The sequence below is a fragment of the Nansenia antarctica genome, assembly GCF_963989245.1.
Source record: "Nansenia antarctica genome assembly, chromosome: 11".
NCBI lineage: Eukaryota > Metazoa > Chordata > Actinopteri > Argentiniformes > Microstomatidae > Nansenia > Nansenia antarctica.
Window position 1 is genome coordinate 10318229 of NC_137681.1, and position 144179 is coordinate 10462407.

The following is a 144179-nucleotide window of genomic DNA, read 5'->3' on the forward strand; positions in this document are numbered from 1 at the left end:
TGGCCGGCGATTGAACACACTGCCGGGAGGAGTAGCTCCCCGTCTGTTGATGCTCCGCACCCTTCTTAATGGATCACTATAATTGGCCAAGTCGTTGCCGGTCGGTCCGGCTAGCGATGCTCGATGCTCCACGGCGTGTGGCTGCTGGAGCCTCTGATTGATGGAGTGGCTGGCAGCTGTGGGGCTGAGGAGGAGGAGGAGGAGAAGGAGGAGAGCGGCTGCTCACACACACGCACATGCACGCACGCACGCACACACACACACACACACACACACACACACTCACTCACACACACACACACACACACACACACACACACACAGACGCGCACACACCCACCCACACAAACTCTGCTCTCAACACCGCTCAAACTCTGCTCTGCTCTCAACACCGCTCCCCAGGGACACGCCACTGGGACAAATGGCCGCCTGGGAGCCTGGCTTCCTGGCACGTAATGAACAACACTCGATGCACTCACTCCTCTTCTCGGTCAACCTCTACCACGGACGGACGGTCCATCCATCTCACATCTCATCTGGCACCGGAGCAGAGTTGTGTGGAAACGTGGGAAAATCGCTATAATAGCAGTATATAGTCCCACATCACCCTACATGCATGCAAACTCATGCATTCTTGTTTATCCCCTGTGACATGAGGCTGTTAGAGGCATGGTGTCTGTGTTCACCTGTCAGACTTTACGAGGTGAAAATGTCCTTGGCGTTTGGAACGCGCAGCTCAGTCTACAAATATGTATTAGTGAGATGGAGTTTGCGGAGCCAAACGTAGAGGAGAGTGCATTGCTTTTAATGAGGCCCCTCGATCTAACTTCACTCTCCTCCTGTCGACTTGGATCCATTCATGTTTGATCCTTTATGCAACTTGCTCCCTGCTGGCCTGCGATGGGGGAGAGACCAGGCGCCCTAGACATCGTTACTCTGATGCGAAGATGAGATTTAAATGATTGTCTCCTTGCAATGCTTTTGTGGATGGTTGAGTCTCCTCCTAGGATGATGGCCTGGCAGAACTACTTACTCTCCCGAGTCTCAACTCGCATCTAGTCATGTGAATCTCTCTCTCTCTCTCTCTCTCTCTCTCTCTCTCTCTCTCTCTCTCTCTCTCTCTCTCTCACTCTCTCTCACTCTCTCTATCTCCCCCTCTCTCTCTCTCTCTGTCTCCCTCGCTCTACATTCTGATCAGATGCCGGTGGAGAGAGAGAGAGAGAGAGAGAGAGACTGATGCAGAATGTGCTACTGTAGCTGAATGGAGTTGGTTTAGCAATGGGGGAGCATTAAACTGTCCCTCAATCCCTAAAGGTAGCTGTGGATTTGTTTTGATAGTTTACATAGCTGAAATGTTTTTCACTGTTTTTTCACTGCTAATGTCACACTTTCGACTGGGTGTTTGAAAAGATGATGATGATGATGATGATGATGATGAGGGGGTTGGGGGGGGGGGGGGGGTACAGCAAGCCACCCTCATTAGCGCTCATTTTATCTCCACACTGCGTGGCCGGGGGCCTTCCTGCAGGTGAATCAGTTCCCTGACTCATGCGTGGTTCCTCCGTGAGCCCTGCTGTTCGCTGTGGGGTTCCGGGCTCGGAGACCACTCAAATTAGCCCTGGCCATTTGGTGGGGGCTAAACGCTTGCAGCCTCTCCAAGGGTCCAGGCATAAATCACTCCCCTGGAGCAGGCAATGGCAGCCCCTGCAAAACATCCAACAACCCAGCAAGATTTACACTGCATGTCTAACCATGGCCCGCAATCTGGAGCCTGTCTACCAAGTCATCCTCAAATTGCTTATTGATCTTCCAATCAGAAAATGAATCACACGTCGCCGACACTGTTTAGATACATCGGCTGTGTTATGGCTCGTATTAGAGCTGATATGCAGCTGGAGGTTTTTGTTGTTTTTCAGGCGTCTGTAACAAAAGAAATGCTTAGGTGGCATTAAGAATGGGGGAGGCATTATGATGTGAAATAGATAACACACATACACACACACACACACACACACACACAATAAATAAATACTCAGCCGTGTGTTTTCCTGGCTCAGCCTCATTAGGGCATGCATCAGACATTAAAATACAGGATTGAAGAGATCAAATTAACTACGGTAAAAAAAACAGTAAATAATGCCAACCGTATTAACTATCTCTAAAAAATATATTCATATATTTTTATTGGATTATGGTTAGTTCATAAGCACTTGTTTACGTCTTAGACTAGAGGGAAAGTTGTTGATGATTAATATGGATACTATGAGAAGTATGACAGTATGAGACCTCTTAAAAACATGCAGCCCAATGAAACTATTCAATTATTTTGCAGAATTGAAATGTCTGGGTATAGGAAAGTGAGACTGGCCGTCAGTACAAGACAAGTACTTTATTCAATGACTTTTAAAATGTAACTGGGTACTATCGTGTCCCAGTTCTTGGCATATGCCGTATAAAGAGCTATTAGTTAATGGGGCTTCACTTCTTGGCCAATTAGGCTGTGAGACTTTGTGTAAAGTGTAGCCAGATAGCTCCTTCTCTAACAACAGCTCCTTCATAAATGCCAGAGGGGTTATTATCAGAATCCTTTGTGAGGCAAACAGACAGACATAGTCTGCCTTAATTGAAAGATGTTAAGAATGGCAGACAGTGGGAGGCGGTACTTTCTTTGAATTTCTTTTTAAATGTCAGCAGACTGAACACCTGAAGCACAAGCCTATGAGACTAGTCGCTTTTTTAGGATCCATTTTGGAGGGAAATGCCATGCATGATTTCATTTCCATGACTGCTTATTCCTGAATCACATAAAGATATTAATTGAGTGGAAAGCATATTTGGATGGATGACAGGTTTATTAATTTTGGTACAGCATGAAACGTGTTACTTGCCTTTTGAATGGACTCCTCATTATTCTCCGCCCCCTGTGAGCAAATGCTAAATTATAGAAGGTAATTAAAACTACAAGGTGATTAGCTATTACAACATCAGAACTGAGGCTGCATAGGAGAAGGAGTATTGGGGTTGCTCGTCAGCGTCACACACTTTGTATGGGGCTTCTGTGCTGGCTGAGATCGTCTCCAGGGCAATGTCCCGTACACTATGGGCCTACAGAGTATCTCTTTCTGTTGCTCAGAGATAGATCTAAAAATACCCATTGTCCTTTTCTAAAGTAGCTCTAAAGTAGAGCTGAGCCTTGTGCAGCAGAGAGATGCAGGACTTGCCTTCTCTTTGTGTTTCTTTGTGTTTCTTAACTGATCTCTCTCTCTGAGTCTGTCTCTCACAGTACCAGAGAAGACCAGCACTGCCTCCCCCCTTCTCTCACATCCGGTCAATAGCAGCCTGCACAGTAGGTAAGATTCGGTCTCTCACTCCTGTCTGCTGCGTGGCAGACACTGATCAGCACTAATGTTCCCTCATCGTCCATCTCCAGGTGGGCTTCCTCCATCGATCTCCTCCACTCCTGGACCTTCCCCATTCTGCTCATCAAGGCTTACACCACGCGTATCGGAGTCGGCCCCAGCTCCATTCACGGTCGCGGGCCACCTTACATGGCCTGCTTTGATCTTATGTCAATTGACAGTACTGTTGTTCGCAGTTAACTTCAGGGACAGAAGGATTTATGACTGATCTATGCTGATGTTATAGGTGCTTCGCATAATTTTCCTATGTAATAGGATGATAGTGAAATACACGCATTTGAAGTAGATTTGAGATTTTGCACTGCAGTTATGCAGTTGTACTGCATAAATATACAGTATACAATAACATTGGCTACAATAACATCACCAAGCTCAATACTGTTGTATACCTACCTTCTGTATAGTGCTAAAGTGAGATTCTTCTTCACAGTTTGAACAAGAAATCTAATTGGACCAGGTTCCTGAAGCCTGACTAAATGCTGTGTCGTTATCTGGGCACTTGGTCGACCTGGTTCAGTGATTTAACCAATGGAGAATTGCATTCTGGTCTCTCCCCAAAGACCCCATCAGATGCCAGAGAAACGAGGCCATCTGTTGTGAGAGGGTTAGAGATGTGACCATACAGCCCACAGACTGCCGCATGCAAATCAGGCCAATTGTTCCCCAATTACTGTTGTACTTGACATAGACATTCATCAGTAAGTCTTGTTACATTTTATTACCATTTATCCGATTAGTTATGGTTTCCATGGTCTCTCTTAACCCTAACTCATACTACAGAGCCCAACTGAGCTGAGTTGCACTGGGATGGCCGGTAGCTGAAAGAGTGCTGGAAAGTTACACCTGAAAGGAAAAGCTCCGAGCCAGCACAGTACGGCCCTGTTGTATGTAATGCTCTTAGTTGTATGGCTTATTTAAGTTCTACTACACAGTGAGCACCGTCCTTTGGAGCCCACTTGGCTTGTGGCGCAGCTCAAGACCGGGTCTTTTGGGGTCACAAGAAAATGCCAAGAGTGATATTTTGGAATCTTATTTTATTTCTGGACATAAATATATATTTATAGCAGTATTCTCCATAGCACATGATTACAATATTTTCACACACTACAACTTCAATGTATGGATACCATATAGAGCTACAAAAATAAATAAACTTTTTTTGTATTGCACAAATCATTTCATAAGCACAGATTCATTTGTTCGTTATTTTATAACTACAACTATTCAACATTCATTGACTATGAAATTATCTTGATACATACGGAACAAACTATGAATGGTCTTTATTGTCATTGATAACTACTACTGTTTTGTCATTGAAAACTACTCTGTTTTGCAACGAGATGAAAACAACACTGACTAATTAAGCTGTGAGGAGAGAGAAGAAGAGCCTTCATATATCAATACAGACACATTCCTTTTCATTTGCATATGTCACCACAAACAGCTTACAGACAACCGCGTCAGCAGCATGACCACATCAACTTGACAATTTACCTTCAGAGATGAAACAGCATTAGACAATATTGGATCCTGAATAAAATCTCTATACCTACAAAAATACTGCTACTACATCAATCTCAAGTTTAAGGCAAATAACTTATTTATGCACTCCTTTACAATATGTAGCTTTTCAATTGACCAATCCCTGCTTTTTAATGAGAGAGAGAGAGATAGAGAGAGAGAGAAAGGGAGAGAGAGAGATAGTGAATGTGGTTGGTTATTTTTCTATGTTGTCAAGGACTTCACCATCATCTACAGTAGTTGACATTAAAATACACAGTAAAATACATTATAAACACAAACCAAGCACTCGTTACTATGGACAGACACCATGACCATATTACCATGGACAGACTTACAATTCCAAAACAATACCAGATTCAGAAAGGTTCCTCTATCACAAACAGCATGCAGACCTTTGATTTATTTTTTTTTACATTAGAACTTGCTCTACAACTCACAGAGTACAATACATTCTATGACAAAAATATTGCTGACTTGCAATATTTGAATTGCATGTTTAACCCTGGCTGTATATGTTTTTTGTTATTGCACTAAGTACCCTTAAACGACTTTTTTCATTCAACATGTCAACGTTCCTAAACACAGGTAGTAGCCTATAGCCTACTAAATGATTCACACAAATGACTCACTTCACATTATCACTATTGTGAGTGCAGCTCACTTTTTTTCATGACTCAATCTATTGCTTCACATACAGTATGCACACTCTTACATACAATAACAGATGTTTCAGACCCCAAAGTTACTAAAGGACAACAACTGTGCCGCTAGGGCTACGCATGAAGGACCGTTTACCACATGATCTTTACAATATTTTCTCTTTTTTAAAAGATCTATTCTCTGTTCCTGTATATCCATCAAATTATACTATGTTCTTTATTCTGCATTTATATTTGTAGTTTTTTTATACATTTAATTGTTAAAAATATATGATTGACATTAAAGTGCCTCTCATTCTTCAGACTTCACATCATAGATATTCCTCTTTGGCAACCTAATCGTGTTTTATACTATGTGATAATCTATTGTGAAACAATTGTCATGAGCACAGGTTGGCAACATGAGATGTTAACACAACCTGGATGTAAATGGTGTTACAATGCTCTTACACAATGATGGTTACACAATGATGTATGTTTGCATGATAAATGTGAATATATTTTAGGTATATGGTGTATATATATATATATATTTGGAGTTCTTTGACTAAGCTAATGTATTATGCTGGGCATACATACACTGAGATCATCTAGGAGTTCATTCATCCTCAGGGTGAGGAGCTGTCCTTCACGTCAGTGCTGAAAAGCGGGCATGGCTTCAGTTTCCTAAGTTAGCAGACCAGTTAGCTCAGTCTACACTACAAAGTGTCAATGCTGGGTAGACTGGAGAGAGTATCCTACTGTCTACACCTGCATTGGAACACCCTGAAAATACGTGTACAGATTTTCCTCACAGTGTCCTGTGATTCTTCATAGGTCCATTAATAGCTAAACGACACTACTTTATCGTCTTTGTTTTATATACATAGGTACAGGAGATTTTTAAGGCTTTGTACTTTTGATTGAATCAAGAGAATGTCATAAAATAAAACATGATTGCACAAATAGCGAATACACACAGAGTACACCGCTGCTATCATCACTAGCTGCACGTAGTGTGTCCTAACTTTAACTTAGTGTTGAGGAGAGCCATTGACACCTGCATACTCCCTCTTATGGCTTTACCTTCCCTGCTTTCTGTGGCTTGCTGCCGGCTCCTTGGCTGAGATCTACAGGCTTGGAGGCAGGGTTGTTTCTATTGCACAGATCCCTCATATCCACTAGGACCTCCTCCAGAGCCTTGACGAACACGGCCGAGCACGTCTCTGTACTCTCCCGGAAACTGGACACGCAGAAGATGATGTGGTCCGACTGCGGGTTGTAGCAGGCCCCGTAACCGTTGGGAACCACAGGGCCATAGCAACAGAACATCTCCACTGTGGTAGGGACCTGAGGATGGATGGTAAACATGCCAAAGCCAGGTTAGAATAGCTCATCTACTCAGAGTCAATGAGACTAAATTGCAATGGACACTAAAGTGTAGAGAGAGAATAGGATAGATTGTAATGGCAGTGAATAGAATAGAATAGAATAGATCATACCTGACTGGTGGAGAGAATGAACTGGTTGCTGGTTAGGTAGGTTTCATCAGTGAACATGTCAGGCCTCTCCATCTTGAGCTCCTGCGCAATCGCTTTAAGTCCCAGAAGATGATTGTCTATTGCCATTCCTGTAATAGCCTGAATGAAATAAACACGATTTAGAGGTTTTCGTTCATTTAACGAATACATAAAATGCAGTGTTATGCAGTGTTCAGTTATGATATTTGAATATGCTGTACAAGTGCACTGTACTTTTACAGCGGCAACGTTTGCAGGAAAAGTGCTATACAAATAAAGGTTATTATTTTTACTTACTGCAATTGTGTATTTTGTCTGGACATTGATTGCATCCCACAATCTTTTCATTTTTTCTGAATCCTTAAAGAGTGAATAGATACTACACCAGTTAGCTGACAATAACAGACCGAATACAATTCCCCAGCATTTCACATTTTATAAAAAAGATACCTGATGACTCATACTACCCCACAATGAGTGTGCAGTTTGGAAACTCTTACATCTTCAGAAAGATCATCTGCTTTTTCGGGGGAGGGGTAGGGGGAGGGATAAAGGGACTCTGGCAGGAGGCCGAGTCACCAGTTTCATTTAAGTGGACATGATGAACAGCGTTATGGGAGATACCCAGTAATTGTGGCCTAAGTAAGAAAAATGACTCACGGAGAGAGAGGCCTTCTCATCTGTCATGGACTTCACAAAGGCCAGGGCCTCGAGGGTAGCGGAGCGGATGTTGTCCACCCTCCCCTCTTGGAAGCGGCGAATAGAGGCACTCTCGTAAGTGGAGACGAGCCTTCCATTGCATCTGAGCATTTCAAAGTTAAAGTGATCATTACTGCACAGTCCCGGCTTGTGTGAACAATGGCACAGTTGTATGAGGATGTTGTCACACACACACACACACACACATACACACATACACACACACACACACACACACACACACACACACACACACACTGTGGTTATTTCTAGGGGAATGGAGGGCCTGTTCAGAATGTTACCCTACCTGTAAAAGGCAAGTTGTAGGGCAACTTGTATGTATGCATCTGGGCTCATCTTCTGTTTCTTGATGAATTCTTTCCCATAAATGGTGAACTTGTGTGCATCCATGTCAAGATCTCTAACCAGCCTGAGAGAAAAAAAGAACCTTAATATAAATACACCGTAAGAATGTTCTGTTTGATTTGTGGTTGTTGTAGTGGAAAGAGAGACTGTGCTTTCATGCCGTTAAAAATGACTTATAGTGCTCGGTAACACTGTGTGGAGTGTGTGTGTGTGTGTGTGTGTGTGTGTGTGTGTGTGTGTGTGTCTGTGTCTGTGTCTGTGTGTGTGTGATAGTATTTATGTCTTTTAGATATTGTATATTCATGTGGACATAAATAAAGCATTTAAAATGTGTCTGTGTCTGTGTGTATGCACATGTTGGCCTTGCCTCTGGAGTCTATCAGCGGATGCGGCCAAGAGTCCTTGGATGTAGGGAGTACATTTCCAGAGCAGTTTCCGAGGAGGAGGAAGCTCTGTGACGCTGGATGCCCTCGCCAGCTTGGAGGGGCTTCCTGTCCTGTAGAAAGCACAGCGGCACATTTAGAGAATCCTCAACCACCCTCTCTACTACTGAGATGATGGACTAGGTGTAGAACTGGCTAGAATAATCAAAGAGATGTTTAATACGAGATAAGCCAGTTCGCTTACATGTACTTCATCAGGTATTCGGTGCACTGCACCAGAACTATCCCCTCAAAGGGGGAATGCTCGCAGACCACTCCACAGATCCCATCCATCCCTATGACAAACTGATAAACTGTGGGTTAGGCTACACATTGCCATTGTCTCCCTTCCAAGCTATGGGCGATCAGGATTGTACTGTAGTGCCATTGGACATGGCCCTACCTGCATGGGCTTGTCATACCAGCGGTTAGCCCCATTCTTCTCATGGCCTCCTCCGTGGAGCATCAACAGGGCCCGGTTGGTGTCACTGGGCTCCATCCCGCTCGGGTGGTCCAGACATACCACGCACAGGCAACTCTCAATCACTCCCAACGAGTCTCTGTTTGTTGTTTCTAGTCAAGACAGAAACCGTGTGGGTTTTAGTATCGATTTGTTGGTGATTCTTTTCATTTCCATATCTTGTTGTCTCGCCATGATGTATGATATACTGTGCGTATTTTATTATTAAATTGTATTTTATGATCATAGTTTCATGAGATTTTATGACTATTTTATAGTGTACTGTAGCGGCTAACTGGTTTGTTGTACGTAATGACAATACAATAAACAAAATGGAGTAGACGCATGAATCTGTGTATGAAATGTGTTCTATAAATAAAGTTTTAGATTTGATGTTTGAAGTGAGACCTTTTATGAGCACATCCCTGGCCTGGGCCCACTCCGTTCTCCCATCAGAGGTTAGGAGACCGAAAGGAGGAAGTCTCTCTTCTGCATTCTCCGCCATTTTCATGATTTTCTCCAACTGAGATAAGATATCCGTTTCATTCAGCCGCTTGCTGTTTACCACTACATCCAGCACGAAAAACTAGTGGGGGAAAAAAAAAATGTTAATGACATGCTGTATTTATGTATACACATGACTAATTACCCATTGCACTACTGCATTGCACATACCTCCTTTGATATAGCCACTATTTATACATCTGTACATACCATACTGTACATAGCTGCCTTAACTGTACATAGCTTATAACTGTATTATACCTCTAACTACCGTACTTGCCATACTGTACCTATCACTATCACTGTCGTGTTTTTATATCATGTTTTTATATCACTATTTGCACTTCTGGTTACATGCTAAACTGCATTTTGTTGTCTTCTACTTGTACTCTGCAATGACAATAACGTTGAATCTAATCTCATTTACATCAGCAAGGAAATTATCATCTGTGTTCTGTCCAATGCATTTTTGTTAAACGCCAAGGTGGTTGGCTAATGAGTGCAAAGTAAGACAGGCAAGGGTTAAACAGAGTTTAACAGCGGGACATCCGCTGCAGCTAACTAAAACATGTCTCCTCTGTGGCGATCAATTGTCCTTGTGACTCAAGGAGGCTCTCAGACAAAGTGGCAGATTCAATCAGCAGTAATTTAGTTAGCCGTCTGTGTCTCCACAGGGATGGGCCCCTTATGTGTGCGGCAGATTGATAGTTCCTGGAATCCTATCCAGGTAAGGCCTCCTCCTCCCTTTTAGCCTTTCCATGATATTAAGTAATAGATCTTTGGTGGGAAGTGGCCTACAGTAGTACGTATATGAGCATCAGGAAAAGGATGTGATGCAATGACCTGGAGAATTACCTTAATCAACTTATATGGAGACGCTCAATGAATGAATACCTCCTGCGCTGAGCTGACATTCTAAAAACCTCACTATCTTCGTCATGTAGTATGGATGTTGTTTAGATTCAGCCAGAAATGCGATCATCCAAAAATAGCCCCTTCAGTGGCCAAGTGTCTGACCTGGTTTTTGCATGCCACAATGATGTGTTCTGGCTCGGACGGCGAGGCTGGGTGCTTCTCGATCACAAGGGTGTCTCTCTTGAGGCCGGGCAGGCGGTAGGAGGTGAAGAGGCGGTAGTACTGCTCCATGCACAGAGGGGTGCCAGCCAGCTGGCCACGGGCATAGTCTACAGGCAATGCCCGCCTGCCAACCATACAGAGGCTTAAGCTTCAGATCACCTCTAACATCTTCATTTTCTGCAGTCAGTTTCTATGTATAATTATTACATCGGGTGTTGAATGAATACCTGGATGAATGAGTGAAATGGCCATGGTGGACGATTGCAAGACATATTCCACAGACAACGCCAGCCTGACAAGGCAGAGACTCAGAGTCTGTTTTCATGCACTGTGATGAATCGAATGGTGTAAATTATTTAATAAATTAACAAATTAATGTGGGTTAGGCTGAATGAATTGGCAGTGGTGGACAGTTGTCAAGGGAACTCACGCGTCAATGAGTGCCTTGTACTCCAAAACTCCTGTAATGAGATGTGCAGCGAATCTGAGAAGGGGGAGAAAGACTCACACTTAGCAAACTCTGCACAGAGCGTCCACAGAAAGGGAGGACACCTATAAACCTATTCAATGATATCATAATCTCCTACAGTCATTAGGTAGTGACTCCAGTTATATCACTGCTTTAGGCCAGACATGCACAACAATTACTTCACTACAGCCTGAGACACTCTCCTTTGAAGTTGGAATAATATAGTTATCAGTTTTAGTTTGGATATTTTTAATATATACAGTATATATATTAATATACATATATTTCTGGCACACTTTCCATCACTACTCTGTGCATTGATTGGTACAACATTATTCATCAACATTCCTAATATATAATATAATATAATATAATATAATATAATATAATATAATATACACATACATGTGTACGTGTTGTACACATATTGTATATGGATACATGAATGTTGGTCCATGTGTATCTGCTCACAATGATACACCAAACGGGGACAACAAAAACAACAGCCCCCTCCCCTTCTCTCTCAATGGCGAGGCAGTAATCACATTTGTGGTAGATTACAGGAATACATTGGCCAAGTGTGTGTGTGTGTGTGTGAGAGTGTGTGTGTGTGTATGTGCATGCATATGCATGTGTGTGTGTGTGTGTGTGTGTGTGTGTGTGTGTGCGTGCGCGTGCATGCCTGTGTGTTTGTGTGTTTATGTGTGTGTGCGTTGATAGGGAAAAAACACAGATCCACGTCAGACCTGGTGTGTCATGTCATTTGTCTTGGTGTCATTCTGTTAGAAAACCCAGATGATCAATACAAGCAGGGGGCTGCACCACACCGCCACCACACCCCTGGCCGGCTCTTAGAGGACCCACCGGCCCGGGCCACCAGTCTCACAGGAGAGCTTGGTCCTGTCACTCCCGATCTAATAACATACTCTGTCAGTCTATTACGGGCTACTCTTGGTGCTCTGGAAGTATTCACTTAGTACGCCGCGAGCTGACAAAAGCTAATGGTGAGTTACAGCAGAGCTGGATGGGCTCCTGTGTTGTCTGGCAAGAACCACAGCTCATTTAATAAGAGGGAGAGATTTAGAGAAGAGATGACGCTGCCGGGCTATTGATACTCCCCGTGCCTGTAAATCTGATCCGAATCTGTTTTCATGCCTGCTGAAATGAATGTAAATCTCTCACCACCAAGTATGGCTTAGAGGGGACAGAAAGCAGTAGTGTACTTCAACATTGTTTTGGGGGAAGTGTTGTGTTATATTTAAGTGAATTTATAATGGTTAGAAAATGCAGGGTTACAAAAGAGCCTCAGGACTATCTCTCAATATTGTCTGTTTAGTTATATACTTGCGTAGCAGAGGAGGGTTTCATACGCGAAAGTGTATCGAAACATAATTGAAAAGTCACAATTAGTGTATGTACTATACAGTATGTACAGTACAGTCCTAGTGTATGTCCAGTTTAGTTTCATTTGTTGCCAGTCAGCAGTAATCTGATTGAGGAAATGGCTGCATCCCCTCATTAAATGAAGCAAGCCGTTTTCCTGTGATGGCTACAGTGCTACACATAAGAAGGATAACTCGTGGAGCCATGTGCATAAGGTTACATAACGCTTAGACATTGATACACCTGAATCAATCACTTCAGCATTGTTTGCCCATTATTGTACTGACAACTATACATACACATGCAGTTATTTTAGCATGCAAATGATTAAATACATTTCACTATGAGCCCTCATAGTGTGGACATTGCACATACCTGAGGGAGTCTTTACGATCTCTGAATGATTGTTTTGGGAAAACCATGACAGGACTGGAGTTGACAGGAAGGGACAGCCTGTTACTCAGATACATATCTTCAAGCCAATAGTCATACACCTGAAAAAAAACATGAGAAAACCATGAGAAAACCATGAGAAAACCATGTCTGCCAGGCACAACTCCTTCTGCACACTTTGTACAGTGGTTTTGGACTGAAATGGTGCATGGGGGCATTGGGGTGAGAAGCCATCAATACTGTGAATGCAATGTGTATCATAGCAAGATGAAAAGAAGAGGAGGTGAGATTTGACGCAAGAGTGGGAGTTTGATAGATATCAGAGAGCTGCATTCATCTGGACTGACTGGTCATCTAAGTGGTTAGTGATCGATTGAACCTGCAGACATCAAGTGGCACGTCTGATAGATCGATGAGCACAGCTTGAGTTCTTTCCACCTTTTGTTGCCTTGTTTACAAATGGTCCACATGCATTGTGCCATTTAGGAAATAGATAGCCTTCTATCACAGGTGGAGATTCTTGTTCTTGCACAATACGTGCTCAAACATGGTCTATATGGAATGCAATATAATATATTCTGTATTATGAGAGAGAGAAAAAAGCTGACAATCGCCATTTCCATAACATGTAACACAATCTGCAAGTATGGAATTTCCTTTTTGTGAATATTTGTGTTGTTGTTGTTGTTGTGTTGTTGTTGGTGTTGTTTGTCTGAGGTAGTTTACCCAGTTGTCTGTCTTGTCTCTCCTCTCCAGTAACTTTTGCTGCAGCAACTCCCCAGTGCCCCCAGGTGCCCCAAACTTCTCCACAATGGCTTTAGTCTTACGAAACTGTTCCTCCTTCACCAGGTGTCGAACACTATTGAGGTACATGTCCAGGGTTTGCTTCAAAGGTGGAATGGGCACCTTGGGCAGGACCTGCCGTTGTGGAGATAACAGTTACATTGAGGTAAACATTTACTCACTTATTGAGGCAGAAAAGGGACAAACTATATGTTCATCATTCGAAGTTGTTTTCCTGTCTATGCATTTATTCATTAGACATATCTAGTTTGCCTCCTAAATTCTTCTCAATGCTTGTATTCTTAGAGCCAGATTGAATAATTCATCAAAACAGCTTGAAGACATATTTCGAGAATGAGTTCTAAAGCCCTGTGGGATAAGTACATGCTTCTCTTCTTTTGATTTGGATCGAAACAGGGCTATCTTATTTAAGAAAATGCAAATGTATTGCGTGTCTGTCTGTAGATGATTTGCATATTTAACATGGGCAGTCTTTACTACCAGTATGACTGAATCAGTCAACAATTTTACATGTTCTTATTGTAAGTTAAGTAGCCCACGTACAGAGAGCCCAATACCTTCAAGGTGATTGATTAATTCATCACAATCGTCCAATAATGATTCATTCATGTTCCTCTTATCCTCTGTGGCTCGGTTGAACCATGGCGCTAACAACGCTTAGATTGTACTTATTGCAATATAAATCGCTTTGGACGAAAGCGTCAGCTAAATAGCATATTATCCAACCACCACCGGTGTTTCTCTCTAAAAAAATCAGTACAGTGTAACTTGTCAAATAGACGTACGCGTGATTCAGACTACTAGGCACCGAAAATGTGCATTGATGGGTTACTTTTGCCCTCCTGTTCTTGCCAAGCATTAAATCTCCACTTTTAGATTTTGCCCCTAGAGGTCAGTAGTTCCTTTTTCAGCACCATGGACAGGGTCAATATTTGTCTGTATCGCTTGAGCGGCTTCAGGACCGTTTATTTTAATTATGCAGTTTGTAAAACCAGTTACTTTACATTATGGTACATGTACTGTACATTGTGTACATTACACAACACCCCATACACAATACTCTTGCAATTGGCCATGGCACCCTCTGGCACGGCGTATACCCCGCTGTGGAAAGACAGCTATTGCTCTGAGAAATAGGCCTAGCTAAGCATGAACAAGTTCTAAAATGCAATGCAACTCTTAAAGACTTCTTAGGCAAATTAAAATATTCATTAGACTTAATGTCGATGTGATGGTAGTCTGGGTCTCCTCATCAAAACTTGTTCGGACCAGTTGTTCGGACTGACATGAAACAACTTATTTAATCTATAAACGACATACCTTGCAAATTATGTAGTCTAGGTCCACAATATTTTAATAACAAGTTGTTTATACAGTATATAATATGACCTGTTGAGTCAGTCTACAGATCTGTTTCAAGCCTCCTAGCAGGATATATTTCAGCAACACTGTAGCCTATAGATGCTAGATGCTGCGAGACCCTGATTCTACGATTGTCATAACATCGTCCTTCACACAGCGTGAGCATACACAATTAGTATTATTGTCAACCGCAGTTTTCTCTGCTGCAACAGTAAATAATCATCAGAATATGAGAAAACTGTCAAGCAACACATTTAAGTGAAAGCTGGCATGCAACTGCCCAGTGATATATTTTTGCAATATATTCTATTCATCAATATTAATTCAAACGAAAGACATGAGAGTTGCATACATAACTGTCCCTGCGGCCTTTTGGTGGCTCTCGCTCCAGGATAGGCATTCTTGATTTCGTCCAGCCAAGTCCAGTCAAGGGGAAGTAATACGGCAACCCTCTACAGATGGTGGGTGTTCAACCTTCCCTGCGGTAAATCGGTAAATCGAATCATTTAAAAGAGAGAAAAAACAAGAGTTGGCATAAATGTTCGATTACCACTGTGATCGCATTTTTAAATAACTCGCATTGGGGAAGTTGATAAAATATAATAACATTATCTTCAGTCCCTATATGTTAAATGGAAAACCACGTGTGGACTTTGTACTTCAGAAATACTTCTAACACTCTTCCCCTCTAAGTATTCATCGAGAAACATGTTATTTTCTAAGTCATCCAAATACCGAGCACTTCATGCACCGGTTTACAAATTAGGCTATAACTTTCAAAGATACGTGCATGTGGATAATGAGAGAAAAAAGGGTTTCCACTTACCTGAGCAGTGGATGCCTTCACTACTCATGAGGTCAAAGAGATGTGCAAGTCAAGATGACATTGTCTCCCTCAGCCGTGCTTTGAGGTCCGATGATATAACGGTTCCATGATATAATAAATAACTCCTTTGACGCGAAGGAATGTTCTCACTCACTCTCCACCACATCCACGCCTCACGCCCATTGCAAGCTTTGACTTTTAAAGCGCGCTAAGTAAAGATGTTAGGTGTTTGTGTCTACCTACCCCCGGAGGCAGGAAACTCCTCCCATCGAAATCTATTCGTGGAACATATTATTTGACAGCTTGCTTTCCTCCTGCCAACATCTGATAAAGTGGACTATACGAACATTATCTTTGGATATAGCCTACCGAAGCCGGAGTTGGTCATTGTGACTTTGAGTTCAGTCTGTCTGAAAACATAAGCGCGCTTTTGACAGCACAAAGAACAGCTCAACTTTAGTGGAGAACACGATAGGGTGAACACTAATTATTGTCAGAAACCTTCTCCTCGGGGGTCTCTTTGCGAGTAGTAGATTTGATCAGTGTGTCAACTTTCATTGCTATTGCAGAATATATATGCACCAAGCAACGACTTCATAGGATAAATGAGAATGTCTCGTATGCTTTCTCTTCCTCTCGCACCCATGAACATGCACAAAATATACACATCTGGGATGGGGCTAGCGTTTATTACGTTTATTTAAAACAACAATTTGAAACCATGTTTTCTAAAAGATCAGATTTCACTTAATAAGTAGGTAACATTGCCAAAATTGCCCTACAAAGTCACTTACGCCTTTTTTGCGCACCAAGAAAATCAAGTCATTTTACTGTGAGTTAATTATGCCCTTCTGCCATTGTCTTGTAATGGGTTTTTTGTCTTTACAATCTATTTCAGTCCATTTTAGGATTTCAGTTACATCGTTTTCCAATTAGATATATACCTCATCTATAGTTTTTTATTGATAAAACTAATTTTGGCCCAAAATGGTCCCTCCCTCCCTCTCTCTCCCTCTCCCTCTCCCTCTCCTCTCTCTCTCTCTCTCTCTCTCTCTCTCTCTCTCTCTCTCTCTCTCTCTCTCTCTCTCTCTCTCTCTCTCTCTCTCTCTCTCTCACACACACACTCACACACACACACACACACACACACACACACACACACACACACACGCACGCACGCACACAAACTATAGTTTTGACTATAGCATTATATATAAAATATGTATGAGACAAAGACATTACAAGTGTAATTAGCCTGACCCTTCGAATGGCTTTGAAGTTGCGTTAGTTAAGTTAACTCTATGCCAATTATCGCACACATGCGCGCTTGTTGTAAGATTTCGATGTAATTTAATGTCCATTCTAACCATCCCAATTCAGTATTTCACTAAAGTATGGCTTGTACCTTAAGACCTAAGTAAGTGTAATGTTTAAGAACTTGATTTGAGCATTTCTCACCTTTCACAAAACGTGCTCCTTTATAGCTTAGAATGTATAGCTAACTGAAGTGTATTCCAATCCATAAGTGTAACCTACACATGACACACAACCCTTAGAAACAAAACACGATATATTTAAATAACATTTTATTAAAACGACAATCGATAAACGAACATATATTTGCTCAAATAGGAAGCTGTCATTGAGCGTTCACGGATACTTCATTTGACAATAAACAATTTCAACAAACACACACACACGCACGCACACGCACACGCACGCACACGCACACACACACACACACACACACACACACACACACACACACACACACACACACACACACACACACACACACACACACACACACACACACACACACACACACACACACACACACACATATGCATATAGGCTTGGCCCACATACTTTGTAAATAATATACTATGTAAATATCCACATATGTACAGTGTGCATTTCATATGATACATTTTTTTACTTCAGAAAAATAAAATAACACTTGAAAATTACGTCTCGAAATATTCAGAATTATAAAAATAAGAATAACAAATAAACAGTCTAGACATCATTGAACCTAAGAAATACGGTCAACAGTTGTCAATATTTCACAATTGGGTTTTAAAAAATAAACGATGATGCGTTGACAGAGTTGGTCCTGTATTAATATTCTCAATATAATCGTGTACATACATTTATATTGACCTTTTTACAATACTGCAGTTTATGCACACATATTCACTATGCACACATTTACAACTGTAGTTGATGGACCTCTCACAATACTCCAATTATACGTCCATTAGAAACGTTACATACATAGACTTGTTCGAATACGATGAAATTACAGTCAAATTAAATAAACTTTGGAAACGGATCACACAATCATGATTAGGAGATTGGGTATTTATATTGCACATTAGTACATTACAAAGTGATTACCCTCCTGTTTGGACAGGCTCTCGTGCTTAAACTCTAGAAAGGAATGTATTCGGGAGTGGTGCTGTTGGATACTTTATCTAACTGTACTCTGGGCCGGACGATTCCTCTGAATGTGACCTTGTTTGTGCTGTGAAGGGGTCAAAGCCGTTTTCATCAACAGGCAGGCAGTTACCCGCAGAACTATAGCCCTTCTTCTTGGCTCTCCGTTCCTCCATCTTAATGGTATCATATAGCCCATCAGGTGCGTCTTCCAGCAGATTATCTCTCTCCGAGTGGGACGGTTTCATTTGGCACACATTGCGGAGTAGCAACAGGGCAGGTGCATACAGAACATTAACGAGGCCCATACCCAAATTAAGTTGTACAAAGCCCGCGGTGTGTACTATCTGACCGGCAACTATAGGACCCATGGCATATGCAACAGAATAGGATATATCAGCTATAGCATAGACACTGCCATAGACAGACACATGGCGCACGTCAACTAGAAAGGCAAGCGTTGGCAAAAGAGCAGTGTCCACGAGAGCGATGCCGAAACATATGCCGCATAACGGGGCAATTAACTGGCCAAATGTTTTGCATGCTGGAACAGTGCAGGAGCTGGCCCCGATTATGACCATACCCAGGGCTCCATAAAACCACTGCAAATTCGGATACTTAGATGCCAATTTAACGGTCATGAATACACCCAGGACATGTGGAAAGAACGCCGGCAGCCACGTTAATCCCATTTCCCACTTAGTGGAGTGCATGGTGCTCTCCATCCAGTTGGCTATGGTCGGCTCCAGAAAGGCCAAGGGGATGTTACAGACTGTCAAAGCACCTGCCACAACGGCTATGTACGGATCAATCATGAGCTTGTATATGGGGGTGCCGACCGGCATGTTCTCTCTAGTCCTGTTAGAGAAGGGCTTGATCACAATTAAGACAAGGATGCCATCTGCAAGGCAAACGATGGCGAGTACTATAAACGGCACCCTTTTACCCGCAAACTCGTACAAAATACCCCCGAAGGGAGGCGCAACCAGGCTTCCAAAAGAGATGAACGCCAGGGCAATGCCCAGGGCTCTGCTTCGCTCCGACTCCTCGGTGTATTTGTCCGCTATCATGGCAATTCCAGAGGTGTCTGCAAAAGCTGAGCCTAGACCTTGTAAACTGCGGGCCACGAACAGAGTCGCGTAGTTCTCGGCGAAAGCGAATATGCAGGTGGAGAAGAACATAACCGTTAGTCCAATTAAAAGTGGAATGTCATATCCAACACGGTCTATGAACGTGCCTGTGAAGGGGTTCACTAGCAGCTGCAGGATGGCCTTGGATGCAAAAAGTACTCCTATTTGGACGTCTAAATTGTTCTTGTTGCTTTTAGCTGGGTTTGTGCTGTTTATGGAAGAATTCGGATGTATGACCACATGGACGTGCTCTGCTTGCTCCATCTCGAGGTCAGCCAGGTAATCTGGAATAATTGGCACTATCACCATGTAGAGCATGTTGTCTAGAAGGAGAGCCACGCAGACGATCACTAAGATGATCCGTCTCTGCTGGTGGGGGTCTTTCATCGCGGTGCCAAACTGTTTCGTTCTCTGTCCCATCTCACACAGCTTCAGAGCTGCGGACTTCGCCAACCCGGAGGAGGATCCCCCGTCTGAATCCATGATTTTGCTCTTGTTGTTTTAAAAGCAAAACTGGAATTACTTTCTCCTCTCTCCTGGCTACACTGATATTTCAGCACCACATGATACAATACTTTAGTCTGTACATTTATGTAGCCGTTTCTTAGTTCACTTACGGAGAGCGAAAGCGCATCAGTCGAACTTTTCTCCTAATGATTTCCTCCCATCGGCGGTGGATTTTCTCAGGTTTCGCTTGGTCTCATTTCATCCCTCTCACATTCGATGCTGCTTCCATGGTCTTGAAAAAAGTGACGTGGTAAAAATAGTGGACTCTCTCTGCTGCACATCGACTTCAACCGCTAATCCTGCATGTCCAGTTTCTCAGGAGCGCATTTAGTAACTTGTTTATACAACTTCGGACATCCGAGATCTCTGATTCCAGTGTTCATACCTCCTATCACCTGTAGCACGTTTGGGTTCCGTTCTGAGATTACAAATGGTTTCGTTGCCATTGGTACGCATTAACTCGCAGGTTTGTCGATATTTTAGTTGTTTTTTTTCTCTCTTTCACCAAGGGGGTGTGACGCATCACTAGCTTTGCCCCCAAGTGGATCCTTTGCCAGTTGCGTCCCTTTATGCTAATTTGAAACATGGCAATCTCTTAACCAATAAGAGTGAGCATCATCACACAAGCGGGGAACCCTCCCATCAATGCTCAGTGATTGACCCTTGACTTTCTCAAGTGTATAAACTTATATTCGCTCTGGGATAACATCCATGTTATGCAAGATGTCAGATCTGATGTATTTTTATACCATTTTTCTCATCACTAGACAGCCTGATATCTAGATCCACACTAAAGAAGTATTTTGGATGGATGAAATAATATGGGTAAAGGATTCTAATTCTATTGGTGAAAGGACTGCTTCCTAATGCAATCCAGCCTCATTAAAATTCCAATACTATTTCCAATATGCATATAAACCATCTGATTATTGACGTAGTAGGCTATTTGAAATAGTCAATATTGTAGCGAACGGGAATCTTCTAGTGTAACTCGCCCCATGCGGGAGTCGAACCCCGACATAACCGACGGCCGCGCTAACCATTAGACCAAGAGAGTTAACTCCCTTGGAGGAGCTTCAGTCACCAGAGTAATGTCTGTTGGTGTTGAGTGTAGCGAACAGGAATCCTCGCCCCATGCGGGAGTCGAACCCCGACCTCCCACATAAACGACGGCCGCGCTAACCATTAGACCAAGAGAGTTAACTCCCTTGGAGGAGCTGTTAACGGGGCCTCATACAGTTCGCTACAATATTAACGAAATGCTGACACCTTGATAGCAATGCCCAATCACACTGACCAGGAGTAGCCTAACGCTCTCCGCTTTAAGGAATTTATTTATAGCCTACTGCCATCTTTTTGGCATGATACTCACTTTTGTCTAATGTATGTTGTCCATTGTATGCCCTATACTGCACAGCCATCTGAACTGCTCTGAAAGGGCGCCCCACTTGGGAACATAATATAGGCTCATCCACAAATAAATGCTCGTGTCAAGTTCTTTCCAGTGTGATAATTTTAAAAGAAAGTTTACATACTCTAAAATATCAGCATTCCGATTATGAACAAAGACGTTCAGTTTGTATAGGGTTTGCTCTAAAAGCAGCATATTACCTAAATTTCGTTGTTTGGTACCTGTACTGTAACAATGACAAATAAAGTCTATCTATCTATCTATCTATCTATATTATGCCGTGAAATCATGTGATAAGCGCCTTTACTGTAGGCTCACTACAGAGACATTGTCGTCTAACTTGTATTTTTAGGGATAGAATAACTACGAAGAGTGTTATCATATTGTTTGCACTCTTATTTCTCCTTTGGTATCTTTAGCTTGATTGCTGCGCCCATAACGTGAGCTTAGAATGATAAGGTTCTATCTCCGTTTAGGGCAGTTCAGAGATATTGAGCGTCAAAGTTTTTACATTCCATTATGTTTTGTGAGATGGAACCTTTGTATTTTATGAATTACTAACTCAAAAATGTCAACATTATTATTAAAAAATAACACCACACAGGCATTAATAAACACCTAATGGATCAGATTATGTAAAAAGCTCAATTTTGACAAAAATGGAGATAGAACCTTATAATTCTAACGTCACGATAAGCATGTCGCTTTTGAAATGGACGAGATTCAGCACCACGACACAGTGGACAGCTCCCGCTCGTACTGCCAGTGATTCAGCCGAGTGATACAGAAACAGTTGCCCGGGGTTTCACTGTTTTCATAGCAACCTAAACATTTCTTGACCCCTAGTTTAATGTCGTTATTCAGGTTATGTCATAAAGATTGTCTATAAATGCAACAAAACAAAACAAAAACACAATAGGAGGTTAAAAACAAAAATATACTTTAGTGGTTTCTTCCGATGCGTTTAATTTCGGGAGTGCCTCCTTTTTCAGTTAGTTCATCTTTACTTGGGTAATCACCTAAAGCAATAATAACCAAATTAGACTATATACTAATCGGACCAAATGAAAATCCAGTTCTCATCATCCAAATATGTATATCAGATGGATAGGCATACTTCTCATAATTGTTCACCCTCGCACCAGAAATCCCAGAGTGTTATGTCATGTGTTCGTGCACGTCAAGAGAAAATCGATGCCCTGTCAAAACACACTAAACACGTGACATAAGCCTACCCTAGAAGGGCTGTCAGCCATATGAAATACAAGACAATGGCGCCATCTTGTGTTTTCATAATGCCATTGCATCCTAATTGCGCTGCTTCTCACAATAGCGAACCAATAATGGCTGGGAATTATGGCTGATTCTTGGTTTAGTTGAGGTCCAGCAATAGCATGAGTCATGAACAATTCTTGCCGGTCCTTATTCTTATTTTTTGACTTCTTCACTCATTTTGTTTTGGCTGAACTTAAATGACCTTTTATCAACGTAGCCTACATGCTTCACTCGTAAAGGTATCAGGGACATGCTTTTAAAAATCTCTATATATATACTCACTCATTTTCTAAGGTATGCTAAAACTTCCACAGAACACGATATAGTACCATGCATTTGTTTATGATGAAGTTTTCACTATTCTACTTGAGGTGTACCTTCGTTTCCCACTAGATGACGCTAAACACGTGGGAATTGTCGTGCTCAGGCCCTGCTGTCAGGATAAAGATCAAAGACATAATCATGTTATCTTTTCTTTCTACATCAAATAGCATTTATTTATGTGCAATCATTGGCAGATAAACGTGGTTCCATAGTCAGAGGCTAAACTAGGTGAATCTACTGAACTTGGCCTACCTGTTGCCTAAATCACTAAGCCTGTGGAATCATTAGTCCTTTGTCAACTGCATAGACACTGCTTTGTGCTTCCAATAGTTTAGTTTAGTTTATTAGTTTATGATGTCGTGGACAGTCCCCATTAATTAACTGTAACAACAGTAAATGGAGCAGCTTTAGCCTACATGGCTAATTTCCAGCTGTAGTCCCCGGGCCAGTTGACAATAGTGAGAATGGTGTTGGCCGTGAGAACATTTAGTTGATGAAAATATAGAAAACATAAAATCCATATAAAATTGTAGGACACCTTATACAGAATAACAGAGTAAATATGTGTTAGATAGATTTAATGTATCCTGGTTCTCATAATCCTGGTTAATAATTTAACTGTAAATAAAGGGGATTATCATATCATTAAGAGCACCATTTAATTAACGAGAGTGGATAAGGGGAAGAGGCCACTTTCTAAATTAAACAAGACGCATTTCATATTTTTATTCTTGCAAACTCAACCATCATCTTCTGCAATCCGACTGTAGACTGGGACACTGCATTTACATGGACTGGAGAGGTGTGGCGGGGTGTCTCGTCTTGGCTTTGTAAACAGTAAAGATACACTCTCAGTGTACAGTTACAGTAGTGTTTCTAATGGGGAGAATACTGTGAGGACACTGAGTCTGAATAATCCACATGGTGAAATGTGTCATCTGGACTGAGGTACGGCAGTGACCAGCACTATGGTGAAGATATGAGGGAGTGGTTTAATCATTTAGAACAGGAGGCTCTCCAAAGGGTGGTGACGCGAATATAATCTAATCCAGATTATACTTCATCCCTAATCCTTTAAAAATGATTTCTTGAAAAACTATTGTGGTGGTGGTGCATCTACACCATAGTGGTATATCTTTGTGTGCATGAGAATGTCAAATTACTGTAGATATGATATACTGTACTCTAGCAAAAACATTAATTTGATGGATTTTAACCAACAAATAGGATAATCTTTCGACATGGTGTGTTTTTCATTGCACACCTGGATCCCCTCTCTCCCGACTTGAACTCAACATTGCAATGTGTAAAGGGAGAATAAGGAGGACCTTTGTCCTCTTCTGATAAGTAGAACCTTTGGTCTGGGTGTCACACAGATCCTATATACACGCACAAGTTAAATATCTACAGGACCAGTCAAAATATATATATATAATGTGCTTTTATGTGTGTGCGTGTGTGCGTGTGTGCATGTGAATGTGCGTGTGCATGTGTGTGTGTGTGTGTGTCGAGCCTTTGCTGTTTTAAAGTGTTTTTCTTTTTTTTCTTTTTTTACAAATTCAGATGACAGATGGTCATCTTTGACTTCTGTGTCTGGCAGTCATGGCAGATTTGCAAACGCATTTCTGTAATTCATACAGTGTATGCACATGCACAAGGACACCTTTAGTCATTAGTCATATTCCCTCTTGCTTTGATTTAACTAATTACATCCATTTTGGCAATAGTGCCAAGGAATAAATAACATCAAGTAGTCAGTCAAGCCAAGTTTATTTGTCATTACACTGAATGCAATTATACAATGCAATGTAATGAAGCTCTACAACATCAATCATCATCAATAATAAAATGTAATTTAAAGTAAAAAAAAAAAAAAAAAATGTAACAAGTATAGCAGGTAAAATATAACCAGTAACATTAATGAAACATAAAAAATAATAGAATAAAATATACAAATTATTATAGTGTAGAGTGCAATGGGGGGGGGGGGGGTATTCTGGAGGTCTGATTCCGAAACCTGTTGGTCCGGGACTGGATGCTTACTGCCTGCCAGATGGAAGCAGACATAACCGAGTGTAACTGGGACGGCTGTTGTCCTTGATGACCTTCCTGGCCTTCCTCTTACATCTCTTAGAGTAGATGGCGTGGATGGCTGTGGAGCTCACAGCCCGTGATGGACTGGGCCGTTTTCACCACTCTCCGCAGGGCTTTACGATCGTGTGCAGTGCAGCTGCCATATACCAGACGGTGATGCAGACGGACAGGATGCTCTCAATGGTGCACCTGTAAAAGTTGGTGAGGATCTGGGGAAAAACACACGCTGGCGTGCCAACTTGATGATTGTGTGACCATGTTAGATCCTTAGTGATGTAGACACCAAGACACCAACTCTCTCCACTTCAGCCCTACCAATGTGGATCGGGGCATGCCCCCCCCCCCCTTTTTTTTTTCTTCCTGAGGTCCACGATCAGCTCCTTGGTTTTGCTGACATTAAGAGTGAGAATATTATCCTGGCACCAATCACCTGGCACATAATACCTATAGGCTGTCTCGTCATTGGTCAGACCAACCACGCTGGTGTCATCAGCAAACTTGACAGGGAATGAACATGGGACTGAGCACACCGCCCGGTGGGGCCCCCTGTATTGAAAGTCAGAGTGGTGGAGATGGTGCACCCAACCCTCACCATCTGGGGTCTTCCTGTCAGGAAGTCCAGGATCCAGTTACACAGGGAAGTGCTGAGACCCAGGTCCTTAAGCTTGGTGAGGATCTTGGTGTTGAATGCTGAGCTGGAGTAGATAACAGTAGATACGTAGTAGGCTAGAGTACATTGGAGTACATGGGCCACAGGTGTGACCTTTTATTTTTAGTATGACCGATTAGTCAGCACCTGATCTGGGTGGGCAGTCTTTATTATTGACTATGTCTATAAGGTTCCACCACATTGGCTCAACAGTTCTTATAAGCGTCGTGCGACTCATCCTACAGATCAGTTGATTGATTTAGACCAGACAATCCACACAGACAAAGGCTTTCTTTAGTCAGTGTATTGCTTTCCTTACTTCCAATCTTTCTACTAAACGCAAGTTAATCCATTTGTACACGACAATAAAATAAAAAGCAAAAATATTTTGATCTAATGTCAGTTGTACTTTGCTCTCAATTTCATCTGTTAATCTGTGTAGATTGTTGTGTTCTTACACGCTCTTACATGCATAATACAACTGCACAATCAACAGAGGTGTAAAGGTTGTCAGAGCATGTGGCTGTATAACATCATTTGAGATTAATCAAATCTGTTCTCAGTTTATCCGGATTATTGCTAATCTATCTGGCATTCTGTTGTCTTCTCCGGTTTTCCTCCCACAACTAAATATGTGATGAAATGAAATTATTTGAAACTGTATTTTGTATACAATGAAACTACAATCAGTTCTTCTCTTAGTGGTTGCTATCTGCATGCATTAAAAGCTATTTTGATGTTGTTTTACAACGTTTCGGAATTGTAATATTTCAGCAACCCCTCCGTAAAATGATTATAAAGTGATGATATTACAGTATGTCAGCACATGTCGATTCCTCTTGCTTGCAGGACCACATGGAAAGTCATTTGCACATGCGTGTCTGTAATGTGAGCAAGAAGGCTGACTCCTCCCCTTGGGGATGTCTGCTATTTGCAGTGAGAGTATCTCTTCTGTTGACCTGTCTCTGGAGATCTGCCACCCAGGGTTTCTGTGGAAGGGACTTAGAGCAGCAGTCAGCCCCTGTCTCCTCTCCAGGATTATTTCAGGAGTTCACATCTTTAGCCTCAGCTCAGACGTCACAGCACACACCATAATAGCATTGTCACCGTCTGCCCTGTACAGCCCTACAGTAGTTGACATGACAACATGAGTCATTTAGAGAGAGAGAGCAGCCCTGACTGGAAAAGGCAACAATCCAATGGGATACGATACATGTATGTTATATGTATGTTATGTTGTGAAAAATATGAGTGGGACTGCCCCACTCAGAAAAAAAAGAAGAGGTGACAGAAGTAAAACAGACGCAAAGAGATCATGCAGCTAATTGTATGGTGGCCCTAACAAAAACATGGTCGCAGGGTTAGATTTGTATTCCAATTGAAGTTGACACATTGATAATCTGGCAAGTGTTACTCTAGGTAATTGAATTGCCTTGCAGTATCATTAGTGCTAATTCCATTGTTCTGTCTTTGCATTGAAATCATGGACACATTTTTCTCATGGTTGAAAGAGTAAGGATGTATATACTGCACAATAGTTTCATCACAAGTTGATAAAAACTAGACAAACACAATAACAACGTTAATCATTAATTTAGTTCAAGCTCCTTGCCTGAAGTGAGCCAGTTACCCTGAGGCATGCAATGTAACTTGCATAACAAACGTGAGGCCAAGTACTGAGAATACTTACCACTATAGATAGCCATGGAGAGTTACATGGAGATCACTTCAATCTCCCCTGGAACGAAAAGCAACCAATTAGTCTACTTAGTAACAACTTGAGACAACCATGGCATGAAATGGCTTTTCTATAGATGCTCTGTGTGAAGTTGGGAAATAGAATTTGTTCCCTCACTTAGAGCTGCGGCGTCTCTGTGGCGCCTTTAGGATCACACTATTGTCATTAAGATGCTGTCAAGTCAGATCAATGGACACATGCTTCTCTGTATTTATTGCAAGTGGTCAACACTCAAAGGCATACAGCGAATTTAGATATAGAAGGAAAGATGTTGAAAAACGTATTCTATCTTCCAGCTGCAGTTTATAACATGAATGTCACTAAAATGCAACTTCATCCACTTTAAGTTGACCATACACTGATAAATATGCTTTTCATTATGGTAAATTCACTGGAGATGACACCAAGATACTGTAGCTCTGTAGTAATGCAAATATTGGAAGAAAAAAAAAAAATACTCCAATTTGAAGAATATCTTTTGTTTAGTCAATTATTTCATCATTAAGCTTTCAAAATACACCATTTAACTTCAATGCTTTGTCAAAAAAATCTACTGTAATGGAGAGTCATTACCACATATGTGTATGTACAATAATGAGCTACAATGGATATCGTATCCAAAGCCATTCATCCACATTTACGTCACACAACCTCTTATTAGTAGTATTCTTCCCACTTGGAACCTACAGTATTGCAATAAGAGTGCACAATGGTTTTCGATTATGAAACGAGTTTCTTTTTATTTGATCTTCTTAGCAACGGGCTCTGCCATCTTCTGTCCAGTGAGGAACTGCCAGACCCCTCCTCTGTAGAACTCATTTCCAAAGGAGTAGAGAAGGGCATTGAAAATAGGGTTTGTCTTTGCCAGAACGGGAAGCACCTAGTAAATTACAAAATGGTTCAGAGATTGTCTTACAATGCATTATGAACGTATTATAATGTATTATAACTGTAGGCTCTATGTAAAGTTTTTAGCAATGTTTCTTGTTAAGGCATATTATAGCACCACACCATTTGCAGTTTCATTCAACTTTCAACATTCACAAGCACTGTTTGGATACTAGAATGAGAGAAATCAGCTCTCACCATCCTCAGTCTTGGGGAGAAAATCTTAGCGTCGTCAAAGCAGGCATAAAGGCACAAGAGGACGTAGGGGCCCCAGCACATCAGTAGTACCCTCAGAGGCACACTGGTGTTGAACTGAAACACATAAAGCAAACAAGTCAAATACCCTTTTATACAAGTCCATCCTTGTGTCCTTCCATAATGCAGGACATAACACAAAACATAACATGAGCATTACATGAGACTGTTTTGGGGCCAGCTTTGTTGCTTAAGTACAACTTAATTTCTCCCAACAACCCAAGAAAACAATTGTAATAATGGAAGGTGAAGTGCATACATGTCATATGTTTACGGTTAGGGTTAGTATGGTTAAATACTTAAACGATCAAGGAAGCCTTTATCTACAGATAACCTTATAATAGGGTTTGTGTGAATGAAGGCCTTGTAATCTGAAGTGTATGCAACAATGTACAGTATGCAGCACATGTACTGTACAAGGATTAAAGGCTAACATTTTCTTTTTTAAGCCAGATTTAAGCCTTAAATATGACTTGCAAGATAAGTCGGATGTGTTTTTAGAAGTGTGGTCCCCTTTCTTATCTTTTATGGAAGAGAATTAATGACAAGATTACTAATTAAGTTATTTGACAACCACATATCTTTGATTTACATGATCTCTTACCCAGTTGTTGATGGTGGTAATGCCCCCCCCCCCCTCTGCATACACACACCTGTGGCATATGTATTTCTAATTTAGCTTTTTTGTTTTTGCTTATTGTCTTTTTCGTTTGCTGTTGTTGCCGTTTTGTCTTATCTTCATTAGTTTATGTACCGGTAGTTATTTGTTTAGTGTCTGTCTTTGTTATGAGCTTAGATGTTTGTTGTTGAAAAACTCCCAACATAAATAATAATAATAATAAATAATATGATAAAAATTTGAATGCTCTTAGGTTACCTTGTGATTGTGGATCTTCTTGAAGTATAAGTAGATGGCATTATAGGAAGACATAAGGGTGATGATAGGGAACAGCAGGTAGACGACCGTCAGAGTTGCTGTGTAGGTGATGTAATTCCTGTTAAAGTATACAGTGGAGATCATGATCATGGCTACAGCACCCAAATATGTTTTATACCTTTCTGAATAACTGTTGAACACAGCAAGTATGTGACTTGAGTAAAATGTGGAGGGCATCCTTCGGGAAACATTGCTAGAGGACTGTGCTGGCATTGTTGAGTAATCCAATTGGTCACAGATTTTCTTCAATGAAATGCTGGATGTGTTTCAACTGTGCAAAGGGGCCCACTTAAGCCATAAGCAATCTTTAATTATGTCTTTTCATTCGATTTAATTAATTCAGCCATACAGTGCTGTCAAAAGGTTTGAACCTTGGTTAAAATAATATATGAGTTACAGGGAAAAGTACCTGTCTCCTTTAGTATAGTCCAGAGTACAGCAGGTCTTCATGGGCTCAAAGTCATAATCTCCCCAGCCAGTGAGAGGTAGAGCAGCCCAGAAGATTGAAAGACCCCAAATGATGGCACTCATGGTGATAGCTGTACTCCAGAAAAATTTCTGCCCTGGAGAACAAAGTTGGAATCCTTATTGCTATTTGCAGGACCACTTGCTTTGTAGACATCAAGCAAATAAACATGTAAACATTCATTATCCTCTGGATATACAGATATATATCCCATTCAATTGAATGGGAAAGTGTGTCCAAACTTTTGACTGGTACTGTATATATACGAATGCATACTACCCACTGGTGCAATATTGGTGATATCTATCCCAGGCTATGGCAGCCATGAAACTGATGGAGGCCAGGACTGATATCATTCCCTGGAAGGCATGGTTGGTGCATCCTTCTTGGCCGAAGGGCCAGTATCTACAGTGAGAAGAAATAATAATGTATACATAAAATGTTTTCCATTGATGGTGTTCAAATACTGAATTAGGCCTAAGTATAGACAGCACTGCAATCGATAAGCTTTAAATCATAATTGTAATGCAAAGACGTGTTTCAGCATGTACCTTCTTCATCGTGCATGAAGTACCAAATATTACACACATATTTTACAAATATTTCCAGGCTTTAATTGAAGAGAAAATATACCTTTGATAGCTGGCATATGCAGCAATCAGGCCATTTATATTCAGACTCATGTCAGCCAGAGCAAGGTTGAAGACAAAGAAGTTACTTGGAGTTCTCATTATATTTACTCTAAGAAAAGCCAATATTGTAATGGCGTTGAGGAAGAATCCAAGAACACCTAAAACAAACAATGAAAGAAATTATGACAGCCAATAATGAAATTATGGCTTACATTAAAGTTCATTTGTGAATATAACTCAAAGAGGAATGATCTTTTAAAGGTTTTGGAATTCTTTTTTAAAAATCCCCATGTGATATCAACGTGTGAAAACAAAATTATTCCAGCGTGTAGACGTTCAAGTTTGACTTAGGATTCGACCCAGAAACAAATTGTCTTTTGTTACTCTTTCATTAACATTTTCGTAGGAATCCACTGGGTCTGTGGATTTTCAAGCGTCCCTTTGCATCCTTTTAAAGTGGGCTCGTAGCCTACACAGCTCCATCAATCATCACAGTGACATGTCGTTTAGTTTGCATATAACCTGAAGACCCCCAATTACTTACCCCCAACAAGAAGAGCTGTACCAAACGCAAACATGTCCAAATCGGTGAATCCCTCCGGTAACGTATAGGCTGCCATTTTTTATATAATACTTTGTGGGACACTAAACAGAAACGATTATTCTTGCTCCGGAAAGTGCCACAAGTTTCACATATTGAGTTCTTTATAAAGGCTCTTTCACGTGGAAAAAAAACGAAAAAGCATGTAACGACCACTAAACCCTCAGCAATCCCTACAAGAATGTTCTAATAGCCCAACACAGGAGTGGGGGTCTACACACACTGAGTAACTGAGGGTCCCCTCCCCCATACAGTTACACAATTCTAAGGAATGTATGGAAATATATACACTGCACTTATGATGTATCGTGACGTTAGAATTATAAGGTTCTATTATCTCCATTTTTGGTCAAAATTTAGTTTTTTTACATAATCTGATCCATTAGGTGTTTATTAATGCCTGTGTGGTGTTATTTTTAAAATGTTGACATATCATCTCACAAAATATAATGGAATGTAAAAACTTTGACGCTCAATATCTCTGAACTACCCTAAACGGAGATAGAACCTTATCATTCTAAGCTCACGGTATGTCAATGAACGAAACATAATACCTGTAGGTATTCCAACATATTCCATTAATATGTGGATAGCATTACATTCAATCGTTTAACTTTTTAAAAGATTGTAGATTGATGTGTTTGCAATAGACATTGAGATCATGAATGTAAAAGCGCGTGTTGGAATCTAACAATGCATATTGTAATGTACTGAAAGACCCTTGGCCAATGCACATGTTCTTAATGCATAGATTTCACAATGCAACAGTTCAGAACCGCAATCCTTTAATCTGGGCTGGAATTAAAACAGAGTCTGAACCCTTGGCTCTTGAAACATTGTCATTGCATGATAATAACACTAATAATAACACTACTACTACTACTACTACTACTACTACTACTACTACTACTACTACTACTACTACTACTACTACTACTACTACTACTACTACTACTACTACTACTACTACTAATCATAATCATAATCATAATCATAATCATAATCATAATAATAATAAATGATAGTACCTTTATTTGTATAGCGCTTTTCATGTGTATAGCAGAGTTAAATATATCAATTCCAAGATGCCAAAAACATCAATATGGAAATCATGGAGAGTGGTCAATTAGGTATAGCATGATTTAACATTTTTACATCAAATTGGATTAACCATTGTATTAATGGAGTTATGATGACAATGTTGCTTTTAGTATTGCAACATTATTTGGCCTAATTATCTAATTGAGATGGTCCCTATATATATGGTTACCCTTAATCAACAAGTCCTTGGTGCCTTGGATAGAGAGATTAGATTAGTACTTAGTAAAACAACTTGGTGTTGTCACTGAGAGAAACCAAGTCTGAGGGAACCCTTTTATGGTATAAAACACAGCATGCAGGGAATATGTGTAGTGGACACGTGTTGGGAGTGTTGACACCTGACCCAACACCGTCATAATCTGTTGATTTCGCAACATAACAAAGCCTGCACTGTGGTTGCCGAAATTCTGTTTTGGTTCTCAGACTTCACAAACACTGACTTATATATGAAATAGTTATGAGATAGTTAAGAATTAAACACAACCTAACAATCTTGAAACTCAACCCATTTGTCCATTTGTCATAGCAGGCTGTCTAGTCCTCTTTACCATGCATGTAAACGGGCCACAGATGTACTAATTGGGGACATACTGTAGAGATGTTTGGATTATAGGATTTAAAGCAATTTTGTGACCAGGTGTCAGATCCCATCACACCTGCCCCTGTGTGTCACCCCATCACAAGATTATCCTAGAAAGTGTTTCATGAGGGCATGCACTTTGTTTCCGAAAATTTGGAGGGACGAATTATAGGACTGGCTTATTCACACAATTTGATTATCTCTGTGATCCATCTGCTCAATAATCCCATGGTGAAAAAAAAAAAACTAGCATCAGATCAGATCAGATAATCAGAATCTCTTTTATTACATCCCAATGTACAAGTACACTATAGAGTAACATTCGTTGGCTTTGGTTCCTCAACATTGGCATTGCAGCATCAAGATACAACATCACAATAATAAAGTAAAGTAAAATAAGTAAAATAAGTAATAATAAAGTAATAAAGTAATAAAGTAATAAACTGATGGTAGTAACCAGTCGTACTACATTGGATTCAATAGTGCAAAATGCTGTGCAAAGTACAATAAGATGAAATGCTATATAATACAGTACAAGTAGTCAAGTAGTCACTAGTCAGGTAGTGAACACGTAATCAAGTAGTGTGCAAGTAGTCATATAATATATATTACTTTTGTAGTGTGCGTGTGGTTGGTTTGGTCTTTTGCTTTCTTCCAGTGCATTTCTCCCGGAGCCTGATTGCTTGGGGGAAATAGCTGTTTGACATCCTCTGGGTTTTAGGCCTAAGGCTAAGGCCTAAGGCTTCAGTACCGTTTCCCCGACGGCAGTTTCTGTTTGGGGTGGCTGGGGTCCCTAATCATCAACAGCTTCTGATTATGCTACAATTTTGGTTGTTCACAGGTAAAGTACATTGCATATTAAACTATGTGAAAGCCTATTGTGCATGCAAAAATAAGTGTGCCTGCCCTGCATGGACAAAGAAGGAAACTTCTTTGTCCATGCAGTCAAGCTTAATAGTCAAGCTTATAGTCAAGCTTCTGCAGCAAATGGAAATATAAACAATGGGGCAAGACTATGGGGCAAATCTTAGAACTTGACCCTGTTATGTATTAAGCGTGTGCTTATACACTCTAAAATCTATAGACTTATCCTTACAGAAAGGATATTAAACTATCAAATTTACCATGAAAGGAGATGTATTTGTTCTCACTCTTGGACGCCATCTAGTGGTTACTTAGCCTACGTGTCTTCTGGAGTCACATGTGTCACTGTCGGGCCTACATTTGAATTTGAACGTCATTACTGTGGGTCAGTAGTAATAACCTGCTTATTGGCGTTATATGAAATATTGGTTTAGGAATTTCTGTACCAATAATATGCACTGTCTGGGGTGGGGTCTCACATCGAATACTAGTAAAAGGATAACATAGTGGATGGTTTTTGCATGATCATAAATTAAAGCAAACTTGTTCATCGACAATAGCCATTGCTAAATAAATACATACACGAACGCTATGAATGAACCCCAAACGTTCGTCCATCCCTCACTATAATTAACCCTCCAAACAACTATTTCAGAAGTGTTTTCTCTGTATACAAACAAAGGCAACAACCTATACAGCCTATCAGCTTCCAGGAAGCAGTGATCGTGTAAATATAAATAACCCAAGTCCTTTTGCACTAATCCCTGTCTATCCCGTCTCATCTCGGGCTTTGGAACAGTCAGATTAGCATGGGGCACTGTGCGAGCAAGACACGATGTATCTGATGTTCGGATGAGCGAAATAGCAGTTCGCTCCTTTTAATGTGTAGTTTAGATTGATCGCATTCGGAGTGAAAATGTTCCGAGCTTTTGGTCTGGCTCTCTGCTGGTCATTCCTCTGCCTTCCGCTGGTGAGCAGTTCCTGCCCATCACAATGTAACTGCTTTTTTCACAAATTAAGCGATGGATCGAAAGCAAGGTAAGAGACCAGAGCAATCATTGAAAATTAAAATTGTGCTTGTATTCTAAATTGCATTTGCTGTATTGTATGTGCTGTGCTCAGTTCAGATTCAGGTCAGCTTTTCCTTTTCTTTATATAGTAAAGGATTAACTTGCGAATGCTCTTTAATCTCATTTGCTTGGGTAGCCTATACTGGTTTTTACTCACATTTAAACAAAAAAGAAACGTGGGTTCTAAAATACCACACACATGATGAAAACAGAACCAATTGATTCATGTTGGCAAAACATATGTATTGCATACATGTGTGTGTTTCATACATTGTGGCCATACATGAATTCACAATCTGGGTTCATTGTGTCTCCCTGATATCAAATTGAATTATAAACAAATATGCATGTTAGATTTTCTCTTTTCGACAGCGACATTTAATTTAATGTTTGTTTTTTTGCCCTTTTAGGACTGTTCTTTGCAATGATCCAGAGACCACTGTGGTACCTCACAATTTTCCTGCTGACACCTCTAAATTGAGAATTGAGAAGACAGCAATAACAAGGATCTCAAGCCAAAACTTTCAGTACCTCCACAATCTGGAATTTCTCTGGATGTCTTTCAATTCTTTGTCCTCTTTGAATGTTGACAGTTTCCGTGGTCTGACCAGTCTGGATGAACTGAGATTGGAAGGCAATGCCCTTACCTCTTTTCCATGGGAATCTCTAACTGACATGCCTAGTCTTAGGCTTCTCGATTTACACAATAATAAAATCTCAACTATCCCATCTACGGCGACCATCTACATCAAGAACATAACCTACCTGGACCTATCAAGCAACAGTCTGACAACAGTTCCTTTAGAGATTCTAACCACATGGTTAAGTGTAAAACCATCTCAGGATGTGGATACTTCCAAACTGATTCTAGGTAAGAAGCAAACTATGGCATTTAAGGACACTAGAAAGTGTAATGTTGGTGCATTATGTAACGTAGATGTAAGTTAGGACAAGACACACAGTATCAGCATGAGGGTGGTAAAAGAATTATAGTAATGGTATAGCCTGAATATATAGTTGTACAGTAGCACTATGTACTTTCACTTTCATCACAACTAATATGATTACATCTACAACTATTACTACTACACGTTTTGCCTTTATGATGAATATAAAAGTATAGTAAGTTAAGTACATATTATAATGTATGTGGACACTTAAAGCAAGATTATTCATCACAGCACATACTGTACCTGCTTATGCATGTATTGCCATGCTCAATACAGTGTTATTTATGTTTTCTTTTTTTCTGTAAGGTCTCCATGACAATCCATGGCTTTGCGACTGCCGGCTCTATGATCTACTCCAGTTTCAGAAGTCGACCTCCTCGTCTGTGGCCCTCATTGACACCCGCCTAAGGTGCGCTGACCCAGAGAGTCTATCGGGGGTGCTGTTCAATGAGGCTGAGCTGCGGAAGTGTCAGTTGCCACGGGTTCACACTGCCGTGGCTCGCGTGCGCAGCTCCTTGGGCAACAATGTCCTGCTGCGCTGTGGGACCGTCGGGGTCCCCATCCCTGAGTTGTCCTGGACCCGCGCTGATGGCAAAGAAATGAATGGCACTAGTGAGTTTGGCTAAAAGCTCTCCCGGGGGATATATGTGACGGCAGCTGGTGAAACCAGGAACAAGTCGGCAACCAATCAAGTTGTTCTGACTTTTATTCTGAAAAATGTAATTAAATGTTAACGTTGTTGAAAATCAATGACACAATCGCTAGTCAAGCCAAAATATTGCAATGCAATGGATTCTGTGAGTAATCCCCACTACTACCTAGTTAACTATAACACTACTTTACATTGTTAGCAGGTTCACAAAACAAGCTGTGTCAGTTGACTAACGAGTGCGTCATTGATTTTCAACAATGTTGAAATTTATTTAAATTTTTCTGAATAAAAGTCAGAACATTTGATCGACTTGTTGCCGGTTTCACCAGCTGCTGTCACATACTGTATAGCCCGCCTAGGATAAGAATAGTATTTTTATTTATTTATATATATATATATTTGCCACTGTTGAAGTCAAGCGTGGAACTGAGATTAAGGTTGGAACAGTTTCACAGTTTTATACTTTGTTTGTTCACTCCTTTGTTTTTGTCTTTTTCTTCTTACAGTCCAGGTAGAAGTTTCAAAAGAGGGAATTATTTGGTCCATCCTAAGTGTGCCTGCTGTCTCCTACCACGACTCAGGGAAATACGTCTGCAAAGCAACCAATTTTGTGGGGACTGCAGATGCTATAATTTCCCTGGTCATTACAAATTCAATCAGATCTGAGGAAGCAGGTGCCACTTCCAAGAAGAACAAAGAGAAGAAAACCGGTGGGTTTGGAAAGGCCGCCTACCAGGAGAAACTCATCGCAAGATATGTACCTCCACCCACCACTACGGCAGCAATGCCTATCATTGAGCCTCTGAATGGTTTCACTGGAAAGTACGAGATTGAAAGCTACAGTATATCTGACAAACGTGGAGATGGACCAACACCGAGTCTTCCCAGCCCAGATGGAAAAGAAGTGGCGAAGGAGGTTTTGAGCAACCTGGCAGCCAACGCCTCCCTGCAGCAGGCACCACCAGAGAAACGGGTGGTGCGGTCAGTCAAGGTGATTGGGGACACCGACCACACGGTCTCCCTGAACTGGCGGGCTCCTACAGCCACCAACACCACCGAGTTCAGTGTCCTGTACGCCGTGTTCGGTGAGAGGGACATGCGCAGGATCAATGTAGGAGCAGGCAAGAGCAGGATTACTATTGACGGCCTTGTGCCAAAGACAAAGTACATCGCCTGCGTCTGCGTCAAAGGCCTGATCCCCAAAAAGGAGCAGTGTGTAATCTTCTCAACAGACGAGGCGGCTAGCGCCAGCGGCACCCAGAAGCTCATTAATGTGGTGGTGATAACCGTGGCCTGTGTGATCGCTGTCCCCCTGACACTGATCGTCTGCTGTGGGGCGCTGAAGAAGCGCTGCCAAAAACTGATGGGGAAGAAATCCAAAGATATGCAAGACTCCTATGTCACATTTGAGACCCTGTCCCCAGCGACCAAACCTAAAGGGGTGGGGGAGGGGGAGTACCTTGCCAGGATGAACCTAGATGAATCCAATAGGCTGCTCTCTGCTAGGTCGAGTGTGGACTCAGTGGCTACAGCTAGGACTGAGGGCCCCCCAAACGAGTACTTCTGCTGATACCAAATGATGGCCTCAACTTTTAGAGGGTACACTATGGTTGGTCTCTTCGGGCCGGTGATGTCGAAACACTATATACTGTAACGACACCAGTGAGGCGCCTCAGAGACTTGGGAATTGAGAGAGTACCATTGGACACATAAGCCTTTGCAAAAGGCATGCATGGCTACCTGATGTCTACATGAAAAATAAATGTTAATTTAACCGTTATTATGCAGCCTTGGGAATACAGGCCACCTTTGACCTGGTGAACTGTAAAAAGGGAAAATGATGTGATGATTCTAATATTATACGCATACCAATTTTGTGATGTGTAAAGATGCATTTTATATTTGTCACCCGGATATTTATACAGCCGATTGTCTTTGAAATGACATGTGGCTCTATAATACATGAAACCCATCTTTGAGGGCAGACAGACAACAGAGGTCTTTCTGAGATGTATAATAACCTCAGCGTTCTGGCACAGTTTTTATTTGACAAGGTTATGTCTTGTGAAGCAGGAATTATTAATTAGTATATTTTGTCAGTGTATTTAGAGTAATGTGCCAGGTCTACTGTCTGATTCACACTTAAAATACTGTATATTTTGTATATGTATGTATGATCGGAGATATACTGTATGTCTGTCTGATTGTATGACACAAATAAATCTTTTTATATTAATATTTGTGTGGTTAAATGTTAACAAATGTATAACAAAAGGCCTTCAGATCAGAGAAGAGGTTCTGGTTATAGACAGCATCATAATGTAGTGTTACAGTCTAGTGAACTGTAAACAAGAACTTTAATTACAAACCTACACAAAATATACTTAATACTGTATATACAGTGGGGAAATAAGTATTCAACACATTAACAATTTTTAAATAATTCAACATATATTTCCATTGCAGCTAGCCACATGGAATTTAGACCAGACATTGGTATTAACTCAATAAACCTACACAGCTAAAGAAATTGTAACATTCCAATCCATATAAAAGCTATTTGCAATAAATTGTAATGACACAGGAAAAGTTAAAAAGTATTGAACACAATAAGAAAAAGCCAAAATCACAACAAATGCATGTAACCAAGTATTTAATATGAGGCAATTTGAGGAGATTTTGTTGTGCAGTTTAAAACGTGGTTAAATGCTACTAGCACATTTTCGTTGTTAGTGGGGGCTAAAATTAGCTGATCTTAGCAGTAGTTTGTTTAAATAATTTCAAACCAAGGACAATGCTGCATTCATGACAAGTGGGAAACTCTGACCATAAAGAGTTCAAATGAAGGGAGGTTATTTGCGTAGAGCTTGTGGGAAAGTGGGAAACCCATCTTTTTCCAAGTTTCTAAGTTGGAAATAGCAAAGATTGCTAGTTCTGACATGAATGTAATGAATGCAGCATACGTTTCTCCTGGCCAAGAGGCTACATCCCAAAATAAGGATCCATCTGATTTGGCTTTAATATCACAAACTTATCCTTTAAAAGGAAGGCAAACATTTTTACGCAAAGTTCCAACTCTCAACCAGTATTGGTCCCCCACATTTAGACCAAAGATGGTCCAGTAACTACAAGAACATAAGTGCCAGATATCACATCCCAGAGCTGGCCTATGAGCATAATGGCAACATTCACCCAGTTCTGGTCAACCACATTTAGATCAAAGATGGCCTAGTAACTACAAGAACATGAGGGGCAGATATCACATCCCAGAGCTGACCAATGAGCAAAATGACAAATCTCACCCAGGGCTGGCCCCCCACATTCGGACTGGGTTTGGCCCATATACTACTTGCTGTTTCATGCACTCAGCCATACAGTGGGAGAAATAAGTATTCAACACATCAATATATGTTTTAATTCAACCTGCACTCACCGAACACTTTATTAGGGACACCTGTACACCTTCTTCCGTTCTACCACATCCCAAAGGAGTGGGGAATGTTTTCTTGGCACACTTTGGGCCTGTTAATACCAAACAATCATTGCTTGAATGCCACAGCCTATTTGAGTATTGTTGCTGACCATGTGCATCCCTTCATGACCCCCATGTACCCATCTTTTAATGGGCTACTTCCAGCTTGATAATGCACCATGTCACAAAGCAACAGTTGGTTCAAACTGGTTTCATGAACATAACAAGGAGTTCAGTGTTCTTCTTCAGTGGCCTTCCCAGTCACCGGATCTGAATCCAATAGAACACCTTTGGGATGTGGTAGAACAGGAGATTCACAGCTTGAAAATGCAGCTGAAAAATCAGCTGTTGATCATGTCATCATGGACCAGAATCTCAAAGGAATATGTCAATGCCACAAAGAATGTAGTCTGTTTAGAGAGCAAATACCCTACCCAGTATTAGTGTTCCTAATAAAGTGTTTGGTGTGTGTATATGTGACCACTGTTCCTCATGATACTTCTGCTAATTGTGTATTTATGATCAATAGCAAGTGTCCAGAGACTGATGCAATGTTATTTAATTTCAGATAACATGTCCCTTTCACTTCAAGGTAACATACAGAAAGTTGTTCATGAGAAGACAATGTGGTTCATTGCTAAAAATACGATGTTTCCGGCGTGTCATTTGGTGTCTTAAGAATTACGTCAAGGAAGATTAAGGTAATAGGCTTTCCTACACTGAACCCTGTTTACATGCCCTGCTCGAATACTTCACATGCATCTCTTTAAAAGGAATATGGACACCTTTTATATCGTATTACCCATAGCTGTAGTTTTTTATTTAGTAACTCCTGGCTCCCCATTTTGTTTGTCCGGTTGCTCTTGTACAAATGATCACATGGGAAGGTAAGTTGATTGTTTTCAATTCATTTCAATTACCAGAACAGAGTTGTCAAGCCCTTGCTGTGTCAGTAATAGTGTTGACTGGTCAAGTGATATCTTGACAGTTGACTTGATTAGTCTACTTGTGGCTATCAGAGATGTTATATATTACTATATTACACAGGGAGTGAATACTACTGCTACTATATACTATACATTATATACATAGGTTGTTAGGTGTTTTGAAAAATGTAAACGTGTTTGTCATTTCTTTGTAGGACGTTACTCTGTATGGAAACCACCATGGGGCAAATCCCAGGGGACATTCCAAATAATTTCAGTAAAATTCGAATAGAGAATTCGCATCTGACAGAATTACCCCAGGGTTTGTTCTCTAAAGTTAGTGCCTTGGAGTTTCTCTGGTTGAATTTTAACGACATCACCCTGATGAACATCAGGAGCTTGGAGGGACTGGGGAATTTGACCGAGTTGAGGTTACAAGGTAACAAACTGCGTTCACTGCCATGGACTGCATTCCAGGATACACCACAACTCAAGATTTTGGATCTCAAACACAATCGACTAGATGTGCTGCCTGAATATGCCCTGAGACATTTACCAGGTTTGACCTACTTAGACTTATCCTTCAATCAGCTTACTGTCATATCCAGGGATGTTTTCATGAACTGGCCCCTCTACCAGGCGGAACAGAACAAATGGGGGAAAGAGGGTATAACGTCCAATGTAGTTTTGGCATTGCACGACAACCCGTGGCTATGTGACTGTCGTCTCAAAGGTTTCGTGGAGTTTATCAGAGCTGTCAGCCCTCCTCTGATTCTGATGAACTCATACCTGACGTGCGCGGGCCCGACCTCCAGGGCCGGGAAGTTCTTCCTCGATGTCGTGGTGAAAACGTGCATGAAACCAGTGGCCTCTGCCCCAGAAATGAATATTACTTTGCCACTGGGGGCGAGCACAACACTCATGTGCTTAGTCAAGGCCAGGCCTGACCCCACGATCCATTGGACATACAGTCTAAAGATTATAAGAGGATTTGCTGGTAAGGTTTATTTTCTACAACTTTTACCATCCATTAAAATGATGTTACTTTGCTATGGTTGTGTGTTGTCTATGTGTGTGTGTGTGTGTGTGTGTGTGTGTGTGTGTGTGTGTGTGTGTGTGTGTGTGTGTGTGTGTGTGTGTGTGGTGGGGGGTGTGTGTGTGTGTGTGTGGTGGGGCTGCTCCATCACTTAAGTGAAAGGATTTATAGAAACCCACTTTACTTACAGGACAAATATGTGTTGCTGTATATTTTCATTAATATAGGCCTATATGATTAGATATGATACTGTACACGTGTAGCCTAATGCTTTCTATGCATTTCTCATTCGATCAACAGTGATTTTAATGCATCACATTTCAATACAGTGCTATTTGTTGCTAATTCTCCAAACACCAACAACCTAATTTAATATCCTCCTCCAAGTATGCAGTACTACAGTATTGTAGTATTTTTTTTCTTTCCTAGCACCAGGGGAGCCACCCCTCCCAAATTTCGTTGTTTGGTACCTGTACTATAGCAATGACAATAAAGACCATTCATTCATCTTGCTGATATACGTAGCTTTGACCACCTTCTTCTGCCTCTGTCTTTTCAGTCTCTCAGACACTTGTGGATGAGGAAACCATAAGGTCTCAGCTGGTGATCCCATCCCTGCACCTGGCTGACAGAGGGACGTACACCTGCATGGCCAACAACTTCATCGGGAACTCTTCCGTCAATGTTGTAGTCAACATCAAGTCCTTTAACGCCTCAGCCTCAATTTCCCCCTTTCCCTTAGCATCTGCCGACGAGAACGTCTACATCGACATCCGCATCGCCAAGCAGACGGTCTATGGCATCACCCTGGAGTGGTATGCTGTAACAGAGAACCCAGCGGAGACCTGGTTCACTATCCACTTTGGTAAATACGACTCACCTAAAAAAGAGATGATCTACATGGGCCCTGGCATCAACAGCTACTCGGTCACTGACCTGCTGCCGGTCACCAAGTATGAGGTGTGTGTGACCCTGAAAAACCAGCCCCCCCGACAGGGCCAGTGCGTCGTATTTGTGACAGGAAGTGACATCAGCCAGCTGGAGCAGAGGGAGAAGCTCATCCACATCATAGTGATTGTGTGTGCCATGGTGTTGGCGGTGCCGGCCGGCATGTACGCCTGCACCACCGACACCAGGCTGACCTGTTTCGAGCACTGCACTGAGAAGTGTAAGAGGCGCAGGAGGCAGGAGAAGAACCTGGCGGAAGGGGAGAGGCAGGGCACCTTCGACAGCCTGCAGGCAGCCAGCGACGAGGGCCTGTGTAGGGACTCTGGGGAGGAGGGGATGATGAGGAGGAGGTCTGAGGATAAGAGCCACAAGGGCAAAGGAGAAGGTGGAGCACAGCTATATTAGCTGCAGTTCTAAAACATATCAAACTGTACAAGATATACCTCTAGAGGTAAAGTTATTGGTTAAGATATTGTGCAGTCCTAAGTGAGAGTTAAGCTTTAGAAAACAATCAGTAAAGCTTAAGTGAAATTTAAGACAGTGAAATGCCTTTCTTCCATGTTTTAGGAAGAGTGTGTTAAGTGTTATTATTTGATGGTGCCCTTAGTCTCTGTACTACGGTAGCAGTCGCACTGTTATTCTGTTGTTGTATGAAGGTACGTTCTAAAGTGACGTCACTACGTTGACTGTCGAGTCTGTTATCAGTCTGTGAATAAACAACTCGGAGATATGCTGATGAGAAAACCGAGTCAAGCTTTACTTATTCTTCATACGCAATCAATGCGCATCCAAGCTTAACAGAGTGTATTTATCGTTCAATGTTTTATTTATGTTCGCTGTAAGTAATCAAATGTTTGTATTGAAATGTATTTGATGCTTCTTTGGGATATGTTAATGTTGGGTAATTTTGTTTCTTCTGTTTTTAGAACAAACTGAAATTAAGGGATGCTACAGTAAAAACTCCTCAACTCAGCCTGTGGCATGAAGTCATGATTTTTTACGATTGATTATTAACTGTATATTTATGTTCACAATTATGGATCTGTAGGCAAAATGTAATTTAATGATTTTTTTTTCTCTTTTCATTCAAATGACTTGTACAGTAGGCTATATAGAGCCACAACATATTAAATCAAATATACAGCAACCATGCCTTTGTACTACGTTTTCGTTACAGATTATTTTATTGTTTTTAATTAACTTTTTATAAGTGGTGGGGATTGTGGGGATTATGGGGAAGGTCATGGTGGATGCTGAGACATACCCTGCGTCCCAATAGTCTATTCCTTGCATCCTCCCTCCTCACTTCCTTCTCAAAACACATTGGAGAGCATCCAAGGGTCCTCTCCTTTGATATTCTTCTCTGCATTTTGAAGAGGAATCGAAGAAGGAGGAAGGGAGGAAGAGAGGAAAGACTTTGGGGACACAATCATTTTAGCACGATCACTCAGAGGATTTGTTATGTAAGCCGTGCATTTATACATACACTGGTAAGGAGATTAAAGGGCTTTTCTATCTGTCTTGTGTCTCTCTAGATCTTTACCGGAGAAGAGATGATATGAGATCTAATCATTAGATGACTGGGTCACTGCAAACAGCATAACAGCATTTCTGATTTTGGGGGTTAATTAGTATTTGATGGCTTTATTGTTCTTTTGTATTTATTAATTATGAATATAATCAAACAGGGGTCTATTTGTTATAATTGTTGATGTATAAATATACTTCAATAAAAATACATCTAAAATGTTTTGATGTCACCAATGTGGTATTTTGAGTAATTTTTATTTTTTTATTTTATAGAATATTACCCTAATGTTTCTCACCAGGAAATCAACCTGACTTACTTCGACAAAAAATTAGTTAACATCCTTACCCCACTGGCGAAGGCTCGTCCCACAACTGAACTTATAAATAGTTGATAGTAAATATCAACATATTCAGTTAGCCAAAAGACAAAAGCCAATTATTTCTAAGTGGCCATACTCCTATGAATAGGTTTGGGAGTAGAGGGCCAAGGGAGAAGATTAGGGAGATGGTGGAGGTTGGTTTACAGTAACAGGGTAGAATCAGATGTTTATGTTGAGGGTTAATGTAGGGTTAATTCTACAGAGGCATATCGGCTGTAAGCATGGGCACTGGTTAGTTTAACAAGGGACGGAGTAAAGTATAGGACAGCATTTGACTAGGCTCAAAATAATATTTTGTGTTTACACTCAATAATGCAAAATACTGTATCATATCCACAAATGCATCTTCTCATTCTGTCATTGTACAACTACATTTATTACTGACCCTTTAAATGTTTCTATGTTCAGTTTTAGTGGACTAACATGTACTGTAACTGAGGATATGATATGTACGCCTACTGTACCAAGATCAAACACACAACTTCATTATTTTCAAATATTTATTCCAAATGATAAATATAAAGACAATACAAAGGTGACACATTAAAGGACAGGCAAGTGTAAAATACTGTATAATACATTGAGTAAAATATTGACAATATGAATTAGATTCATTGCAGTGAAGAAGTACCATGAGATTGATTTGCGCTTATTAAAGGGCATTGTAAATTTAAATCGACCATGACAATTGTGCAATGAATTATCATTAGCATAGGCTACAAATCTAGAAAGCGTATACTGTATTATCAGGTATGTCCATGTGGTTTATACTGTACTTGTAACATTGAAATGAATGCATTATGTCAATGCTTATTGATAATTTTGAGAAATGTTAATGCTGGATGCTCATGGGTGTCAGTAATGATTATTAATCTACCATTAATCTATGGTGATTTACATTACAGTATATTATGCTATAACTATACATTTACATCTCCATTTATACAGGTTGATATTTACTGAAGCAACAAAGAGATGTGTTGGCGGGAGAGCACAACCACAACGTCTCTTAAATTCAAAGCGCAGAGAAACAAATAAAAAAATGTGTGTCAATAATGAAAAATTACAAGACCCTCCCGTGATATAAAAGCATTCCTATAAGTGAAGCAAAACAACTTTTCAGAAAACAGAGAAAAGAAACAAAGTAGCTGATTTAGCTTCTGTTGTCTTTAAAGCCTGTAGTGGCACATTGTTATCATAGGAAAAAAAATCTACTTCTCTGCTAAGAAGCAGCAAATAAGACAATTAAGTACGATTACAATGTCATTGCAAAGGTCCATGAGCACTTCATGTTTTCCAGGGGTTCCCAAACCTTTTTGTTTGCAATCCCAAATTGACGTCAATAATTTCCTATTGGAAATGCCAATACATAATCATGGTGTCCAAGTGTATTCTAATATCCTAAAATGTGCTCTAATTGGTTAGATAAAACCCCCCAAAACACTGCAGCATATGGGTCAGTTTGATTTTCTTCGGAGACGCCAAGTTTGGGAACTGCTGTGGTATTTGTCATCTTGAGAATATACTATATAGCTACATTGTACATGCTCAGTTACATTGGTTACATTACATACATGTACATCTGACAGGACAAACATACACCAATCCTGTAACAGAATCATTCTTGAAACTGTTGCAGGGTCTTAAGCAAATAAAAAAATCACATTTCAGGAAATTACATGAACATATGTATACAGATAAATACTCAGTAATCCTTTCCACAGACATCTTACAGTATATGTTGCCTCACTGATGTTAACATGTTGTAATCCTCAAGATGGCAGTGCAGAGCACTAGAAGGATCCCATCAACTGACTCGTATTCCTGCTTGAGGAGGGAGTCTGTCTCAGACATGCCAGTGAAGGGTGCTATTCCCCTCGACAACAAGCAGAAATAGAATCTAAATCGAATGACACACCCTGACACAGTATTTCATCTGCACCAACCATGTCAATGATCATGATAGATCTTCAAACGCTTTACTTATACTCTTTAAACTGCTACTCAGTTCTTTCGACCTGTGCCGTTGTCTTACATTCAATTTACAAAAGAGTATGTCCTGGAGACTCATTTGGGAAGGCAAAAGATCACCCTTTACCAGACTGTAAGTCTTCATCGTGGTCTGTTCAGGGAAGGTGTCCCTGAAAGCAGAGGAACTAACAGCGATGACAGCAATACCCTGTCATTAGACAATATGGATGTGTGGTAATCACTTTATGGGTCCAAGTATCATCTAAGAAGACACTTCAAAACTGGTTTATTAATATAAGCTTTGGTTGCTCTCGTTGATTTTCTGCTCCAGCCTCAATTTGAGCTCTGAGACGAGGGCGTTGCTGACGGTATCTTTGCTACGGTTGGATTTCTTGGAGCCTTTGGATGCCACTGACCCGGAGACTGTGGGCACTGCCTGTTGCCTCTCACTGGGCCCTGGGTAAAATGGAGGGGGGGGCGGCAGGCTAGGAGCATGGGGCGGTGGGGGCTTCTTTGACCGAGGAGATCTGTTGTTCTTCCTGTTGAGGTGATTCTCTAGGTCGTTGGCAAGGAACTTGTTCGCCGAGTTGCTGGAGCCGCTGAACGGCATCTTGAGCGTCCACGGCTGGTCCCTGGGTCTCCTCTTGATGATGCGACGCGTTGGCATGATCCTGTTTGACTTTGTGTTGCGCAAGAACATAGCCGTAGAGATCAACACAGTAAACCCTACCAATATGCTAATGATACCAGCGACCATGCCTAGGGCTTTCATTGGATTGTCCCTACTTTGCAATAAAATTTCCCCCACAGGCCCCTTGAGTTGAGTCTGTAAAAGAGCACAAAGAAAACACTTTAATCACGTCCAAGGGGACTGAAATGAAACGTTCAAGTCACCATTTCTCCAAGGCATGCAATCATGAGACATTGATGAGCAAAGCACTGACAGAGGAGGCCCAGACAACATCTTGATAATGCTACCAGGATGATACACAAAACACATGCATGCACGCACCCATGTAAGCATGCACACACGCAAGCACGCAAGCGTGTACGTAAGCACACACAGCTACACACACAGCTACACACACAGCTACCACGCACTGTTACACGCACAGCTACACACTGCGTTCACACCCCAGCCTGGTATGACTGTTGATGAGGAAAGCTAAGCAAAAAGCACACTGCTCATTGTTGGGAATGCGTCTGGCAGTGCAGCGCATCTGTTTGTGAAAAGCATGTTTTTGATTAGAACTGAATGTGGATTAACTTCAAAGGATCCATGAAGCACTGCATTGACAGTAACCGAGCCCTTAGTTGAGCTTGCTATTCATATTCATATTAGAGATTAATAAATAGAGATTCATCTAAAGAAGAGTGGGTGAAATCTGAAGTTTACCAAAACCCAAGTAATAGCCCTTGCCTGCCAACCTACTGTAGTTACTTCAGGACAGCCAAACCAACCCATTAAAACTGCTCTGGTAGAATTGGATTTCGTAACTCAATGACAGTCGTGGTGATTTACAGTAGTCCACTCTACATTTCCATATATACGTTATATAATATATATATATATTTTTTTTTACAAAAATAGAAAATAAGAATAAAATAAAGTTAACATGTTCTATCTATCTTCTGAAATGTTCCAACATAATGTGCTCCAGTACTCTTTTACAGACAATGCTAGATACATATATTTTAAAAAATGAAATTCAAGTATGTAAACGTCTTCAAGACATATTAAGGTGATGTATAATCTATATAATGTATTAGATGGGTCTTCTTATTTGAGCCTGCATCTTATCTTTATGAAATTGCCCTCTGGGTTGACTCGAGATCTTTTCACTCTCTTGCAGTGCAAGATAGTGGATATAATGATTGTTAGTGCTATGAAGAAGATGACAAAGCTCAAGAACATTCCCAAAACAGTCCCAGGTCGCTTGCTGAGGCCCAGGAAGTATGCAATAATTCGAGCTTTGATCTGAAATCACAATACAACACAGAGACAACTTATAGTGAATATCATATAAAATAAGTATGTAATAGGACAATTAACTTAAATGAAAACCAATGAGATTTTGTGAGTTCTGTCAATCAATAAATGCAGTGATGGGAATGGGAGGACAAAAACCAGATGATCAATGTGATTTCCTACAGCATAACAACAAATACCATCCAATGTATAAATGCAGAGTGATGAAAAAATGGCTTAAAGAGCAAGCTGGGCAGAGCTATGCTCTAGTGCTGCTGGCAGGGCCTGGCATTGGGCGAGTCAACAATGGCTTTAAACTCTTACCGCCTCAGTTATGTCAATGTTCACCACAGCCGTAGTACTAAAGGATGGAGATCCTCTGTCCCGGGCTTGAACCAACAGAGACCACTTGCAGTCCTTCTGCTTGGTGATGTTCTGCACTATCTCCATGGACTTGATGTAGGACTTGAGGTTGATCTCGCCCGTGTCAGCGTTGATGTCAAAGATGTTGTCAGGGTCAGCTTTCATGATGGAGTACTCGATGACATTGTTAGGAGACTCTGCGTCATCATCCATTGCCTGTGAGAAAACTCAGTGTGAAGTATCCAGCGAACAAAAAATGGATAGAAATGTACATGATGTAGCTCCTATATCTGCCTAGCAATGTCTGTTTACTCTAGTAACATTGTAGTTGTTACATTGTAATGTAGCACTTCCTTAGTTATTGCGTTGTAAAGGATCTGTGATGAGTGGTAAATTGTAGTTGTTGTGGTCACATAAGAAATAATGGCCAGATAGACCTACTTCTATTCTCACAGGTGAACCAATAGTCATGGTCTTCTCGACAAAGTTCTCATAGAACTCTGGGTAGTGATCGTTGAGATCAAGGACAGTGACAAAGACCTCAGCCAGGCTGTACTTCCCCTCCGAGTCCTCAGCCTTCACATAGAAGTTGTACTTGGACTTGACCTCCGCATCCAGCGTTGCCCATGGTTGGGTGTATACAATGCCCGATGAGGGGTTAATCAGGAACCTAGAATTACAATAGAAAGTGTATTAGCAATGACCCTTTCATTGCCCCAGAGGATTTGGTTGATAACTTATGGTTGAATACTTATGATATATGAATATATGATGTAAATGATGTATTGTTTGTAATTCTTGGATTCAGGTGTGATGTGTGGAGTTGAGATGAGATCTGATCACTGGTGTCTTTTGATGATTGAATACAATGAGTGCACAAGGGAGAGATACAACATACATAAAAGTAGGATGCCGACGGCCGATCCTCAGTTGTAAGCTAAACTACAAGCAGTAGAAAAGTACCAGAGACAGCAAATGTAATGACCTTGCTCAGCCCCCCCCCACCGCTTTCTCTCTTATCACATGAGCAGACGCCCACCCCGAGTTTAAGGTGTTTACCATGACTGGGAATGGCAGCAGCAGCTTGGCCTAAGACAACACAAATCCTTCTGTGGACCTTCTGTAACCAGAGGGCCTGATTGAGCAGCCTATAACTGTATCTGACAACTGTAATACCAATGCATCATGTAACGTATTAATCAACCAGAATCACTATTCCCATCAGTGTAGAATATACTGTAGAATAGTATTGTCTAAGGATATGCTCTGTGTCACAGTTTAATCTTGGAATAAAGAAAACCTATTTCATTCAGTTTTAGAGGTCCAAAGGTTCAATAGTTAGATGAGGTTCTCAGTATGACCACAATCGGTCCAACCATGTGTTAGAGCATCACATACCCAAGCAATTTCTCCAGCGTTTCTACCACTTTTATTTCCTGTGAAAATAAACAAGTTGCCTTGTATCTGTTAACTTTCACACATTTATAATTTGACTCCCCGCATTGAGGCAGTATTTGCATAAATTTGCACTTTCCACTAACAGTACGCTGCCTTGCTTTCCAGGGCCCCAGCCTCCCAGCTGTCACATTGCATCTTAATTGGCCTTCCCTACATGAGACATGCCTGGCAGGCTATTTTCAACCCTCCAATCCAATTAGGAGATTAGCCAGTATCTTGCCGCCATCTTACATTAAGCTGTTTGTGCAGGAGAGGAATGCCAGGTGAGCCAACTATACATCTGCTCCCTTTCCTGCTCCCTTCTAGCCATCAAAGAGGCACGCTGCGGCTGCTGCGTACCACTTACAGTACGTGTTGCTCTGAGACAACCCGGAGACAGAACTGACACATCTTATATTTATAATATATTGATTATAAAGCTGCCCAACCTCCTCCTTGATCAATTATCCATGATGTGATCATCCTGTGTGACCCATTATGTGGTTGAGAGAGACACACACTGGACATGTCAATACATGTTGTATTATATTGTGTTATTGTAGTGTATTGTTATGATCTCAAGGTCACAGAATGCAGTGAAAAAGATCAATGCTGGCAGATTACTTAAGGCGCAGAACAGGTGAAGTCAAACTAATATTGTGAATAATGATGTAGCTGGATGGCACATGATATGTTACTGAAATACCAATATTGCAAAATATATACTTTCTGCTGATGTTATGTTTGCCTGGCTCTTCACCAGTAATTTATGCAAATTCTATCTTCTCTAATGATTGGTAGTCCATATTATCCTCTTGTCTAATCATTGGTATTGGCAGGAGTGTACTCACAAATCAGAACCTGATCCATAAATGGAGTATTTGACTTCCCCCCAAAGACCAGAGTCTGGATCAGATGCCTGTTAAAGAGAGGAGTGTAGTTAGAATGTCAATCTTGTCATCATTTTCACATCATGTTCTCAAGCATCTCAAAGCTCCATCCAAAGAACAGCACATCAAATGTATACAATATTATTATTATTATTACTACTACTACTACTACTACTACTACTACTACTACTACTACTACTACTACTACTACTACTACTACTACTACTGCTGCTAGTAGTAGAAGAAGAAGAAGAAGAAGAAGAAGAAGTAACTTATGGCAGACGAGACAGTGAATCCAATTCACAAATTATATTTAGTGATACTAAAACAGTTGTTTGTTCGAGTGGGCTCTTTAACAATTCAACGCAAAGAAACAGAAAAAAGAAGAAGGAGCTTTTGGGTCATTTGCGAGACATGAGAATTGCCGACATGTGGCCCTTTTCACTAGACCATGTCATATATTATTATATTCATAGGCTATCCATTTAGCTGATTGGCATGACCTATCTATAAAGAGACTCTTCAAAACTATAACTTAGAAATAAGAAGTGCCAGGCAATCATTTTTCTCTAAGATCATAAACAATAACATAAATAATGCCCGCATCCTTTTCAGAACTGTTGACAGACTAACAAATCCCCCAACACCCATTGCTCAGGAATTTCACTCAACTAGTAAATGCAATGAACTTGCATCCTTTTTTAACAATAAAATAGAAACCATTAGACAAGGCATTAGGTCTTCTGTGTCATGCATGAAAAACATGTCCCCATTAACAACCCCAAATAGGGCGGACATAACAACCATGTCACAATTTAACACCATTGATTACAAGACCCTAGATAAAATCATGTCACGTCTTAAACCATCCACCTGTGCCCTTGATGTCCTGCCAACAAGCTTTTTAAAAAACATATTTAGCTGCATGGCAGGCGAACTAATACAAATAATTAACACCTCCCTTTCATCAGGAATCTTCCCTGAAGCCCTGAAAACTGCAGTTATTAAGCCTCTACTAAAAAAGAACGGCCTAGACCCATTTGTACTAAACAACTACAGACCCATATCAAACCTTCCCTGTACATGGTTGCCCACGAACAACTTAGCAATTATTTGACCCTAAATGATCTCTTTGATGACTTTCAATCAGGCTTTCGCCCCCTACATAGCACTGAAACGCTTAATGACAGTCCTTAATGACATTCGCGTAAGCACAGACTCCGGAAAAATCTCAGTTTTGATACTACTAGATCTTAGTGCTGCCTTAGACACTGTAGACCATGACATTCTAATAGATAGACTAAAAACCTGGGTAGGACTTTCGGGCACTGCCCTAAACTGGTTTAGATCCTACCTACAGGACAGAAGCTACTATGTCTCCATTGGCAACTTTGTATCTGACCAAATTAAAATGACATGTGGGGTTCCCCAAAGGTCAATCCTTGGCCCCCTTCTATTCAATCTCTACATGCTTCCATTGGGACACATCATAAAAAAGAACAAAATTGCCTACCACAACTATGCGGATGACACTCAAATCTACATAGCCCTCTCACCGAACGACTATAGTCCCATTGACAATCTCTGTAATTGCATTGAGCAAATAAACGCCTGGATGACACAAAACGTCCTCCAACTAAACAAGGACAAAACAGAGATAATTGTATTCGGTGCACCTGACAAAAGATCGAAAGTCAGTGCAAAACTTGATTCTCTCTCTCTTCACACTAAAAAACAGGTCAGAAATCTTGGTGTAATTCTAGACTCCGATCTAAACTTCAACAGCCACATAAACTCGATAACTAAATCAGCCTACTATCACCTGAAAAACATAACAAGAATGAGAGGTTTCATGTCCAAGCAAGACCTTGAAAAACTCATCCATGCATTTGTTTCGAGTAGACTTGATTATTGTAATGTTCTACTAACAGGCCTATCTAAAGGAGCTGTTCGTAAATTGCAGCTCATCCAAAACTCCGCTGCTAGGGTCCTAGCAAAAACAAAGAAATTTGAACACATTACACCAATCCTGAGATCCCTGCACTGGCTACCAGTCTCTCAGAGAATTGAATTCAAAATCCTCCTAATTACATACAAATCACAAAATGGTCTTGGACCAAAATACATATCAGATCTCCTCCCACCCTATATTCCCGCAAGGTCCCTAAGGTCAGCTGAGACAAATCAGCTAATAATTCCAAGAGTACAAACAAAACACGGTGCAGCAGCTTTCAGTCACGCTGCTGCATGCTCCTGGAACAAACTCCCTGAAGAAATCAAACAGGCCCAAACCCTTAGAATATTTAAATCTAAGCTAAAAACCTTCATGTTTTGCACCAGTTATGATTAAACACAAACACTTCTATCAATGTCTTTTTTCCATTAACTATTGTCTTTTTAAATGTTTTATCTATTTACTTCTTATATTTGCTTTTATTCATTGTAATTTTATTTTCTTATGCTCCTCTTGCTGTATTTTTAAATAATGCATGTAAAGCACTTTGAATTGCCCCTGTTGTATGAAATGTGCTATACAAATAAACTTGCCTTGCCTTGCCTTGCCTTGAAGATAACCTGATGATCATACGTTTGTGTACAGTACAATGTGTGAGGGGTTTGGCCGCAGCAGAGGCTGTCTTGTATGGGTCTCTCCCTTGATGAGTCGCTCAAAGGGACACAGGCTAAAGGCCAATATGATTAACTCTGAAGGACTCTTTACTCCTTATCTTTACTCTTAATCTAATTCCAGATGTAAACTCTACATACTGTTGACATAATATGCATTGTCAGACGTGCAACAAAAAATTCTCAGTGGTGACCCGCTCTACCAAAATAAACTGAGGTGATCTGCACGGGAGTTCTGCAGGCTATCTATCACCGAGTTACACCGGTCTACAGAGTTAGTGAGTAGGCAATATCTGCTCCAATCCATCATTGAAACTGAAACTAGACATATTTCAATTAACGGAATATGTACTGTCCTGAACATTTTAACATATTTGGAAGCGTGTAAGTTTGATTAAAACAACATGACATGGCTAGTAGAATCTGTCTGTAAACCAACAACTATAAAAGGCGGTAGTGGACCACCTGATGTTAGTCTTGACCAGATAATGTATTTATTATGTTTTCAATACCCTTATTCATTTACTGTTATTCCTTGTATGTTTTCTTTTGCTTTTGCCCTGTATTGTACAGCACTTTGAGCTGCATTCTTATGTATGAAAGGTGCTATATAAATAAAGCTTATTATTATTATTATTATCTACACTCACTAAAAAACAATACTAAGTCTTTTAAAGAACAAAACAAGAATGTAAATAGCAAGTGAGTCAACAGCATTCTGAACATAATACATTTCATAACTGGCAACATTTTTTGCTAAAAGCAAGAACATTCAGGTCAGTTCTGGTCTGCTTTCTGGTTAGAGCCTGTTTGCTCTCCTCTCAGCTTCTAATAAACCAGGCCTGTTAATATGTATTTATTGGGGGATTATGTAATCATATTTTGGTGGGTGAAAGCAGATTTTAATCCGGATCTACTCACAGTGATAGACACAACGATGGAGCCCCCAGGGGAGTTCTCAGGGATCCTGGCAATGTAGAACTCAGAAGAGAATTTGGGAATGTTGTCATTGGTGTCCATGAGACGAATCACAATATCAGCTGTCGCGCTGAACCTCTCAGGGGTGTCGATCTCAACTGCCAGTAGCTGTGGAAAGACAAAATGTAGATTATATAATTACCTAGAAGCTCCCCCCAGTCATTTCCGCTATTACGACAATAGAAAATAAAGGCAGTCAAATATCTGTTGGTCAAGTTTCAGTTCATTTAGTTATTGCTGAACATTGTCTACAATACAGTACCTTATATGTTATGGTTGGGCTTTGTTCATAGTCAATGGCAACAGAGTCTTCCACTATGATAGTAACCTGAGCTTCATTGAGTACCGTCTGAGGGACCACCCTAAGCACACGGCCAGGCCCCACTAGCCTCAGCTTGAATTTAGCATTCGCCCCCTGAGAGAGAAAACACACACACACACACACACACAAACAGACACACACACACACACACACACAGACACACACACACACACACACACACACACACACACACACACACAGACACACACACACACACACACACACACACACCAAACACACACGCACGCATGCATGCATACACACCAAAAGAGGAAAATGTTGACAATAGATTAAAAAAGCAGGATATCTGCTTTTGGGAAAAAATGGCATGATGATTATAAACAACCACTTAATCTGAATTAACTATTGACATAGTTGTGATCTGTCCAGGATTCTTAATATCATTAGTAAGAGCTTTGGATATTTATCTCTAAAATAGTATTATGTAATTTGGGTCAACATACTACAGCTGTTTTTTTTTTAAGGCTGATTAACAAACATTTCTGTAATACTGTAAGTAGAGTTTAAAACATGCCATTTAATTTATGCCGTTTAAAACCATTTAGCATTTAGCATTTACCAAAACATGCACAGGATATTCTCTGATATCAGCTATAGACCCATGAGGACAAACACAATAGTTATGTATTGTTATGCCCTCATTTGATAATTCTAGAGGCTAGCATTTTTTTATAAAATTGTTGTGTCGTTATTGTCTGCCAAAAGTCCTGTTGTTGCAATGAAATTCATGTCTAGCTAGCACATCATAATGCGTATTATACAGGCTACATCCAGAAATACTATTCGAAATCTCTTTTCTTAAAAGACTGAGAAAGGCACATTTTCTAAATGCTTGCAGGAGTGGAATGGCCGTACCTGATCAGAGTCGTTGACAGTTATCTTCAAGCCTCTGAGAATCTCTCCTGCTGGAGGATGCTCGTACATGGTGACCTCAAACCTGCTCTGCGGGCCGTTCTCTCCATAGAAGGTGGGCGGATGGTTGTTGAGATCCACCACTCGAACTGTCACCAAGGTCGTGGCAAAGTCCAATAGCTCGTTGTTTGGCCCTAGCTCAGAGGCCTATGTTTACAAACAGACAGAGAGAGTGGGAGTGAGAGAGACAGATTTGACAAAGATAGGCCTACATACATGGAATAACAATGTCATTATCAGAAATAGAAAGAAAGTGCTATTACCTTGACTTTGATTTCAAACAATTCGTTTTTCAGCTGGATTGGATGAGCAAGAAGACTGATACAACCACTTGTGCTATTTATGGTGAAGACACCATCGCTACCTAAAGGGGGTAGAATTGTTTTTAAAGGTTTAATAAAAATGGTTATTAGGGTCACTGGACATACAGGGTTGGTTATAAATGGCTTCATAGAGGAATTCAATTGTGATATTTCTTACCATTAGCAAGGGAATAATGAATGGGATTAGGATTGCGTTGATCTCCATCTTTGGCATAAACAGTGAATATTTCGGAACCCTGAAAGTACAAGTCAGGCTTATGACTTGCATCCGTTTCCATAAAGCACAGCACTATATGTTTTCATAGTAAGATCAGTCTGGTTTTGCACTAGGCCTACTTACCGGAACAGAGACCTCGTACACATATCCAAAGTAAGGGGTTCCAAGAAAGGAGGGGGGAGTGTCTTGGGCATCGATCACATTGATGGCTATGGTGGCTGTAGATGTCAACACCTGGTTCTTCCCTTTATATTTTCCACCCCCATCCTGAGAATACATATGTGATGACACATTGAGCTGACTGATTATTCTGAGCCTCAAAACAAGTTGTTATGAACAAACAACAGCATACAGACATGGACAAAAATGATCCTCTGTCAGATAATGCACCAATTCTCCCCGAAAATTGTTGCAATTACAAATGCTTTGGTAATCACATGTTTATTTTTTTTGTTTACATCGGAACAACACAAAAAAGCAGAGAAAAAAAGCCAAATATGATATTATTCTACACAGAACTCTAAAAATGTACTTGACAAAATCGTAAGAAATCATTGTATTTCAAGCATGTAATGCTCCTTCAATTTGTATTTAAACTCACCCCTGGCAAGTTACAGAGTTAGAAATCACACTGGCAACCATTTAAAATGGGGAAAAGTTGACTGAACATTTGTCTTGTGTATCACACTGGGCATGGAGAAAAGAAAGAAGAGCAAAGAATTGTCTGAGGATCTGAGAACCAAAATTGTGGAAGAGCATGGACAATCTCAAGGCTACAAGTCCAGATTTTAATGTTCCTGTCTCCACTGTGCGCAACGTCATCAAGAAGTTTACCGCCCATTGTAGCTAATCTCCCTGGACATGGACAGAAGAGAAGAAATGATGAAAGATTGCAACGAAGGATTGTTCGATTAGTGGATAAAAAACCTCAATCAACTTCCAAACAAATTCAAGCTGACCTGCAGACACAGGGTACAACAGTGTCAGCTCGCACTATCCGTCGCCATCTGAATGAAATGGGAAGCTATATGGTAGGAGATCCAGGAGGACCCCACTGCTGACAGAGATATAAAAAAGCCAGACTGGCGTTGGCCAAAAATTGCCTGGGGAAACCAAAAATCATTCTGGGAGAACTCACTGTGGACAGAGACCAACATTTATTTTTTGGGTAAAGCACATCATTGTACTGTTTACAGAAAACGAAATGAGGCCATCAAAAAAAAGAACCCAGTCGCTACAGTCAAACATGGTGGAGGTTCACCGATGTTTTGGGGTTGCCTTGCTGCTTCTGGCACCGGATGCCTTGACTGTGTGCATGGCATCATGAACTCTGAAGAACACCAAAGAATTTTGGGGCCCAATGTAAGGCCCAGTGTCAGAAAGCTGGGTCTCCGTCAGAGGTCATGGGTCTTCCAGCAGGACAATGACCCAAAGCATACTTCATACTGAGTCCAGATCTAAATCCCATAGAACACCTGTGGAGTGATCTCAAAACAGCAGTTGAAAGAAGGAACCCTTCAAATGAGAGAGACATGGAGCAGTTGGCAAAAGAAGAGTGGTCCAAAATTCCAGTAGAGAGGTGTAAGAAACTCATTCATAGTTACAGAAAGCGATTGACTTCAGTAGTTTTTTCCAAAGGGAGTGCTACTAAATATTAAGACAATGTGTTGTGTTGTTCCAATGCAAACAATAGAAATAAACATGTGAATGCCAAAGCATTTGTAATTGCAACAATTATCTGGGAGAAGTGGTGCAATATCTGACAGAAGTGCAGGGGTGGGGGCGCTTAGGTGGCGTAACGGGTTAAGCGTCAACCATGTAACCCCAGGGTTCCCGGTTCGATTCCGGCCACGGATATATCCTGCATGTCATCCCTTCCTGTCTAAATCTCTACTGTCTCTATCAGTAAGGAGAAACATAGGAGTGGGACTGCCCCACTCAGAAACATTTACTTAAAAAAAATAGAAGAATTGCCATTACTGTATGTTCTTCACATGGATGGAACAGAATGTGTTTCATATGTATTTGGTACCATTCCTCATTCATTCAATTCCATACATTACAATGAGCTCATCCATTGGTTTCTCCCTCCACCAGCCTCCCCTGGTTCACACTATATGTACCAGTGGAGGCTGGTGGAGGTAGAAATCTGAGGACATGCTCATTGTAATGTATGGAATGGAATGATCCCCTGAGCTTACCCCTCCCTCCCCCCCCTCCCTCTCCCCCTCCCTCCCTCCCCCTGAACAAGGGACAGATGGATCAGCATCCCCAGATCATGATGACATCATCGCTGTCTTACCTTGGCAATCACAGTCACAATGTGTGTTGGTGTGGTCTCGTAGTCCAGCGTCTCGCCCGGTTTGATCCGGAGGACCCCGCTGTGCCCGTCGATGGTGAACTTAGTGGCTGGTGGACTCTGGAAATAGTACAATAGACATTACCATCAAACAATACGATCAATCCTTAACAAGGCTAACAACGTTAAAGGACGGCTAGAACGTTTTTTTGTTTTATTTTCTGGTGCCAAACATGTCAGGATGTCATGTCCCGGTAGCCACATGAAAAGTGCCAACTACTGTTTATTTGCCAGCCAGAGGCAGCCCTAAGACCTTGTTAAGCCCTCAATACCTTGCTCAAATGTAATTGAAATTTAATACCATAAAGTAACATAATTTCCCGAATCCACTCTAGTGTAAAATCAATCGCTCTCTCCATCGCTCTCTCCCAGGGTGGGCAGGAAAAAGTGGTGGGGTTTGAACTGATAACTGGAGGGCTGTTAGCATTAACAACTCAGGTGCCAACACCACCATTGTGCCCTTGAGCAAGGCATTTAACCCTACACTGCTCCAGCGGCGCCGCACTGTGGCTGACACTGTGCTGCCTCCAGCCTGAAATGGATAGATGTGTATGTATGTATGTATGTATGTATGTATGTATGTGTGTATGTATGTGTGTATGTATGTAGTATGTATGTAGTATGTATGTATGTAGTATGTATGTAGTATGTATGTATGTAGTATGTATGTATGTAGTATGTATGTAGTATGTATGTAGTATGTATGTATGTAGTATGTATGTATGTAGTATGTATGTAGTATGTATGTATGTAGTATGTATGTAGTATGTATGTATGTAGTATGTATGTAGTATGTATGTATGTAGTATGGATGTAGTATGTATGTAGTATGGATGTAGTATGTGTGCAATATGCCTTGGGTTGGGTCTTGTAAAGATTGTATTATATCCCGTCATCACATTATTGGATGTTTTTATGGACATTATTACCTCTAAGTAGTAGGAGACACTCCCCCCGGACCCGATGTCTTTATCCACCGCTTGCACTCTGTAAATGCTGCTTCCTGATGAAGTATGCTGTACATGACACACACATACACACACATACACACACACACACACACACACACACACAAACACACACACATCAAGGGCATTTAACATTTGTTAATAATGTTTGGCACTCGACCATACTATTCCTGCATACACTCATTTAGCATCTGTTTGACTTCAATGATGAGACTTGAAGATGTGACAGGCCTGCAATGGTCAACCTCCATTATCTTTAAAGGCATTACTGAACTTAACAGTACTGTTCTGTACAGTATATCAAACCAAAGTTTTAGACCCAAACTGTCATTCTGGTAATGATTTAACACTAACCTCCGAGACATCAACGGTGAAAGGCAAGTTTTTAAACTGTGGTCGCTCGTCGTTGGCATCAGTGACAAACACCCGTATTGTCTCGACGACCTAAAGGTGGGAAGACGGCAACAAAATACCACAGCTGAACTATGCAGTGCCTTGGACTCCTACAGTAACTGTGGATAACACACTAGGTGTAGACTCGAGACAACCAAACTCACCTTATTGCGACCATCTGTTATGCTGACAAAAGCTTGGATTTCATCTTGTCTCTGTCAAAACAAAGGTTATAACAGTTGTTATAAGCCTCACTAACTATATAAAATAAAGCCTCAGTGGCAAGTATGATCTCAACCATGCCTGTGGTAAACTCACCTCTCTGTCTAACGCCTCCATAAGAGTCACAACCCCTGACTTGGGGTCCACCTTCAGGTATTCCTTGGACCCTTTCTCAAAAGTCAGTTCATACCTCACATCGTCACCCTCTGGGTCTGAGCCATTCAGAGTATACACCTGTGTCCCTATCAATGACAAGGAAAGGTTGAAATTATGAAATGACCTATCACATACTGTACATAAGATGTAGGCCATTATAACGGCAAACAACAGGGAAGAAAACAGGGTCACAACTAAGACATTCAGGATGGAAATGATCCACATCTTGATCAATAACAGTTTTTTGTAGTCAAACTCTCAATGGGTTCTGTGATTGGATTCTGGGTTCCGAGATTACAGTATTTGCTGATATGCATTGAAATAGTCAGTTTATATATAACTTATATATAACTCCATTACTTCATACGTCATTGTATGAAGAGAGACACTGCAGTCCTTTTATTTTCACCCCTCTAAGCCTTTGAAGTGAGTATACGTCACAATCTGGAAGGCATTACACTGATAATTCTCAAGCTCAATGCTACTCCTGTAGCATGGAACAGATTCAAATATTGAATATCTCTCCACTTGAAAGATAAAAGTAGCAACAATACCATAGAGGTCAAAGGAATATTACACACATCTCATTATTTACAGCTTCTCTGACTCATGATCTCGTTAGGGAAGACTCACCAACTGCTGTATCCTCTGAGATACTGAACAAATCCATGTTTCCATCTTTACTGCTCCGTCCATTATCGTAAAAATAAGGAGCGTAGTCTGACTGACCTGAGAGAAATGAACGATATCAAAGATTGTGTTAAATGTGTAACTAAATTGGACAAACATTCTCAAATCACAAACATAATAACAGTATACAGTAAGTAGCATACAACATGACACGGATGACTATAAACCATGTATGTTTACAAATGACGACATAAGCACTATGTCAATTCAACATCTTAAGGTATTCATGATAGAGCAGACAGTTAACCGGGTGGTCCGATCTATAGTGAATCAAATCTGAATATTCAATTAATTTATTCATGTGCACTCACTTGCTAAAAGGACAGGTACTGTAAACAGAAAAGGGGGAAGATAAATGGTTGGGAGGAAATGAAATGCATCTGTATATCTGAAGAGCACACACACACACACACACACACACACACACACACACACACATTAAAACACACACACACACACACACACTCCACACTCCAGACTCCACACTCACACATTAAAACACACACACTCTCACACACTCACACATTAAAACACACACACACACACACACACACACACACTCCACACTCCAGACTCCACACTCACACACACACACACACACACACATACACACACACACACACACACACACACTCCACACTCCAGACTCCACACTCACACATTAAAACACACACACACACACACACACACTCCACACTCCACACTCACACACACACACACACACACACACACACACACACACACACACACACACACACACACACACACACACACTCCACACTACAGACTCCACACTCACACATTAAAACACACACACTCTCACACACTCACATTAAAACACACACACACACACACACACACAACGTAAGAGGGGTATGCTCTCTTTGAGTGGAGAGGATTAACAAGGTAATCACTCACACGATTGAACTCTTCACCACACACAAAAACACAAAGACAAAGACCTACCTGAACAGACGTGAACCAAGATGAGGGACAGAAAAAGAACTGTTCTCCTCTGGTTCTTCATACCGATCCCGGTGGTAAAGTGGTAAGGCTGGGCTGGGTCATGCGGAGGGCTTGGGGAGGGACGCTATAGCAGAGTTCCCTTCTGGAGGTGTCTCTGCGGATCAGTGGAAGAGGCTGGAGCAGATTCTCAGACGCTAATCCAGTGACGCATCCTGTACTCCACGCAAGATATGCAACCAGTCTGCTTTCACCCCCTTATGTGACTCAAACTATATATTCCCCACAAAGAGAGGCAAAGTCTCTCTCTCTTTCCACAATGCGTGGTGTGATCACACCTTTCTGTGAGCACCATGACCCCATCCAATGCTTTTTCAACAGTTTAATAACCTCTTAATGGCCTCTGGGACGGGACCTAGTGTATGTTAGAAATGAGGTATATTGGATATTGAAATCGTGTCTCATACCCTAAAGATGCCATAAATATTCACACAAGTCTTGAATTTTAAGGAATGGTGACTTTCAAACATATGATATGGCCAGATCGATGACATCTTATCATAACAGTGAAATCCATCCAACAGCCATGGAGCACAGCCTATGTAGTATGAGTTTCTTTGTTTGTTCATTACTGACACCTCATTAACAGGTCATACGGTATGAATGCACATTTAAACTTCCCTTCATTACACACATGCTAAACGTTATAGCTGACTTAAGCTGCCTATGCCAGAGTTGAACCATGGTGGCTTTCGGGCCAGGTCAACAGCAACAACACTTGTAAACCTTATATCCTCCTGGCACAAGCTGTCAGCAATTGTTTGTTAGGAGGACGCATTACAATCTCACTATGTTACAATTTAAAAAAGTAAATATAATATTGCACACAGCTGGGCAACTCTGCTGAGTATTCTGCTCAAGAAATACGGAGCCCAATATGTTGTTTACTTGCAAGAATGACCAGAGACAGGGACTCTAAATAAAAAACCAGAATAGAAGAAGAAAAAGGAAACATTAACAAAAATGCATTTAGAGAAAAAGCCGGAGGGCTCATGAGAAACCTTGGGCGTATGAATCATTTCACCATTAAAGACCAGGTGGTGTATCTGACACGTGTGTGAAGCTAGGCTCTGTGAGGTGTGTTTTGACAGTGCTGATTTTACTCACCCAGAGGTGCAGTCGTGCGCTTCTTCTGTTCACAGGTTCAAAAATAGTGTATGACGTTGATCTATGACACGCTCACACAGTACTCCTGCAGCCAGTCATTAGCTGGCATCATCCCCCAAAATATAGGCTGTTACCATGAGCTTTTCACACTGATTGGGGTGGACAGATTTAGGGTATAAAAACATTTTTTTTAAAAGCATGGAGGATGAAAACCAAAATGCTATGATATACAATTATATACTTACAAGAGGAGATATTATGTAGTGTTTTGTAGTTAGTAGTCATTGCAAATACAAGAGGGGGTGCATAGCCTATATGCCAGGAGAAGTCAGCTATTTTCATAAGGCCGTAGATAAGTATAACGGCATGTCGTCTGCTTGAATGAGACAGTTGTATCTTAGTGACAGTTTAGACTTGAAAAGTGAAAACCTGGCATGCCAACAGAAACAACACAGGTGGTCCTGATTGGATTACACTAGCAGAAGTGTTGAGTCGGCCTCAGTGAGAGAAGGCACCGCAGGTTAGTGGGAGAGCTATTTCTACACAGTGACAATGCAGGATCGACCAACCAGTCCAATCTGCACTCTCTGCCGTCATGCACACACACTCTCTATCTCTGATGTACACTGGCACACAGACAGGCAGGCAGGCACACACACAAGCAGGCACACACACAAGCAGGCACACACACAAGCAGACACACACACACACACACACACACACACACACTGTAACTACTGTATATAAGAGTAGCCCAGGTAGGTCTATCTGAAAAAGCATAACATACAACTAAACATTATTTCCACAGCAATTTCCATACATCCAATCGTATATACTGTATGCTCCCAACTAAGCAGCTAAACATCCTGTATGTGCAGTGTATATGTTTTAAAAACACCTGCATATTTACAGATGTTACAGTAGCATCTGTTGCAAGTGCCCTGGTTGTGAGGTTTAATTTGAGAGGATCAGGCAGATGGTGGACAAGAGGATTACTACACTAATCCTTTGTCATCTGGTGCAACACAGTGCAAGTCTATGGGGAAATACAAGGTAGACCCCCTACTGTCCAACGCTGTCTAGTTAGGGCTACTGAAAGGCATCAGAAATATGTACACCCACAAGGTTAAGATCATTGTAATGCGTATAATACTATTTTACATTTATTTTCAACGCTGCCTCTCCTGTAGTCTTTATATAGATGGGGACTAGAACACTGAATAGCATAGCATGCTACTGCTTGGTTAAGCTTCCTCTCTTCAGACCAATAGAGCACAGTATGTAACCGAAAATAGTCATGGAAAGGCCAGATATAGTTCCAATAACAGTTTATTTGTAAGTGATGAAAGAAATGTCCTCATAACAGTTTAAATTCAGCAATCTTCATGGAGCCCAACACAAAACGTACACACAACATAAGACAATGCATTGATGAGAGAAAAAATAGAGAGGAAGGAAGAGAAAAACATCAGATCATTTATTTGGTTTCTGGGAGAAAGGAGAGCCGGTTGTAGATGTTCATTATACTCCCAACACATACTGGAGCAGATTTTTAAAAATCCAATCAATGTGCTGTATAAAGAGCTAATTCTGTATAGAAATGTACTATTTAAATAGTATTATCGCCTGGCCTGACTGGATGTGATTTGTAAACCTCAAATCCAGAGCACATCCAAAATGTTAAACCCAAAAGTTGCGAGAACTATAACTTTTAATCATCTTAAAAGATTATACGTTTGGCTTGCCATATTTGCCAGAAATCATATTAAAATTGCAAATGGCTGTTGAAGTTCTAGGGAAGAATAAAGAGCCTGGATAAGTAAAGAGCATGACAGGGACTCCACAGGGGTGGGACATTTAAAATTCGGCACTGGACCCCTAAATAACATATGCTTAATGGAGATTAAACTGTTCAACAGGAGAGGAGCAGACCCTTTGTGGACCCATTTGATGATGGACCATGCATGTCCTAAACATCCCTTGCATCTACTGTATACTGATGTTCTATTCTGACGAAGGCCAGGGACAGCCGAAACATCCAGATTTTTTGTCCAGAATATTAAAATGCACGTTTTTAATTTAATTGTAATATTCTTCAGAAAAAAGACCCAGTATATCATATATAGCCATAGGCTCTATAACAGACCATCCACTAGTGGAATATCCAGTGTAATAACCAGGTAATCAACTAGTGACTACATGCAATCATGGCATATACTTATGCTCACTTTCTTTTACTGAGAATCAAACTGTGGTAGGCATTATGCAACAATTAATTATTAATAATTTTGCCATTTAGCAGACGCTTTTATCCAAAGCGACTTACAATTACGAATTACAGGGACATTCCCCCTGGAGTAACTGAGGGCTAAGTGCCTTACTCAAGGGCACACTAGTAGTGGTGTGGTTTCAGGCGGGATTTGAACTCACAACCTTCCGATCACAAGTCCAACTCACTATCCACTAGACTAGACCACCACTACTAGCATATCTTGCACAAGATAATTCAAAAATAATTTCTTATAGCTATCCTGTAATATCTATTTACAATGTGAAGCATTGCCACTCACTCAAACAATTCCAATAAACTTCAAATGCTTCACCTTATCAGGTGATCACATGAAAAGGCAACATCCAATGCATCAGCTTTTACTTTATTGAATGATTCCATTACTGCATTTGATCACTTTCATCCTTAAATAAACACAACTCAAAATGCTACCCTTCTTAGACCCAGCTTATATAGAAACACATTGTTACGTCCCTGTCTGTTGTTGCTTTGTGTTTGTGTCTGTGTGTCTCTCTCTCTCTCCCAGGTGTTCGTGATCCCTTGATTGTCTCCCTGTTAATCATCCATCATCAAGTCCACCTGTGTTCCTGTCCTGTCAACCAATCACCTGTCTACCTGTCCCCTATATATGTGGCTGTTTGTGTAGGTTGGAGGGAAGAGGGGTGAGGTTGTGTGTGTGTGTGTGTGTGTGTGTGTGTGTGTGTGTGTGTGTGTGTGTGTGTGTGTGTGTGTGTGTGTGTGTGTGTGTGTGTGTGTGTGTGTGTGTGTGTGTGTGTGTGTGTGTGTGTGTGTGTGTGTGTGTGTGTGTGTGTGTGTGTGTGTGTGTGTGTGTGTGTGTGTGTGTGTGTGTGTGTGTGTGTGTGTGTGTGTGTGTGTGTGTGTGTGTGTGTGTGTGTGTGTGTGTGTGTGTGTGTGTGTGTGTGTGTGTGTGTGTGTGTGTGTGTGTGTGTGTGTGTGTGTGTGTGTGTGTGTGTGTGTGTGTGTGTGTGTGTGTGTGTGTGTGTGTGTGTGTGTGTGTGAAGTTCAGCAACTCTTCTCCAATGTCCACATCCCCCAGAAAGTGCTGTGTGAAATGAACAACAAGACTGTGAGCGTAGTGCGCAGGTGGCTTGGACTCAATTCACACAGCACCCGTGACATCATCTTTCATCCCCAGTGGGAGGGAGGGCTAGGGGTCCCCAATGTAGAACGGATCTACACCAGCATGACAATTTCCCATCTTCTCAGGATGCTTAACAACGACGACAAGGACGTCAGGGAGCTGGCCCGCTCCTCCATGTTCCTGGACCTGAGGAGAAGGAAGGTCCCAGTTGCCAGGGGGGCGGAGCCCCACTTCCTTGGGTTCAAGAGGAAACCCAGCGGAACATTGGACACTCATTCCGCTGGTTTTGGAGTTTGGTCTGATTGGCCAGACCTGAATGACCTCTGTGTCCGAGCCGGGGTGTCCCTGGAGTGGGTGCGGTCTGACTCTGAGACTGTTCAGGTCTCAGAGAACTGTATATCTGACCCTCTCACACAGGTCAGGGCAACAGCCTCCTTTGCTGGACAGAGCCACCAGCTAACATCTAGAGGGGCCAGACGGACTCTCATGGACCTTCATCAACATCAACAACAACAACACTGGACTGGTCTGAAACTCCAGGGAAAACTGGCATGTCTTCCCACAGCTGATCACTCTGTTTCTCATTCTTTTCTAAAAAACACTGCACTCGATGAGGACTGTCATATTCACAACCAAGGCCAGATTACAAGTCCTTCCTACCAGACTCAACCTCTCTATTTGGTTTCCTTCCACTCAGGTTCCTCATTCATTCATTCATTCTATTCTGAGTAATTCTGTTTCATTCTGTTTTGTTAGTATGTTAGTTGGTTGCTACATTTGTCTGTCTAGTGTTTGTTTGGTTACCTATGGTCCCCGGTTGCCTTATCATGGGAGAGGGCTAGGTAAGATACCCTGGGGTTTACATCACATCACGTAGGTAACTGTTTGTCTAAACACACTAGGTAAGAACGAGCGGATGTCACTCATCCTTTGTAGCAGTTAGATTTAGGTTCCGGGTAGATTAGTTAGCAGTTCTGTACCTAGGTAGATATGCTAGATTAGAGGTGTAGGGAAGCATAGGGCTGTGGTTTTATTGTGACACCGTTCGCAGCCTTCTCCCTCCCTTCCTACCCTCTGTTTATTTTCCCTGGTCTAGTTTTTGTATTATCCTTCCCCCCTGTTTCATGTATATTTGTATGTCCATGTTTCACTTTATTATTATTATTTAGTGGCAAATAAATCCTTTTCTTTAAGGTACACCTTGTTGTCGGTCTGACAGTGTTTGAGCACCACACACGCGGTCAGTTGCTTCACCAGTGCTTGTACACAGGCTATGTTGCAGTCATCCCTCCTCCCTAGTCTTACATCTGAGGGAGGACGTAACACACATGCAATTCCATGTGTCTCTCTCAGGTAAGTGTCAAATAAACATATTGTGTATGCGTGTACATGCCTGTCTTTATCTCAGAAGCTTCCTGCTTCAGAAATAGGAACATTTACAGAGTGTAAATAAATAGATAGAAAACAAAAGGAACAATTACAAACAATTCAAGGTGGGGAGGTGATTTATGTTGACATATCACCCGATGCAATCAGCTTAACACACCAACTTCAGAATCAAGATGAAACCATATCTCAACATAATGAACATAGAACGGAGCAATTTGTCTGTACTTTAATGAGTGGCAATAAGCACTAATAAATGAGATCCTTTTCTTCACACATTGGCATACATTTTTACTTGCAAGTTGGAAAGATTTCACACTAAGTAGGTAACATCTGTATTCTGCTAATTGTAGAGCCTGTGTTTGTTCAACTCTGTGAAAGTTAAAAGGAGCTCCGCCGTCCTGACATGCAGCCCTTATCACCTCTGCGGCCGCCATTGGCCAGGATCATCACCAGCCTCGTGAAGATGCCATTGGCCATCGTGAAGATGTTCATAGTGTCCATGTAAATCCCCAAGCATCTACAAGACAAGGTCAGAAACAAAGCACAGATAATCAGACTCATATTGGTGGTAAGAGAAGGTGGCATTACAATGGGGGGGGTAATAGCGCTTGAGGTTTAAACAACTAAAAACAACCTATAAACCTATAATATCTTGAGTGAGAAAGATAGGTGACAAAGTGGGGGGGAGAGTAATAAACACATACAATATAGGTAGGAAAGAATCACATCGCTGGGGGGATGAGGACAACACCTACGAGTTGATTGGGTCATATTTCTGGACTCCGTAAATAGGGTACGTCTCTGCCCTCTTGATGACCTTCTGAGTGTCGTAGAGAAGGAACAAACTGAACAAGACCAGGCCTCCATAGATAGCTATAGAGTAGAGCCCCGCTCCAAAGGCAGAGGTGGGGGGCAGGAACATCGACCCTGTGGAGGACAGCGCATTCTTTAACACTATTGCTCAGGAAGTGAATCGAAAGAGAGAAAGAGAATGCATTCCTGCCATAGGCTCAAGTCTGTTTGGCAATGGAGGCAGCTGAACCGTAGTACTTGAAATACTGTATGTCTAACATTTTTGGGGGGACTTCTGTTAAAAATCTGTTATCATTGATGTACAATGCACAAACCAATGGAGGAGGCGAAGACTACTCGAAAGCCAACAGCCAAAGGGTCGCCCATGTTGAGGAACTTCTCACTGGGTGCACACATGGCCACAGTGGACAGGCCACCCACAACGCCAGCTGTGTACCAGGCTGCCCGCATGATCAGGGGTCCCCACAGGAGAGTCGAGGGGGCTATAATTGCACCCATCACACCTACACAGGAGAGAAATAAACAAAAACGTTTTTAATAAACCAATATTTTTTTGCAAGAGAGATCTAGACATGTATGCCCAGAGCATACTTATGTTATTTTCTGTTTTCTGAACTTTCAAATGATTGCCCCCTAGTGGTGAATGAACAGATGACATAAACAAATGGGCAGATGACAATAAGGTGTGAGTCATACAAACAGACTACACTACAGGTAATAATTGTACAAAAAAAACAAACGTGTTCTGACTCAATTTAACCATTGGTGATGCTGGACAGTTGAAAAAGGTTTGGCTAAAATGTACCCCATGAAAACAGACCTACACGGCCACTATAAATCAGGCGTCGTAAGGCTCTGCATGTCGCTAAGTGTGTTAGCGTAGTTCGATCCATGGTGGTGTTGTCTCTGACGGATCATATCAGAACAGCCTCCATAGAGGCTGGTTGGACGAGGTGGTGGATGAGGTGGTGTCTGTGGTACACACAGGTGGAGGGGGATTGAGCATGCTAAACAAGCTTGTCTGATCTCCCAAACCCACGTTAAGCCTTTGGACGGATTTTGTGTGGAATTTTAAGTTGGACGTATAGCTTGGAGTTTGTTTTTGTGTTACGATTATTGTTTGTTACCGCCTGAACGTCAACCATCCGCTCTGGCTGGCCGACCATGGTGTCTCGCTGGAGCTAAACCTGGGCTCCAGTAAGCAACCCCCCCTAACCCTAACCCTAACCCTTGTAGGCAACACTGCTTTACCTGCGTGAAGCACCCAGGCCATGTGTTTGGGCACTGGGCTCTGGTCATAGGAAATAGATCTGACCAGCATGCCTGCTCCGTCCATGGCGGCAAAAGTGGCTCCCATAGACTGCGAGACGATAGGACATTTATTAGGCTTTAATTTAATGTTTGCATTCAAGAGCTATGAAACATTTTCAACAAACGAGCTATTCAAATGCCAAGCAAGTAACTGACAGAACCTAAACAAGGACTTGATTAGCCCTAAAAAACACTGATGATCTTTACTTCAAACTCATAGTGGAATACTGTATACTGTATGTGAATATTATACACTGCATGTGAACGTGGATGTATTTGAGGTGAGTCATAAGGGATTACATTACCAGCCAGGAACCTCTCATCATCAGGCCCATGAGGGCCGGGGTCCTGCTCACTGCTACAGCAGACAGAGCCGTCAGTCCAACACTGCCAGCAAAGTACATGTAGGTGGAGTGGATCCTGTCCTTCACATACTGGGGCCAGATACTGGGCAGAGAGGAATGGGGGGGGGGGGGGGGGGTAGGTTCATAGGTTAATAGTAGAAGACCAGGTTTAATACAGGTTTATTAATGGAACTAGCTTCATATGACCTTCATAGATCCTACATAGATTTAAACAATATTTTGTTCACTCCATTAGTCGATGGGTCACTTCAAAGTAATACATACAAACACTAGACTGGTAAAGCATGTACTTATCAACGGCACCAATCTCATTGGCCATGCCTAGTCCATAGTAGCACAGCGCTCCCATGCCAACCACGGGCCCCCCAGCCAGGATCATCCTTCCCATGTTGTCCACTGGAGAGAAGCGCATATCAGCCATTTGCTGTTTCATTGTCACAGAACCTTGGTAACTTAAAATGAACTAAATAGTATTACTTAGTTAGCTGACGCTAGCCAGCTAAGTTACCTATAGTGCTAAGCTAGGTCAGTTAGCTATAGAATTCGCGCCAGAGCGTTCACGTGACTGCCTCTCGTGCAACGTCAAAAAGGGACCAAGTAATTTGATTGGACAATAGGCATTCCATGAGTTCTGATCAGATTTCCCGAGCGTATTTACGAACGCAGCCGCGATTATTTCCGTTTTGAAATGATCTCTGGAGTGGTAGCATAAATGTGCTGAATTGATAATATGCCCCTTTGAGGTTTTCATGTATAAACATGAAGGGATGTTCAAAGTATTTTACTCCAGGTATCTGACCACCTGTAGTGACATACTGGAAATTGTTTTTATTTCAGTGAAGTCGGTCTACACAGATCGTCACAAAAACGATTTGAGTGTGTGTGCGTGTGTGCGTGTGTGTGTGTGTGTGTGTGTGTGTGTGTGTGTGTGTGTGTGTGTGTGTGTGTGTGTATGTGTGTGTGTGTGTGTGTGTGTGTGCGTGCGCGTGCGTGCGCGTGTGTTAGAGGTGGGTAAAGGTGCGGGATTTTTAAAGAGTATAAAAAATAGGCTGTTTTGGGTGATCTGTGTATGGTCTATATATGTTTGGCCATATAATAATATGCTTTATTGAAGACATTCTTAGTGGAGGCTAGACACTCCTCTTGTGTTTTCAGAAAGTTTGACTCCAATGTGTTTTCACCCTGTTTTTTAACTAGGCCTATTTCTTCTGCTAGCTTGTGGCTCTGTGAGACACTGTGTTCTTGTATCTTCTTTCTCAAAGATTTCATTTGTTTCTCATCAAATTCGGCACTGGACCCCTAAATAACATGTGCTTAATGGAGATTAAACTGTTCGATAGGAGAGGAGCAGACCCTTTCTGGACCCATTTGATGATGGACCATGCATGTCCTAAATATCCCTTGCATCTACTTACATACTGATGTTCTATTCTGACGAAGGCCAGGGACAGCCGAAACATCCAGATTATTAAAATGCAAGTTTTTAATTTAATTGTAATATTCTTCAGAAAAAAGACCCAGTATTAGTATATCATATATAGCCATAGGCTCTATAACAGACCATCCACTAGTGGAATATCCAATGTAATAACCATGTGATCAACTAGTGACTACATGCAATCATGGCATATACTTATGCTCACTTTCTTTGACTGAGAATCAAACTGTGGTAGGCATTATGCAATAGCATATCTTGCACAAGATAATTGAAAAATAATTTATTATAGCTATCCTGTAATATCTATTTACAATGTGAAGCATTGCCACTCACTCAAACAATTCCAATAAGCTTCAAATGCTTCACCTTGTCAGGTGATCACATGAAAAAGCAACATCCAATGCATCAGCTTTCACTTTATTGAATGATTCCATTACTGCATTTGATCACTTTCATCCTTAAATAAACACAACTCAAAATGCTACCCTTCTTTGACCCATCTTATAGAAACACATGCAATTCCACGTGTCTCTCTCAGGTAAGTGTCAAATAAACATATTGTGTATGCGTGTACATGCCTGTGTCTTTATCTCAGAAGCTTCCTGCTTCAGAAATAGGAACATTTACAGAGTGTAAATAAATAGATAGAAAACAAAAGGAACAATTACAAACAATTCAAGGTGGGGAGGTGATTTATGTTGACATCACCCGATGCAATCCTCAGCTTAACACACCAACTTCAGAATCAAGATGAAACCATATCTCAATATAATGAACATAGAACGGAGCAATTTGTCTGTACTTTAATGAGTGGCAATATGCACTAATAAATGAGATCCTTTTCTTCACACATTGGCATACATTTTTACTTGCAAGTTGGAAAGATTTCACACTATAAGTAGGTAACATCTGTATTCTGCTAATTGTAGAGCCTGTGTTTGTCCAATTCTGTGAAAGTTCAAAGGAGCTTCGCCGTCCTGACTTGCAGCCCTTATTACTTTTTGCGGCCGCCATTGGCCAGGATCATCACCAGCCTTGTGAAGATGTTCATAGTGTCCATGTAAATCCCCAAGCATCTACAAGACAAGGTCAGAAACAAAGCACAGATAATCAGACTCATATTGGTGGTAAGAGAAGGTGGCATTACAATGGGGGGGGTAATAGCGCTTGAGGTTTAAACAACTAAAAACAACCTATGAACCTATAATATCTTGAATGAGAAAGATAGGTAACAACGTGGGGTAGAGAGTAATAAACACATACAATATAGCTAGGAAAGAATCACATCGCTGGGGGGATGAGGACAACACTTACGAGTTGATTGGGTCATATTTCTGGACTCCGTAAATAGGGTACGTCTCTGCCCTCTTGATGACCTTCTGAGTGTCGTAGAGAAGGAACAAACTGAACAAGACCAGGCCTCCATAGATAGCTATAGAGTAGAGCCCGGCTCCAAAGGCAGAGGTGGGGGGCAGGAACATCGACCCTGTGGAGGACAGCGCATCCTTTAACACTATTGCTCAGGAAGTGAATCGAAAGAGAGAAAGAGAATGCATTCCTGCCATAGGCTCAAGTCTGTTTGGCAATGGAGGCAGCTGAACCGTAGTACTTGAAATACTGTATGTCTAACATTTTTGGGGGGACTTGTTATCATTGATGTACAATGCACTAACCAATGGAGGAGGCGAAGACTACTCCAAAGCCAACAGCCAAAGGGCCGCCCATGTTGAGGAACTTCTCACTGGGTGCACACATGGCCACAGTGGACAGGCCACCCACAATTCCAGCTGTGTACCAGGCTGCCCGCATGATCAGGGGTCCTCCCAGGAGAGTCAGGGGGGCTATAACTGCACCCATCACACCTACACAGGAGAGAAATAAACAAAAACTTTTTTAATAAACAAATATTTTTTTGCAAGAGAGATCTAGACATGTATGCCCACTGCCCAGAGCATACTTATGTTATTTTCTGTTTTCTGAACCTTCAAATGATTGCCCCCTAGTGGTGAATGAACAGATGACATAAACAAATGGGCAGATGACAATAAGGTGCGAGTCATACAAACAGACTACAGGTAATAATTGTACAAAAAAACTAACGTGTTCTTACTCAATTTAACCATTGGTGATGCTGGACAGTTGAAAAAGGTTTGGCTAAAATGTACCCCATGAAAACAGACCTACACGCCCACTATAAATCAGGCGTCGTAAGGCTCTGCATGTCGCTAAGTGTGTTAGCGGACGCTGCGTCTCTATTTCAGAGGCGCGTGCTACATGGTTCGATCCATGGTGGTGTTGTCTCTGACGGATCATATCAGAACAGCCTCCATAGCGCGCAGCACGCTGACGCACACAACAGAGTATGGTTGGATGAGGTGGTGGATGAGGTGGTGTCTGTGGTACACACAGGTGGAGGGGGATTGAGCATGCTAACAAGCTTGTTTGATCTCCCAAACCCACGTTAAGCCTTTGGACGGATTTTGTGTGGAATTTTAAGTTGGACGTATAGCTTGGAGTTTGTTTTTGTGTTACGATTATTATTTGTTACCACCTGAACGTCAATCATCCGCTCTGGCTGGCCGACCATGGTGTCTCGCTGGAGCTAAACCTGGGCTCCAGTAAGCAACCCCACTGTCCCCCCCCCCCCCCCCCCCCCCAGGGAGATTCACATCCATCACAGACAGCTTAATGTGACTTCTCATGTTAATGTGCACATCCAGACCAGTTACACAACTACCCAGACTACATCAGAGTGGTGTTAGCAATAGAGGTGCAATGGTTCTCGGTTTTATATTGAACCGTACGGTTTGCCATCGACGGTTCAATACCCACTAATGAATGTTGGTTTTTCGGTTCAAGCTGTGTTCCATTGAAAGTCGGAGGTCGAGTTTGTCTGGAACGCAGTTGCTTCTTTTCAAATGTTTGTTCATGGCGAGCGGAGATGAGAACATGGCAACAGTTTGAGGAAGCCCCAGATTGCTACAAATCTGCGTTGTGGGGTCATTCATTTCAGTTTGGGCATTGAATACAATGATGAGGGAATGAACAGAAACTGTTCACAACAGTGAACAGAAACTTTACTGCAAGCATTGTTTCACGCGTGTCGTATATGCGCTACCAGCTGTCATGGCTTAAGTGCACTTTTACTTTTATTTCTTCTTCTCTATACCAGTAGTCAAGGCTAAGAGGCACTATTACATTTGAGAGGCACTTTTACATTGTTTGTTGCCTAACCCTTGTAGGTTAAGCAACACTGCATTACCTGCGTGAAGCATCCAGGCCATGTGTTTGGGCACTGGGCTCTGGTCATAGGAAATAGATCTGACCAGCATGCCTGCTCCGATCATGGCGGCAAAAGTGGCTCCCATAGCCTGCGAGACGATAGGACATTTATTAGGCTTTAATGTTTGCATTCAAGAGCTATGAAACATTTTCAACAAACTAGCTATTCAAATGCCAAGCAAGTAACTGACAGAACCTAAACAAGGATTAGCCCTAAAAAACACTGATGATCTTTACTTCAAACTCATAGTGGAATACTGTATACCAGGGGTGCTCACACTTTTTAGGCTTGTGAGCTACTTTTCAAATTACCAGCTCAACAAGATCTACCAACCAAATAAAACATATTGCCATTGCTGCGAACACAAAAATGTACTGTAATAATAACAAATTAAGGCCATGCTACACTGTTTCAAAATCAAAGAAGAGATTTATTAAACTATATAACAAATATTCACACTGGTAGTCCATTAACATTAACATTAACTCAGGAGCTCTGAGTGGTTTACACCAGACTGGCCAGTGCCAAGCCAGGTGCCATCGACGTCTCCGGGCGGCGGAGTGTGTGTGTGTGTGTGTGAGTGTGTCTGTCTGTCTGTCTGTGTCTGTCTGTCTGTCTGTCTGTGTGTGTGTGTGTGTGTGTGTGTGTGTGTGTGTGTCTGTGTCTGTCTGTCTGTCTGTCTGTGTGTGCATGTGTGTGTGCTTGTGTCTGTCTGTCTGTCTGTCTGTCTGTGTGTGTCTGTGTGTGTGTGTGCGTGCTTGTCTGTGTGTGTGTGTGTGTGTGTGTGTGTGTGTTGTGAGGCGGCGCGGGGCTGAGTGATGCCCTCTCCTGTGTGGTCCAGACGGGAGGCGTCCCCGGCTACTTTTCAAAAAAAAAAAAAAAGTTTTTTTTTCCCAATGCCGTGTGATCTACCGACACTACCTTCGACGTAATGAGCACCCCTGCTGTATACTGTATGAATGAATGAATGAATGAATGGTCTTTATTGTCATTGATATAGTACAGGTACCATACAACGAAATTTGGGGTATGTAGTATTTGGTTCAATCTTATGTAGTATGTGAATACTATACACTGCATGTGAACATGGATGTATTTGAGGTGAGTCATAAGGGATTACATTACCAGCCAGGAACCTCTCATCATCAGGCCCATGAGGGCTGGGGTCCTGCTCACTGCTACAGCAGACAGAGCCGTCAGCCCAACACTGCCAGCAAAGTACATGTAGGTGGAGTGGATCCTGTCCTTCACATACTGGGGCCAGATACTGGGAAGAGAGGAATGGGGGGGGGGGGTAGATTCATAGGTTAATAGTAGAAGACCAGGTTTAATACAGGTTTATTAGTGGAACTAGCTTCATATGACCTTCATAGATCCTACATAGATTTGAACAATATTTTGTTCACTCCATTAGTCGATGGGTCACTTCAAAGTAATACATACAAACACTAGACTGGTAAAGCATGTACTTACACTGCCTTCTCAATGGCACCAATCTCATTGGACATGCCGAGTCCATAGTAGCACAGCGCTCCCATGCCAACAACGGCCCCCCCAGCCAGGATCATCCTTCCCATGTTGTCCACTGGAAAGAAGCGCATATCAGCGAGTTAAAACCCTACTATACATAAGAATAGTGATTATATACCGTAGCTGTGAGGTTTGACCATTTCCTGTACATTTTACAGTGTACAAGAACCATTTGAGGTCAGACAAAACAACAACACCACTATCATTCACATGATGTACGGACATCTTGAAGTTATGTCTAATCTGGTCAGGAAACAATAGTCTGGTTTTGTCTTAACAGGCCAATCATGGAATAATTTGTCTGGTTTGGTCTTAACAGGCCAATCGTGGTATCATTACAACACTTAGAGCACCTGTAATCCGGCATGCCCTCAGGTTATGTACACTGCAGACATTGTCTTATAACAGGTGGTGAAAACAAGGTGTAGGACTGTGTGTGACCTGAGGCATAATGTGGACTTGACTTAACATGAGGACATGCTTAGATTCAACCTCCTGCCCCCTAGCAAACACATGCTGATGCTTCTCTGTGATATTACAGTGCTCAAAGAAGTCATTATATTAACTTTTTAAGGCAGTATCAGTTGCAGGTTCAAACGCTGCTTCTTTGATCGTCTTTCCACGGCGCAAGCCAAATCTTGATTTGGTGGAATAGCCCTGTTGAAAGAGAAAAGGGGGAAATTTACAAAATATGACATACATAAGGGAGCCACTGTGCATCTTATTAAACAGTGGAAACATAAATTGACCCATTGATACTTTGCGAGTGACAGATAGTGCTACCAATGTGTTAACGTTTCTTTGTCTTAAGTGAGGTCAAGGAATCGTGCATATATATTATTCATATCTTGCAGGAAGTTCTATAGTATCTCACTTGAAGTTGTATGTAAAAGTTAATTTGGCTTATTATAATGGTAATTATTTTATGAAGTTACTCTTCCAATTAATGAGACAACTGTAAATATATTGTAATAATTAATATTATCAGTATGTATAGAATAATGGTACTGCTGGCTGCACTGTAGCCTCTTTTCTAAATAGGACAGACATCAGTCTTCACGTGATCTTGTTTTAGCCACACCTAAATTCTAAAGAAGAATTCATTATTTTATGTGCAGGTTAAATTTTATATTTGGTTCAATCTTATTCCCTTTTGAAAATGAGTATTTTATTCAAATGTTAATAGACAATTAGACATGCCTAAAGAAAATGTGTTTATTTTATGAGTTTTAGATTTGTTTTCCAAGTTATATCCTTTTAAGAAAAGGAGCATTGTAATTCATTTTAACATGTTCAAATGTTATTAGGCAGACATACTACACTGTGAGACTCTAGAGGTAATAAAACAGCTGCGTTGACGCTGAAAACCTGTGTAGTCCTACTTTTTTTCCAGACAGAAAATGTATCAGGAATCGCTAAAAGAATCGGACAATAAGCAGAATTGATAATGGCATATCGATAACATCTTATCAACTCCCATCCCTACAGAAAACAAATCATCTAGATTAATTCATGGTCTAGAAGGAAAATAAGATTTACACCCAGGGCTTTTGGGAACAGATGTTGTGGATGAAGAGGTCAACTGGGGTAAGCTTAGCCACACCTGCCCTTAATCTGAGAAGACAAACACATCTCTACCATCTGATGCATTCGATGCCAACTGAGCCAACCTGCCAAGTAAGGTGCCCGTGGATTGCCAGCTTAGTGTGTATGAACCTTCCCCACCGTCAGGGAGGCTTACCTGGTGTGGTTTCAGGAGGGGCGGGCATGCCTTCAGGGTCGAGCTCCTCAGAGCTGGACTGCCCAGGGACAACTTATGGCCCAGGCCCGCCACGGGGAAAGTGCGCAGGCATGCTAGCCTGGCCAACATGGTCATGATGAAGCTCTGGAATCACAATCTGAAAACAGTCCAAAGATCATCACACATTGTTTTGTAGCTGTAGCAATAACATCTGCAGACAGTACTATTACTATTATATCCAATGTGATTTCTGGTAACGAATGAACTAGTCACTGATTATAATTAAATGTCTCTCCATAACATTTGACTTGATTAGCTAATGGTAACCATTTCGAACCATGTTACACCTCGTGATGTAGGACAGGTCGTGACGTTAGAATGATAAGGTTCTATCTCCGTTTAGGGCAGTTCAGAGATATTGAGCATCAAAGTTTTTACATTCCATTATGTTTTGTGAGATGGAACCTTTGTATTTTATGAATTACTTACTAAAAAATGTCAACATTTAAAAAATAACACCACACAGGCATTAATAAACACCTAATGGATCAGATTATGTAAAAAACTCAATTTTGACCAAAAATTGAGATAGAACCTTATAATTCTAACGTCACGACCTGTCCTTGGTTATACAACTACCAGGATTAGCCTATCACTCCATTACTTACACCAAATACATACTATAGTGGTGGCAGTGGTTAACACACACTAAACCATACAAACAGCCATGCACGGCAGCATATTAACTAAAGACGACAGTGTTTTAACTTGTCAGATAGATAAAACATCCTATTTCGTCACCATGGCGCAGTTGTTAGCTAAACATAGCTACCTAGCTAGCAAGATATGGAACCAACGGCCTCCTATTTTTATTTTATTTTATTATTCTAAGTGGCTACATACAGATTACAACAATAAAACACAGTTCTCCTACTTACACGGTTAGAAACATGTCAGATATGAAATAGTATTTAGGTACTAGGTTGCTCACCAAACGGTTGGTTTCTGTTCACCTTGCTTGACAACGCAGCGCACTTCACTGACGCAATCCAACGCAACTTTCCTGAAAGTTCTGGCCCGTCATAAAAAAGGGACGGATGGGATTTGTAGTTCTAGAGTTGCTTATAATAATAATCATAATAATAATCATAATAATCATAATAATAATAATAATAATAATCACTTTTTATTTAAACCAATATGGAGCTATTTTAGTGCCATCAGAAATTGATTGAATTGTATTTGGAGAAAAACCGAATTGTATTTAGAGAAACTGAATTTGAAAACTGAATGAAAATAATGAAAACTGAATTGAATACAATTCAATCTGTCAAATACAATTCAGTTTGTGCTCAGATTCAATTCAATCTGTCAAATACAATTCAGATCTGTGAAATACAATTCAATTTGTGCTCATATTCAATTCAATCTGTCAAATACAATTCAATTTCTGGTGGCACTAAAATAGCTCCATAAACCAGCGTCAGAAGACATGAGAGCTCTATTGGGCTGATATGCTAGCAAAAGGTCTTATTTTGTCCATTTATAATTTACGTGGAAACAAAATGAACAACCATTAACTTGAGACACGCATTAGTAGACAGTATCCATGGTTGAGCAGATATTGGAAATAAATGGAAATAAAGCCTATTATTGAATCACCAAGTCTGTTTACTTTAATTTGCCAGACTGACTTTCCTAGACTCACTCATTATTGAAGGCTATTCTTATGGCGAGCATAATTATCTCCACTAGGTGGCGACCCTTCTCCATGTAACCCACCTGGCTCGTGCGCCTCTGAACTTTTAGAATAGCCCATACTCTCCAGGCAACTGAGCAACTTTGGTTAAGTGTATTGTAACTATAATGAAAAGTTATTTGGAACAGGAAACAGCATATATGTTCCATAAAGCTATTTACATGGTTTGAAAAGCGATATGTATGCCCTAATAAGTCCAGTTAGGCTATAATGCGCCTGTGTATCATTTATTATCATGCTGGCATATCTATTAAAAACCTGGAATTGCAAAATGTGTTTAAAGAGGTTGCCGTGTTCAAGTATATAAGAAAAGACCCCACGTCAAGTGGACCCTAAAGGGAACAGCCCACATTAGGCCATTGTCCTGTAAGTGAAATCAACGGGGGTGGCTTGGGCTCAACATGTGACTCACCATTTGTGGAAGAACTGCGGCATGAGACCATGCAAGGTTGGCACTACAGCACTGTTGCTGTGAAATTGTGGAGATGAGATATGATTTCGTGCACTATAATAACGCCTGTCGTGAGTTTTCTTAGTTCACGAGAGTTTTTCGCATGGACTTTTTGAATTAGTTTAAATTGTTTATCAATTTCAAAAGTTTTATTATGTTGTTGAATGAGTCTTTGTAACACCTTTTTTTAACGTTATCTGCAATGTCATGGAACCTGGACATACACCATAATGGACATGGAGCGGTTTACTATTTTTTCTCACACAAAGAGACTTGTGATCATGAATAAGGCATCAATGTGTTTTTGGAGATGCAGACCATGCGGGGTCCCACCGGGCGCACAACTGTCGCCTCGCCGACTTGTTGCATGAGAGTGTAAAGAAAATGGTAAGAAAATATACTGATCTATTTTAAATAGCCTAAACACTTGGCTATGTATGTGTGTGTTCAAATTTAAAAACAAGTTGTTGTATGTATTTCATAGCAGGATACAAGTTACAACATAACCGCCAACTGCAGTCATGTGAGGACTTCCTCGTTATAATATTATGGTACAAGTGGAAGACCATGATCACTGAATGGAAATGATTAGCATGTATGGGTGGCCACAGCAGGACACTTTGAGAACAATGACCCTGTACTTAAGACCCACCATTCCTTGATGCCTTCCACACTGACCCCCCTACTGAGCCATCGCAGAGATAACGGGATTTGAATACAATAAGTTCATCTGGCCAGGCTACAATCATTACATTTACTGTACCACCGATGGGAAACACTCACACTTGCATTGTCAGTGCCCTCTGCTCATATTGCAGTAATTGATACAATACTCATACAATTAAATATGTAGTCTGTATGGCCCCTGGCAGGGTAGACTCTGTCACATCTTTAATGCAGAGATATTCAAAGGCCATCAGTTATCAAATCAAATGATCCTACATTTGCCCATTCTCTGCTAAAGCTATTGGTCTGAGTTGGCATCCACAGACGTGGATTTATAGGGTAACCTACTGTGATAGATATGGTGGTACCAGCTCTATATCCACTGATTCAGGCAGGATCAATTACACATGAACTGCTGAACTTCAAGGCCCTCTGTAATGGTGAGACAAGACACAACCTGCCATGGGAGCAGGCTCCCCAGACTCCACATGGTGCAGAACACCTACTTTATCATGCACACAGTGTACAGTATCATGCTTGAAATAGCACTGCATAATTACAGTATGTCAAGTGAACGTCTATTAGGGCTGCAAGCCCTATCAGTCATTTGGAGAGGCAAACTCAGTCTGTGGTGATACCTATGTAGGCCTACTGAACCTGAAATACATTGTTCAATGCATTTGATCACATTTGCCACAACGAAACGAAAATATTAGTGATTTCACTTGATACACTGTTTTGTGTCATATACAGTTGAAAATTAAACCATGTAATGTTCAGGCTTTTCTGATTGTGAGACTTGAATAGAAATCCCACACATACAATACAGTCAGATAAAATACAAAAATGGCTAGAAATGAAAATGTCAGGCAGTTCTGGAATACCTCTGTTAATTAAAAAAAAATATATAATAATAATTTTTAAAAAAAGTAGGCAGCCATTAAAAACATTTGTAACAAAATGACAAATGAGGCAATGGTGGTTTCTTTATGAGCAGATCATCAAATCTGTCATATGCCTCAGTGGCTTGTGAATATTTAAAGATGTCAGCTCATGAGTTTTCTCTGACAAGATGGTTCTTCGGAATAATAAGCTCAGATAATTGGTGTGTACAGGCTTACATTATAAATCATGAAGAACCCCTTTGAATAAATAGACACTTTCTCTTTTTTCTTTTTACGATCTATTGCATTGCAGCGTGAGCCTTAGATTTCATGGAAAGGTGATATGAATCTTATATATATGAACCTTTGTGTAAAGGGGTGTGGTGTGGCATAATACTGTACATTACTGTTTTCAAAGAAGGTAGAGATTTCAGAGAACAGATGTTGGACCCAGCAAAGCTCTTTCATAGAGTTTGTTGTGTTTGTGCCAAGACAGAATTACAGGTTTAACATCCCTATGGTTGAAGTTATATAACAGTCCTTCTACACAATAATCAGAGTGGTGGAGAGACCTGTGACCATCTTAATGCATTTGAACTGTATACCTCTTCAATCACATACCCAGAACACTTGGGTATGAAATGTAACGTTATTATAATACACAATACTGTTGGCATATGAAAAATAACCATTGTGCAATCTTCACAACATAAAGCAACAACATAGTTTCACTTTTTATTCCCTCTGGTGTGTATCTACCGTGGTCTTTGTTCCCTGGGTATATGATGAGTAATATCTGTGTAATATCATGCCTTCATATTCCCTCCTATGAGGCATTGGCATGGAGTCAGCCCCACCAGCCTTGGGAAGGGGATCTTAGCTGCTGAGTCTGACCAGCTGAGCTCACGTGTGAGTGACCCTTTCGGTGACCCTGGGAGTTTATGTGCTGTGATCTCAGACCAAAGGTTCCTTCCAGTCTGAACTCTGAGAGAGACCTTTGTGTCTGTGGCATGCGTCAGGGTGGTGCAAGACGGAGCTGGAGATTTCCTCTGGGTGAAAACACACCCCAGTACAGCGCAGTCCGGTCCACCTTCTGATCAGTCACTGCTAGTCCACGTCAACTGTGGTCCACCTCCCCAAACACTTAAGTCCTAAACCTCGTTCCCTTTTCAGAGAATTTCACAGGTAGTGTCCAATCATTCTTGATGTTTAGATTGCAGTCTTTTGGACTGGCTACAGCTCTCGAGATCTGCCTGTGACAGAGGTTACAACAGGGTGTTAGAAATGGACCTCCACAGCGCCACAGAGCTGGAGAGGAAATCAGGGGAATGTGTGGGGAATTCATAAATCTTTTTTTTTAAACATTTATTTATTGAAGTTGGTCTCATTCATTTCTTTTTAAATAGAGACCTGGTAATCAGCAACATGTGGTTAACCCTCACCCATGTAATCGAGCTTTAAACTTATTAGACTGTGTTCACTTCTGTTTCACAAACCTATTGTCCTAATGACGTTGATGGTGTTGCTCTGGCCTAAAGAGGTACACTAAAGAGCTTAGTTCATTAACTCTGAGCGCTACTCTCACTGCTGGGTTAGCCCTGAGGCTGGGCCTGCAATCATTTAGCACTGATCTACCGACCTTTCAACCTTTCAACAAGCCCTTGCATCTTTCTCTCACAAGCTCCCAGTAGGAACTAATCAACACCTTTTTTTCCCAGACACAGATGTCCCTTGTTGTCTTAATAACATGCTGTATGCATGCATTGGGGGGGGTGGAGGGGGGGGGGGGGGATCTATGAAGTAAAATCAATTCGTTTATGGCCTTAGGTTGAAACTTTTCTATTTCAGTGTTAGTTTTGATAATAGTTTAATGGAAAGGCAACTTACATTCTGAGGTTTTATCACAACATCACAGCAATTGTGCAGCAGCTCATGTAGAGACAACATCAATATAGTATAAAGGGGGGGGCATATCAAATGCAGTGATATGATGATACCTTTTGTCACCACCTGAATGTAGGACTTGTTACATTAATTGCCGACTCTTGTCATGTTATTGACCCTTTTTACTGGCAGGCAGGTAGCCTTCTTTTAGTTTAATCCTAGCATTAGTCAGGGATGATAGCCAAGCTGCCATTATCCCTAAAGTAACCTAATATTAATCCTTCAGAGAATGGGCAGGATATCCCATAATGGGCGCCATTAAACCTGTCTTCATTCGATGGACCCTGCTCTGCCAGGTACAGCTTTAATATCCTGTAGTCCTGCTGCCATGCCCCGCAGAGTCAGTTTGATAACGCTACACTGTATTTGACCCATTGACAAGCAGGCTGTCCCCTGTTATTCCATTGACTTTTCCCTCTGTTTTCCTCTGTTGTTTTTGGTAAATGATTGATTTGTGATGGATTCGTATCGATTTCGGTGTCATTGCACCTCGATGGTGTTCAGCCAATATGGGCGTATACCACACTCATATTCATTAATTATATACACAAATCCGTCAACTCATGTTTCATGGCTTATCAGCAAGACAGTTCTCTTTACCAGCAGCCTGCGTGGTCTTGTCACTGGGAGGCTTCATTGAAGAGACCGCCCCTCAGTGTTGACATGGAGGAGCAGCTGGCAGATTGAAGGGGGGTTGTGTTGTCTACCCAGATGAGAGGATATGCATGGGGATAGCTGACCATACAGCCGTCGTAGCAGTGTTGCATTTAAAGCCAAATTATGGATCATGTTACTCCCTGGGTCTTCTTGATACTTACATTGTTCATGCTATTTTTGTCACTTACTTGCTACTGAAAGGATCTTGTATCTGGGTCTCGGTGTTATACAGTCTATTCTGTACTGCATATTAGATTTGAAGCTGTAGTCCCACATGTACCTCTTTCTGGCTGACGGCAGCAAAGACAGAGAGTCTGAACAAACACTTTTTGTCTCAGGGGGGGGACCTGCTTTCACCACTTGCATGGTGGGTGGGCATGTTCCTGAAACCCCTTAGTGCACTTAAAGATAACATACCCTTTCCCAAAGGAAGGGCTTGATTAGATTCCAGCTAAAACACTCTGCTACTTTCTATTCTTATACCACTGAGATATTATATTTTTGTCCCAAAAAATGGTTCCTCATAATTAGGCTCTACCATATAGAGCACACCATTGGAGCTGCAAGCTAGAATGATACAACGGAAGGAAACTGAGGGCTATGTCACACAGCATGACAAGAGCCAGTTTGACACCACAAACATGTTGTATGTTGACTGAGATACAAAATACCGAAGAAGGATACTACATGCAGTAAAAAAACACAAATAAAAAACAGTATGGTTATATGCTAGGATGCTGAGTTTCTCATCAATTTGACTGGTTATTTCACAGATTTCATTTTATTCACCTTTTCTGACAGTGAGACTTTTAGATAGCTCTGTGTTGTTCACAGTGGTGTTGAAATGTGTAAAATGTGTGACTGACAGTTGAATACTCATTTCATTTTACAGTATGAAGCAGTGTCTAAGATGGGGAATACGAATAACTGGAGGGCTCTTTGAGCAGGCGACTGTCTTGTGAGATTGGCAGAACCTATTAAGAAGTCTGTGAAAGCATATCCAAGCACAGCAACATCCAAGAATGAGGATCAAATACACAATATCGTTTGTCTTTGTTGTGGCACTTGTCATCATTGAGAAGGAAAACAACATTATCTCCAGGTAAGCCCATGTCAATGATGAAAAGAGTGCTTTTGTGTTTTTTTCAACCAGTGGTTGTATAATGGTGGTGTGTATTTCCCCAGACTGTATGAATTGGTCTAATGCTGCCATCCCTGTCTTTCAGGGTCTCAGATAAACTCACCTTAAAGCAGACCCCACAGACACCAGTAGAGCCCTCCCCAGCTCTGCTGAAGCTCAATGGCAACTTCACCACGCTCAGCAAGTTAGACCCTGCCTTCACACTCATGAAGCGGCGTCTGGAGAACTACACTGAACACATGGAGGAGGTCACACCTGGAGGCAGGAAGCACATCCTCTTGTTGGCTACCACCAGGACGGGCTCCTCCTTCGTAGGCGAGTTCTTCAACCAGCAGGGTGACAATATGTTCTACCTGTTTGAGCCGCTGTGGCACGTGGAAAGGATGTTGACTCTGGAGACCGGCGGCACCAATGCCACAGCGGCGGCCCGGGCGTACCGGGAAGTGCTTCAGCAGCTGTTCCTGTGTGACTTCACCCCGCTGGAGAGCTTCATCGAACCCCTTCCCGTGGACCACATCACCACAGCTCTGTTCCGCCGGGAGTCCAGCAGCTCTCTGTGTGAGGAGGCTGTCTGCAGCCCCTTCGTGAAGAAGGTCTTCGAGCGCTACCATTGCAGGACCAGGCGGTGCGGGCCTCTCAACCTGACCATGGCCTCGGAGTCATGCCATCAGAAGGAGCACAGGGCCATCAAGTCGGTGCGGGTGCGCCAGCTGGAAACCCTGCGCCCGCTTGCTGAGGACCCCCGCCTGGACGTCAAGTTCATCCAGCTGGTGAGGGACCCGAGGGCCGTGCTGGCCTCCCGCATGGTGGCCTTCTCCGCCAAGTACAAGAACTGGAAGAAGTGGGCGGCAGATGGGGACGTGCCCTTAGATGATGACGAGGTGAGGAAGCTGAAAGGGAACTGTGATAACATTAGGATGTCTGCTGAGGTTGGTCTGAGACAGCCCTCATGGCTACGACGACGCTACATGCTAGTACGATACGAGGACATCGCCCGGTTCCCCATGAGGAAGGCTGCCGAGATGTACAGGTTTGCTGGGATTCCTTTCACTCCTCAGGTGAAAAACTGGATACTAAAAAACACCCAGGCTTCTAAGGAGGCCAGTGGTGTGTATTCAACACAGAAAAACTCATCGGAGCAAGTAGAGAAATGGAGATTCAATATACCTTTCAAAATAGCCCAGGTGGTGCAGAAGGTTTGTGGACCGACTTTGAAGATGTTTGGGTACAGATTTGTAAACAATGAAGAGATGCTGACCGACAAGTCAATTAGCTTGATCGAGGAAAAGATGTTCAATTCTTCATAGACTTTGGCAGATATGAACTCTGAACTCTGCTCACCAGACATGTTTGAAATTATGAAATCATTGTTTGATATTTATTGGGGACAGTACAATTATTTAACATAGTGTTGCACAAGACATTTGAGAGATACAGTGCTGTATTTCAACAGTACTGTATCTCAAATGGTAAGACTGTTTATTTGTTAGAAACGTTTTAAAAGTTTACGTTTTAAAGTTTTACGTGTTTTATTTTAAAAAGTGGAAAAGCCAAATGAAGAGAAACAAAATGTACTGCCTTTACATTTTAAACAGGGAACAAGATCAAAGGAAACATATGGGCACTGCTACCTTCTCACCCCCACCAATTCAATAAAACCCTGTAACCAGGTCACCAGGATAAGTCAAACACATGTTTCATCTGCAACGCATGTTCGGATTCAGGAACAAAAACAATTGTAAAGCATGAGAGAACAAATCAAAACATTTGCATATTAATGCAAGCATGCGTTGCCATTGAGACTGTTTGATCCTGGAAACCTTGTTATAAAGGGCCGCCCCTAGACTTGATATGAATTCTTGCACGGTTGACCTATTAAAATGTTGTTTTTTTCTGTCAAGTCATGAGTTAATAACAGAAGCTGCTTTTATACCAAAGAAAACTTGAAATAAACTGTAGAGGTAGCCAAATGAATGAGTTACTCTATGTGTGCATACTCTCTATAAGAGAAGGACATTAGAGTTTCTTGCCATGTATGTATTTTGTACTACAGTATAACATAAAGAAGGGAGGTTTTTCATGTTAATTATGTATATATATATATATATATATATATACACAATATACTGTATATGTTATACTGTATTTCTGTTTGTTGAGTGTTTATGACTATGGCTTAGAACATAGTGTACTCCATAGATTTCTACCCATGTGCACCTCTGCACATAGGTTGCTGTACGTGCATGTTTTTTAATTGGCTGGAAGTTGTTTGAAGTTCTCGAGTGTAGGGACCCATTCTGTAAAAACAGATGTTTACAGTGGTACTGTATGTACAGACAGACATTCCAACTGCAGCTGGTTTGCAGAATTGTGTGAGGTGTATCACTAGGTATTCTGTCTGTTGACACGAGTCTCTTGGCTAGTGATTAAGAGAGGCCTAAAAAAGATTCTGTTTGTCTATATGCCAGTGCCTTTTTATTTTGTGCCATCCTATTTTATTTTGAGTGGAATTTACAATTGTTGAGTATTTGACATTACAAAAGTAAAGTGAATATTGACAAACCTTTATTTTGAATGCAATTGTTGTTCCATTTTATTTTGCTGTCAGAGAGGTCTCATTTAAATAATTGCCAATACAATATGACATTCCTTCAATTCTCCATGAATAGTAATGGTCAAATCTTCAATAGCTGAAGAAAACTTGTCACAAACCTCCCCCTTTGTTATCACCATCAATGTGTCAAAGTAAGAAAATTGTGTCAAAAGCATTTAGCTGGGTATTGGGTCCCTTATTCAGACGACAGAGACTTTTCTTCAGTGCCAGTGCAAACACATGGGAGTTAATGCCAGATCTACAAAACAAACACAACCCAAGAGGGCCGTGAGAATCATCATTGTTCCCTTGCCAGATTGGGGTTGAGGCTTGCTTCTGTTTAATAATTACTTATTCTCTTAAAACCAATGAATGTTCTTCTGTCTTGGGCCCTGTCCACTCCATGTGCTTGTACTTAGCCAAAAACCGACAACCTTTCGAGGAAGCTGGCTGTTGTGTGGAGGCAGCTGCTCCGCTTGCAGCTTGTTTACTACTGTGCTGGCCTAGCTATTTAAGTCTCTCAACCTAGCAATTTCCCCAACTTTACATATAATGTGGTTTTCCTCCACCTGACCCCGCCCGCCTACATAATCCCTGGGAGGCTGTAGTCTGGGACATTCAGATTCAACACACACGCATGAATGCACGCACACACACACACACACACACTCACACACACACAAACACACACACACACACATACACACACACATACACACACACATACATGCACACACACACACACACACACACATACACGCACACACACACACACACACACACACACACACACACACACATACATGCACACACACACACACACACACACACACACACATACATGCACACACACACACACACACACACACACACACACACACACACATACACACACACGCACAAACATTCTTGTGTACGTACATATTCATTTACACAGACTGCTCCTATGGTGCTATACCACCACTCCTAAATCAATGCAACCACGCGTTCAAATTCACTCATACTTTTTTTATGCAGTATCTCTTCAACTGGTTGATTATTCTCTCTCCTGTCTGTCTGACACATCACCACCAGTGCCGTTGAGTCGTGTGAAAAAAACATACCGTAATGAGGAGAAGCAGGGCATTCATAAACTCTTATATTGCAGCAGCTTTATGTGGGACATGTGTGAAGGGTGGAGTCACTGTATGGTTGGGGCAAATATAGAATAGAATAACCACTTTCCATTGAATTAAAGCTCTTTTCCTCCCTCCAGTTGAATAAAGGCATTTAAGTCCACCCTCCTGCCCTATTATATGGTGCCCTGGCTGCCACATCAACTGTGGGGGATTGAATATGCAAAGCAACCAGAGGAGGAGGAGGAGGATGATGAATGCTCAGAAGGATGCCATGCCGTAGCATCCGCATGTGGCACAGTGACACAAAATGGTGGAAAATGATACCTTGACTACTTGTACTCACTCCTGACGGAAACGTGTGCTGTGCTATTATAATGTTAAATCAAGGAGTTGTGCCTCAGGTTGTTCCACGCAATGATGTCACAATTGATGTTTCCTGGAGTAGACAGACTAATAGTGGGGGGTTTATTGAAAAAGAAAAAGAAAATCCTTTGTCGGAATGGACAGGTTTAACCAGGGTTTAGAGCCTAGAAGGCTTAAGTGCCTATTATAGGCAGTCACTGTACTGTACATGGGATGGTTCCGTTGGCCAGTGTCCCACCACTTCAAATAAAGCGGTGGCAACGACACGTGTTTTTCATGACCATTTTATGATTGGATAAAAAAAACTGTGTTTTGTGAGCTTGCTGTTCACATATTACAGCCATGCACATTTGATTTCAAGCTTTGACAGGAAATGATAACCTGGGGTTTTATAGTCACTGTGTTAACTCTTCAAATGCTAGATCTAAGGATATAAATACAACAGGTTTTAGAGCTACAAAATAAGAACACATGACGTGTTTTCATTTAATCCTATGTGTATTTTGTTTCTAATGAAACCTCAAATGTCAATCCAATTGACTTTCTGTAGGTCACACAGGGCATGTCTTACTGTAACACAGTTTCAAAAACAGTATCAGCCTGTTTGGTTTGGACCTACTGTATGTATGTTTACTGGAAACACCATAGACGTTGGACTGTGAGCGCAATCATTTGAGAGAGTTGTAGTAGGGCCCAGATTCTTTAGAACACAAATAAACACGGCAGCACAACGTTATCATTAGGTGGTACAAGATGTAGATTTACATGTTAACAACAGGAAGCTCTAACCACCTCAGTTTCATTTCCTGAGGAAAACCCATGTAAACCCTTCAGTTATGTTAGCTTACATTTATAAAACCAACAACATTACTGTATCCTCATACAGTATCATGTGTCATAGTCTCGCTGGCCAGTTCATAGATGTACAGTACACTCACATCGTCTGTGCAAAGAGACTCATCTGTGACATGAAATCTCAGCACCAGTAGACTTTGTATAAACAACTCATTTCATTTTTCTCAAGGGTCCACTATTGTACAATGCTACAGCATATGTCTCATTTATTTTGTCCACCCTGACCAGGAAATCAAACCACTGTTCAAACCACCCAACATATTATTGTTCTGTAGAGGATACCTGATGCCCATGTATGTAAAAGCGTGAAATACATTCTTAGAAACTATTGACCTTACTGGATTTACATTCTGCACAAGAAGCAATGAATGCCACAGAAATGTATGTTGGGTGGCTTGAGAGGGCTTGACCAGTATAGTTCCAAAAGTACTGCCAAAGGTTTGTCAAAAAACAACAACAACTGTGTGGTCACTGTGGTGGCTGTAATAATGTTATTGTTACCCACAACACCCACATCTAGAGGAGTCATAGTTGGTGGAACATTTCCGGTACAGTTACTAGGAACTGTAACAATATCTCGGCAATTGTGACACAGGCTGGTGAAAGGGGTAAGAAGTCAGGAATCGTCAAGTTGCGGAAATGACAAAACGTTTTATTTTTTAAATGTGTTCTACATATTTTTTCACAATACAAAAGTTTAAGTGTTGAAGAGCCCACTCAATATAACAAACAACAGTTGTAGGATCACTACATACTTTAATATTAATACAACAACAACAAAAACAAAAAAAAACAGCCCCTGTCACAATTAGATGACGCAATTCCCCTAGGCGGCTGCGCATTTCAATGCATTTCCGCGGATTCCGCGGTGCCCTCGCCTGACGTGAAATGCGCAATTGTTGATCACTTGGAGGCACTCGAAAGTCAATTTGAGAAGTACTTTTCTGATGTGCATGTGCCAACGTCTAAGCACAAGACATGGATACGGTTTCCATTCAAAGACAATGCATCCTCCGACGCCTAAACCTGACAGCCGCTGAGGAAGATCAGCTTATAGACAGTACACACATGAATGTGTACGAGTCACAGCCTCTCACCCAGTTCTGGATCCATTGCCAGAAATACTTCCCCCAACTGACAGCAAAGGCCATGGTGAGCCTCTTGCGTTTTGCAACAACTTATCTTTGTGAAAGAGGATTCTCCTCCCTCACCTACCTGAAGAGCAAATACAGTTCCAGACAGCAGCCTGAGGATGACATGATGCTCTGCCTGACAACCTCCATCTCCCCCAGAATAGACAAGCTGTGTACCACCAACCAGGGCCAGTCATCTCACCGAGGTAGGCATACCTGGCTTCCTGAAGCTAAAAGTTTCATTGTTGAAAAATAATAATAATAGAAAATATAAGCCTCATCAACACTGGCGGACTCAGGGGGGGCGACCGCCCCTCCTGGTGCCCCCACGGTTGAAAAACGTCTCTCTTAAGTGCCCTTTTGAGTGGCGAAAATGAGAGGACGTGCCCTATTGGTGCCCCTCCAATGGTCTAAACCTGACCATGTGCCCCCACAGTGGAAAAAAGTCGCACTAAAGTGCCCTTTTGAGTGGCAAAATTAGAGGATGTGCCCTATTGGCTGCCCTTCCAATGGTCTAAACTTGACCATGTGCACTGATGGGGTCCCATGTTGTCCAGCAGCTGCCCTTTTTTTCTTTTCGCCCCTGACCTTCAAACAGCCTGAGTCCGCCACTGCTCATCAACAACAACAAAAATAAATAAATAAATAATAATAATAATAACCAATCATAATTATGCATTAACGTTTTATCAATCATAAACACATATAGGCTAATAACCCAGTTTATAAATAGGTTAATACGGTGAAATAAAAGGTGAATGAAGTAAATATAAAAGTCATTATAGGCTTTAAAATGTGAGACATTTAAAAATATATATTACCTACATGTGGGGGTCCCTGTTCTATTTGTCTCTCATCGAAGGGGTCCTTGGGTTGAAAAAGGTTGAAGACCCCTGCTGTAGAGGATACCTGATGCCCATGTACGTAAATGCGTGAAATACATTCTTAGAAACTATTGACCTTACTGGATTTACATTCTGCACAAGAAGCAATGAATGCCACAGAAATGTATGTTGGGTGGCTTGAGAGGGCTTGACCAGTATAGTTCCAAAAGTACTGCCAAAGGTTTGTCAAAAAACAACAACAACTGTGTGGTCACTGTGGTGGCTGTAATAATGTTATTGTTACCCACACCACCCACATCTAGAGGAGTCATAGTTGGTGGAACATTTCCGGTACAGTTACTAGGAACTGTAACAATATCTCGGCAATTGTGACACAGGCTGGTGAAAGGGGTAAGAAGTCAGGAATCAGGAAGTTGCGGAAATGACAACACCTTTTTCTTTTTAAAATGTGTTCTACATATTTTTTCACAATACACAAGTTTAAGTGTTGAAGAGCCCACTCAATATAACAAACAACAGTTTTAGGATCACTACATACTTTAATATTAATACTAATTAAATGTACTTATAAAAAAAACAACTGAAAAATGAACTTGCCCTACTTAGGGACCAAAACACCAGCCCCTGTCACAATTAGATGACGCAATTCCCCTAGGCGGCATACTCACCAATGTACTTTATTGAAATTATGAATGACTCATTTCATTAATTATAATCTTATCATGTCAAAATGTGCAGTCCTAAGCATCAAATATACAATTTCACTATAATGTTGCATGAAGGCTTTACATTGGACCGGCTCTTTCTGGACTCTTGGCATTGTTCTTGTCTTGATATGACTAGAGGTCCCAGAGAACATGTCAAACAGATGAGATGGGACATGTGTATGCCAGAGATGTTCCATCTGAAGGACATTCTTCTGCTCCTCAATGTGGCCTTACTCTTTGTTGGGAGTCGTGAAAAAAATGGCTGTGATAATTTTTAGAGTGTTTATGACCAGTGCTTATCTTTCAGATACCTCATACAGCTAAATCAGTCAGTGTTTGCAGTGCCCTAACCTTGCTTCAATGGCAAAACGTCTATGGTATAACCCTTGTTCTTACTTTAGACTTCCCCAAACAAAGGTCTGAAACAACTAACTGAGAGACGTAAAGAACGAGCTTTCTTTCAAACCAGCGGAAAGTTAAACATGTTCAAGAGGCTTTGCTATGTTGGTGCAGTGGTCAGTGGATACGTTTGCAAATGCAAACAGTGCAATGGAACAAGATACATCCACTAATTTTGTCTGAACACTCACACAGCACATACTGTGTTTAGTACCTTACTTGGTCCCTCTGCAAATACTCCTGGGAATGTCCTCTGAAATGTAAGGAATGAAGTCGTCTGTGAGGAAAAAGAGGGCAGTCTAAAGTAAATAACTAGGGCAGGGCAATCAGTTGGTACTAAACTAACGGGCTAACAAAGACCTGTTCTGCTCTCCACTGAATGGAGGCCATGCCGAGATTGACTTCTCCCGCAAATATTAGATTTCTGGCAAACGCTATGCCGAACACACCTTCTGCATTTATTGTGTTCTTTCTAACTTGTGACATTCCTTACTAACAGGGCATAATTCAGTGTGTATTCTAGTCGAGGAGAGAAGGAGACTGAGCCCAGACATCTGTTAGCTCTCCTGTCCCCTTCCTTTCCTCAGGAAGTCAACTTCACACACGTGTGTTGTCCCGGTGTTGAGAGTAAACATGATCATTCAGTCATGAAGTTGGGAGCGAAAAGTCATGATTCATATCACTGTAAGGTATATTACTATCAAATGATGTAGTTATACTGAAACAGAATGGATGAATCGCCTCAGTTTATGTGTGCAGATATTGTAATTATGAACAGTTCGACTTTTAAAGAGACAACTAAGTCTTTCTAATGTTCGAGTAGGCCGAGTACTGCTTTTCCACTCTGGCATAGAGTTTGTTTAAGACCTGTTTCCTCAGCCAGGCCCTGGTAGGAAATACAAAGCTTCAGTCTTTCCTTACCGTGGAGCACCTCAATGGCATCTTTTGTGTGCACTCAGTGCTGGGGAGGAGCGGTCCTTAAAACCCATTTAGAGATTACTGCTGCTGCACAGGTCATGCCATTTATCCCATGGTACTGGTACATTTTGCAAAGGATTGAGAAAAGTGGACGGTGCTTGCGTCGCACAGGTCTGCCGTTGATTGCATTTTAGTTATCATGCCTTAATTGGAAGAAGCTTTTTTTATAACCTGGACAAAAACATATGGGAAAAGTCCACAGAAAATGTCAGAATGATCTGTTACTGTAGTTTAATGTACATTATCCTTTAACAATGAATCAGCAGAGTCAGCAGAGAGTCACATTCCAACATTCCATAAGTTACGCTGATTTATAACATTATCTCTAATCAGCACTATGCAGTCTGGCTGACATCAAATGAGAAGACTCTCCCTGTTATTATGGAGGTCATGTGAGGACCATGTGATATGATGTCTGCGGTTGCTCCACAAGGCACTGAGATGAAAAAGACCACAAAGCGTCACGGATATAGTGTGGCTGTTTTTTTCCCTCCAACACTTGATTGCAGAGTTCGAAGAATTTGAAGCAACATGGAGCATCACCAAACCCTCCTGTTAAAGAGCCTTAAAGAGCCTGTCAAACTGAATCCATTTATTTAGACCACGACCACGACCATTGTCGATTTGTTAATCTCTATGTTTACGTTTTCACTGTGCCTTGATTTTCTTGGCTATATAATTCAATGAGTGAGTCATCTGTGTGGTGTGGTGTACAGCACTGTACATCGACATGTGCTATTGACCAAGAACTGATGCCACAGTTTATTTTGAGATCAAGTCGAACAATAATTACAGGCTTTAATGCCATGTCATGTTGTTCCATATTGAGCAATCATAATAAGGAAGCAATGTGCTTATTACATTTCTGACCATGAATAAACTTAAAAGGACACAGCATCAGAAAATAGCATAATATGTTAATTACATTGATGGACCATGAGGATATATCCAGCTCTATCAATAGACAAGAATGGTTAGATTGAGGAAAGTTACATTTACTGTTCTGGGGGTTTAGTAGCACTCCCCTAAGCATGTATGTAGGACTCAATCACTTTGTAAATAAAGTAAAGAATCTCTTTGAAAGCCTTATATGTATACAAAATGGGTGTATATATATATATATATATATATATATATATATAAAAAACTAAAACTTCCAGCTTCCAGCTTGTGTTTGAATAACATTACAATGTGTCATACTCATGTTATTAGAAGACTTGAGTTACAACAGTACAGTCTCTACAAGTCTACATGAACAGGAACTCGTGTTTCTGAGTACTGATAGCTCCACTACAACAACAAGAACAGTCCTATCAAGTATTGGGATATAATCCAGATTCTAAAAATGAGATCATAGCAGATACACTAGGAGGGAATTCAAGATAAAACAACTAAAGTAAATAACTAATTTACTAAAGTAAAAAACCTAAATAATCAACAATTGTATGATTAAAGTGTGTATGTGGTGTGTATAGCATGGTCATCATCATCATCATCATCATCATGCCATAGGTATGCAAATATTGTATAGGACATAAACAAATATAAAATAAAATAAAAACTCTAGTCTGATTTCAGTTGAAGAAAATTGCACATATAGGACGTTATTTTGAGTAGATGATGAGGGCATGGGCCTGCTCTAAAAATGTACTGTATTCAGTGGTGAGCGAGGAGGCGGCGAGGCAGGAAGCACGCTCCCACGTCAGGCGTCCCAGAGCGGTCAGCCTCTGTATAGGACCACTCTGTCTGCGAACAGGGCTGCAGAAAGGGAACATTTTCATACCTTCAACCCCTGGCTGTTTCTCACGCACAAAGCCTCTCTATTTCTAGCGCATAAGGCTGGCAGTCTTGTGGCTTCTTGTGGTGGCAGTTGAGGCACGGCTAAAATTCCCTCTTGAAGAAAAACATTTCTTTTTCAAGAAAGAAAGCAGTGATTCCGAGAAGTCGAATTTTTCTTCGCTACATGTTTTCGTTTCACTCGATTTCTATCAATAGCTGTCAATTAAAAAAAGATGGCGGTATGATTTAGTCCAAAGAAACGTTTTAATGACAACAGATTGTTGTACATTTGAGAAGACATGATCTGACGATACTTCAATTTGAACAACAACTGCAAGAGAACAGTGTTGTCTGCCATATCGCATTTGGTATTTATCTGTGTGGTACAGTGTGTACAAGTACTGAAGGCCACATCACTGTCATCACTGTACACCTGCAACCCACTGTCATTATCCATGAAGATAGATTCCACAATGAATGCAGGTGTGCATTCCTGGTAACACAAAGGACACTAGACAAATGTCCACTGATGGACGACACACTGATGGTGCTGTACAGCCCCCACAACCCCAGGCCTCCGGCTCTGCTCCCGACCACCGACCCCCATAGCCCCGCTGCAACAATGTCTCCCCTGAAGCCACACAAACATCTGTGTGCATTAGAACAAGGGGAACAGGTGGCAGAGCTCAGACCTATCATTAATGGTAGATGACAGATGAGCTCCACTTGATTTGCCTGTAAGCACTTTTGCACAGGATCTTACAAGGGACTACTTTGTCTCACCCCCAAACTATGCACTGCCACTTTAAACACTTCCAAGGGTTTAAGGGAAAAAATGTAACTTGGCTCATGTACTGCCACTGTATTACCTTACAATAACACAGTCTTGTAAAAGAAGTCACAGAGCCCTGTGCTCTCTTTCTCTCTACCTATCTCTCTATCTACCCCCCCCCTCCCCCTGTCTCTCTATCTATCTCTCCATCTTCCCCCCCCCCCCCCCCCACACACACACACACACACCCACACACACACCCACACACACACACCCACACAGTCTCTCTCTCTCTCTCCCCCTCACCCCTTGTCTCTCTAACTACATCTTTGTTGATTTGTGTTAACATATCATTTATCCACGAGTGAGGCCCACGTCAGGGGCAGAGAAGTTCCTCAGCCTTCTCCTGGGTGGGGCCCGCAGTATGGATGTCTGGGGGACACAGAGGTGGATTCAGCCCTTTCTGTGTACCTAGGGCAGGAAACAGTTCAGTTGGGTCAAAGGGAAATGAGGATCCATAAATACCTGACGGAACACTTTCTGTCATCTCCATCCACACCCATGACATGTTACTCTGGACCCAGTGAGTCATGGGGTTTGTGTGTGTGTGTGTGTGTGTGTGTGTGTGTGTGTGTGTTTGTGTGTGTGTGTGTGTGTGCGTGTGTGTGTGTGTGTGTGTGTGTGTGTTTTAGGATGGGGCGGGGGGGGGGGGTGTAGATCAGTTCAGAAAATGAACACATGACATGAAACCTCCCTAAGCTGCCCTATTATGGTGGTTGAATGAAATTGCCTCCAAGAAAACTGCCTCACTTGATGAAAATGGGTGCTAATTTTAGAAATAAATTAGTAGGTTTGCTGCAGTGATTGCAGCGTGCTTTTCACACTACGTAATTGCCCTTTAGGTATTAGTCTAAGCTGAGAGAAGAAAAAAACAGCCGTTTTATCATTCTATAAACAAGAGCTGAGATCGCTGTGGTCGCACCAACACTCCCATTTCTGTCTGTTAGTGATGTCATGCAAATTCAAACGAATGCCAGTTACTGTATGTAAATAGACACACACACATGCATGTGGCACGCAGAGTCTGAATGGGAAAACTGCGACTGTGGATGCACTGCTACAGCTCACAGCCCAGAGTGGTAAGTCAGTTCACATGATTGCCCTTGACTTGTCACCAGCTGCTGCTGATAATGACATTGCCCTCCGACGTGTAACTCAGCTGCTCACAATCTCTAACTGGCTTGGAGACGTGGGAACCTTGTTCCCGCTGACTGTCCAAGCTACCAGTAGCGTTATGTTGCGAATATACTGTACTGTGGGGGGTCAGTGGTGGGAGAGTGCGTACGTTTCCCTAGCCTAGCCTCCGTTTTTTTCTGAAGTAGCACTGTCTTTATGGGTCACAGAGTGCTTGAATTTCATGTCCTGGGTATAAATACACTGTCAGCCTTTGTTGGGGACTTTCTAAAGACCATGCTAATGTGTCTCTGGCTGAGGAAATACTGTACTTGAATTGAAAAACATCCAACAAACATACTTAAATACATTTACTCATTAGCAGCAGCAGAGGAGGTGGAGTGAGAGAGAGTGGCCTTATGCAAGCCGAGGCCCCCTCCTGACCCCAAAGAAAAGAGAACGAAACCCTGTTTAGCACAAAGAGGCCTTGTATCCTCCTTTTTTCCCCCAAAAAATTACAGAGTACTGTTAAAGTTACCACTAATCACATACTCTACTAGACATACTACTGTACGTACATGCACATACTAAACACTAAGCGCAAGCCTAAATGTACAGTACATATCTGTATTTTAGTGTTTTCCAACAATCAGACAATATTCTGGGACAGAGAACAGAGAACTAAAACCGTATATTCAATATTCGATTTGGAGGGGGTGGTGTGGGTGCGTGCGTGTGTCTGTGTGTGTGAGTGAGTGGGACGGGGGTCCATTTATTGACTCTTCACTAGGGGTAAACCACATTTTACTCATTACACTAAACACAGGCGTGCATCTTGTAAAAGGGATAATTCATATGTGTGTACCTTGGCTTGGTCAGTCAGTTTAACTGGAGTACGCAGTGCTCTTTCCCAGGTGCATTCTGTCACTGGTAGACCTCATAAACAGAAGACCTCATAAACAGTGACCTGATTCTCTCTGGGTTTAATGTTTAAACATAAATGCATCTTCCAGTTCTAACCTTTAACCAACAGTACAGAAAATCACCCACATGCTAAACAGTAGCAGCAGCTCTCTGAGACCAGATGTTCATGAACTTTATAGACCAGCTAGCTCCTAATGAAGTGAAGATGGTAATGTAGTCAGTTAGCATGATCATTGTTCAACTGACCAAATATTACAAAAATATTCTACTTGGATAAGTTGCTGTTGTGTTTTTGTTGCTAGAGTAACAGTGGTGAGGCAGTTGAGGAAGAAAGCTTTAGTCTGGATGCTAAATTCTCTCTTGGTGAGATTTGGTGGCGAGCCTGTGGTTTATGCCGCACAAACATCCACCCAAGTGTGCTTACGCTAAAGTTCCCTTTTTAGAAATGAAAAGCAGAAAGGGAAGGAAAGAATCCTTCAAACTTGAAGTGATTATTTTTCTACACGCAAAAAGGACAGAATAACACACCCACAGTGTTGATGGGAGGAGAACCTGAAAGAACACTGTTCATTGTGACTTCTACGTCTTTGAAACAGAAGCCATACTTTTTTTTTTTTTACTAGAAAAGCTGAATTATTCAGTACTTCTCTGTTCCTGTAGAGGTCAGTGTACCACCACACACCCAAAGCTGTGATTTCCTTTCCGCGCTGCTCAAGGTTAGATCAATGTCGTTTTCACAGAGGATTACTGTAATAGTGATTCATGTCCACTTGTCACAAACTGTAACACACATTCTAAAGTTCTCTGAGTACCTCGACACACCGTTGAAACGCAATGCGACATCTCTATGATGATATCCCCAGGAAATTACATTTACAACCTAATTTACAACCTCACACATGCCTGGACACATTGTGGTGACAGATACAATATATTAGAAGTTATAGAGTGGCTGTGCTGAGTTACAGTGACTCCATAAGGCCAGTAAACACGGCCTCCTCTTTATAAGTAGGTAAGGAACCATTTGATCTCACTCTGTCTCCTTCACACACACTGCCTCTGGCAATATTTGCATGATGGCCAAAAACCATTGCTTAGGACCTGATCTCATATTGTCTTATGTGCTAATACTGTGCAATGGTAGGGGGTAGTCTCTGGCTCCTAATTATCATAGGAGAAAAATAATCATGGGCTTTCTTATAGTCTTCACCATCTGCATGGGTTCTTCTATGATTGCTTCCTGATTTTCAATAGCACGGAAGTGTGAGGAATTACCTCTTCAAAGGCATGTGTGCCCCACCAGCACTAATCCTTAGTTAATGGCCAGCAGAAGCACCAGACCCCAACAAGTCCACATCCGCCGGTTTTATCTAGATAATTCTGTTTTGCCAATTTAAAATATTGTGTCACTTTTTTTTTTTCTAAGAAAAAAGGAGGAACATGACAATTTCGCAATCATGTCTGTGGAAATCATCAATTCCTGATCTTTTTTTTCCTGATCAAAATATCAAGACTTCAGTGTGCGAAGAAGAAGAACCCTATGATGAGCTGACCCGCAATGCTGGACAATGGTTCTAGTCACTAGCTGTTGCCACTACCTTGCAGCTTGTGATAGCTTCTCTCATTATGAGGTTTGGGAGGCTTCTGTCTATGATGTGTGTTAAATCATAACATTTCCGGCATCTATCCCTCAGTTGACTGCAGTATATTTAAAAACTGAATGGATATATATTAAGTCATATTTGGAGCACAAGAAGCCTCCACTAACAGCATCAGATTGGTAATCAAGGGCCTTAGTCTCCTAATATAAGGCCATTGGAAATGAGTCCCAGCCGACCCATAGGAATAAACAGAGCTCTCCCTGGTGGTTGCAGTGTGCTATGGGCCAGTGCTGAAGGAGACGACAGAATCAGCAGACCATTATTGCTCTCACAAGCCTCCAATTTACAGAATCAACGGGAAACCTTCCCCATCTTATTACAGCAAATCTGTGCTGTGCTAACAATACACTTTGTGCCGACTCTTCCTGTGTACAGTTTTAACAAGGCAGAAAGGGCAGGAAAACGGAAACATGTGCAGCAACATTAAGCGTCATAACTCAAATACTACAGATGAGCAAGGACGAGCTAGAATTTTGAGTTTAACCTTGGAAGGATGTCATATTTAACTGACACCATATTCCTTTTTTTTTGTTTTTTTACCAGTGTGCTCTGGCTTGTATGCAAAGTAGGTTTCAATTAAGGCTTCCACGTTGCAAAGTCAAATATTTGCTGTGATACAGACACAATTAATTGGGATTAATATAGTGAAACAGGGATGTTGTTGCCGCACACATGTAGAACAGATGCCGCTGAGCCTTGGGGAAGCACACATTTCACTTTCAAGTCACTGATCTCACGAGCTGCTTTGTAATGATTTAGCAGTTGTTCAAATTATTCAGACGTTACAGTTTGTGCTGTGTGACCTGTCAACGCTTGTTACAAAATGGATGAGGTTGAGGAAACTTGACAAGTTGCAATTATTAAGATTACATATGCTGGTCTAAACAAATGTAGTTGGATCCTCTGATACATTCATATCGTGCCTCAATTTTAAGTGAATTCCAACTTTATAATTCTAACTTCTGTTATTGATGGACATTGACATCAATTACTTATGTTAACTTACTCAACTGGTTGGAACAAATATATAGTTTAATATATAATAATTGCATTTCCTATCTATAATATGCAACAAAAAGCATGCAATGTTTGTTATTTATTTACTCATCTAACTATACAGTATACCTTTGTAGACAGAATGGTTGGTGGTTGATTTCATCTATATTACAGAATGTCATTTCTCAGTGATGCACTTAAAGATCGTCAAGTGCACTGTGTACAATGGCCCCGGGGCCACCCCATTAGCAAAGTCCTCTCAGGTTCCCTGAACTATGATTGGTAATTTCTGGATTATTTGTCCTCCTCTTCCAATATTTATGCTCTCAGTAATGGATATCAGGACATAGTTTTCAACTAATGGTGGAGGATATCCCCGCCCAAGCCCAACTAAGAGGCCATCTATTGGCTGGGTAAGAAAACGTTGAATTTTTAATCACTTCACCTTTTGGCTAATTCATAATTTAGTGCATTGGGAGTGAAGCATTTAGCTTTTCCCGGGCACGGCCCGCTAAATGAAATGGTGTGGAAAGTGTGAGGTCATTAACCTGTAACAGGTATGTTCTCTCCTAATATTGGGGATAATGTATTCCACCCATGTGTGACAAAAAAGAGGGAGATGGTGGAAGTCATTCACCATTCATTTCAGCAAACCACTCATTTTAGGCTGTCACGTTATAAAAAGTTAATATCTTTCCATAATTAAGAATGATATCTCTTGATATCAGCCTAGCATAGCTGAGATCCCCAAACTACCGCTTCTGCCAATTGGAAATCGATGGAGGGATGTTATTTTTTTATTTTTAAAAAGTCAATGTTTTCATTTTTATTTCATTGTATTAATCTTTATCGACTATTTATATTATTTTTGAATCTTAATTTAATTGACCTGCTGAGTATGTCACTTGAAACATTGCATTCTTAACCCTTTACTGGCTTTTTAAAGCCTTGTAAATATGATCTTACTTTGTAAATATGTACACTTTCAGTTTTTGATAGTATCACCCACATACATGCCTTAAGAGTGAGAATTGATCCATCCCAATCAAATCAGCCAATTGCATTCCCCCTCAGAAGCACTTCTCCCACTCTGAACACCGGCACTTTGTCCCAGGTTATGAGAACACTCACTCAGACCTGCCTCCATACAGTAGGTGGAGATCCTATAATGCCTCTCAATTTTCCCAGAAATTCCCAAACAGTGATATTTATTTTAGTTTTCCTGTGAGAATGTCCAGTTTTCATGAAGCATAATCTGGCTGAACATTTCATACAACACAAAAGATGGGACCCCTGAATTGGCCCATACAAGATTGATGGTAGCTGCTTGTCAGAGCAATTTGTTTGTTTCTAGGTAATCTGTCACAGTACAATTCGACTTGGCTGTTGTCTGTGAAATGTGATGTTTCACTTCAAATACACAATGAAAGTATAAAACACAACAGTATCAATATTATGAGACCAAAAATGAAAAGCTTATCATAAAAGATACATATTTTCTCGAAATATTCTGCTGGGGCGAGAGTACGATTAATTTATCTCTAAAATCACATGTGTTTAAAATAAATGCAGGACAGGCCTTTGATGTTTGGCATTCCTTAGATCTCTGTTGGATTCATCTATACAGATCTACTGTACAACAAATCTATTTCTGCAGAGCCTATTTTACTCGAGGAGTCAATGTATTATACAAAGTGTTCAGATCAGGGATTAGATTTACCCCCAATTCCATCAGTCAATTCTCTGTTCTCTCCAGGGCATTCATCATGTTGACAGTGGCAGATAACTGATTATTTTCCTGAAGCAACTACAAAATGTAGACAAGTGCCCCTGTGACAGTGTGTCTGTTTGAGGAAGCACACGATGTTATTGTTTTTACTTCATTCTCATCCAGTCACTGATGGCATATCACCTACAATACAACATACTGTAGATATCCTCTGGTAAAGCACATGTGAAAACAAATGTCATGATTATTCATTTACTTGTGCATCCAAAGGCATTTTTGTGCAAACTTTTAGACAGAGCAGTACATCAGCACTTGCAATATTGGTGATGATTAAACAAGTTCATTTGATTGAAAATGTAAGAATGTACCATTTTCCACCTTGTCCTGAGAATTATAGTCAGTCTATTACTACTGGTAATTTTTCAATAAGAGTTTATCACTCAGTCCTTGTCCACTATGAAGATGATTTTGGAGCTAACCTGCCACCATACAACATATAATTACAGCAAAGCTCATGTTTAGTACTGGATTCTTTGCCCAGATGACGAAAGTGCAATTTGCAGAAAGACAGGCAATTTTAAGCTGTCCAGAGGGCTGAGCGTGAATGAACTTGGTCAAAGGCCACAAATTACAACGGTGACACAAACATCATTTCTTGTGGCCTTTGTGGTCGCTCTATGATCTATCATTGCTGACAATGATGAGGCAACACAGTTCTCATCATTTAAATTACATTTAAATGCAAATTCTTGTTGATCAATGGAATTTCTTCTCATTTCTACAGAATAGAATCCTATGTTTTGGCCATTACATCCATTGCTTTTCACACATTTTGAAATCTGTTCAAATTCGAAAATGTTATAGAAAACATTTAAAATGTTCAATTTAATATGAGGTCAAACTAATTGGAAGTATAATCATAAACCTTGACGAAGATATTAATCGCAATAAAAAACAATGAATCTTAGCATGAGATATCCCTACAGGTGCCCATGACATCTCAAAGCTATAGCAGCCTAAGGAGCTATCAGAGCAGATTCCTGCCTCACTACTTGTAAACATTGTATAAATCTCAGGATCCCTGACCATACAAATAAATGTAAAACATGTGACTCAATATATTTACGTCTTTCCCTCTTAGTTGAATTAACAAGTTGTAAAAGAAAACCCTTTTAGCTGTTTATTCACATAGACCGTAAAATTCCTCCAAAAATAAATTTAAATCATTTAGATTTTTAGTTGGTCTAGAAGAGCAATGTACAGAAACCCATCTCTTTGATAGGTCCAGAGAGAACATCATACAGTATTTAGAGCATGCATATAAAGGTCGGACAATAATTCCAATTGCCAATCAAAGATACAGTATATGACAAATATATAGTCAGTCATGCAATCATAATCTCAACTGCATAGTGAATTTACTCTGGATCACCTCACCCCTGGGGAGATTCTTTCAAATATTATCATGCAGTTAAACAATAACATGCTATGCTGTATTTGTTATTGGGGCATCTTTGAAAGATCTATCTGCAGGCCCAGTCTGATGATATAGAGGCTTTAGTGCTTTATTTGGGCAGCAACTATGGAGTCCCAGCACTTCAACTGTTCTTCTGGTTGACTACTGACACCTCTTACAATGTTCACAGTAAAATATAAACACAATCACTGTAAAATACGAATGAGTTGAGCACCAATAACAATTACCGGCACCTATTTCATTCCACTTCAGGCACATGGGGCTGTGTGATCTCCTCAGCAAACCCCTGGAGGGCAGCAGAAGTCTTCTGTCAGCGTGGTTCTAGTCTGGGCTGTCTGTCCCCACGCTCACCTACTGCACCGCTTCAACCACATGGCATGTAGGCTGCTGGTAAGTCAACTTTAACAAGTCTCTCACTCTCGCTAACTGTGTCTTTTATGTCTGGGCATAATAATAACTGTTCAAGCTTACTTTGATATTTTAGTTTTTCAGCTCTTTGAATATTAGAAATTAAGTCAAGACTTTTGGCATAATGTAAAACTGAGCATCATCAACAGTGAAACAGTTTCACTATTTGCATTTAAACCTTAATCTAATTACACCATGACAAATCATAATGGAATTTATCCATAATGTACATAAAAAAACAATAGATCCAAAATGTGTCACTAAAGAAAGTCATCTATTGCAACCCAGGTGCTGTTAGTCATTTGCAAAATAGAAATATTAATAAATAAGCACACAGAATGAACCTCCATAACAATCATAAATTAATATAAAAATGTAATAGACTGAAAATAATGTATAATTATTATAATAAATAAATGTTTCCCTACAATAATAGAGTAAAAAAAAGAAAGGAAAGAGAGACCGGCAGTGCAAGTTAGAGAAAGAACTTGAGTGGCTTGGATACAGAACAGTACACAAGTTTTGCAAATGCTCTACGCATGGACTTCAGACTACAAGACTATTGGAAAGCGTCCTTTAATGAGAGGTGGAGAGTACTTAAACCTATATAATAATGAAGATGTTGTACCCTACACACCACACCTTGGTCATAGTGTTGTGAGACAGAAGCTTTGTTAATCAAAGTGAGGGAACAGGGCAGGAGGAGAGGAGGAGTGGGACATGCAGGTGAGCTGGAGGTCTGTCACCAGGGCTGTCAGCAAGCTTTAATGTGAAAACAGCCATTGATTGTTGAACCTGGCCCAAGTTATCCCCCCAGAAAAACTTTCCCAGACGGAGTGTCTGATAGATTCATAGTTTAATTATTAACCTGTGGTTAATTCCTTTACAAGAACATTGGCTATCAAATTACAGGGGGAACTTAAGCAGTGGCTGACCACAGGGGTGAGATCGTAGTCAATAGGAAAATGTGATGGCGTTTTTTTTATCAGCAGACCCCGAGATGCAAACAATACCTTTTCGAAAGGATTCAATTAAATATTGTGGAAATATTATACTGTTTTTTGTCCCTGAAATACCATACACACATACACACAGTAGGCCTATACTATAATAATATGTCATGTGTTATAAATGAATAAGCGTAATAGGGGCCTACGTGTACTTTAACAGAACTATTCAAACCAACAGGCCAAAACAGACACTTTATGTCCACCCTTGTACAAACCATCCACTGCACATTCATCCAACTATCCAGCCACTTCCAGCCAACACTTATACAGTATATTGTAAGTAGCAAAGCCCTATTGCCATGCTCCAGTCACATCAGTCACTTTGGCTAAAGGTCATGCCTGCAAATGTGTGAATACTTAACAAATTATTCCTGAGAGCAGAATAGACGAGTCATCAATAAAAAAAAACAATCAGTCTAAGACAGGAAATGTAAGATTTTCAGTTGTCTTACAAATAAAACAATATTTAGGTAAGTATCTCTGTTGTATACATACGTATTTATACACTATTACTAATCAAACTGCATACTTTGTGTCATTGATTGCATACGCGGAACCATATGTGAACCTAAGTTGTAGTGGCTAAGTTGAAGTACTGAATTGCAGCGTCTGTGTTATACCGTTTAACTAGATGGCTATTGAGAAAGCAACAGAGGAAAAGGCTAACAATCCAGAGTGGATGTGAGAGAGGTGAGCAGGAATTAGGGCAAGGCAGCGGAAAGGAGGGGAATAGGCAAAAGAGACAAAATAGTGAATCAAAACAAACAGTCTCATTAGTGCTCTGACACCGGTTTCATGAGCCAGTCTGACCGAACGGGAGTGAAGATAAATCACACAGAGAGAAAGGGGGCCAACCAGGGCCTTTATGTGGAGTGCCATACAACTACTGTATTTACTGTGCACCATAGCGGGCCATTATGCCCGATGTACCCGTAAGTATTAAAGTTTTAAAACACCATGTTAATACATCTGCACAACTATTTTATGTTTACCAGAAATAATTTGTTCAATGGGTCTAAGGGTAGTCCATACCTCAACCCTCCGTCATGTTCAGCACAGTTGCAAAGTAGACTTAATGCAAAGTAGACTTAAAACATCAAAGGATGAGGGACGATGTCTCATTACCTTGGTTCAAATTCAATTTGTCGTACTACCCGTCTAATTACTCAAATTATGTCACACAGTCAAAATTGCATAGGTATATGCCTACCCAAACATACACTCAAGAGAAGGTGGCATAATCTAGCATGGGCACACACTGTATACTTACAGTACTTACAGTCAAAACAAATTCCTTGTTTATTTTAAACCATACAGTATGGTGAAATAATATTGGTTTACAATACAATAGTAAAAAGACGTACTATGTTCGCAGGCTTACCCTCTCCGTGTGAGGCCAGTGTGTGTCCTGCCAGCATGTACGGGTGTCTGGGTGAGGTTGAGCGTGTAGGCCTCTGGTTGAAAAGCAGTAATTCTAACAAAAAACAGGCCAGTAGATGACAGGGGTACTGTAGCATTACCCAGGCTTGTGAATCCAAGCTGAACCCTTGATCAGCCCCTTACAACTGTCCCACCAAACTGTTTTAGCCCTGCAACCTTGTGTGGGCCCCCATTTCACTTCCCCACTGCAGACAGTTGTCAGAGTTTGTCCTGTTATATACAATACTTGTTATATATGCTACTTGTCGTGTATGATAGATCAGAGAGAACAAAGTTAGATTGTGGCAAAGTAATATAACCAGACTGAATATATCCACCTACATATTTCTTTACATGGGGAATTTTGGGTTTTTCCTTTTTGTTAAAATAGGTAAATGATAAATATTGGAAATATATCTTGTTATATGTGACACGTTGCAGTGTTTTTGTTCGCATGTCGGCAACCAATCAAAATGTTCTGACTTTGATTTTGAAACACAGAAATACATTTCAACGTTGTTGAAGATCACAACACAAACTCGCTAGTCAAGCCAAAATACTGCAACGCAATGGATTCGGTGAGTAATCCCCACTGCTACCTAGTTAACTAAAACACTACTTTACATTGTTAGCAGGCTCACAAAACAATCTGTGTTAGTTGACTAGCGTGGTGTCATAGATTTTCAACAATGCAGAAATGTATTCAATGTATTCAAAAGTCAGAACATTAGATCGGATGCCGACATGCGGACCAAAACACTAGAACATGTCACATATGAGCCTTCACACCCATATGCACACACACACGCACACACACGCACACACAGACACACATGTACGCGCACATGCAAACACACACACACACACACCCACACACACACATACACACGCATGCATGCACGCGCACATGCACACACACACACACACACACACACACACACACACACACACACACACACACACACACACACACACGCACCATCCTTCAGGTGCATTGATTCTATTTTGAATAGTGTGTTTCCTCCTCCATCTAGATAGTGTTGCCACTGCCCATGCTGTTAGTGCAGCAGGCATTTTCAAACTCTTTACATCCATTACATTCCACTAGGTAAATACCTAATGCTGGAAACATTTGTCAATGTATGCGCCTGGCTGAACAGAATAGATTATTGGGGGGCTGAGTAAAATACACTGCATTACCAAACAGCACTATGCCTGTGACATTAGAAACTTATGTTAGGTGCTGTGCCTGTGAAATGTTTTCCCCAGTGCCAAGGATATATGGTATTTCTAGTAAATATAAAGGTACTGAACAAGGGTACACAATAGTTATGGGAATGTCAATATCTTGAATAACATGACCAACAGTCGTCAATAGACTGACATTGTGCTCACTTTATCTCCAGTAACGCGAGGAAGGAACAAGACAGCACCAAGCAGGGCACAACTTATGTACATTTCATGGTTACATTAAGTTTTTAAAAAAGTTTACAAATGGCTTTTAACTAATTTGACTGTTAGCTACTGTGATCATTTGTAAGTCACAATTCTCAGGGGCTGAAATTGTGTGATTGTATTTGGTGCTTGCCGAATAGTCAGCTTATACATGTTTCTGCTCTGGTATACCATTGCATGGACTGTACATGATGTTTGTATGGTGCACCTCATTAAGGCAAGACGTAAATATACATTATTAGTATCCCACCACTGTACTTTCTAACTTACCACAGCAGAGGGGCACCATGCTGCGGAACAGAATGAAACCCCTTAAAAAGAAAAAAAATGAAAAAAGAGCATCACTGGGCTTTTGTTGAAGGACCTGTTGCATAAATGATCCCAGCCCATCCCCTAATTTCCCACTGAGAAAAACAACATTGTAATTAGGGAGGGATAACTGACACAACAAGAGGCCCAAATACGCTATAATCATGCAAAAATGCCAGCTTGATGCTCGTTAATTGGATTGACACTGTTTTTATATTGGTTGAAATGAATATGCATGTCTCTGTGGGGAACTCCCCTTAAGTTTCAATGACATGGGATACTGAATGGAGATTGGGTTTTAGTGGGATCAGCGACTTCATTGGAAGCTCAGTTTGTTCCATTCTATTCCATTGATGGAAAGTAGGATTTTTTTACTGTTCAGTTAAAGCCTTGAAAATTCACCACATGATGTCTCTTACATTTGGAACAGTGTTTAGGTGACGAGAAATTGTAACTTACATTTTATCTTTACTACTTTACTCCTGAAAGTCCAGAAATGGCATGAGATATCGTTTTCAATTTCAATTTCAATTTCAAAATTCCACACAAAAATCGTGCTTTCACATCAATGTTCTTTACCTATGGAGCAGCGTTACTCTTTTGTGAAATGTTTTTGACGTGCAGCACATTCTAATTACCCATGACTGATCAACCTTAACCATTGAGTTTTCATTTTCTATGCTAATTAACAAATTACTGTTTTGGACAACTTGTGAAGTGAGGGGGTCATGACTAAACTACCTCAATGGAAGGTTAACCAGCGCTTCTCCGAGCTATTAGCCGTCGACACGCTATAACTTGACTTGTAGCAGGTTATTTTCCACCATGGCCAACACTGCATTACATGCATTAAAAGGGTTCACAGGAATACACATTTACAACTGCATAATTGGTTCCTTGATGTCAAGATGTCTTCCTTGTGTATGCATTGTTGGAGGGCAAATTTACAAATTTGATTTTGATCTTCTGGGCAATGTATAGAGAATGGCACTCCTGTGGTACTGTATAGACCTTCTTAAAAAAGCCACAATAAGAGAGAGGCACAAAAAGAGGACAGGGGTGATGCTGGGTCTCTTATTTGGGTGTGTTTTCATTCATCCCCTCAATATTCCATTCCTGGTTCTGCTTCAGAGGGTTGCCCATTGTGAGGTAGTGAATGGAGGGACCATACGAGTGTCTCTCCTTCCGTTAATTAGAACTCTGTGCAGCTTCCGCTCCTTGGAAAGTCATTATTATAGAAGGGGGGAAAAACTCTTCCCTGAACATAACCCCACTCCCCTGCAGTGACATCAAAGACATAAAGAGGTGTAGTTTACTGCTGAGTGGGAGGTATCAGAGTTTAAATGGGTTTGAAGAGGACAGAGGACAACAATACAATGTAGAGTATCATTGCTCCAAAATAGGGTCCTCTTATACATCATATATTGGAATTTGGTAGTGAAGTGAATAGTGATAATGAGCTACAGTTTGTTCATGGATCTTTGATAACCTTACATGATTAAAGAATTCCTTCTAAGCTAGGTCTAACATCTTTAAAGTAGATGATAGTACTCATGCTTCGAGGACTGTTCAGAGTGCACGTCTTTATAGTAATGAGATGCTGTACCTGCTACTGGTTCTTCTGAACGATGACTGCATTCAAAGTTAAAAGCTATTGGGAAAAGCGTGGAATTCCAGGGACTATTATATGCATACTGACTGTGCAGAACCCCCTACTTGTCTTTACACATGAAATGACCAATTGTTCATATAGGCTTAAGTGAAAAGTCCCCGGGTATGTTTTGACATTTGGCTATGGGTGTCCTTTATACCTTGAGATTCCCTTTGCCTCATTAGTTAACACACTTTCTTAGTTTTGAACAATGCCTTAGCTTGAGTTCTCCCAGCAGAAATCCCCCCGCACAGTCGATATTTCCAGGGCCCGCAGCAGAGTTTCAGAGAGAGAGAGAGAGAGAGAGTGAGAGAGAGAGAGAGTGAGAGAGAGAAAGAAAGAGAGAGAGAGAGAGAGCGAGAGAGAGAGAGAGAGAGAGAGAGAGAGAGAGAGAGAGAGAGAGAGAGAGAGAGAGAGAGAGAGAGAGGGGCCTATCCCCCCTGTCCTAACCGCTTTAATACTTGTAATTATCTCTTGCTGGGGAGGCTGGAAATTGGATTAGGGTGGTGGGTCTCAGCTGAATGAATTACCTCCATCTCCCCACTTGGTGGGCCACACACTGATAAAGTGCGGAAAAACGGATTTGGATTCAGCCTTAGCATTCATGGCGTCCTTGTGGAAAAATGAAATTTTCCAACAGAAGGGGCCAGTGTGCCAGCAGTATCTGTCCACAGCATGTTTCATCTGGTCCTGCTCTTCTGGAAATGCAATTACCTGCGTTATCATGGCCTAAATGGTGACAGTTTGGCAGGGTGGCGGTTCCACCTGCCAAAGCCATCATTTTGCAATGTTTTTGTTGCACAGACCTGATGCGTTTGAGCCATTCAGCATCCCCTAAGTTTCAAATGATCCCCATTATTCCCGCCTGTCAAAGGAAGAATAATCCATTGATTTGTTTACAGGAAGAGTTATGTTTAGAAGGACATTAATGTCATGGATATAAAGAACAACAAACAAGTTCAGTTTCTGATGTCCTCGCCTCACCTTCACCAGTTCCTCTCTCAGACATGTTCCATTGGTCATAGCATTTCTAGATGTTATAAGTATAGTTCACTCACGGCAATCTGAATTTCTGTAAAATCAGCTTTACATTTATATGGTATATGATATCAATGTAACATGGCAATACTACTACTTTCCAATATTTGTAATGGCTTGTTTGCAAGGCCATATATACATGTTTCAACCAACAACATTTTTTTTCCAGAAGTAACCTCAAATACAGTGAATTACAGTGAACCATTGAGAAAACTCCTAATATACTGTAACATACCTTTAACCATGTTCTATTACTGTATTGGGCTCTAGCCTTCACTTGAGTACTCAATTATTTAACAACATCAATTCAACTAATGTTCTACATGTGTTCTGTTTCTCTCTGAGGAGAGAAGCTAAGCTTTTATAAAAGGTCTATGCAATCAATATCTGGAGAAGGTTGCCACTGTGGATTTCACTCAGCTTTAGGACATTTACACATATAATACATTACAATTGTGTCCATTCTGTAATGGACACATTCTGTAAATAACACGTTTATCATTTCATTCACTTTGTTTTGTACTGTTTTATGAGTTGCTTGTCTAAGTGCTGGCAAATAATCCACATTTGGGATCTAAGACTATTTCCAGGACGCATTTACTAATATAACGGTAATGGTTTCATACTTTTATTTACAAACAAACACTTTCCTGTTGCTATTTCCAAACGAGGTAGAATTGCCTAAATCAACCTGAACTAAATGGCAAACACGGAAGAGAAGTCACAGGGTAGGCTCCTTCACACAAACACAAGGAAATTAGACGACTTTGTTTCCCTGTTGTTCATTAAATAGTAGTTTAGATTCTGTTTCATATTTAGCTTCCCGCTGTGTCATCTAGGAGACAGATCAAACAGAGGACAAAGTGGCCCTACATGCTTGAAGCTCGCTGTTTCACACCCCCCTCGTCTATTTCACTTCCCTTTCTCTTAACCCCCCACGGAGGACAATCCTGGAAGGTAGATAAAAAGGAACAACAAAAGATAATTAAATCTAAAAAAGAAAAAACCTTTGCTTTCTCAGACAAACAGTTGGGGATAGATTTCGGCACTGTGAGGGTTTGCTTCATTTATACAATAGCCCTATGGGAGTCCATAGGACTTTAGGCCTCGACTGTGTGGTTGCAAAGGGTTCATGTTTATACCTAGGATGGAATATGGTTATGCGGATGATATGATCACCGAAGTTAGGGCCATGACACACATGCTTGTGACTTATTTTTTTCCCTATGTTCCATGTTTTCAGGATATACAATTATTCCTATTTCTTCCCTTGCCAACATCGCTAATAGTCAAATCATTGACAATCGATCATGCATATCCAAATAGTGATTGTCTAAGATCACTAAATTCAACCATGAACCATGAACCATTCTTTATTTTCTAATGGCATCATATTGTTCTCCTCATTTGTTGACAGATTGATAAGCATTGCATATTACATTATAGACTTGCTTAATACTTTTACCCCATGTCCAACTCTTGACAATTTACCGCAACATTATATATTTACTACACTGCTACCACTGGAGGAGTAAACATTGCTGTGATGTGCCTTGTTGTTCCTACTCATGCCTGCATCCCATCGATGACAAATCTAAAATTATAATACTGTAATGCTTCACATAGACCCAGCTATTTAGGCTTGGATTTAATATTCATTGCTTTTGCAGCTTGGTTGGTTTTAAGGTGCTATCACCCTTATCCACCCTCCTCCCAACCCCACCCACTCCCCAGCATCACAGCCATCTATATACCCCTAGCCTCCAAATAGAGGCAAATGGCAGTCACTGGGACACACACATCCACCCCTTCTCTTTGTCCCTCCCTCCTTCACTCATTTTCCCATTCTCTTTCTCTGTCTCCCTTTCTCTGTCCCCATCACTCTCCCTGTCCTTGTTTTTGATCTTCAAATGCTGGTAGGGATAATGACTACAAATCAGGGATGAAGGTGAGTGATCACAATGTGGCCCACCCATCCCAGCTGGCCTTTTTTACTCCCCTCGTATGATGCATCTTCCTGACTCTTTCTGAGAACCCAGTGAACTACACAGCCAGGACAGGAGGATATCATATGAGCCACACAGAGGTGAATACAGTTGGAGGTATTAGATTCTGCGGCTCGTAGAATAGCCTTGTTGTATCCGATGTTCACCGGCAGTACTACTATATCAAGCTGTAATACTTGGAGAAGATCCAATGGTTTTTCAGCCACTGAATCCATCCAGATACAAAAGAAACAATGTGCAATCTAAGAAGAAGAAGAATCAGCCAGTATCGTTATCTCTGATCATGTTACCTAGCGGTTTTCATGAAAATACAGGACACCATAACTATAGGAAAATGCACACTGAGTACATATGTAATGGTTTCTATGAAGACACCCGTTACAAGGGGTTTATAAAGGGTGTTTCAAGGGTTTATAAGTAGTTTATAGATGTCATATTATTAATTTACAGAATAATTCGATAATGTGATGGTTGGGGAGGACGGGGTTGGTCGTCACACTTTTTTACTGTTATTTGAATCCCTCACAAACTGTATCCTTTATAGATTCAATTTCCTGTGTAAAGGAAGTCTGAAGTGTCAGGTAGTAATGGAGTGCCCTTACTCTCCTTAAGATTATTCTGTTCAGAAGATGTGGACCGTCAAATACGTGTTGTGCACTTGTGACAACCATCCCCATTGTGGGGTTGGTTGTCACACACTATGGGGTTGGTTGTCACACACTATGGGGTTGGTTGTCCCTATGTTAATTTAATGGAAACAATTTTGAGATGAACATTTTCAGAACTGAATTTAAAAGTTTAATTTCTGTGAAATACATCACTTAACATCAACTTAACACATATTAACACATCTTAACATAACACCAACAATAAAACTTTTTTAAATCTTTAGGCCTATAACACATGTGACAAGCAACCCCAAATAGAATGTGACGACCAACCCCAACTGGAATTTCTTGCTAGCAACAAGGCTAACAACCATTGAACAACTAGCTAGCTAGCTAGAAACAATCTAATCTATAGCTTTCCCTTTATACTTTTTAATGGTAATAATTGTTTTGTTATAAACCCATTGTGTAAAAGCATAGAAGAAAAATAATGAAGTGCTGAATATTTACAATTTGGCATGAAAAACACAAAACGTCCTCTCACCTCAAGTTGAAGTGTCTTATATCCAGAGAAGAAGATGTAGCTGAATCCTGATCTCAATTGTGAACATTTCAGTACCAACATTTCGCGACAGCGCCACCTAGTGGCCGAAATATGATGAGTGTGACAACCAACCCGTGTGACGACCAACCCCTTCCTCCCTACTGTAGCATTAGCTTAGTTGTGGTGCTTACCAAATAGTGAGCTTAGATATGGCTGCACCGTTAAATAATTACACTCACAAATATTTACAAAGTGCACCCCAATATACCACAATGCAACATTTTGTGACTGCATACTTCAAGCATAGTGATTTATTTTCGACTGTATGCCCAAAAAGCACATAAAACCCTTTACCCTTTAAAATCATACTTTTTGGATGCTCATAAAACATCATTTCATGGAAAGATTAATTGAAAGTAAACAAGCTCAATCATATCTGAAAGTAGTTTTATGTGCTCTCATACAATCCTGCATGTCGATAATGACTAGTTCATCATTTTGATATGTTTTGAACATGTGAAGCTACTTGAATTTTGTCGTGTTGGAAACAACCATACTGTAAGTGCTCTGTGAGATTCTTGACTTTTCAAATATGGATATGGAAACTTCCAAAGCAGACACCGTTGAAAGGACAAGGTTATGGATATTTGCCCAAAAGGGCTGCAGTGGGCCTTGAAGTATACCACCATTCGAGTCTAATTAAAAGTGTAGCCCCTTTAAGATTTCCTTTCTGTTTACCCGTCAAAACAGTTATTAAAAATGATCTCGGTAACAGGAGTCCTATCCTTTCACATCATAAGTTTTTAATGGGCAGTTTAGATGATTCATGCCAATCAAACATCTGTTCTGCATTCCCCTTGTCAGGAGGAGCACCTGTTGACCTCTGCCTGACCTCCGTAGGTAGGCAGTGTGGCGGGAGAATGGGAGTATGTGGCTTCCTATTCCAGCCAGCAAGTGCAGAGACCAGACCAGTGCCATGAAGTAGCTTTATGGCCACTGTTTACCTTTATGGAGGGCCTGCCTTTTTCCTCCTCCTTTTAATGCACCCAGCGAAAAAAAATGTTTCACTAGGGACCGGGAGGTGAAATTTTTCTCATCCAAATGGATGGCAATTTCCCACCATTTAGCACCTGAAGGTAATTAGCTTGAAGAGATTGCGGAGTGAGAAACACGTTCATGGAACATTAACTCTCGTACATTCTCCAGTTGCAGGGAATTAATAGGAAAGATTAAAGTTTAAAGAGAGCAAATGCCATTACCTCACAAACCACCTCTCTGTGGCACTATCATTCGCTAACTTTTTCGCCTCTTTTTAATAAGTCCGTATTTCACAATGGCGTTGGGGGGCTGGATTACAATACCAGGCTAAGCGGTGTGACTGAGACAGCTATGCAGGTTGTGCTGTGTAGTTGTATATGAGGGAGGCAATGAGGAGCTGCAATAGCCTGCAGCTTCATTTTTCTCCCTAACAGCTTCCTGCCCGCTTTTCTCAATCCTGTGACGCGTTACGCTAATTACTACCCTGGCACCCGTTAATATGGGCAGCATGCTGAGTAAATGTAAATGCAAAATCCAATTTCATAAAGGTCTTAATGGTAAATTATCACCCAAAATAACACAGATCTTGTTAATTATGCTGTACTGTTTTATAACGTGGCTTCGTACAAGAAACTCCCTATATTCCCCTTTTATAAAAACATACATTACGTAAAGAAAGAAGGAAAGAAAAGAAAGTATTGTGTGTTTATGTGTGTGTGTATGTGTGTTTATATGTGCATATACAGTACATAAATGTGCACATTTATCTTGAGGGTAGCAAAGAAAGCAGCACATTGCAGAACAGTGTATTTTAAAGACTATCAAACCCACATATTCGATCATACCTTCAGATTTGGAGAGCTGAAAGATATTAAATTGAGACATGGTAGAATTTATTGCCCAGAAAATTCCATTCTACTATCTGATTTGAAAAGTCCAGTCCTCCAAGCTCTCGAAAAATCTATTTTCCACATTTTAATACCCTGCATAACAGTCCTCATAATTCATTCGAGTGTGTTAAGCACAGTTTTATTAGATCTGAAACAAATTTTGGTGGGGGATCCTATAGGTCATTAACCATGGAGTAATTTTATCCTTGTTTCCTTAATGATGCCATAATGGCGAGTGAATTTCTTAACTAAAGACCAAAGAACATTCTGAAGGTCAGCTTCATCTGCAAGCTCCTTCAAGCGCTTCTCGGAGAGATTGGAAAAGTCTGAGATTTTTGAAGAGTCATTAATAACGCTAAAGCTGAAGGCCTATTTGCGTTCTCGCTTTCTACCTTTTAATGCTACCATCTTTCCCCCCCACTTTCTCTCTCCTTTCCTTCCTTCCCCCTGTTTTGCAGTTTCCCTCATGCAGAGAGAATGGAGTGCTGAATGGGAGGGCAAAAATGGCAGCGCGGTGACATACAGATCCCAGATGTGGTGCCTCAATAATTTAAATTTTATGCCTTTGTTATCACTTTAATCATTTTCTTTATTCGTTTTGTTTCAGCGATCAGAGGGAGACACTCGATAGGCCGAAATGCCATGGGAACAATTTTTATTTGGAATGTGGTGCAAAGTCTAATTAGAATTAGAATTTTGCTGAGCCTTGAAATGGTTGGTACTTTATCCTGATCGCCTTAGATATTGTTCCAAGTCAATCATTTGTCATAGCAGTGCATTCTGGGAAGGCTCCCCGCTAATCAACTCTCCGTCTCCTCCAGTCTTTTCTGCTGCCATAGCACCTCTGTCCAAATAAATACTGTTGTGTAAGGGATGGATGTGGTCTCTTTTCTGACACTGAATCTTAAGGGAACCACTGTGTTGCACCCCTCACACCGTGCCGTGTCAACCATCCAGCAACTTCCAGAAAGAACGTTCTGACACCTTTACATTTGCATATTGAACCCCCATTACTCTGATAAACTATTTGGGGTCATTTGAGCGACTTGAATGTGGAGAATCTCCTCAAAATTCAACTGTGGTAGATGGTAAATTCAACTATGGTAGATAACAGGGTAATCTGGCACTTGAAGCTCTTTTCTTTATCGCAAACATTTTGGCCGTTTTATTTTGGAACATTTCATGCCCCTTGACGTTCCTCATTTATGTCATTGGGAAATAAGAGACAGATCTGAGGTGATAATTGAAATGAATTACACGTTTTATGGCAAAGTCTTCACAAGGTCACTGATCCTTCCAGTGGTTTCCCTGTAAAATGACACACCTCTGAGCATTGCCGCTCCACCCCCTGAAGATTAGCCACATAAATAAATTAGACCCAGGGACAAAGGAGCATTAGCTCCCTCATGGGTCCCGTGGAGGCCGCTGGCGATGGCGTTTTTGTCACTGTCTGTCAGGGAGAGGAGCATTCCCCCAGAACTGCACAGGCAGTTTATCCCCCAGGTGAGAGAGGGGTCCTTTAAAGAAATTGAAGCTGACAACCGTTAACATTTAGAAATGTACCAATAAATGGCTTTTATGCAGAGATATCCCATGCCTTAGTGGTGGGCACTGTTGGAGCCATCACTGCTGTTCAGGAATGAGTGTCAGGCTGAGTGAAGCTTTCAGAGTCAGAGAGAGACTCCCCAAACACCCCATTCTGGCTCAAAGCTGCTGCCACTCATTGGTCTAAGCTTAAGCCCACAGAGCAAATTGCTTAATGTCGGCAAACAAATTGTTATGTCTACAGCACCATCTTGTTTACATCAATCCATGAGGACAACTTTACCACAAGAGTAGATTGCTTTAAGTAATTTTCTAAACAACTCAGTATAGTACAGTATGTATTGAACAAGGTGTAGTTACTGCAAGCCAAGTTTCTATGATCATTTTCTCAATTTATAACATTAAAATGATGTACTTGCAGAAATATGGAGATGTTGTATATGAGTTATTTATTTGTTGTAATAACTTGAAAGGGAAGGATTATCCACATTAAACAATAACCCCAAACTGAAAGCAGTTTGCCAAAAATATGGCTAGTCTGACAGGAGTGTAAATGTGATATGGAAACATAGCAATGATTGGTATTAAATGATATTCAGAATATCTTTGTGAATACCATAGCATTACATAGTACAATGACACCTTCAGAAGCTCAGCCCTGTTCAGATCTGCTCTATACAAAGAATGGCCTGAGAGCCACAATTTCCCATGGGCTCCTTTCTTCAAAACGTTCCGAAATTACCTTCCGTGGAAAAAAAAACGAACATGGCAAAATGTACCTTTAATAGCCAGAGACATTTTCTTTTTCAGCAACAAGTTTAATTGGAAAGAAGTAGAATTCACTTTGAACAGGCACAAAAAAATAAATCGGTCTGACAAGATGATCGATTACCTGTAACTCTACCTGACACAGAAATTAGAGTTTTTTAATGATGGGCTGCCTCTTCTTGGACATGAAATTCAAATGCTCTCCCAAAGTCTACCTTCAGCCGTCACTTGTCTCCTCTGCTTGTACGCTCCAAACGCAGGCACTTTGTCTTTGTCACTGGAGAAAGGACATTGTTATTACCGACATGCCTTTGAATTAACCAATTTTATTCTTCATAGAAGACACATCTGGTTGGGTTTACCCATGTTTTTGGCTTCTGTTTAATCCACACAAATAGTGTAGTATAGTTATGAGAATGTTTAATTTCATAATTTGCTTTGATTGAAGAACTATGAATGCATTACAAATAAGCATTAATTTTACGAAAAAGAATCACTCCTCTTGCTTATCCGCCATCATAGTCACTATTACCAAAGATTGGTAATGTTATCTGCTCATTATATGTTTGTAAGACATAAGTCCAATAAATATGCTATGGCCATTTGACCAGGATCATTGACATTGAAAGAGAGGTGGTTAGAAAGTATAGTACTGCATGTCAAAATGTCTTGTGCCTTTAAGATCAGTGACTTAAACAGTGTTGTAAATGGAGAGCATAATTTATGATTATTCATCTCAACTGCAGTTCCAAATGCATGCTAATCAGATAAACAACTTACTACTGTGTAGTGCTGACTCGGTAGAACCAATGATCAGTATAGCCTTTTTTCTTATTTGTTTAATATATTTTGACACTAAAATAACCATCCATGAAGGGGCACTCATTTACAGTTCATAAAACCCACATATTTCTCATTTATGACCATGAAACTGCTTAATGTGACACTTTTCCTGATGAAATTATGGAATTAAGTGTGTCACAGGAGTCTGAAGTTCTCTGCCAGCCAGGGATGGGGAAAGCGTGGCGTACTGTATACGCACACTATCCCCTAAGAGACTAGTGATGCAGCTCACCCCCGGCTGTCCACATGGCTGGGTGTATTGATCCAGTTATGATCGCTAGATCATCACGATATAGACTCAGCACAGAGGGGCTGGCAGACTGACTGACTACCCTGAGGAATCCAAGGTGGTTCTCTGTGCTCCAAACAGACAGCAGCAGCAGAGATTTTCAGGCAGAGAAAAACGTGACAGGTGGACTGTTTTGGCTATGTTGTGGTAGTCAAGCAAACTAATTCGTTATTGTTACCAACAACATAGACGTGATTGTAAGGAACATAATTGAGTTCCTTATCTCATGTGAAGTAAATTATGTGACATGCTTATTGTCAATCCTTATTTCAAATGTGGAGAAAATGTAACATTAAATTGTGCCTGTGTAATAATGCTGTAAATAGTAAAAGCACTATATTAGCATATTGTTACATACCTGAATTGAGCAGGTTTTGTAATTTCAGATTAAAAATACAATAAATTTAAAAAAAAGCTCCACACAATGCTATTACAATGCAATTAGTTAAGTATTATGTAACAACATGTTATTGTAATGTAATTACAAAGTAATTACACTGTTACTATGCAGATACTGTATAAGAACAACATGTGGTGGGTTTGTAAGTGTGATATGAACAAGTGCAAATGCACTGTTCAAACACTCACACTGTATACACACACACAGCGTTCACACACCCAGATTTACTTGAAGTAAAGGCAGAACATGGCAATAAGAACAGCAAATTGCCCAGGACACCCGAGGTATGTCTCTCGCAGAGCAAAGACTATAAAGCTCACCTCACGTCTCTGAGTTATACGCTAAAGCTCAAATATTTCATTTGCTTGATCACTTTGCCTCATCATAATCACTTTTATACAGATTTATGACTGCTCGTGTCACAGTGCTGTGGAGGTGCGGCGTTCCTCCAGCTGTTTATGCCTCCCTAAGAGCTCCCTGCTCATCCTGCCCATCTCGCTCGCGGGGGCCTTTGTCTTATTTAGAAAAAAGAAAATGTGAAATATGACAGGCAGTAGTGCCCTCATTTGTTCTGTAGATTGCCTCACACACACCTCCCCACATGTCGGTCGGTGCCAGTCTCGCTCTACCACCACCTTATACCCCCCACCCCCCCATCCAACCTCCACTCCCCCTAACCCCAAGTCCTCTATGTCGACCCACCCTCCCTCCACTCTGGTTTCAACCCAAGAGGAGGTGGGCAGAGGGCCGTGGAGCACAACCGCCACCAACAGCATCACCTCTGAAGGATAATACTGTTTATTGCATTTGTCAGGCGAGCGCCGCAATACTTTGTAAGTCTATTGCCCACTTACTGTCGTGCACTTTAAGCAGGTACTGATGTGCCTCTTTTGTGTGGTTATGCTTGTGTTATTTGGCAAATTGACTCATGGCCATCGTCGGTTGGAAACAGACTTCAAAGAATTATAATGTGATAGATTCCCTTGTTCTGTTTCTCTCTCTCTCTCAGTCTATCCCTCACTCTCATTTCGCTCACCCAAATACACTGTAGCAAACATTCTTTCCCTCTTTTCCTATTCCCCTTCTTTTTTCCAGCTGAATAGCTAAAGACTGGACTAGGACTGATGATTCAAAGAAAGTAATTCCATTAAATGTTTTTTTGTTTTTTTTTTAAGCCGCAGGAGCTCTAGTGTATCACCACCATTATTGATGATATCATTATTATGTATAGGATCCCTCAGTGAATAATAACCCATTATCTTTCATTTTTCCTGTTTTTGTCACTGTATGTTGGAAAGGTTAGGTAATTTATTTTAATGTATGAACTGTCAAGCACCAACATGGCCATGCCTTGGTCCCCAATACGTTCTGCACTTAAAGCCATGATTGTTTTTAAACCAGCCTACATTTTTGAACAAGCTGTTCCCACAAATCTCAATACACTTCTTTTTAGTGGGTGGACGTTTGAATTGATTTTCATCACACCCCAAACACACTCACCCGTCCCCAACAATTTAACATGAAGGCTTTTTATCCAACACAAACATTCATTCAACATTATCATAAACACGTTGTGTTAGAAAAGTAGGAATAGGGTACATACTTCGACCATAAAGTAAGATTATTTATGCACACAAAACAACCAAAAACCACAGAGGCTGTTTTATACTGATATCATACACACATACTCAGGCACATAGACAAAGGATGGGGGGAAAAAATACTCATCACGCTTCAGTGCATTTAAATTTATACAAACTCTGTCCGTGACAGTGATGAATGTTACACTGTATTCTACAATATGTTTAATGCATAGGTCTGTTAAGTTAAGTTTTCTCTTCTTGCGCTGTGTAGGAGAGTCACCTCTATATGGTACCACTGATTCAGCAACAGAAATGCCATGGGATATCTGTATGTGCTCTGTATGTGTTTGTGTTGCACATGGATGTTTTGGGAGTAAAAATGCAAACTGAAGAGTTAGGTTAAAAGCTACTATTTCATAATAAATTAAAAAACAAAGATGTTTGCTCATGCACAAAGAACCTCAAAGGAGCAACAATGCTAATGTGACGCCTCTTTGTGAACACCCAACCCACCACAAAACATATGAGCATAAGATACCTGTCATCAGCAAATAAATGATGATTATACTGTGGACCCTTTCAAACATGCTGTACATTGTAATGTCTAACTGCAGGTTGAATCTAGACATCATCTCTCAGTTTTACCTAGGACCGAGCAGACAAACCCTGGTTTTGAACCTGCAACAGAGGGTTCCCCAATGACCCCTAATACCAATGATATGTTTTATTTGGTGTCATGTACATTTAAAGATATTACAGAGCTGAGACAGAAATCCATATATTGTTCAACACTTGAACAATGTACACTGTACAATGTCTTCGCTGCCAATTCAACCAAGTATTCCCTATTTGTATACATGCAGGGTAACATGATTTCTCAGTGTAGGGGACAAATTGCAAAACATTTTGACACCTCATCTGCATCACAGTGGCAATGTGGCAAAACTGAAATGTGGTACATAGTTACATATTGTTGGTGTGTATGCTCAGGTACCATGCACCAATAGCATTGAATGTTTGTGTAGAAGAGAGAGAGAGAGAGATGTGTTATCTGTTCACACAGTACATAGTCACTCAGGCAAGGCTTATAGGTTCACGGAAATGAATTCCGTGTCAGGATCTCACAGTTACTATAGCTTTTAGAGTGTATCGTCTTGTATCCAGCATTGTGGGGATGTTGTCACATAATGTACTGTATATCCTACTACACATTCATCTCGAAGAGACGTTATTTTACAGATGACCTGTTACACAAAAGAGTAAATGGAGATGCGTGTTTGTTTGTTTTCTTTCAATTATGTGATGTCAATAAATTATGTTTCGGATATCATAATCAGTTATGAGAAAATGGTGTGAGTTTAAGCAACACGTCTCACACATCTCGTTTTTTAATACAATTTTATACCCTCCAGACCAATCCAATATAACCACATATTGATAGTGTAACTACAATGAATCATAAATGTGCAATCAAATAAAACATTTAAAAGTGTTTCAGTTAGGCCTCAATGGAATGCATAGGATGGTTTGCATTAAAAAGTTTTCATGTTTTCTATTTTGAAGGTGACAGTAATGAGTGATGTTTTATAGGGTTGCACAGATGTAATTTACAACCTTTGGAAATGAGTGTACTCTCGTAAAAACACCAGACAGGTGTGCAGTAACCTCTTGATGAGTGAAAATAATTGGTGGCACGAAACTTTGTCCGACCTGTTTTTGTGTGAGGCATTGTACTGCGGCTTAAGGCGTAGGATTTCCCCAAGACGATGCCTAAAGTGTTCTTTCTATAATTGTAGTTTAATCGGTTCTGATTCAGCATACCCTTACAGAACTGTAGTATAATGCAATTCGGAGACACTGATCTTAACGCAGAGGACATTGAACCTTAGTAAAATGGTGGATCTCCATGAGTTTACAGCACTATCACAGAATCCACCACTTGATTTAATGCTGGCAATTGAGAAAAATACGACTTGGTCACAATTTAATGAGACAAACTGCCAGCTGCACACTAAAGTTCAGCCTCTACAGTTGGACAAATAGGGAGATTGATTCTATAGATTAACCTCTATAAAGAAAAATGTCAACAAGGTAATTGATTCTTTTTTTAAGAACAGAAATATCATCACCCCAGTTTGTCCTCTAATTCAGAGTAAAACTTTACCCAGAGGGACATCGCCCTTTCGGAGCAGCAACCAATTTCTCAGTAACACTTACAGTTCCATACATAATACACAGCTTTACTGTAGGTTACTGAGAAGGAATAGACCTCAGGATAATGCACAATGTATTGGCTCTTAGAATGTGACCAAAATGCACAATCATGTGTATGATTAGCGTGTTATAATGTATCGTTTAGAATATTCATTATTCTGTGCATTGCATACATTATGTTTTCTACTTGCCATGACTATTCACACTGTCATGGCTAGTCTGTTTAATGTTATTCTAAGGCATGCACAATACAGTGTACTCGTACTAACCGGCTTTGCAAACTTAAAAAAGGAGTCAATGTTTTGTGCATGACACTCCTCAAGACATCAAAACATAGAACCCAGTGCCAACAGACTACACCAGCATTATATCCTTTAGTTTTATGACCCATACAATAGCGTGGGTGATGTAAGGGCTAGTGATCCCTTAAGACTAGAATAAAGAGCATGATATGTAAACAAACCAGCTGCTACTGTAGGCACACTGATTTACAGTATCTCCTGAAGGGAGAGTGCAGCAACCCCTCTACTGCTGAACAGGCCCTGCACATCCTAGTTGGAGCACATTTTGACTTGATCCTTCAACAATTTCATAGCACTTTTGGATTTCATGTTATCCTCTATTTCAGCGCAAAGCCCACAAAAATCGGAAGTACTGTACTGTATACAAATAATCATGGAAAGAAAAAAAGACAATTAATTTTCAACTGTAACCCAGCCGTACACCTCCCCAGTGCCCCCCCCCAAACCCCCCCAAAAAAGAAAACATGTCTGTTGTCAGAGATCAAGCATATCGTCAGTCTCTTGATATGCCATCTGTATCTTCTTCACCCCTTCTTGAGATTAAGTAAGGTAGGGTAACCAAGCCGCGAAAGGTTTCTAACATCTGTGCTGGGCTGTTGTAAGTGATACTGAGGAGTTATAATTAAAGGTTCCGTCTGAGAGATCAGTGTTTAATGTGGAGCACCCCTCTGCTCTGTTATCCATCTGAAGTAATGGGGTGTGGTGTCAGCACCCTCCTGCCCCTCCCCAGGCCCCTTTTCTCTCAATCCCTGTCTCGCTTATACCCCACTTCTGGATGGATAGAGAGAACCATGGCCATCTTTACTACTCTATATACGCAGCGGAATACTGATATCGCAACTCAAACCTAATTCTTCACTTCTTTTATTAAAGGTCACGCCAGCCAGTTTTGCTTCTCGATGCACAGAGTGGTGACATTGGTCATTCACTGAGCTATTTAGTAAAGTAATGCCTGATATAGCTACTGTAGGAGCAATTCGCAATTCTAAAATGTGTCAAAAGGTTGTTGGATTCACTCACAAAAAAGCCGACGAAGGGGGTTTGGAGGGTTGTATTTGACTGTTGGTGCTAACTTTAAAAACAGACTAGCCAGTAGCTGTGTGAAATGTCATACATGACGGCACGTGGGAAATAGTTTTAGGAGAAGCTAAGAAAATAGTATAAATCGCCCAAAATATATACTTTGAACTAAATGGCTTGATTCATTGTACAATAACATTGTGCAGCACCAGGATGTCATATATCAGCCTAAAACATAGGACTAATGTGGGCCTTTTACAATGATTTGTTGATTTAAATTAAACTCAATTCAACAACAAGTGGAAGAATTACATTTTGGATTTTGCACTTTTGTAACAGCTAATGCAACGCCTGCTCCCTCAATTTGATATTTGATGTAAGAGCAGTGATAATAATAGATTCCAGAGGGACTTAATTGAGGTGACTTGAAGTTGATGAAGAAGGGCTTAATGGTGTAGGGTGACAAATTGTACTGGTGTTTGAATAGGCTGACCTTTCAGATGGCAGTCAAAGAAAGATACACATCATTACATAATAAATCAAACACAGATCAGATTCTAAATCATTTGCATTAATAACGAACAGACATGGGTAAGTGGTCTTTGGTGAAGTTTTCAAGTCTGCAAAACAAGTCTGACTCCCCTCACCTCTCCCAACCAAACAACTAAATAGGCATATTTGTTCATTGGTAAAATACAATGTACATGTCAAAAGTGGCATTCTTGAGGTACTAATTACTTTTTGAGTAACAGATTCAACCAAATCTCTGTAATGTTTCAGGGAGCGTGTATATGTCTAAACCTGACTAAATTCTAATTCCTCACTCAATGCCATTTCCATCTGTTCCTACTCTTAATTCTTTACATTGTGAACAGGGCTAGTTCTTTCAATTGCTTTATATATTGTCCCTCATTTTTCATTTCCTTAGTAGAAAATCAGTTGTGACAGGTAAATTCTGACAGTACAGAAAATCTAGCCTAGGTCATTAGAGTTAATATCATGTTTCTTTGCCAATCCCTCATAATTTTTGGGCCTCATTGACTATTTTTCTTTATAAGATATTAAGTATTCAAACCTCATTTACATCCTTATTTTTCAATTTGCTGCCGCAGTAGTTTAATTTATTCCATATAATTTCTTTTTCTGAGAGGGACATTAATCATTGCCTGTTCCTTTTAGTGCCTCTGGGATTTTTTTTTAAATCAATAAAATAAAGGCTCCTCCTTCGCTGAATATGATAAAACATTTTGCCAAGGGATATCAGTGTCTTAACACGCTCGCATCTGAGATTCTTGTTTTATTCATTTATTTGTTCATTTATTTATTCATCTTTTTCACACACACAAAAGGGGAGCTTGGCTTGTTCAGAAAAGGGTGAGCGAGAGAAAGAGAGAGAGAGAGAAAGAGAGAGAGAGAGAGAGAGCAAGAGGGAGAGAGAGAGACAGAGAGAGCAACCACTAGTTTTATCATTTCTAGAGAGAAGCCATCCTCGTGATCATCTTCATAAGACGTGATGTGATTTTTCCTTTTATCTTTAATAGCTGATGTGGGATAGTGAAGTGTGAAGAAGGGAGGAGGTTGTTATAGAGATTTAACTATCCTTTACAAATTGATTCACACTTCACCAGCACACAAGGTCCAGTAGGTAAATTACCAGGAGGACACAATCTTAATTCTCTCCATAACACTGTTCTGTCCAGGCCTGATCTGGTCTTAGAATGTAGGGATATTAAGACGCAGGTCATGGACGTGGGGTTAGTGAAATCACAGCATACTGTACCTGGACCCCTTACAATGCAGAATACATAAAAACAGATTAGACTGTATTGGTCTATTTTAGCACGACGACTGCAGTATAATCATATTCTAACTGAACTGAGATGCATGGTATTGTAAAAAATAAGAATCAGGAAATCAGACTGGCCATTTAAGAGTGATACAGTATGTTTACATTATTAGAGCATACTATTAGAGTAAATTAGCATTGCAATAAGCTGTCCTCTACTCTCAAAGCTTTGTCTACCAGGCACAACACAGAGTTGTGCATGGGCATAAGGAAGGTGTTTAACCAGGGGGAAATGACACCCTCTCTTGCCCCATAAACCTGAGTGCAGTGTGTGTGTGTGTGTGTGTGTGTGTGTGTGTGTGTGTCTGTGTGTATGCGTGTGTGTGTGTGTGTGTCTGTGTGTGTGTGTGTGTCTGTGTGTATGCGTGTGTGTGTGTGTGTGTGTGTGTGTCTGTGTGTATACGTGTGTGTGTGTGTGTGTGTGTGTGTGTGTGTGAGTGTGTGTGTGTGTCTGTGTGTATGCGTGCGTGTGTGTGTGTGTGTGTGTGTGTGTGTGTGTGTGTGTGCGTGCGTGCGTGAGTGTGCGTGTGTGTTTTACACTTGTAAATCCCAAATGAAAATGAAAACACACTTGGCCGAACTTTCGGTGCATAAACCTCTGCTTCTGTTTCCCCTTTGATCCAGTACCCATCTTAGTTCTCAGGTCAATCACAGTATAGCTGCAACAGACCACTCTTTCCTAAAGACTGTTTATACCCAATTACCTAATGGGCTAGTGGTAGTGCTCAGGACAGGGTGGAGTGTATAGAAGTCAACAATGTTTTGTTTGTGGATATTGAGCCGCCCTATCTAATGAGCCAAAAAAGACTATGGCCTTGTGCAAGAAACTTAAACTCTCAAACTTAAAAACTTCAGAATGGGCTTCAAGCCTATACTTGGATAAAACCCCCTGGAAGGCAAACTGCTCATTAAGAAGATGAGTTAATCTATATTAAATTATTATTTAATACCAAAAGAGTTCAAGTCAGCATTTTCCAAATTCCACCCGGTAATGACATCATTCTTCTGCTGTCATTAAGGATATTAAAAATTCATTAACAAAAACTACTGCTGAGTGGTAACAAATCAGTGAACATTTCTCCTTCATGTGCCTTCATATCCTTGATATCACCTAGCTTCTACCCATCAAAGACAAAGATTGAAGTTTGTGATGTAAATCGTATTATTGTGACAGTTTAGCAAAGGTGTATCAAAACAGCAGTTCCAAGCTACGGGGTAGAATTGATGGAAATGGAATGAAAACTACAGTTGTTAAAGAGCCTTGGACATTGGACACTTAAGAAATAAAATAAACAAGCATATAAAATAAAATACTAGTTGTATCCCTAAATGTCACCAAGCTATTTCACCAAATATCCAGACATTTTATTTAGTCTACAACCATAAAATCGTGTCTGTGGGGGTCAACCACAGCGATGCAGAGACTTTTCACAATTTATTTTTCATGGTATTTATAAGCTAATACCTGCCCATAATGTGTTTGTACTTTACATCTAGTAGTATTTAACATTTGCACTCCATTCTGTCGGTCAGGGCCCAGTGAGTATGTACAACAATTTCATTTGCGCTATGGGGTTTTCTCAGCATTTTAATGGTTTCAATTGAATACACCTCTCAGTGGATATATACAGTACAGTGCATTTTATTGATGTAAGCCTATGTTCAGTACTCTCTCGGCCCATTGCTCTATCAAGTTTGCTATCAAGACTGTAGCCTTGGAGCGTCAGGTGACCTGGCTTAGACCAATTCATCTGTATAAAAATGGTATGTTGCTGTTGTCTCTCATTCCTAAAAACTCCCTACAACCCCCTCCATACAGTCTGACCTTCACTTGTGTCCTAGGTGACACTTTACATTAAGTTGCTCTGATGCTATAATTATTCTAGTATCAATACTGTATTAACATGTTGTTACGTGGTACTTTAGTAATTGCTTTCTAATTATACAGTTGTTTAGGATTTAAGCATTTTTCTGCAGGCCAGTCACATCTAGGATAGGTGTGCCTGGACGCAATAGCAGTTACTGCCTACTGCACACATCAGGCAATAGCAATTGGCAGACGGCTCCAAAATAAAAATGGCTGGTTAACCTGAAAGCTGTGGGTTTGCTTTTGGGCAGTTTTGACAAAAGTGCTTTTTCTGTTTTTGTTTGCTGATACCTTCCCCTAACAACTGCCCTTAACATAACCCTAACCCAAACCTTAACTACTTTAAGTTAATGTTGAATCCTGTCTAACTGCCACATAAGTGCACCGCTAACTACTTAGTGCATTGTAAAAGCGTGCCGATTTCACGCTACAGTAATGTGCAGATGAGCATGTGTTGCTGGCCTTGTTCTAATGTTTCGGCATACACGTTTTGGCTGGTATTTTCATTTCATGCAATGCCCACTAACTAATGTAATGTCCCCTATATATAACCTGGTAGTCTTAGCCTACACTACACACAGGGCCGGACCTAGACACTTTCTAGACACATGCCTAGGGCCTACTTGCCACTAGGGGGCACAGATAGAGAAGGGTAAAGAATATCAACTGCCTAAATAATGTTAAACATATCTTTTAAAATATTTTCAAATGTAAAAATCCAATCTAAAACTTTATTTCAATGTTTATATATATATTTATTTTTAAACATACACAACGTTACGTTAGTGCCAATGTGCGGGAAAAAATATTTCCGACGGTTCAGTGGAGATCATCACTGTGTGTTAGCAGCACTGACATAGGCTAAATGTTACCAGCTTTTCTGTATGCTTTCGGGTGCAGTAAAGCGCAAAAAAGAAAGAAAGCGACAGAGAAGGGGTTTACACAAGTTTCTTTTGGCCCTTCAAAGTCCACAAGTCAGCCTCAATTACTGGCGGTAACTGCAAGACCCTTCACTGCGGAGGAGGACGGAGGCTCTGCACCCAAAGACTCTGCACCTTTTACTATTCTGTACAGTTCACTTGTACAATTTATAGGCAAGGCCAGAAACGATTTTGAAGTCTATGAAGGAGAGGCCAAAACTCTCACAGCAAGGCAGATAGCTGAAGACGTCAAGTGAAGAAAGTCATGTTCGGTGAGTCTGCAGGTCCAGAGGTGTGACACTCAGGACGCTACGCATTCCTGATTGACACGCGTTATGTTATCTGTGACTGTTTGTCACAGGAATTGCAATGACGCAAAGAAGCATACAAAAATGTAGAGGAGAAATTTGGTTTCGTTACAAAAAGCCAAATCAATGGACATAGGAGTGCAATCGCGTGTAGCGACAGACAATCTGAAGGAAATATACCCACATGATCTTGAGGACTTTACAGCTTTTTCTTTACAGACTTCACCTCATTGAAATGTATAATATAGGGCTATACTTTCCACTATAAATAAATGACAACAAACAACAAAAACATTGCGTATGAATACCGGAATATAAATAGATAGATAAAATATACACCTAACTAAATTAATGATCATAATAATCATGTGGCAGTTAGTAATTTTGTTCATTTATCAATTATGAAAATGTTCGTGTAGGGGCCCGAAAAATACAGTCTGACTGGTATAATCTATCCATTTAATCCGGCCCTGACTACACATAGCACTGAAATAGCTACCACGACTTTTCCTGATTGAGTCATTTGTCCACTACTATGCGGGTGACTAGCTACGGTTACAACAGCTCTCTAGCAGCAGACTCAATAAATGATTTCAAAGGATATTTCATAATCTATTCAAGTTTATTGTTCATACAAATGTGTCAAAATTGTTTATATACAGTACCAGTCCAAAAGTTGGACACACCTTCTCATTCAATGGTTTTTCTTTATTTATATATTATTTTCTACATTGTAGATTAATACTGAAGACATCAAAACTATGAAAGAACACATATGGAATTATGTAGTAAACAAAAAAGTGTTAAATAAACCAGAATATGTTTTATATTTTAGATTCTTCAAAGTAGCCACCTTTTGCTTTTTTTGTGTGGTTTTCTCCCACGTATTCTAGAGAAGAGAATACTGGGTGGTGTTCACAGTTTCCTTTTCCACTGACACACACACACCAAGCTGATTGAGAGAGTGGCAAGTGTGCAAGGCTGTCATCAAAGCTAAAGGTGGCTACTTTGAAGAATCTAAAAGGTTTTAACATTAACGTTACTCCGTGGCTTGTTTATTGAGGAACTGTTAGTAGGCTGTTGCTAGGATACAAGCCAGAGCAGAAACCTCTATGTCCCACTCAACTACAGCGCCGCTGGTGGGGTGAGATGGAGCCGGGAGGATTTCGAGTTCCCATTACCTGTGGAGTAGATAAAATCACAAAAATGACAAGATTTAATTGTCAGATTTAATTTAAGGCGAGTGCCATACCTTGCCATACCAAAACGACGCCTTTGATCTAAAATATGAAACATATTCTCGTTTGTTTAACACTTTTTTGTTTAATACAAAATTCACAAATTCCATATGTGTTCTTTCATAGTGTTGATGTCTTCAGTATTAATCTACAATGTAGAAAATAATAAAAAATAAAGAAAACCATTGAATGAGAAGGTGTGTCCAAACTATTGACTGGTACTGTAGATGTGTCAACATTAGCTAACACAGGCTAGCTAATGTTAACAGTCGAACACATCCTCTTATGTTCTCTCCTGGTTCAACCATCACCACTACCAGCTTGTTTTGTTTGGGGGCAGTCAAAGGTTCAAAAGAATAAAACTGAATGAGACCATTTTGAGATGGTTAGTCAGCGGGGGAGAAGTCCTTGACTTAAAAACTTCCCCATTTAAAAAAAACCTCTCTTTCTGAAGTGTGCTTAAAAACGACATCCTGTTATTTTATCAGGGACTACTAAGTTAGATCCCAGTCTCCATGGTACTCAGTGACTCAACACCACATCATCATTAGCTATGACAACAATTAACAGAGTTGGCACATGAGGAGGCACACAGTCATCTATTCGGCAAAGACTTCTCCCTTCCATAACTGATCTGGAATAAAGATAATAAAAGATAATAGAGTCATCTTATAAAATCCCTCCTCCCTCCCAAAATATCAACATTAAGTTGAGCCATTTCAATGGAATAGAGAATGATAATGAAAGAATCTCTGCCCTGAGTTGATGATGGAGGCCTGCTCTGCTCGACAGGACACACATGGACAGCAGAGAGGGTGGTAGTAGCTAGCTAAGCACAGGGGTAATAAGGCTGATGAGATCTTAGCGGGGTGATTTGATCCCAATGTGAATTAGAGTTAAAGAGAGCACCCCGCTGGGCTCGTACTTAGGACAATCTCTGTCACTTACAGACAGTTATTGTTAATATGACTTACCCCAGGATCTCTGACTAATAACTGTCTCAGATGGTGTGTCTTGTATTATCATAAAAACCACAGCCATTCTGCATCTTGCTTAATGTTTATCTCTTGAGAATTGCACAGTGGCACAGCACACAGAGATGATCTCTTTAATTCTATTTCTGGGATGTTTTACACTCAGAGAAAGACTGGAATCAGAGGACGCTGTCTAGTACAGATGCACATGTGTACTTCTACTGTAGAGCAGATGCCATTGCATAGCCATTATCACCTGACAATTGGAAATGTAATAAATGAATTATTCATCATAATAATATGGGTCCAGATAGGACATCTTGGTGTTTTCAACTACTGTGTTTAATGCTACTGATGAACAACAACAAATAACAACACAGTGTCCAGTATTTCAGGTGTTTGTTTCTCTCTCCTAGAAGCACGATTCATAATTGAGGCCTTAGTCTCTCATATACTCAAAGCTTTTTGCTTTTTCTTTCTCTTCAGAAATGCAGTAAATATATTATTGAATCACATTATCTGCTTTGGTGAGGTCCCATTACTCACTGAGAATAATCTGTAATGATAGGCTATCATCAACGTGGTGGGTCATGTTGCACAATTGATTATATTCCTCCAAACAGCTTTTATGTTTATGAGAAATCACCCTAAGAGCAGTCTGCATAGTGTTTTTTTTTCTTCTCCTCCTCCGTTCTTTATATATTTTTGTTCTAATTGCTGGGCAAAATTCATTATTGATCAAGGTGGGCTGCACAAGCACAAGCAGACCTACATGGCTATCTGTTTACCCAGAGCAAGTGTTTGATTGTCTTTAGTTGGGGGACCGATATCCCCCTGAGTTGAGAATCCATCAACCATGACAGGTCCATTACACGTCAACATCAAACTAGTTTTGTCAGACCACACTCTCTTGTACACATGTCCAGCACAACAATGACATATTACAAAGCCACACACAAAGCGGCTGGAACCTAGCATTTCTATGTTTCTTTCAAATCATTTTGAGCAATTTCTGATTTTGCCAGTTTTCTATATTTCTTGTAAAGAAAACAAATCATTGTTGGTTATTAAAGCGTTGTTGACATCTCTCCCTGCATGGGTACAATACTACATCAAAGAGCCGACAAAACCACCTAATGATATATTTTGTAATGTACAATAATGAGTGATATTGAAACGACTTACTGCATCATATCTAATCTGGCGTTACAGTGTCGCATTTGAATTTACAATGAAGAATCCCCAGGATATTCATTAAAGAAGGCTGTGTTTGTTATTGTTGCATACTGTATGAGAGAGGGCCACTAAATCAGCTCCCACAGGACGCTGCTGCTCCACCAGGACTTATACTGCAACTGCTTAACCTCTGCTACGCCAGGCTATAAATTCTGAGTGCTGCTCATCTGTTCTCCAAGAGACAGTCTGCTTAAATACAGGATTGGACATTTAAATGATTTCACTTGTGACAGGCCTGCTGTGACAGAATAACAGATTCTGCTGAACAAATAGGCTCTGGAGCCTGCCGAGGTCCCAGGAGTCAGCCCCAAGCCCTCAGGCTCTGTTTTGTAAAGGACTTGTTTCAGTATGGCAGCACTTCTGGAAACATATTGGCCTTGTTACATTGAATGAAATGCTAATTCTCAGGATTGTGGATTGTGTGTGTGTGTGTGTGTGTGTGTGTGTGTGTGTGTGTGTGTGTGTGTGTGTGTGTGTGTGTGTGTGCGCGCGCGCGTGTGTGTGTGTGTGTGTATAAATTCATTTTATTCAAAATGAATTCAATTTATTCAGTGCAGCTATAGACCTAGTAATCTCTTTTTTATCCTAAGTCCAATAGTCATAAATAAGGACTTAAGCATGGTGTTTCCCAAATACTGTTATCCAGTTTGTCTGTTCTAAGTCAATTAAACGGTATAATCAAAACCTAAGAATCAGAATCGATACTCTGTAGTGGATGAAACAAATCATGCTTATATGTTAACTAAGTGTCATTTTACCTTTTGTCGTGAAACTTTTACGTCCTAAAACTGTACAACTTCACATCGAGTGAGATATTAATGTTCATGGTGGCCTTGGTTGAATATTACTCGTGCACTCTTCACCAGGGGGAGTAAACCCACAGCCATAGGAAAGGATACATTTATAATACTAAGATAAGCTATAAAGGCTAGCATCTGTTTGAAAGGCCAGCCCAGGCCTCTTTTTTGAACTTACCTTTCTTTGTAGGGTATTGGACAAAAGCCATAGTTTCCTCTGGCCTGTCAAAGCTATTCTGTAATCAACCAACCGTGGCCCTCCCTCAAAGAGTAGGAAGACATTATTCAGCTTCCTCCCTCTGATCTTGGGCCCACAACAAACCATGTAATCCATGGCTGACTGGTTAAAGGGGGAAAAGAGGAACACAATGTGCTCCTGTCACCAGCGGCAGATACAGGGGCCTATGAGTAAGGCACCACCATGTGACTAGTCTGCCAGCACCGCCACTGTGTCCGCACCACACCACTGAGCCCTGCCACACAGTTAGAAGGACCCACATCCTTACTCATCTATGATGTCACCTGAGGAGATTAGGATTTCTGCCTTGGAAACTTGGAATCATGGTTGAAGTATACATCCATGAACATTATAGTTATACAATTGCAAATCATCCCCCCCCCCCCCCCAAAAAAAAAGACAACATTATTATCAGATGCTGAGATATGAGTGAGATGGATACCTCAGGAAGTCACCTCAACTAAAAAGTGAGTTATAAGGAAGTAGAGTACTACTGAGCTGTTTTATCTTTCAACTGTCGTACGGGTAGATTTCTTTTTGTGAGGGTCCTTAAAAGCTATAAACCTAGTTAAAATGTCTGATCATCTTTTTGAGGCTTCCTGTAACTGTGAATATGCCCAACAGCTTTGCTTGAGCTCATCCACCACGACTGAGTGGAATTTAGAGATTTAACACTCACCCAGAACATTTACTGGCTGGATGGTCTCAGTTTGCCAAACTGCATAAGGGGAATTTAAATTAAAGAGGAGGCAATAGTCTCGACACAAGTATCCTCATGGGGACAGCCACCGAGAAAAGAGGAAATGGATTCAGAATCTGTACTATTTCAGTTGGTGTTAGATAATCTGGGAATAGTATGTTTATATACCAAGTCCTCTTAAAAGAGTCTAGCTATCTATCATATGATTACATTTGGTTTTTCCACACCAACATTTAAATATGTTAATCTCTTCCAAAATATTTTTTTTTAAAAGAAAAGAAAAGCAATTGACTTGTATGCAAGACATTTATGGTGAAGCTCATTCCCAGCCTTAGATGTTTTAAATTACCACACAAACTCACAAGGCAAAATGTGAACGGGCATTAGTTCAGGTAAAACGTTCAGGTGAAAAAGTAAATCTAGCCATCTCTGTCATGTTAGATCAACAGTATATCGTATGACCTATCAACATTGATTCTATAAACCCAGTGACAATGATCATAGGGTGCTGTACTGAATGCTAAGTAGATAAGGAGCCCCATGGCAGAGGCATTGGCCCCTTGTTACCATTTAGCCCTATTTAACTGGCCTCACTCCGCCTCATAATTAAGACTCCCTACTGTGAATTTAAATAGACCTTCAATCAATAGTGGTAGAGGAAAAATAAAGAATAAGACAGAGGACCAAGAGCATATCTCTGGGGCAAACATGATAGCATTATGAAATGAGCAGCTTGCGAACGGCCTTTACTTTGATGAGGAAGCTACCATTTTAATTGTCCCCCGGTGGAATAGAGTCCCCTGTTATTAGAAAACAATTTGTCCCTTTTGGCCACTTCGTAAGCCTCAGGGCATGATGCTCTCATGTTTCAATCCTCTCTCCCCCTCTCTCATCCTCCTGCATAATACACCCAACTCCATTGTACACAAGCATTTATTTGAGTTGTTTGTAGTTGCAGTTTGTCGTTCATTGTAGTTCACATTCTGTTCTGACGAGAGAGGAACATGTTTTCAACATCCTGCCAGTTCAATGTCTCTTCATTTCAGGTTGTACACTATGATGACACTTTCGCATTACCTTAGTTTGCCACTATTGATAAATTAACTGAACATTTCATCAGGTTAATCAAGTTCATATAACAACAGTTGAAATAGGTTTTACGTACAGCAAGTTCTCCAACTGAGGTCGTTGTGTTTGAGCTCATCCTGCTGTTGAAGGGTCAGTTGATGTCTCATTATGGGCACGAGTCTAGCCACCATTTAATAGACAGCATGTTAACACTTTGACCTATAGGAATGGCTTGTAATTTAGAGAACATCAATTATGACATATTATGTTTGGACTTTATCTAAAGTTTTCAGAGTTTTTATTGAAAGTGCATTTTCGTTTAGAAATTGGCTTAATCTGTGTCTGGAAAACTGCTCCTAGATATGTTATACAGAATATTGCCCTTAAAAGTGTTTCTAACTCGTTGGTTGGATGGGGAATGAGAGTGGATTGACATGGTGCTCTTTGTTGGCTTGTCTCTGTCTTAGTTAGTTCTGGTTGGCACCTTCTACGTGATTCACTCTGCCCCGTGCTCAACTAGACCACCCAACATATATCATTTCTAATATTTACCTCATTCCCTGGCTAATTTCAAAGGTTTATTTCCCAAAATGAATCCTCTTCATCAAATCCATTGATCCTTGCAAATCTAGAGCAATATCACTGTTTGTATAATAAATTGACCTGTAATGTAGATTATGTTGAGGTGGAGAAAAAAAAAAGAAATGCCCATTAACATTTTGCCTTGTGAGTTTGTGTGGTTAATTTAAAACATTTAAGGCTGGAAATGAGCTTCTCCATCAAATGTCCCCGTTCCATTTACATTTCTTGCATACAAGTCAATTTGTGGCTGCCCTACACCATAAATCATTGCCACCGGATTGCTGTGTCGGTACCTCTAGACATTACCCTGGCGCACGGTACTTAAAAAAAGCAATTTAGAACTCCATTTGCACAAAAAACAGTGTGCTTTCAGCAGACCCACACTTCTCTCAGCAAAATGAAGATTAAACAGCAATGCTTAAAAGAGTTTTACAGTACGTAGATGTGTTACAATTGTTTTACGTCGTCTTTTCCCTCCTTTCCAGTGGTTAACTGAAGTATTTTCACCTCCATGTCTGCAGAGGCAAGTAAACTGGTATAAGTATAGTGGTATGGACATTGTTTAAAGAAATCAACTGAATACAAAGTAGCTGATGACTTTGAGCGAAAGGTCTATATGCCTTGCTAATAGTATGATGATGACTTAGGCCTACTGTATGTTGGGAGTCAAGATTATTTAGTTACTGTGTTATTGTTAATGAAATACTACTATTCCAACAACCACTGTTGAATTTCAGAATTCATTATTATTATATAGTAATGAATATATTATTATTATTATTATTATTATTACTACTATTACTATTATTATTATTATTATTATTATTACTACTATTACTATTATTATTATTATTATTATTATTGATGTTGTTGTTGTTGTTGTTGATGATGATGTTGCTGTTGTATTATTATTATTATTATCATCATCTTTTCATTATTAGTTTTTGTATTGTTATTATTATTACCCTCATCATCACCACTATGTACTGGTAGTAGTTGTAAAGAGACAACAGCTCTCTTCATCTTCACTACAGTCCTACTACTCTTCTAACACCGCCTTGGTTTGAAAAGAAGTGGAAATAAACCCACAGGTCTGTTTACAGTGCTCACAGTCACCATCAATAATGGGCTGATAAAAGAGATGCTATCTGCCCGACCGGAAAGCAGTGGTCAGTAAAATAGGTACAATATTGTGTCACGTATCAGGAAATAATTGATGACCCCCTTCACACGGATCTCAAACGGGGCATTGGGAAATCATTTTCAATCTTTGGCTTAGCAGATGAAACAAATGCTTCTGGCTTGCTTTGTCAATTCTCACTCCTTAGGGTCAAACAAACAGCTTTTCCAGGGCCAGCTCAAAGGCTAGTGTACAGGCAGCCAAGCTGAAAATGTCCCTTGTCCTCCACAAAATGATGCAATGTAGCATTTCATATACCAACAGTTTGTTATTTGTCATTGACAAAGTTATAATAAGAGGAGCCTTCATATTCATTGACCAGGTGACCCTTCCATTCCCAAAGCCTCCAGCCCCATCCTAGCAGTCCCTGGGCCATGTTTCAGCGGTTCAGACATTAATGTTGTGGGATACAATTTATTAAAGTAGAGAGAAGGAAGACAGAGTGAAAAAGGGACGAAGTGGGATCAAGAACCAGGAAAGTGTATGGCCTGCTGAACACAGACACATGCATGCACGCACGCTTGCACACATATGTACACACGCACACACACACACACACACACACACACACGTGCATGTGCACACACATACACACACAGGCACGCACACACACATACACACTGACACACACACACACACACACACACACTCACACACACACACACACACACACACACACACACACACACACAGTCTTCTGCCATGTGGCTGATGAAAAAGGAGACGAGCGAAATGTGATGACTCTCTGGTGACCTTAAGGCCAATTAGCGTTTTCATGGCACGTTATTTGTTTTTAGTGTGTGTGAGTTAGTTGTCTACTCAGCAACTCTCTGACTGATTAGTTTAGCATTGGCTTCAGTACGAAGAACCTGACAAAGGAAACTATGGAGGAAATATTCACACTGCCCAGACAAAGGACAGATATAGAGGACAACAATGCTTAAAGATAGCCAAAACTATGCATGACTAGTTTCAAATATAATTTTAAGTCAAATATCAATTTGTTAAAAAATGTATAGTTTCCTAAAATAAGCTTTGCTGTCATCTCATTATAAATGTTATACTATGTAATATATTTAGCTAAATTCAATTATTAGTTAATTTAAAGGATGTTAGATTTATTTTTAATCCATTGAAACCCAAATACCCAACATTTTGTGTGATGTCAACATAGTCTACTCACACAAACTTGTTCTGTATGAAAATGTTTTCACCTTATCCTTTGTCAGTCAAAAGGAATGTCACATTGATTTATACTCACACACTCTTGGAACTACGGTTTGTGTGTCATATAAAGTCAATGCATAAAATCAAGTGAAGATATCATTAACTAATGGGATCAACCTCAAATCCCTTTGAAACAGGATTATCCGGATACTTTCTCATAAACTCTGAGGTGCCTAACAATAGCATTCACTTAAACCTGTTACCAACCCGCCCTTTCTTATTCATTTCTGTTGCGTGACACTGTTATCATTGTTTTAGATTTAATTGTAAGCTAATAAAAAATAATACCTTCCACAAACTTTTCAAACAATCTCCTCATGGGATGGCAGAATTCCTCCTCCACTGCGCTGGGAATGCTTTCAATTTCCTCTGCTGCCAGGAGCATGCTTGTCAGCGGCCGTGGGGGGGAATAGACCTGCCACGCGCATGGGAACCCCACATCTTACACACTTCTGTGTCCACAGGCCTCCTGCTTGCCTCTGTGAAACCAACAGTTTATTCTCTACCAGCAGGGCCGGGAGCATGCTCCGAGGGGGTGCATTGTACGGCATTACCAAGACAATGGCGCCATATGGGGAACAGAAGGATCTCCTGCTCGCCTATTCAGCACGAAGCGAACGCCAATCCACATATGCATGACAGCGGTCACATTAAGGTTACAGTTTTTAGCATAACAACTGATGAAAAAGGGAAAGTCATTTTATTCCCATTTAGGGCTATTATTCGCATGGAGTGGGGGGGGGGTGCAGGGAGGGGGGGATAGATTTATTGGTCTTTAACAATACGATTCACGGTCAACAGACTGGCGAAGGCTCAGGGAGCGAGATAATGGTGCTGCATCATGTTCATCAAATCTACATCTTGTCAAAGGGGACCGCAATGTTGATTTGTGTGTGTTGACACTGGGGTCACATGACGTCTGTGTGTTGATTGTCAACACTAGTGTCAAAAAATCCTAATAACAGAATGTATGTGTGCTTGGATTTATCTTGTTGACAAATCGAAGAGATTCATGTCTATGTGGTTTATTTTTGATGAGGTACAAAAATAGGATTCCACTGTGACGTCACATACTAGGAAATGCGAGGAAAAAAAGATCCAATAATAAATGTCTGAACATCTTGGTGTTGATTGGAGCATTACAGATCTTAAAATGGTACATTGCAGATTCAATCCATTTGTGGAGTATGGCATCTTCACACACAATCAGCAAAGCAGGGAAAATCATATGGTAAAGTGTTGCTTGATCTCCAACAAGTACATCATTGCCAAGAGACGCTTAGGAGGGAAAGCATTTAACATCCTCTTCAGTTTGAACAGCAGAGTTCTTTAAAGATGAGAAAGTCAAATAATTGCCTCACTCGATACCAACATGAATTTCTCTGTTATTACCGAATATAAACTGTAAAGTGTGTGTAGTCTATTTTTGCCAATTTCAAATTAGTTTAAAAACGGTAAAAATAAATAAATAAATAACATATTTTAAACTAGAAAAACTGCACTTGAAATTATTATTGGTTTCAATGGTGTCAATAATTATTGGTCCATCTGCATGTAATGAATTGAATATCCTCATAATCTACCTCATAATGGCTTAAGGACACTAAAGGGTCCTCTAAAGAAGATGAGAGCCTATTGATCCACAAGATAAATGCTCTTTACGATGTTAATAGTCTAATTTGCTTTAATGATTTCTCTCAGCGTTTTCCCAGCCAAGGACAGGATAATATACACTTAAGAGCGGATTCAAAGCAGCAGCATAGCAACTGGATGCTTCCTGTATGAAAATGTAGGGCATTAAAGTCGAAAGCTTGAAATTGATGATGAGGCTAACCATTAGTTTGTCTTTATTTGCTTTCTTCCAAGGCAATTATCATGGATTAATGCTTTTCTGGAGGGATTGCGAGAAATAACATTAGCCGTATCCATTTTCAGAATGGACTACTTTGGCCTAATAAACAGTGTAGCAACACCTGAAGGCCCTTCCGCTAAGTTACACCAAACACTGCTGACGATCACAGGGTCCGGACAAGACGCACGTAACTGGATGTTTTTAAATTATTTATCAAAAAGGCAGAAACCTATAAAAGTTACCACAAAGAATATTTTGGGATGAAAACCCTTGGATGATGTGTACAGTTGTAGAACATTTGATTTGGATGGCCTACTGTGCATCTTTCTAGTATCTATATAACCTCGTAAAAGGTATTCCATTGCTTTGTGCAGGTAATAGTGTTGAGGTTATTTGTTTAATTTTATGTTATCCTTGACTTTTAGAATTTCATGTCTCACCCTGTGGGGAATTTTAATCTTGGACAAAGGCAGTGTTGTATGACACACCAGAGGCAAGATTCCCCTTTAAATGTTTATGTCTTGTGAGGTATTGCTTTAGTAGTCTCAGGCATAAATGACATTGCCTTCTCTGAGATGAAATGCATCTCTTTAACATGCTCAGCACCGACTGAGTCACATCTGCAGCTGACAAACAGCTAAGGAGTAACCTGAGTCTATGTTCTCTTTACTGGCAATTTTTACATTTTATCATTGAAGTCAATGAGCCAATCTGCAATTTACGCCATCGAGAGCGGGATGAGTGTATTCAGAACCCGGTCACACACCCAATCTCCCACTAAAGAGCAGCGATAATGTAATAATGCCTCACTGATGTGCCAGGCAGTAATGGTGCTGAACATCTCCCATTCATCCAACACTACCTGATCAT

The 144179-nt window shown here is 40.7% G+C and overlaps 9 protein-coding genes across 9 annotated transcripts; 3 read left to right on the plus strand and 6 right to left on the minus strand.

Moving 5' to 3' along the window:
• Positions 1-6658: 6658 nt before the first annotated feature.
• Positions 6659-15443, minus strand: chatb (choline O-acetyltransferase b; the record flags this gene model as incomplete). The annotated part of the gene is made up of 14 exons (XM_080542256.1): positions 6659-6934; positions 7087-7224; positions 7402-7464; positions 7765-7906; positions 8111-8233; positions 8537-8665; positions 8797-8897; positions 8995-9164; positions 9460-9637; positions 10573-10756; positions 11063-11116; positions 12860-12978; positions 13604-13795; positions 15396-15443. 14 exons carry the CDS (start codon positions 15441-15443, stop codon positions 6659-6661), a joined length of 1917 nt encoding a protein of 638 aa, XP_080398382.1.
• Positions 15444-18346: 2903 nt separating this feature from the next.
• Positions 18347-19921, minus strand: slc18a3b (solute carrier family 18 member 3b; the record flags this gene model as incomplete). The annotated part of the gene is made up of 1 exon (XM_080541662.1): positions 18347-19921. The coding sequence occupies one exon, from the start codon at positions 19919-19921 to the stop codon at positions 18347-18349; it is 1575 nt and encodes a 524-aa protein (XP_080397788.1).
• Positions 19922-28175: 8254 nt separating this feature from the next.
• Positions 28176-31234, minus strand: rgrb (retinal G protein coupled receptor b; the record flags this gene model as incomplete). Its single annotated transcript, XM_080541671.1, has 7 exons — positions 28176-28316; positions 28523-28636; positions 29457-29574; positions 29926-30079; positions 30266-30387; positions 30616-30772; positions 31159-31234. The coding sequence occupies 7 exons, from the start codon at positions 31232-31234 to the stop codon at positions 28176-28178; spliced, it is 882 nt and encodes a 293-aa protein (XP_080397797.1).
• A 3442-nt stretch (positions 31235-34676) lies between these two features.
• Positions 34677-38002, plus strand: lrit1b (leucine-rich repeat, immunoglobulin-like and transmembrane domains 1b; the record flags this gene model as incomplete). Its single annotated transcript, XM_080542258.1, has 4 exons — positions 34677-34798; positions 35241-35701; positions 36087-36392; positions 36939-38002. 4 exons carry the CDS (start codon positions 34677-34679, stop codon positions 38000-38002), a joined length of 1953 nt encoding a protein of 650 aa, XP_080398384.1.
• Positions 38003-40681: 2679 nt separating this feature from the next.
• On the plus strand, positions 40682-43219 carry LOC308167780 (leucine-rich repeat, immunoglobulin-like domain and transmembrane domain-containing protein 2; the record flags this gene model as incomplete). Its single annotated transcript, XM_080542259.1, has 3 exons — positions 40682-40791; positions 41046-41827; positions 42426-43219. The coding sequence occupies 3 exons, from the start codon at positions 40682-40684 to the stop codon at positions 43217-43219; spliced, it is 1686 nt and encodes a 561-aa protein (XP_080398385.1).
• A 3765-nt stretch (positions 43220-46984) lies between these two features.
• LOC308167781 (cadherin-related family member 1a) lies at positions 46985-62567 on the minus strand (the record flags this gene model as incomplete). Its single annotated transcript, XM_080542260.1, has 17 exons — positions 46985-47521; positions 48989-49243; positions 49469-49697; positions 51316-51383; positions 54901-55065; positions 55220-55372; positions 56156-56359; positions 56476-56576; positions 56693-56771; positions 56876-57019; positions 59055-59171; positions 60041-60127; positions 60434-60523; positions 60637-60687; positions 60791-60936; positions 61484-61579; positions 62507-62567. 17 exons carry the CDS (start codon positions 62565-62567, stop codon positions 46985-46987), a joined length of 2583 nt encoding a protein of 860 aa, XP_080398386.1.
• Positions 62568-68829: 6262 nt separating this feature from the next.
• Positions 68830-71373, minus strand: LOC308167782 (growth hormone-inducible transmembrane protein-like; the record flags this gene model as incomplete). The annotated part of the gene is made up of 6 exons (XM_080542261.1): positions 68830-68968; positions 69207-69378; positions 69579-69767; positions 70516-70624; positions 70881-71022; positions 71231-71373. The coding sequence occupies 6 exons, from the start codon at positions 71371-71373 to the stop codon at positions 68830-68832; spliced, it is 894 nt and encodes a 297-aa protein (XP_080398387.1).
• A 1416-nt stretch (positions 71374-72789) lies between these two features.
• Positions 72790-79969, minus strand: ghitm (growth hormone inducible transmembrane protein). Its single transcript, XM_080541703.1, has 9 exons — positions 79924-79969; positions 78933-79089; positions 77758-77848; positions 77135-77246; positions 76787-76928; positions 75641-75749; positions 74052-74240; positions 73693-73864; positions 72790-73454 (listed from the first exon to the last, which is right to left on the minus strand). The coding sequence occupies exons 2-9, from the start codon at positions 79065-79067 to the stop codon at positions 73373-73375; spliced, it is 1032 nt and encodes a 343-aa protein (XP_080397829.1). The 5' UTR covers positions 79068-79089; positions 79924-79969; the 3' UTR covers positions 72790-73372.
• A 1312-nt stretch (positions 79970-81281) lies between these two features.
• On the plus strand, positions 81282-88138 carry LOC308167747 (carbohydrate sulfotransferase 3-like). The gene is made up of 3 exons (XM_080542225.1): positions 81282-81529; positions 86186-86395; positions 86520-88138. The coding sequence occupies exons 2-3, from the start codon at positions 86316-86318 to the stop codon at positions 87739-87741; spliced, it is 1302 nt and encodes a 433-aa protein (XP_080398351.1). The 5' UTR covers positions 81282-81529; positions 86186-86315; the 3' UTR covers positions 87742-88138.
• The last annotated feature ends 56041 nt before the right edge of the window (positions 88139-144179 follow it).

Bases quoted from the DNA above. Each gene is read 5' to 3' on its own strand.
- ghitm (XM_080541703.1), bottom strand. From the start codon at position 79,067: ATGACCATGTTGGCCAGGCTAGCATGCCTGCGCACTTTCCCCGTGGCG. The intron at 73,865-74,051 runs GTTAGTGCATTG...TGTCCTCCACAG, and splicing joins AGTCTTCGCCTCCTCCATTG to GGTCGATGTTCCTGCCCCCC. The intron at 73,455-73,692 runs GTAAGTGTTGTC...CTTGTCTTGTAG, and splicing joins AAATATGACCCAATCAACTC to ATGCTTGGGGATTTACATGG.
- LOC308167747 (XM_080542225.1), top strand. From the start codon at position 86,316: ATGAGGATCAAATACACAATATCGTTTGTCTTTGTTGTGGCACTTGTC. The intron at 86,396-86,519 runs GTAAGCCCATGT...CCTGTCTTTCAG, and splicing joins GAAAACAACATTATCTCCAG to GGTCTCAGATAAACTCACCT.